The sequence below is a fragment of the Bufo bufo genome, chromosome 5 (genome assembly GCF_905171765.1).
Source record: "Bufo bufo chromosome 5, aBufBuf1.1, whole genome shotgun sequence".
In the NCBI taxonomy this organism is placed as follows: domain Eukaryota; kingdom Metazoa; phylum Chordata; class Amphibia; order Anura; family Bufonidae; genus Bufo; species Bufo bufo.
Genome location: NC_053393.1, coordinates 368214779 through 368358957, shown reverse-complemented (window position 1 = coordinate 368358957; position 144179 = coordinate 368214779). Strand labels below are relative to the sequence as shown.

General features: G+C 42.8%; 1 protein-coding gene across 1 annotated transcript; it reads left to right on the top strand.

Moving 5' to 3' along the window:
- Positions 1 to 60714: 60714 nt before the first annotated feature.
- On the top strand, positions 60715 to 102889 carry IRF4 (interferon regulatory factor 4). Its single transcript, XM_040431965.1, has 9 exons — positions 60715 to 60741; positions 68024 to 68254; positions 81298 to 81484; positions 82011 to 82105; positions 84262 to 84397; positions 96990 to 97097; positions 97825 to 98178; positions 100498 to 100610; positions 102526 to 102889. Exons 2-9 carry the CDS (start codon positions 68054 to 68056, stop codon positions 102667 to 102669), a joined length of 1338 nt encoding a protein of 445 aa, XP_040287899.1. The 5' UTR covers positions 60715 to 60741; positions 68024 to 68053; the 3' UTR covers positions 102670 to 102889.
- The last annotated feature ends 41290 nt before the right edge of the window (positions 102890 to 144179 follow it).

Sequence of the window (144179 nt, the reverse complement as noted above, 5' to 3'; positions counted from 1 at the left end):
GCATGATTTTTACGGATCCACTGATAGATGGATCGGATCCGCAAAACACATACAGGCGTCTCCCTGGGGCCTTCCAGGGGGGGTGATCAATGACTGTGGTGATCACCCCATATAGACTCCCTGATCACCCCCCTGTCATTGATCACTCCCCCTGTCATTGATCACTCCCCCTGTCATTGATCACTCCCCCTGTCATTGATCACTCCCCCTGTCATTGATCACCCCCCTGTCATTGATCACTCCCCCTGTCATTGATCACTCCCCCTGTCATTGATCACTCCCCCTGTCATTGATCACCCCCCTGTCATTGATCACTCCCCCTGTCATTGATCACTCCCCCTGTCATTGATCACTCCCCCTGTCATTGATCACTCCCCCTGTCATTGATCACCCCCCTGTCATTGATAACCCTCTGTAAGGCTCCATTCAGACATTTTTTTGGCCCAAGTTAGCAGAATTATATTTTTTTTTTCTTACAAAGTCTCATATTCCACTAACTTGTGTCAAAAAATAAAATCTCACATGAACTCACCATACCCCTCACGGAATCCAAATGGGTAAAATTTTTTAGACATTTATATTCCAGACTTCTTCTCACGCTTTAGGGCCCCTAGAATGCCAGGGCAGTATAAATACCCCACATGTGACCCCATTTCGGAAAGAAGACACCCCCAGGTATTCCGTGAGGGGCATATTGAGTCCATGAAAGATTTAAATTTTTGTCCCAAGTTAGCGGAACGGGAGACTTTGTGAGAAAAAAATTAAAAATATCAATTTCCGCTAACTTGTGCCAAAAAAAAAAAATTTCTATGAACTCGCCATGCCCCTCATTGAATACCTTGGGGTGTCTTCTTTCCAAAATGGGGTCACATGTGGGGTATGTATACTGCCCTGGCATTCTAGGGGCCCCAAAGCGTGAGAAGAAGTCTGGTATCCAAATGTCTAAAAATGCCCTCCTAAAATGAATTTGGGCACCTTTGCGCATCTAGGCTGCAAAAAAGTGTCACACATCTGGTATCGCCGTACTCAGGAGAAGTTGGGGAATGTGTTTTGGGGTGTCATTTTACATATACCCATGCTGGGTGAGAGAAATATCTTGGTCAAATGCCAACTTTGTATAAAAAAATGGGAAAAGTTGTCTTTTGCCAAGATATTTCTCTCACCCAGCAAGGGTATATGTAAAATGACACCCCAAAACACATTCCCCACCTTCTCCTGAGTACGGAGATACCAGATGTGTGACACTTTTTTGCAGCCTAGGTGGGCAAAGGGGCCCATATTCCAAAGAGCACCTTTAGGATTTCACAGGTCATTTACCTACTTACCACACATTAGGGCCCCTGGAAAATGCCAGGGCAGTATAACTACCCCACAAGTGACCCCATTTTGAAAATAAGACACCCCAAGGTATTCCGTGAGGGGCATGGCGAGTTCCTAGAATTTTTTATTTTTTGTCACAAGTTAGTGGAAAATGCTTTTTTTTTTTTTTTTTCATACAAAGTCTCATATTCCACTAACTTGTGACAAAAAATAAAAACTTCCATGAACTCACTATGCCCATCAGCGAATACCTTGGGGTCTCTTCTTTCCAAAATGGGGTCACTTGTGGGGTAGTTATACTGCCCTGGCATTCTAGGGGCCCAAATGTGTGGTAAGGAGTTTGAAATCAAATTCTGTAAAAAATGACCTGTGAAATCCGAAAGGTGCTCTTTGGAATGTGGGCCCCTTTGCCCACCTAGGCTGCAAAAAAGTGTCACACATCTGGTATCTCCGTACTCAGGAGAAGTTGGGGAATGTGTTTTGGGGTGTCATTTTACATATACCCATGCTGGGTGAGAGAAATATCTTGGCAAAAGACAACTTTTCCCATTTTTTTATACAAAGTTGGCATTTGACCAAGATATTTATCTCACCCAGCATGGGTATATGTAAAATGACACCCCAAAACACATTCCTCAACTTCTCCTGAATACAGAGATACCAGATGTGTGACATTTTTTTGCAGCCTAGGTGGGCAAAGGGGCCCATATTCCAAAGAGCACCTTTCGGATTTCACAGGTCATTTTTTACAGAATTTGATTTCAAACTCCTTACCACACATTTGGGCCCCTAGAATGCCAGGGCAGTATAACTACCCCACAAGTGACCCCATTTTGGAAAGAAGAGACCCCAAGGTATTTCGTGATGGGCATAGTGAGTTCATAGAAGTTTTTATTTTTTGTCACAAGTTAGTGGAATATGAGACTTTGTAAGAAAAAAAAAAAAATAAATCATCATTTTCCGCTAACTTGTGACAAAAAATAAAAAGTTCTATGAACTCACTATGCCCATCAGCGAATACCTTAGGGTGTCTAATTTCCGAAATGGGGTCATTTGTGGGGTGTTTGTACTGTCTGGCCATTGTAGAACCTCAGGAAACATGACAGGTGCTCAGAAAGTCAGAGCTGCTTCAAAAAGCGGAAATTCACATTTTTGTACCATAGTTTGTAAACGCTATAACTTTTACCCAAAGCATTTTTTTTTTATCAAAGACATGTAGAACAATAAATTTAGAGCAAAATTTATATATGGATCTCGTTTTTTTTGCAAAATTTTACAACTGAAAGTGAAAAATGTCATTTTTTTGCAAAAAAATCGTTAAATTTCAATTAATAACAAAAAAAGTAAAAATGTCAGTAGTAATAAAATACCACCAAATGAAAGCTCTATTAGTGAGAAGAAAAGGAGGTAAAATTCATTTGGGTGGTAAGTTGCATGACCGAGCAATAAACGGTGAAAGTAGTGTAGGTCAGAAGTGTAAAAAGTGGCCTGGTCTTTCAGGGTGTTTAAGCACTGGGGGCTGAGGTGGTTAAGGGGTTTGATATACTTGTTTCCACAAATTACTGATTGAGGGCTGCGATATAACTGCTTCCACAAAATACTGCTTAAGGGGTTCTATATAGCTGTTTCTACCAAATATTGATTGAGGCCTGCGATATACCTGCCTCCACAAAATACAGATTAAGGGGTTTCATATACCTGCTTCCACTAAATAGTGATTGAGGCCTGCGATATACCTGCTTCCAAAAATAATGCTCTTCTCTAGGGACTTAGGCACAGAGTCATTTTGAAAATGACAGGCAGAGGAAGAGGCAGGCCGTTCCGTAGGGGTGGTAGGGGTCGGGAAGGTGCACCAAGCCGGAGCCTAAGTGGGAAGTTGGAGAAGGCGCGTACGATTACTTCAAAGGGCGCACCAGAGTTTGTTGAGTGGCTCACTCAGCCTTCCGGTTCTGCACCCTCCTCATGCGCGACGCATGCAGACTTCTGAGGCCATTTGATCACCAAACTGGTCAGTCACAGCCAGGGCACTATCAGTGACATCGTACCTTACGCCTTCTTTCTGGAGCATGCATTGCGTCGTGTGATTGATCAAGCCGTCGAGGAGCAGGAGCTGGAAGATAAGGGATTCGCAATGCTGAATGAATTCCCAGGGGGGCTACTCCATCTAAGACAAGTCAGCAGGAGTCTGAAGAGAGGGGAGGAGGAGGAGCAAAAAGAGCAGGGTTTGAGGGGGACATTCAACTTTTCGGGGATCCCTGGTGTTGTCCGTGGCTGGGGGGAGGAGATCGAGGGGGACATTCTCCTGGGGGATGAGCAGGAGCCAGGGCGCTCCACCGCTTCGAATTTAGTGCAAATGGGGGCCTTCATGCTCCAGTGTTTGAAGAGGGACCCCCGTATAAAAGCATAAAGGGCAAGGACCAGTACTGGGTGGCAGCGTACTTAGACCCCCGGTACAAACACAAAATGGCGGACATGTTACCAGCATCACAGAGGGATGGCAGAATGCAGCATTTCCAGTCCTTGCTGTGAGAGATGCTGCATTCTGCTGTTGCGGGAGCTAGCAGAGGGATTTCAACCCACAGCGAAACAGGTGCGGGTACCAATCCTACCGCGTCTGCAAGAAGAGGCGGTTTGAAGATGTGTTGGTCATTTCGGATATGAAATCATTCTTGCAGCCAACCCAACTGTACTGGCCTACAGTAAAAATTTTATCCACTGATCGCCTAATGTACGTACCTCCAGCCACATCATCACAAGATCTTTTCTGTCAGGTGAATGCCTAATTTTTGGGGCCTGTACTCCAGTGGCCTACAGTAAAAATTTTATCCAGTGACCGCCTAATGTACCTCCAGCTACATAATCACAAGTTCTTTTCTGTCAAGTTAATGCCTAATTTTTGGGGCCTGTACTCCAGTGGCCTACAGTGAAATTTTTATCCATTGACCGCCTAATGTACCTCCAGCCACATAATAACAAGTTCTTTCCTGTCAAGTTAATGCCTAATTTTTGGGACCTGTACTCCAGTGGCCTAAAGTAAAATTTTAATCCAGTGACCGCCTAATGTACCTCCAGCTACATAATCACAAGTTCTTTTCTGTCAGGTGAATGCCTAATTTTTGGGGCCTGTACTCCCGCGGCCTAAAATAAAATTTTTCTAGGCTCCAGCAGGGCACATTTTTTAGAGTTGCTCTTTAAGACGCATAAAAATGTCCCCTGTTTAAAATACATATTTCTTGTGGGAATTTCTGCCAATAATCCCCCTCTGGTATGTCAATGTCCATGTCGTGGTACTATTTGTGCACTTCTAGTAAGCATTTGGTGGCTGCAAATATGACCTGAAGGTTTTTCAGGTTCGCTTGCCATTAAAGTAAATGGGGCCTGCCGCAAACACGTGGTTTGCGAACATTTGATCACGAATGCGCGTTCGCAAACCGTCCCGGCCGATATTCATCCATCACTACTCACATACGTAGCATAGGGACCGTTGACCAGTTGTGGGGTCACCCGTGTAGGGTGACCGTGCAAATAAGCAGGGATTGTGGGACTGGGGAGTTTTAGGGCTACACTATCCCTGTGTGTGCGTGCTGTATTGCCATCTTATCCTGACTGACTCATAAGTTTGCGGGCGATAGGAAGCTATTTTTTGCCTTCAAGGAGAGCTTCAGGCTTTATTTTAGACTACGCTTTTATCTTCAGGTTTGGAGCAGCAACCGGTTGGCATTATTTCCTTATTACAGTGGGATCCCCAGGATTGTGAGTTCTCTCTCCCCTCTGACTCGCCTATCTTAGCTTCCGTTGCCAATTTTTTTCTCTGCACTAGGTCTGTTGTATGATGAGCCAGGCAAAGTGAAAGTAAACTTGTTAGTTTAAAACAGGGTACATGGCCTGTGGAGGAGTACTGTGCAGAGTTCAGGAAGCGCTGTGCTGCTTCTGGCTGGAATGACCCCGCTTTAAGGTGCCAGTTCCGCCGGGCCTGTTTCAAAGTTTAAAAGACTTATTGGTTAGCTACCCTACCCCTGATACCCTTTACAGAGCCATGACGCTAGTGGCTCTTTTGGATTGCCGGCTTAGGGAACGTAGTAGGGAACGTTTAGTTGTGCAACTTCCCAGGTCTACTCCTGATATGGATTCTACATCCCATACACCTATCCCTGACCAGGAAGAACCCACGCAGCTTGGTGCAACCTCTCTCTTTTTCTGGAACAGCAAACCCTCAGAAGACCTCAGGGGCTCTGTTTTCATCTGCCGACCATTGGGTCAAGTCATGTTCCAAGTGCCCATGGGATATGATGACTGATTCGAGAGAGGTTGGGAAAGGATTTGTGGGAAAAAAAAGGTACTTTACAATGTCTCAAAGAGGATTATGTTACCTATTTGTCTGCAATTTAGGAGTAAAAAGTTAACTGGGGAGGCTTTTGTAGATTGTGGAGCCGCAGTGAATTTTTTTGCAAAAGATTTGCATTATATTTAGGTTTCCTGTTCCGGTTCATGTAACTGCCATTGACTCCACTATTCTGGGAAAGGATGGTATTAAATTCTGTACTCCCGAGGTAATCATGTCTCTGGGGGTCCTTAACTCTGAAATGTGTTCCCTATTAGTTATGATGGAATTACCTGTTGATGTCCTGTTAGGTATTCCTTGGTTTAAAGTGCATAAAGCTGTTATTAATTGGGAGACAGGCGAATTAGAAAGTTGGGGCAGTAATTGTGAGGATCATCTTGCTTGTATAGCCCCAGCTTCACTGCAAACAGTTCCCTTGCAATGGTCTAACCTGATTAATGAAATTCAGGATGTGTTTCGGGAATCAAACTCTAAGGCCTCTTTCACACAAACTATACAGATTGTGCTAGGATGCAATTACTTTCAGTGTTTCAGTTTTTTCCGCGCAGGTGCAATCCGTTTTGGGTGAATTTTTCGCACACCTGAAAAAACCCATGAAGATTTACAAACAACATCTCCTAGCAAGCATCAGTGAAAAATGCATTGGATCCGGATGCAATGCATTTTTCACTAAAGCCCTATTCACTTTTATGGGCCCAGTGCTGCGTCAAAAATGCAGAATATAGAACATGCTGCGATTCTCACGCAACCCAGAAATGAGCACAGACCCATTGAAATAACTGGTTCAGGATTCAGTGCTGGTGCTATGTGTTCACTTCACGCATTGCACCCACACGGAAAACTCGCTTGTGTGAAAGAGGCCAGAACATCAGGCCATGAAAGGATATATTAAGGAAAGTCTGGTAAAGGGGCATATTAGACCGTCTGTGGCAAACTTTATTAGTCTGTGTGGCAAACTCCCCTCTTTTGAGGTTGCCACGAGTGCTTGGAGAGGACTACTTGCCAGCCTCTTACCATGTGATTATGGTCCCATGTTGAATGCACCGGTTTTGTGCTGAAAAGCCAAAGAGACTTGTACTAACTTTTGAATTCCTGGTCTAATTCGTGCCATTTTGGGATGTGTTAAATGTCTATGTGTATTGTAAAGGGTGGGACATTGTATGTTTGAGTAAGTGATGTCTGTTCCATTGTCTCTCTGTGTGTATTGGCGATTGACCTCTGTCCTGGAGACAACCGAGTTGTAATTCGATTGTCTCTCAGGACAGAGGGCAATGTGTATTCTCCTGCCTGTGTTGATTATGTTAACCATGGTGTACCATGATTATATCACAGGCAGACTGGAGGATGTTGTGTGGGTTGTAACCTTTGTGTTATGGGTTAATGTATGTTTGTTGTGGGTGTCTCCCTTACATGGGAGCAGGGGATAAAAGCAATTGTATTTTTTCAATGTGAGGCCTTCCAGTAAAGTATTTCTAGCATTCAGCTTGGGCTAATGTATAGACTTATTTGGTGATACTAGCGATACTAGCGATACTAGCGATAATAGCGATTTATTGCTCTGTGGATTATTTGGCTGTGCTATTTCAAGGGGAGAAGGGAATACTAGACGGTGACACGGATGATACCGTCACAACTGGTGGCAAGCAGCGGGATTTTCCCTTCTTTTTCCCTTCTTTTTCTCTGCACAGAGGATTCAAGGAAGGCACTAGTGTATGGTGCATGGAGGGCAACGCTGGCACTCGTGCAGCGACCATGGCTTTGAAGGAGCTCAAGGGACAGAGCTAGCCACCGGGCAGCGTTCCTATCCACAGCAACATTGAAGAGGAGTTTCGCTGGAGGTTGCAGCAGTACTTGGCCCAACAGGATGGGCCTGTATCAGAGGAGGGCATACTGGACTACAGAGATGCCACTCGAAAGGGGCTGTGGTATGACGCCTTGAAGGAGGTACAGCGGCAGCGGAGAGAGAGCCTTCCCGGTGAGGAACAGAGGTTCCAGGTACTCGTGGCCCTGTGGTCACCCTTCCTAGGAAAGCAACCCTTGGCTGAGTGGGTGACAGAACTGTGGACCCTGATTTGGAGGGAGTTGTGGCTGGACAAAGCGTACCGGGCACTAAAGTGGTATGCCACCCAGCGCAACCCATGGATGACTAACCACTATCTGCCGGAGGGAGAGGATTATAATGGTCCGGGCTTACTGTGGGAAGCCTTTGATGAGGGCGATGACTTTGGATGCCCCACAGAATGTCGGTTCTGGGACATCCACGACATCAGGGAAACCGAGCTGGACCTTCCCCGAGCGGACGACCTTGGGCCAGACCTGAATTATCTAGTCACAATGGAGTGGGAGCGGGAGCAGAGCTACCATCAACTGTTCAACCTAGCTCAACCACCATCCCTCAGACCAGAGGATTGCCTGGAAATTATACCCTCTTTTGCCCAACCAACCTCAGAGGTGAGCAACCTCATAGACTTGTCCTGGGAGGACCCACAGATGGCAGGTGGAGATGGGACCGAGGTCTCTCTACCAGCCCTACAGGGATGCTGGGCCGCCTGCCCAGATCTCCAGCGGCAGTGCATATTACAGGGAGAGGAGACAACCGGTCTCTCTCCCCAGCGGCAACCTGAGTTCCAGGGGGAGGAGATGCTGGGTCCCTCTGCCCTACAGCAACCAGAGTCCTGGGGAGGAGAGGCAACCGGCCTCACCTTCCAACAGCAGCCGGAGATACCGGGAAAAGGGGAACCCAAGCCCCTCTGCACGGGCGCAGATGAGACAGCGGGCTCTGTGCCAGTCCTACAGGGATGCTGGACGGTCGGTCCAGATCCCCAGCCATCTCCGCAGGGATACCCGCAGGAGGAGGTAAGCAAGCCCTCCCCTTCCCAGCTACTTCCCAACCGAGTTCTGGGGGCAGGGGATGAGCCTGCGATGCCCACTGATCCCTCCAGCCGAGTTCTGTTGGCAGGGGATGAGCCTGCGATACCCACTGATCCCTCCAACCGAGTTCTGGGGGCAGGGGAAGAGCCTGCGATACCCACTGATCCCTCCAACCGAGTTCTGGGGGCAGGGGATGAGCCTGCGATACCCACTGATCCCTCCAACCGAGTTCTGGGGGCAGTGGATGAGCCTGTGATACCCACTGATCCCTTCCCAGCGGAAGAGCTGGGATCTGGGCAGAGCACCGCTAGCCTCTGCTCCACCGACCCCCTTGTTACAGGACTGGTTTGCACCCCCCTCACCCCAGCAGAAGAGCTGGCATCAGGGCAGAGCGCCGCTAGCCTCTGCTCCACCGACCCCCTTGTTACAGGGCTGGCTTGCACCCCCCTCACCCCAGCAGAAGAGCTGGCATCAGGGCAGAGCGCCGCTAGCCTCTGCTCCACCGACCCCCTTGTTACAGGACTGGCTTGCACCCCCCTCGCCCCAGCAGAAGTGCTGGCATCAGTGCAGAACACTGCTGGCCGCGGTTCCCCAAGTAGCCCCAGCGGTTTGCCTAGCTGCACCAGGGAGACTGAGGATGCGGAACTGTTTTACCACAACCTGGGACCTACAGACCAGTACAGTCCCTGGTGGGTGAGCTACCCTGTTAACTATTTGCCGTTGGTGGGCAACTCTGCTAATGTTTCTTTGTGGGTGGGCTTCCCGACTAATCTAGGTACTGACCGACAGGAGGTCAGATACCTGTTTAGTCTTAACCCCAAAGGGAAGATATGTGACAAACTCCCCTCTTTTGAGGTTGCCACGAGTGCTTGGAGAGGACTACTTGCCAGCCTCTTACCATGTGATTATGGTCCCATGTTGAATGCACCGGGTTTGTGCTGAAAAGCCATGAGTACAGCCAGGCCAAAGAGACTTGTACTAACTTTTGAATTCCTGGTCTAATTCGTGCCATTTTGGGATGTGTTAAATGTCTATGTGTATTGTAAAGGGTGGGACATTGTATGTTTGAGTAAGTGATGTCTGTTCCATTGTCTCTCTGTGTGTATTGGCGATTGTCCTCTGTCCTAGAGACAACCGAGTTGTAATTCGATTGTCTCTCAGGACAGAGGGCAATGTGTATTCTCCTACCATGATTATATCACAGGCAGACGGGAGGATGTTGTGTGGGTTGTAACCTTTGTGTTATGGGTTAATGTATGTTTGTTGTGGGTGTCTCCCTTGCATGGGAGCAGGGGATAAAAGCAATTGTATTTTTTTAATGTGAGGCCTTCCAGTAAAGTATTTCTAGCTTTCAGCTATATCTGCGATACCAGCGATACTAGCGATAATAGCGATTTATTGCTCTGTGGATTATTTGGCTGTGCTATTTCAAGGGGAGAAGGGAATACTAGACGGTGACACGGATGATACCGTCACAGTCTGTATGAGATAGTTGAAACTATGAACCCTATGTCATTCCGCCTGAAATTACCTGATTCATTAAAAATTATAATATGTTTCATAAGTCTTAATTAAAAAAGATACAATACTCCCCTGATTTCACAGGAATCTCATGGTCTGCTGGAGGTGGAAAGTGAGATTGAGTATGAAGGTGGTAGAATCCTGGATTCCAGAAGGATCCATAATCAACTACAGTATCTTGTTTACTGGAAAGGTTATGGTCCTGAGGAGAGATCATGGGTGTTGGCTGAGGAGATCTACAGGTGAAACTCCAAAAATTTGAATATCGTTCAAAAGTCCATTTATTTCAGTAATGCAAATTAAAAGGAATTGCATTAATGCAGCTTAAAATTTGAATTTTGTGACACGGTTCAATATTCTAGGCTCAAAGTGTCACACTCTAGTCATCTAATTAATCCATACCCCCTAAGCAAAGGGTACCTCAAAATTGTGACTTTGGGGTTTCATAAGCTGTAAGCCATAATAATCCCAATTATACCAAATAAAGGGTTGAAATATCTCGCTTTGCATGTAATGAGTCTATCTCATATGTTAGTTTCACTTTTTAAGTTGCATTACTGAAATAAATGAACTTTGCACGATATTCTAATTTTTCGAGTTTCACCTGTATGTGGACGAAGAGATTTCATGAGTCACACCCTGACAAACCGCTTTCTGGCTTCTGGCGATTTGGTCTTGTATTGCTCTACTGGTTTTTGACTTCTGGAATGTCTGGCTCTCTCATTTGCTTCTAGCGTTCTTAGCTGTATGTTGACTGACAACAAGCTCTCATGTGACTGGAAAAGTGAAAAAGACATGGCTTTTGCAATACGGGGTGGAAAAAACAAACCTATTGTTAAGGGATTAAGGCAACATGCCATTCTTGACCTACCTTCTCATGTAGAGGCCTAACTTGAAGTTAGTTTACCTCGGCTAGTCAATTTGATTCTCCATACTCTGTCTGCTACATCTCTACCAGTAACAATTTTACCAAGTTCCTAACAACCACCAGGATATTGCATTACCTGTGGACACTGTTACTATTTTATCTAGGCCTGTTTTACACTTGCATTGTGGCTTTTTCCCCCATTGTCTAAGGGAACAAACTGATCAGGATGCATTCTGTTTTGTTGTTGCGTTTTTTGACCGGACACAAAACCGCTACAACCTGCGGTTGTGTGTCCGGTCTGCAAAACAGAACAAATCTGATGCAGCATGAAAGTCAATGTAAGCCTATGATGCCGGGTACAGTTTTTCTGATGTATCCGCATGTATTAAATGGCATGGATCAGTTTAATTCTGGGTTTGAGATCCTCTGCCCGATATCAAAACTGGAAAGCCACAATGCAAGTGTGAAACAGGCCTTATTGACTTGTGCATGCAACAGCCCGCTTCTAGTACTATGATCTGTACTCTTAGTTTTGAATTAGGTTTGTCTGTTAACTTTTGTCTGTTCTGGTTCATTTTACCCTACAATTAGTTCCACAAAAAGGGCAATTATATTAACTAAGATAACTGTCAGACTTAATAGTGTAAAATGTTGTGACTTCCTCATGATCTTCCAAATGTAACCAGTTCTTCAATAAATTGACCACTAGTGTTATTGATACATTTTGTACAGCAGATCCAATATCAGCCAAAATTGTAGCTTTTCGTGCTAATAAATTATATCTGGAACCAAACATTATCAGATTAATTGAAATCTATTTTCTAGAATATATAAAAACTGTCTTCAAGGAATTTATATTTATAAATCTTTTTGTAAATATTATCCATTAATTATTTAATGTTAGTAGGAGGAATAACACATATAATTTTATATGCATATAGATTTACTTATATTACTTTATAGAATAAATAGTTATTTTATGTCTAAAATAAGTATAACTCCAGGAACCGTAGATGCCAAACATACCTTAAAAGGGGTTGGCCACCTTTTGTTTTTGGGCAAACTGTCCTCTTGGCCAGACCTGGAAAAGGGAAGTATACTTACCAGCTCCTGCCATTAGGTCCCAGTTCATTTGCTTTCCTGCCTTGGCCACCTTGCTTGGGCCCCCCTCTGTAAGCATAAGCTTTGATGCCACTCCAGCCAATGACTGACTGCAGCACTGACCTGACCCCCTTGTTTAATGCCAATTGATTACAAGGGGGGTCAGGTCACTGATGCAGCAGCATCAAAGTGGATGTTTGCAGCGGAGGACTCAGGTGAGGCAGCCAGACACGGGGAAAAGAAGGAACCGGACCCAGCAGCAGGGGACAGGAAAGTATGCTCATGTTTCGCAGGTGTGGACAGAATGAGGGTTTGAAAAAAGGTGGCCAACCCTTTTAAAAATATAAAAAAATCTAAGTTTTTGTTTGTGTTTATTGTTTTATTACTTTGTTGAAGAGTGAGAGTAAATGAGAACAATGAGCAGAGAAAATTTGAAACCAACCAGTTATGAGACTGAGATACTTTGATGAATTGAAATCTGAACTTTCATTGAGAAGGCAGCTATAATGTCACAGCAAAGGTAACAAAAGTAATGTTTGCATTGTGATCTTCTCTAAATGACTTCACATCAAATCCATCTTATGAAAGTAGCTCCTCATATGAAACAAGCACACAAGTCGGCCATGTTCTCAGTTTTTGTTTAGTTTCCTTTTTGCGAAACTCCCAAATTCAGCAGTGTAATGCATATATACAGTATACCATATAACAGAAAGGTAACATACATTCTGCCTGATATAGATGTGTTTTTTACTGAGTGTGTGATTCCCATGCAAAGTACATTTGACTCACACAAGATGAACCTTGATATGAACATTTTTTTTGTTTAATATTTCAGGGATTTTTAAAAGAAAATTCTTTATTTTTAATCATTTTTGTTCATTTTCTTATATTTTGGGGGAATTAGGTCAGAGAAGACATGAGCTGTATCTTCCCTGCATTACTTTATGAGCAGGTCACAGGTAACCATGCACTACTGGCTATCTGGTCAGTATTGCTAGTGATCTGTGTTTCAATAACTAGCCTGGTACTAAAATGATTTGAAGACTCCTAAGTATATTAACCGCCTCACGTCCGCCCATAGACTATAAACGTCCTATGGGTGGACGTCTATTTCTGACAGCACGTTTTAGAACGTCCTGTCAGAAATAGCAGCTGCACGCTAATCGTGCAGCTGCTGATCGGGTTGCCCGCTGTCAGTGACAGCAGGGCAACCCTAAGACAAGGCAGGGACAGTGCCCAGGTGTCCCTGCCTTCACGATCGCTGCAGACACAGCGCTGTGCGCTTCCTGTTCCAGCCCGGCGGTCATGTGACCGCCGTGACCGGAGAGTGCAGGGGCTGTGTGAGGTCTCTCACAGACCTCGATCAGCCCTGCTGTGAGGCTGTACGGCGCAGGATTGCTGCTGTACAGCCTCTATAGGGGTGCATTTGTCCTGTAACTGGGGCTACTATGTCAGCCCCAGTTACAGGAGAAATCAACAGTGAAAAAAAAAAGAAAAAGTGAAGCAAATGTCCCCCAGAGGTCTTGTATGACCTTATGGGGGACGAAAAGTGTAAAAAAAAATAAAAAAAAATAAAGGGTTGAAAAAATAAAATAAAGTTTGACATGTAAAAAAAAGTTCCCAAGTAAGGAATAAAAAAAAAAAATTAAAAATAGAAAAAATAAAATAAAATTGACATATTAGGTATCGCCGCGTCCGTAAAAACCAGCTCTATAAAAGTATCACATGACCTAACCCCTCGGGTGAACACCGTAAAAAAAAAATAAAAAAAATACTGTGTCAAAACAAGCAATTTTTGTCACCTTGCATCACAAAAGGTGCAACACCAAGTGATCAAAAATGCGTATGTCCCACAAAATAGTACCAATAAAACCGTCACCTCATCCCGCAAAAAATGAGCCCCTACATAAGAAAATCTCTTAAAAAATAAAAAAACTATAGCTCTTAGAACATGGAGACACTAAAACATCATTTTTTTGGTTTCAAAAATGCTATTATTGTGTAAAGGTGAAACAAATAAAAAAAAGTATACATATTAGGTATTGCCGCGTCCGTAAAAGCCAGCTCTATAAAAATATCACATGACCTAACCCCTCGGGTGAACACCGTAAAAAAAAAATAAAAAAAAAAATGTGTCAAAACAAGCAATTTTTGTCACCTTGCATCACAAAAGGTGCAACACCAAGTGATCAAAAATGCGTATGTCCCACAAAATAGTACCAATAAAAACGTCACCTCATCCCGCAAAAAATGAGCCCCTACATAAGAAAATCTCTCAAAAAATAAAAAAACTATAGCTCTCAGAACATGGACACATTAAAACATAATTTTTTTGTTTCAAAAATGCTATTATTGTGTAAAACTTTAATAAATGAGAAAAAGTATACATATTAGGTATCGCCACGTCCGTAACAATCTGCTCTATAAAAATGTCACTTGACTGAACCCCTCAGGTGAACGCTGTAAAAATAAATAAATAGAAACTGTGCTAAAACAACCAATTTTTTGGTCACCTTGCCCCATAAAGTGTTATAATGAATGATCAAAAAATCATATGTACCCAAAAATAGTACTAATAAAACTGGCACCTTATCCCCTAGTTTCCAAAATGGGGTCACTTCTTGGGAGTTTCTACTGTAAGGGTGCATCAGGGGGCTTCAAATGGGACATGGCATCTAAAAACCATGTGGAGTTCCTTTTCTTCTTCGCCCTGCCGTGTGCCCATACAGCAGTTTATGACCACATGTGGGGTATTTCTGTAAACCGCAGAATCTGGGTAATAAATATTGAGTTTTGTTTGGCTGTTAACCATCGATGTGTTAAAGAAAAAAATTGATTAAAACGGAAAATCTGCCAAAAAAGTGAAATTTAAAAATTTGATCTCCATTTTCCTTTAATTCTTGTGGAACGCCTAAAGGGTTAACAAAGTTTGTAAAATCGGTTTTGAATACCTTGAGGGGTGTAGTTTCTACAATGGGGTCATTTATGGGGGTATCCACTATGTAGGCCCCACAAAGTGACTTCAGACCTGAACTGGTCCTTATAAAGTGGATTTTGGCAATTTTCTTAAAAATTTGAAGAATTCCTTCTAAACTTCTAAGCCTTCTAACGTCCTAAAAAAATGACATTTCCAAAATGATGCCAACATAAAGTAGACATGTGGGGAATGTTAAATAATAAATATTTTATGAGGTATCACTTTCTGTTTTAAAAGCAGAGAAATTGAAATTTAGAAAATTGCGAATTTTTCAAATTTTTGGGTAAATTTGGGATTTTTTCATAAATAAAGGTGAAATATTTTGACTCAAATTTATGACTATCATGAAGTACAATGTGTCACGAGAAAACAATCTCTGAATGACTTGGATAAATAAAGGCGTTCCAAAGTTATTACCACATAAAGTGAGATATGTCAGTTTTGCAAAATTTGGCCTGGTCAGGAAGGGGGCAAAGGGCCCAGATGGGAAGTGGTTAACTTTAGTAGTTTCATAAAATAAAATAAAAAAATTACTATAAACCAAAATGTTGAAACCCAGTCAAATCCAGTGTTCATATTATGTGAGCAAACAATTGGGGGAAGGGGAATGTAATCATTTGATATAGGTTGAGTTTCTGCCATAAATAAGTTCCAAATGTCACCATTTCGGAGTCACATCTCTAAACAAAAGTGTACTTTGTAATGCAGTGGATTTATCAAGCAATGTTTTAGAAATTTAGTGCAAATTACAGCTACGCAGACTCAAGAAAGACTGACTTAAAAAATTCCCTTCATAAAAAATGCCCCCAAAGTTTTACTCTGAGTTGGCACATACAGTAATATCTACTTTTTTTTTCGGTTGGTCAAGGGAGAACTATAGGAAAGTATTTAGAAATAATGTCATGGAACCCAGCCAGAGTTATCAGAGATTTGCTCTAGTGTAACACAACAATTGACATGAAGATCTACAAGGCATTCACACAGCCACAAATACAATATAGCAACCTTGTCTTCAGTTGGTTAAAAGGTTTCAAAATGCTTCAGAAGTTTCATGAGAAACCTAACCATGGAAATGCTTCACTGCTTCCATGGTTCATGTCTTCAAACAAACATGCTGTTCACCTCTGGTACAAGCAATGAGTTATTTTTTTGTTGTTGTATGGATAATAAACAGTAGAGCTCAATGAGCAGCTTCTGGTTATGAGCAATGATGAGTACATAAAAGGTCACAATCTGTAAATTGAACAGTGAGACAACCGTAAGTAATCCAGCTTTATATATAAGTTCAAGTCCACCCTTTTCGATGATCTATTATGACATTTTTTTATTTGATCCATTATGTTTTTTTTTTTTTTATTAAAGGCACCTGCCATCTTCTTTATGCTGCCCATACTAACAGCAGTATAACGTAGACACAGGTGAGTTGATTTCAGCGGTCTGTCATTTATAAGTTAAAAGTAAGTGGTTGCCAAGAACCAATCATTGCAAACTGGGCCTGGAGAAGATTCACAGCCACCTGAGAAGAGTCCTGGTTATTCATAAATTCCTGCTCTCCCTGCCCACCTGCTGATGACTGACAGTCTCCTACCTAGTTTTCTCCCATTCTCTCTAGGAGAGAACTGCCAATCAACAGCAGGTGGGCGAGAGAGCAGGAGATTATGAATAACCGTGACTCTTCTCAGGTAGATTTGACTCTTTTCAAGGCCTGGGCTGCAGTGACTTTGATGCCAGTTCTCGGCAACCACTTACTTTTAGCTCATGAGTGACACACCACTGAAATCAGCATTTCTATCACTATTTTATACTGCCCTCAGTGAGGTTAGCATATAATTGATGACAGGTTCCCTTTAATGAGGTATCAGTATTGATTGGTACATGATACTAGATACGTTTGAAAAATAGGTTAAAAAACGAATGCATATTTATGCAGCAATTTATCTTTAGACTGGAATCACACAAGTTTTGGGGCACTCTTTGATGCAGTTTTAAAGACAAACACAGGAATATATATAATAAAGAGAAGTATTGCACTTTACTTTATACAGCCCATTCTTTTCAGACCTACTAATCCTTTGGCATCAAAAATGATACAAGAATGTCACACGTGAAGGCAGTTTTAAAGTTAAGATTCATGAGTCCTGAATGGCAGAGTCTGATGATAGACTTGGTGGTCTAAAGACCTCTGCATCAATAGTCAAATTGGCATTGTGCTTAGAAGAGTGCCATGGCCCATTGGTTCTAGCGCAGTGAGGGGTCATAGGCACAGATCCCCAACCATAACATCTTCTGACATGTTTCAGTGATAATGACAGCTAGAATTTTTCTTCAATGCTTTTAATGGAGCAGGAAATGACTCATTTGCTTGAGCAGCCAGTGTTTTTTTTTTTTTGTGTGAACATTTTTTTACTTTACTACATGAAATGTGATGAGAACATGACAGATCAGTCCAAAAAAAACAAAAAAACGGAAGTGTTTTGTGTAAGTTGCTGGGATTACTTTGTAATATGTCACAATTTTTCATGAGTGTCTGTTAAGCTGGCCATATATCCAAGATAATGATCAGCCACATTGCGGCTGATCAGTTGTCCATGGGATCGTTCATATGAATAATCCCACCAACTAACCTGCCTGAACAGGGAGTCTGTTTTTATTAAAAACAGACTCCCTGGTACTTGAGCACAATGGCAAGTGATCGGCTGAATTCAGCCAGTCATTCCATCAACATACAGTTTTCGGCCGAACACGAAGTTTTCCAGCATGGTGAATTACATTTTCAGTCTGCCATCGGCAATCGTGAATGCTCATTTGCGCTAGTTTTTCAAATGATGGTCGGCCATGCTAGACAACTTTAACCTTATGTGTATGACCACCTTTAGGCATTGAAAATCCTACAACTCGCACAACTTGCAACCAAGTCATACCCTAAAATAGCTGTTCAACGTCAATGCAAAAGCAACATGTCCAGCGATGGCTCCTGATATCAATTTGTGACCAATTTTTCAATCCATTTGCAATCACTTGTGAAGAAAAAACCTAAAACGTATGAAACTAACTTCTCGTCAGCAATAAATAGCTTTCAGTAATAACACATCAATGCAATCAGACATAGGGTACTGTACACAGACAGAGACATTACTCATAGCAAGAGCCAGTCTTATACCATAGCTGTTTTGAAAGTTTGTTATTGCCTACCAACAAGATTCATGGCCATTGTTTTACTTTGTTTCCTTATTATACTTGTTTTGTTGATTGTTTGCAATTTTGCAAAATCACTTCTTAGATAACCTTTAATGCCCTATTAGTGGTTGTAGAACTTAACGAGGAGCAGGATTCTCCCTCATTTGACACCCATATCTATTAGTAAGAGCTGAGAATGACTCTGTGGGGTATCATAGGGATAAACCAGTCCTGAGTGAATTTTCTGGATTCTTTACACTTGCTATTTTACATCTGCAGTATCATGTTATGAAAAGGGGTTTTCCAGACAAGGCAATTCCTTTAAGTGCCTAATTGATTTCTCACCACTGCCATCTTAATCCAGCTGATATTAGTATTAGTGATACATTGTAAATACTCCCCAATACAATGTAAGTATTACCACATTAAATATTTATCACATTTCCATAGGATCCACATACAAGGAGCTTCCATGATGTGATAGCAAGTATGATTATGGGCACTATGAGGGTATAATTATTGCTTGAGCAAAATAGGGTGCATGATTATTGCTGGAGACACTATAGGGGGGAATTATTTTTTACTAAGACATTATAGAGGGCATTATTACTGGGGGCATAATAGGGGACATTATGAGTACTGAGTCACTATACAGGGTATTATTATTGCTGGAGGCATGAAAGGGGACATTATTAATACTGGGGACACTATATGGACATTACTATTACTGGGGGCATCATAGGGGACATTATTATTATTATTGGAGGCACATTTGGGGGTATTATTGTTGGAGGCACTATAGAAGCATTATTATCAGGGGCATTATATGGGGCATTATTATTACTGGTTGCACTATAGGGGCCATTATTACTAGTAGGAACAGTATTTTCTCCAGTATAGTATTTGAAGGCATTGGACAGCACAGTATTGGGGGTGTCAGCAGGATGGCACTGTTGGGACGCCAGGATGGGGAGAATGATGGAAAAGTGAGGAATCTAAGATCTTTTTGTGGGAAACCCTGCAAAGATGAGACACGGCTGAAAGACGTTGTCATGGCAGTCTGGGTCGAATGGATAAAGTGAGGAAAGAGAACATCTACATTAGAGGAGATGTCACTACAGGCTTGCTTGGTGCTGTGTCCTGCATATCACCTCCTCAGCCACCTCCTCCATGTCTTAATTGCAGGCAATAGGACGAGAAGGAGGACAGAACATGTCTCTGGTTACCACAGAGGGGCAGCTTCTGGGGAGGTATTTTGTGGTGCTGGGACAGTATTTTGTGCTGCACTATAGTTTTTGGTTCCGCTGGTGCAGTATACAGGGAGTGCAGAATTATTAGGCAAATGAGTATTTTGACCACATCATCCTCTTTATGCATGTTGTCTTATTCCAAGCTGTATAGGCTCGAAAGCCTACTACCAATTAAGCATATTAGGTGATGTTCATCTCTGTAATGAGAAGGGGTGTGGTCTAATGACATCAACACCCTATATCAGGTGTGCATAATTATTAGGCAACTTCCTTTCCTTTGGCAAAATGGGTCAAAAGAAGGACTTGACAGGCTCAGAAAAGTCAAAAATAGTGAGATATCTTGCAGAGGGATGCAGCACTCTTAAAATTGCAAAGCTTCTGAAGCGTGATCATCGAACAATCAAGCGTTTCATTCAAAATAGTCAACAGGGTCGCAAGAAGCGTGTGGAAAAACCAAGGCTCAAAATAACTGCCCATGAACTGAGAAAAGTCAAGCGTGCAGCTGCCAAGATGCCACTTGCCACCAGTTTGGCCATATTTCAGAGCTGCAACATCACTGGAGTGCCCAAAAGCACAAGGTGTGCAATACTCAGAGACATGGCCAAGGTAAGAAAGGCTGAAAGACGACCACCACTGAACAAGACACACAAGCTGAAACGTCAAGACGCAAAACACATACGGACGTCTGAATGGAGCCTTACAGGGGGGTGATCAATGACAGAGGGGTGATCAGGGAGTCTAATATGGGGTGATCAGGGGTTAATAAGGGGTTAATAAGTGACAGGGGGGGTGTAATGTAGTGGTGTATGAGAGTGAGTCTTGATGGGCCAGATGGATGGGCCCGTGGCTGGATTGGTAAAGGGCAGAGAGCTCCAGTCCAACTCAGACGCCAGCAAGGTGGAGGTGGAGTACTGGTTTGAGCTGGTATCATCGAAGATGAGCTTGTGGGGCCTTTTCGGGTTGAGGATGGAGTCAAGCTCAACTCCCAGTCCTACTGCCAGTTTCTGGAAGACACCTTCTTCAAGCAGTGGTACAGGAAGAAGTCTGCATCCTTCAAGAAAAACATGATTTTCATGCAGGACAATGCTCCATCACACGCGTCCAAGTACTCCACAGCGTGGCTGGCAAGAAAGGGTATAAAAGAAGAAAATCTAATGACATGGCCTCCTTGTTCACCTGATCTGAACCCCATTGAGAACCTGTGGTCCATCATCAAATGTGAGATTTACAAGGAGGGAAAACAGTACACCTCTCTGAACAGTGTCTGGGAGGCTGTGGTTGCTGCTGCACGCAGTGTTGATGGTGAACAGATCAAAACACTGACAGAATCCATGGATGGCAGGCTTTTGAGTGTCCTTGCAAAGAAAGGTGGCTATATTGGTCACTGATTTGTTTTTGTTTTGTTTTTGAATGTCAGAAATGTACAGGGTGGGCCATTTATATGGATACACCTTAATAAAATGGGAATGGTTGGTGATATTAACTTCCTGTTTGTGGCACATTAGTATATGTGAGGGGGGAAACTTTTCAAGATGGGTGGTGACCATGGCGGCCATTTTGAAGTCGGCCATTTTGAATCCAACTTTTGTTTTTTCAATAGGAAGAGGGTCATGTGACACATCAAACTTATTGGGAATTTCACAAGAAAAACAATGGTGTACTTGGTTTTAACATAATTTTATTATTTCATGAGTTATTTACAAGTTTCTGACCACTTATAAAATGTGTTCAATGTGCTGCCCATTGTGTTGGATTGTCAATGCAACCCTCTTCTCCCACTCTTCACACACTGATAGCAACACCGCAGGAGAAATGCTAGCACAGGCTTCCAGTATCCGTAGTCTCAGGTGCTGCACATCTCATATCTTCATAGCATAGACGATTGCCTTCAGATGATACGAGATGTGCAGCACCTGAAACTACGGATACTGGAAGCCTGTGCTAGCATTTCTCCTGCGGTGTTGCTATCAGTGTGTGAAGAGTGGGAGAAAAGGGTTGCATTGACAATCCAACACAATGGGCAGCACATTGAACACATTTTGTAAGTAGTCAGAAACTTGTAAATAACTCATGAAATAATAAAGTTACGTTAAAACCAAGCACACCATTGTTTTTCTTGTGAAATTCCCAATAAGTTTGATGTGTCAAATGACCCTCTTCCTATTGAAAAAACTAAAGTTGGATTCAAAATGGCCGACTTCAAAATGGCCACCGTGGTCACCACCCATCTTGAAAAGTTACCCCCCTCACATATACTAATGTGCCTCAAACAGGAAGTTAATTTCACCAACCATTCCCATTTTATTAAGGTGTATCCATATAAATGGCCCACCCTGTATATTTGTGAATGTTGAGATGTTATATTGGTTTCACTGGTAAAAATAAATAATTGAAATGGGTATATATTTGTTTTTTGTTAAGTTGCCTAATAATTATGCACAGTAATAGTCACCTGCACACACAGATATCCCCCTAAAATAGCTAAAACTAAAAACAAACTAAAATCTACTTCCAAAAATATTCAGCTTTGATATTAATGAGTTTTTGGGGTTCATTGAGAACATGGTTGTTGTTCAATAATAAAATTAATCCTCAAAAATACAACTTGCCTAATAATTCTGCACTCCCTGTATTTTACTGCACTGTGGTATTTCTTTCTGTTTGGTGCAGTATATTGTGCAGCACTTTGGTGTTTGGTTCTGCTGGAGCAGCAATATACCATGCTGCACCATGGTATTTCTGGTCCCATCTATTTGAGTTGACCCTGAATTATGTCTGTTTGTACCTGTCTACAACATGGGGCCACTTTTAGTTTTTTCCCCAGAGCATCTTTAAAAAGGTTTTCCAAGATTTTAATACTGATGACCTATCCCGAAGATAGTGTAAAATAATAGTTGAAGAGCGGCACACACGGACCTCATCGACCACACCGGAATGCACCAGCCCAACCACGACAGCAGATCCTCAGTAGTCCAAAAATCAGCAATCACAACACGGTCACGACAGCATCTCCGCTTCCATCTTTATTTCTAGTACTTAAAAAGAATATGTACATAACAGCAGCAACGTTTCGGCTACATGGTAGCCGTTTTCAAGCTAATAACAAGTGACTAACAATCCATATATAGTGAATATGGTCCCTCCCCAAATGGTAGAAGACCAATCCATCGGGTGTCACAACCCCCAAACACACCTATATATAATCGGGTTACCTAATCCCTCATGTAACCTCCCACACTAATAATCGAATGTGTTAAAAGACACCTGTGTCTACCTTAAGAAGAGGCGATAACCCATCATGGTGTCCACATGGAGAGAGCCGGGCTGCAGACTGGCGTTCCTCTCTCCCAACTGTGCATGTCCACCAGCTCATCACTGTGCACACCGCTCCTCAGCCGCGCACCATTCACGTCATTCTGCATCATAGCATAACGATCATGAGCAAGTCACATGATTGCAATCCAACTCCCGCCCATTTACTCCGATACAGATGGCTGCCAAGCGTCCTCATCACTATGAAGATACGCTTCTATGGGCGGAATGGATACACAGATGCTTGCTATGTATAAGGGCACAACCCCTCAGACAAATTCAGTCATGGGACTGCCACCCCCATATTTAAATATACATGATGGATCAAAGCTGTCATATATGTTTTTTCTTCCTACCGCCTATACAGTACTCAGCAGAATCCGGATTTCTCCATGGGTCACCAGATCTCATACACCATCTATAAAAAGTGACGTGTTAAAAACCAGATAAAATCATCATGTATATTCTATACTGAATCAGACATATAAGGTATATAACTCTATATCTTTCAATACCACTCACATTAAATTAAATATTAAGGCCAAAGGGTTGTAGTGACTTTAACCCCATAGGGACACAGCCTTATTTCACCTTAAGGACCAGGCCATTTTCTGCAAATCTGACCAGTGTCACTTTAAGTGGTGATAACTTTAACTTTAAAGCTTTGACTTATCCAGGCCATTCTGAGATTGTTTTTTCGTCACATATTGTACTTCATGACACTTGAAAAATAAAGTGAAAAAATTATAATTTTTTGCATAAAAAAATACCTAATTTACCAAAAATTTGGAAAAATTAGCAAATTTCAAAGTTTCAGTTTCTCTACTTCCGTATTACATAGTAATACCCCCAAAAATTGTGATGACTTTACATTCCCCATATGTCTACTTCATGTTTGAATTATTTTGGGAATGATATTTTATTTTTTGGGGATGTTAGAAGGCTTAGAAGTTTAGAAGCAAATCTTGAAATTTTTCAGAAATCCAATTTTTAGGGACCACTACAGGTCTGAAGTCACTTTACAAGGCTTACATAATAGAAACCACCCAAAAATGACCCCATTCTATAAACTACACCCCTCAAGGTATTCAAAACTGATTTTACAAACTTCGTTAACCCTTTAGGTGTTGCACAAGAGTTATTGGCAAATTTTAACCCATTTTTTCAAAGCAAGGGTTAACAGCCAAACAAGACTGTATCTTTATTGCCCTGACTCTGCTGTTTACAGAAACACCCCATATGTGGCCGTAAACTACTGTACGGCCACACAGCGGGGCGTAGAGTGAAAGGTGCGCCGTTTGGTTTTTGGAAGACAGATTTTTCTGGACTGGTTTATTTACACCATGTCCCATTTGAAGCCCCCCTGATGCACCCCTAGATTAGAAACTCCATAAAAGTAACCCCATCTAAGAAACTACACCCCTCAAGGTATTCAAAACTGATTTTACAAACTTTGTTAACCCTTTAGGTGTTGCACAAGATTTAATGGAAAATAGAGATACAATTTCAAAATTTCACTTTTTTGGCAGATTTTCCATTTTAATTTTTTTTTCCAGTTACAAAGCAAGGGTTAACAGCCAAACAAAACTCATTATTTATGGCACTGATTCTGTAGTTTACAGAAACACCCCATATGTGGTCGTAAACTGCTGTACGGGCACACGGTAGGGCGCAGAAGGAAAGGAATGCCATACGGTTTTTGGAAGGCAGATTTTGCTGGCCTCTTTTTTTTGACACAATGTCCCATTTGAAGCCCCCCTGATGCACCCCTAGAGTAGAAACTCCAAAAAAGTGACCCCATTTTAGAAACTACGGGATAGGGTGGCAGTTTTGTTGGTACTAGTTTAGGGTACATATGATTTTTGGTTGCTCTATATTACACTTTTTGTGAGGCAAGGTAGCAGAAAATAGCTTTTTTGGCACAGTTTTTTTTTTGTTATTTACAACATTCATCTGACAGGTTAGATCATGTGGTAATTTTATAGAGCAGGTTGTCACGGATGCAGCGATACCTAATATGTATGCTTTTTTTTTTATTTATGTAAGTTTTACACAATGATTTCATTTTGTAAACAAAAAAAATGTTTTAGTGTCTCCATAGTCTAAGAGCCATAGTTTTTTCAGTTTTTGGGCGATTATCTTAAGTAGGATCTCATTTTTTGCGGGACGAGATGACGGTTTGATTGACACTATTTTGGGGTGCATATGACTTTTTGATCGCTTGCTATTACACTTTTTGTGACATAAGATGACAAAAAATGGCTTTTTTTACACCGTTTTTATTTTTATTTTTTTTACGGTGGTCACCTGAGGGGTTAGATCATGTGATATTTTTATAGAGCCGGTCGATACGGACGCGGTGATACCTAATATGTATACTTTTTTAAATTTATGTAAGTTTTACACAATGATTTCATTTTTGAAACAAAAAAAATCATGTTTTAGTGTTTTCACAGTCTAAGAGCCATAGTTTTTTCAGTTTTGGGGCAATTATCTTGGGTAGGGTATTATTTTTGCGGGATGAGATGACGGTTTGATTGTTACAATTTTGGCGTACATGCGACTTTTTTGATCACTTTTATTACCTTTTTTTGGGAAGTAAGGTGGGATAAAATTTCAATTTCATCATAGTTTTTTTTTTTTTTTTATGCCGTTCACCGTTCGGGTAAAGTAACATGACCGTTTTATAGATCAGGTCGTTACGGACGTGGCGATACCAAACATGTGTAGGGAATTTTATTTTTTTCATTTTTAATCAGTGATAAATGTTTTTTGATTTTTACTTTTTTTCACTTTTTTTTTTACCCAGACCCACTTGGTTCTTGAAGATCCAGTGGGTCTGGTGTCTGTATAATACAGTACAATACACTATATAGGGTATTGTACTGTATTTTACTTACACTTTGTCTGAACAGATCTATGCCTTCAGCACAGATCTGTTCAGCACCATGGACAGCAGGATGCATGAGACTGCGTCCTGTTGCCATGGGAACCTTCCCCGTCTGCTCAGTTGTGGCCACAACTGTGCAGACGGGGAAGGGTAAGGACGGGGCTGTGGGGGGGGGGGCTGTCTGGGGGCTCTCTCCCTCTCCATCGGGGGGCTGCAAAGGCACAGCAGCCCCCCAATTCGGAGAGAGAGGGAGCTCCCTGAGCTGTTAACCTTTTTCATACAGCGGTCCGTACGGAACGCGGTATGGAAAGGGTTAAACTGCTGACATCGCATCACCGATGTCAGCCGTTTATACCAGGGTGTCAGCAATGTGCTGACACCCTGGTATAACCACTTACCACCAACGATTATTCAAGGGGAGGGGGGCGGGGGATCGCGATCCCGCCTGCTGCACCGCCCGCCTCCCGCACCGCCCGCAACCCTTCCCCTGCACCTCCCGCCGCCATAAAATTATTCAGGGGTGCAGGAAGGGGGTGAAACATATATATTTTGGGCATTATAAAGTTTCTGATCCCCCACGGTCAGGGACCTCGGGGATCAGAAACTGCAAAAAGCGCATTAAACCGCAGGTCTAAATTGACCTGCGGTTTGATGAGATCGCTGACATGGGGGAGTCACGGGACCCCCCAGCGCATTTAGCCTAGGTGCCTGCTCAATGATTTGAGCAGGCACCCTGTTCCGATCACTGCCGGCCGGTACGTCATGTGTTGTTCCGATCACTGTCGGCCGGGCGGCAGTGATCGGAACAACACATGACGTACCGGTACGTCATGTGTCTTTAAGAGGTTAAAGTAAAAATCCATTTTAGCTCCTTTTTTTCTAAGGATACGTTCTCTGTCACCTCTTCTTCTCAAAAACCCCACTGAGTTAATCACACGGAATCTCAGTTGGTTGACAGAGTGACCACACTCCACAAAGTGTTTTGCCACCGGCTTATCCACCATTGTCTTACAGATTGTACTCTTATGTTTGTTGATCCTCTCCCATGGTTGTCTCACCAATATACAGGGTGGGCCATTTATATGGATACACCTTAATAAAATGGGAATGGTTGGTGATATTAACTTCCTGTTTGTGGCACATTAGTATATGTGAGGGGGGAAACTTTTCAAGATGGGTGGTGACCATGGCGGCCATTTTGAAGTTGGCCATTTTGAATCCAACTTTTGTTTTTTCAATAGGAAGAGGGTCATGTGACACATCAAACTTATTGGGAATTTCACACGAAAAACAATGGTGTGCTTGGTTTTAACGTAACTTTATTCTTTCATGAGTTATTTACAAGTTTCTGACCACTTATAAAATGTGTTTAATGTGCTGCCCATTGTGTTGGATTGTCAATGCAACCCTCTTTTCCCACTCTTCACACACTGATAGCAACACCGCAGGAGAAATGCTAGCACAGGCTTCCAGTATCCGTAGTTTCAGGTGCTGCACATCTCGTATCTTCACAGCATAGACAATTGCCTTCAGATGACCCCAAAGATAAAAGTCTAAGGGGGTCAGATCGGGAGACCTTGGGGGCCATTCAACTGGCCCACGATGACCAATCCACTTTCCAGGAAACTGTTCATCTAGCAATGCTCGGACCTGACACCCATAATGTGGTGGTGCACCATCTTGCTGGAAAAACTCAGGGAACGTGCCAGCTTCAGTGCATAAAGAGGGAAACACATTATCATGTAGCAATTTCGCATATCCAGTGGCCTTGAGGTTTCCATTAATGAAGAATGGCTCCACTATCTTTGTACCCCATATACCACACCATACCATCAATTTTTTTGTTCCAACAGTCTTGGAGAGATCTATCCAATGTGGGTTAGTGTCAGACCAATAGCGGTGGTTTTGTTTGTTAACTTCACCATTCACATAAAAGTTTGCCTCATCACTGAACAAAATCTTCTGCGTAAACTGAGGGTGCTGTTCCAATTTTTGTTTTGCCCATTCTGCAAATTCAGTGCGCCGATCTGGGTCATCCTCGTTGAGATGCTGCAGTAGCCAGAGTTTCTAAGGGTGCCATTTGTGAGTAGCTAATATCCGCCGAAGGGATGTTCGACTAATGCCACTCTCCAGTGACATGCGGCGAGTGCTACGCTGTGGGCTCTTGCTGAATGAAGCTAGGACAGCGACTGATGTTTCTTCATTAGAGACAGATTTCATGCGTCCACATTTTGGCAAATCCAACACTGAACCAGTTTCACAAAACTTAGCAAGCAGTTTGCTAACTGTAGCATGGGAGATGGGTGGTCTCGTAGGGTGTCTTGTATTGAAATCTGCTGCAATGACCCAGTTACTGCGTTCACCAGACATCAACACAATTTCTATCCGCTCCTCACGTGTTAACCTCGTTGACATGTCAATGACTGTAAACAAAGAGAAACTTGTAAATAACTCATGAAAGAATAAAGTTACATTAAAACCAAGCACACCATTGTTTTTCGTGTGAAATTCCCAATAAGTTTGATGTGTCACATGACCCTCTTCCTATTGAAAAAACAAAAGTTGGATTCAAAATGGCCGACTTTAAAATATCCGCCATGGTCACCACCCATCTTGAAAAGTTTCCCCCCTCACATATACTAATGTGCCACAAACAGGAAGTTAATATCACCAACCATTCCCATTTTATTAAGGTGTATCCATATAAATGGCCCACCCTGTAGATCAAACTACATGGGCACTGTATCATATATACCACATCCCTCGATCTACAGGTACAGAAATCCCTGATGACATATTTCTTCCCACTATATGGATGGACAAAAGTATCTCCTTTTAGCATATTACCGCAATAGCAACATCCTAGGCAATAAAAGTTGCCCATTTTTCTCGGTGCTAAATACCTCTGTCTCTCACTACCTAGTGCTCCTATGTCGGTCTTAAACAACTTATCCCTCAAATTAGCATTTCTCTTGTATGACATTAGTGGTGGATTACTAAACTCATGTACTGTTGGGATACCCCTATGTAGAATATGCCATTCCTTCCTCAATATATGGGCTATATCTCCACTGCGGCTACCAAAAGTGGATACATAGGGAATCCGATCCATACTTTTATCAGTCGGTGTACTGTGTAGCGTGGTCTCTCTGTCAACCAACGAGATCCTATCACTCGCATTCTGTAGCAATCTCCGTGGATATCCTCTTCTGGCAAATTTGTAACACATCTCATCTACCCTAACCTGAAATCTGTCGTCATCTGAAACCACTCTCCTCACCCGTAACAGTTGGCTCCAGGGGAGTGAGTTCAGCATCCGTCATGGATGATTACTGTCATGTCTCAATAAATTGTTTCTATCAGTAGGCTTTTGATATAGGTCCATCTTGATCTTCCCTTCCTCCACATATACCCTAACGTCCAGGAACTGCAACTCCTCCTGTGACGCGGATATCGTGAATTGTAGACCCAGCATTCCCCTATTCAGATGTTGATAAAAGTCATCTAGTTTATCTTTAGTACCTCTCTAAATCATAAAAATATTGTTGATGTAACGCCACCAACACAGGACTCCCTACATATAAGCAGATGCATACACTAGCTTGCTCTCAATGTCAGCCATGAAGATGTTAGCGTAGGTGGGGGCCACATTGGACCCCATAGCCACACCTCACTCCTGCTGGTAAAAGGTGTCACCAAAGAGAAAGTAATTTCTCCTCAGGACCACCTCCAGTAGCTGGAGAACAAACCCGAGCGCATCAGGAGGGACCCTGTGCCAGCAAGCGCCACATCAACGACATTTAAACCATAACTCTGCTTAATAGATGATTATTATGATCAAGCCACATCGATATCTTTATGAATTGAGTACAGATGTTTCTGAACTGAGAATCATAGACATATTATTAATCTATGCAATCCTTTTGTCCGATCACATGACTGGAAGTGACGTAAAACGCGCAGCTTTCAATATAGCCTTTAAAAGGAAACAACAGCAATCACTGGTGCGGTCCTGTGTATCTTGGTGCCCTTATCATATGTGTCTGATTATCTGCAGCATTTTTGTATCGACAAAATGCTGTCCCCTGATGAACCATTTGGATATCTCAACTTGGGGAAAAGCATCGGGAAGATTTTTTATTTAGCAGGGACATCCAGGGTGTCTGAGGGTTTAGCCACCGAGAAGTAGGGTCGCCCCTTTCGGGGCGGGTGCTCTGCTTTTAGGCAGGGATAGCCGGCAGGGACAACCGAGGGAAAGAAGATCTTCCCCACTTCAATTTCCTGGCTGCAGACCAACAGACAACCTGGTGATGTGTAACCGTGAGTCTCCTCACATCTTGAGAGCATCTGTATGCAAGTAACCGTGAGTTTTTATTAAACAAACTGCTGGTTATATTCTTTTATACATATCAGAAGAGCTTATGTGAGATGCAGATGTGAGACCGGTTATTCTTCTCTTGCTTTAATTGTATTATTTTCTGTGCTGATACTTTATCCTCAGTACAGACATCGGATATAGGTCATCATACCTACCTTGAATAGATAGAAGCTTGGGGTCATTATTTTATCTGCATATAAATAAAAGTTATATTTTAGGGGCTTTTTTGTTCAGTGATATTTGGAGGACTGAGGAGCTGCACCACACTGGACCCCAGGGAGGTGAGTGTTTAAGTGTTTGACTGAGTGAGTGTCTGCCTTTGTATTTGTCAGTAAATGTATGTGTGTCTGTGTGTGTATGTCAGTGAGTGAGTGTATGTCAGGGAGTGTGGATGTCTGTCGGCCAGTAAGTGTCTGTGTGTTTGTCAGTGAGTATGTGTATGTTTGTCAGTGAGTATATGTGTGTGTTTGTCTGCCAGTGAGTGAGTGTCTGTCAGGGAATTTCTGTGTGTGTGTTTCAGTGGGTAGGTGTATGTCTGTCAGTGAGTGTATGTGTGTCTGTCAGTGAGTATGTCTGTCAGTGAGTTTCTGTGTACGTCATTTAGTGAGCGTCTGAGTGTGTGTCTCTCAGTGAGTGTATGTCTGTCTGTCAGTGAGTTTCTGTGTACGTCATTCAGTGAGTGTCTGAGTGCGTGTCTGTCTGTCAGTGAGTGAGTGACATGAGGCGGTGGCAAAATGGATCTTTGCCCGGGGCGGCAAAAATCCTTGCATCGGCCCTGTGTAGGATTCTAGTTGCTCAACAGTCCTGGGTCTTCTTTGATGGATTTCTTGTTTCACAATGCTTCAAATGTTTTCTATTGGTGAAAGATCTGTACTGAAGGCAGGCCAGTTCAGCACCGGGACTCTTCTTCTGTAAAGCTATGCTGTTGTGATGGATGCAGTATGTGGTTTAGAATTCTCTTGTTGTTGACATTTGCTTCCCTGACTATGTTACGTGTTACTCTAGCACTCTTTAGGCCCCTGCACGTATCTAAGCTAGGGACCACCGCCAAGTTGTATGCCGTCAGTTAGGACTGCACTCTTCCCACCCCTACGTGACAGAATCACAGGCCTTACCTAAAACCATGGACCCTATGCAAGTCCTTACGGATCAGGTACATAGTCTCGCTCAAATGGTGCAGGATTTGGCAGAAAGGCTACAGCAGCAAGAATTGCATCAAACCCCAGAAGAAATTCCTGACATTTAAAGAAAGCTGCAAGCTTTATTTTTGTTTACGTCCACATTCTTTGGGCTCTGAACAACAAAGGGTAGGCATTGTTTGTTATCTCTTTGTTGCAGGGAGACCCGCAAGAATGGGCTTACTCTCTCCCCATGGATTCCCCTTGTCTAGCTAATGTTGAATAATTTTTTCAGGCCTTAAGTGTATTGTACGACGAACCTGATAAGTCGGACGTAGCAGATAATCAATTAAGGTCTCTTAGTCAGGGAGACAGACCCGTGGAGGAATATTGCACCAAATTCCAGAAATGGTGCGTTTCCTCTAGTTGGAATGATCCAGCGCTTAGATGCCAGTTTCGGTTAGGGCTCTTAGAATACTTGAAAGATATATTGGTCAGTTACCACCTCCCTGACACTTTAGAACAGACTATGACTCTTGCTTGGCCCTTGCTAACCCTATTCATATCATTGCTATTGATTCCACGCCATTGGTGGGCGGGACAGTACAATATTATACTCCAGAAGTAACCTTGACTGTGGGGGTCTGTCATATGGAGTGTACTTTTTTGATTCTAGAAAAATTTACCCGTGGAGGTAGTTCTGGGTATACCTTGGCTCCAGGTTCATAATCCAGTCATCAACTGGTCCACGGGTGAATTAGAGAAATGGGGGGGTGAAATGTGATTCATGTTGTCTACCTGTTGTTCAGGCTGGAGTCTCTGCGGAGTCAAACTCTCTTCCCACATACATTAGTGACTTTGCTGATGTTTTTTCTATGTCCGAGGCTTATTTCCTTCCCCCTCATAGACCTTATGACTGTGCCATAGACCTTGTTCCGGGATCTAAGTACCCTAGGGGTCGTATTTATAATTTGTCAGGTCCGGAACGGAAGTCTATGAGGGACTACTTTAAGGAGAGTCTACAAAAAGGACATATTAGACCCTCAGTGTCTTCTATGGGGGCGGGCGTTTTCTTTGTTGCTAAGGAGGACGGTGGATTGAGACCAGTGGCGTACACACAATCCATGGGGCCCCGGTGCAAAACTGATCCATGCGGCCCCCTCCCCGTCGACGCCCCCCCACCACGCGTGTGTGTATGTATGTATATATGTATGTGTGTATATATTATATACTGTGTATCACTATATACAAGAGGATGATATACGGTATAGCATCTTCTTGTATATAGTGATATAGTGGACCACGCTGATGATATAACCTGGGTATCTCCTGTATATAATTATATATGTACAGCTTGTATAAGTTATACATCTTGTATATAGTGATATGGACCATGCTAGTATAACCTGGGTATCTCCTGTAAATAAATATATATGTACAGCTGTTATAAGTTATACATCTTCTTGTATATAGTGATATGGAGCATGCTGGTATAACCTAGGTATCTCCTTATATGATTATATATGTACAGCTGGTATAAGTTATACATCTTAATATACCAGAAGATGTATAACTTATACCAGGCCAGCTCACATATAATATACAGAACATACCAAGGCCAGATAGTAACTATTACCTGGGCTGGCTCAGGCTGAAAGCTGCTGAATCGACCTGCTGAAAGTCAGTGGCAACTGGCAAGGCTGAATGCTGGAGGCTGGCTGGGCTCAGTGTGGGCTTTGGCTGGCTGAATGAGTGCTGCTCCTGGGCCTGGCTCAAGCTGGCAGAAATGTCTGTCAGACAGAGAGAGAACGAGGCGAGGCAAGGTGGGTTGAGTGACTGTAGTACAGAGTCAGATTACAGGGCAAGTGGGCAGTGGCAGACTAGCAGTGGCTCCCATGCTCCTCTGTTCCCAACTTCCTGCTGGACCTGCAGCGCTGAGAACTTTGTGACGTCTCCTAAGCGCGCAGTGTGATCCGGACATGCTGCCAGGCCCTTCCCCCTGCCATTGGTACCTAAAGTGACCATGCCTGAGCCGGACCCGCCATCCCATCATCCATAACAACAAAAAAGGGAGACTTCTGGACGTCCATCCTGGCCTTGCGCAGGACGAGAAGTCTAAAAACCGTACTGTCAGGCCTAAAACCAGACGTCTGGTCATCATAAGAGCAGCAGTGGCAGAGAGACTTAGGCCAGCAGCAGATTAGTCAGATTAGAGCCAAAGCTGCAGAGTGACTGTAATCTGACTAAAATGGCTGCTGCTGCACTCCGCCACTGCAGAGAGACTTCATATTGGCCAACTCAGCCCCCATCAGATCTCAGATCAGCCCACTCAGTCCCCCATCAGACCCCCAATCAGCCCGCTCAGCCCCCATCAGACCTCAGATCAGCCCACAGACAACCATCAGACCTCATATCAGCCCACTCAGCCCCCATCAGACCTCATATCAGCCCAAAGACCCCCACTCAGCCCCCATCAGACCTCAGATCAGCCCAAAGACCCCCATCAGACCCCCACTCAGCCCCCATAAGACCTCAGATCAGCTCAAAGACCCCCAGTCAGCCGCCATCAGACCTCAGATCAGGCTAAAGACCCCCACTCAGCCCCCATCAGACCTCAGATCAGCCCAAAGACCTCCACTCAGCTCCCATCAGACCTCAGATCAGCCTAAAGACCCCCATCAAACCCCTTTCAGCCCCCATCAGACCTCATATCAGCCCAAAGACCCCCACTCAGCCCGCATCAGACCAAAGAACCCCAGTCAGCCCCCATCAGACCTCAGATCAGCCCAAAGACCCCCATCAGACCCCTACTCAGCCCCCATCAGACCTCAGATCAACCCAAAGACCCCCAGTCATCCCCTCATCAGACCTCAGATCAGCCCAAAGACTCCCATCAGACCCCCAGTCAGCACCCATCGGCTCAGATCAATCAGCGGCAGCCCACAGAGTGATCCCCAGGCCCCAACATACTTACCTGTTCTGCGCCGCGGCTACTCTTCCTCTCCGGCAGAAGTCACGCTCCTCTGTCTTCCTGGCCCGCGCTGCACTGTCACCTGACATCGTGCAGCGTCAGGTCATAGTGCGCGCACTACGTCCTGATGCTGTACGCGCTCAGGATAGTGAAGTGCTGGCCGGGGAGGGTAAGTATATTAAAGGGGAAGGCCGCGTGGAAACGAGGAGCACTGGGCCCCGGGTACTGCACTAATGCAGGTGCCAGGGGTCCACAGGTGGCCGGGCCCCCTGGAGTGCCGGGCCCGGTCGCAACTGCGACCCCTGTATGTATGCCAGTGATCAGGGTCGGACTGGGAACTTAAAGTGGCCCTGGAAAAAAACTAAAAGTGGCCCCGTTTTGTAGTTAGGTCCAAATTGGTGGAAGGCAGGGCCAGCACAAGTAGACAGGGCCAGCAATGCCATATTGTGGCACACTATACCACCCTAACAGAGCCAAATACCACAGTCCATCACAAAATACTGCTCCCAGCAGCACAAGATACATCTCCAAAAACTTCCACTGGCCAGCCATAAGGAAGGTTCAGGCGGCCCCCTGGGCATCGGCCCACCGGGAAATTTCCCTGTAAGGTCTATGGCCAGTCCGCCCCTGCCAGTGATTGAGACCGTGTAATGATTATAGAGAGTTGAATAGGATTACTGTTAAGAATCAGTACCCGTTATCGTTGATTTCAGACCTGTTTAATCAAATTCTTGGAGCTCACTGGTTCACTAAACTTGATCTCAGGGGGGTCTATAATCTTATCCGAATTAAGGAGGGGGATGAGTGGAAGACGACCTTTGACCACCTCCGGACCGCCTAACGCAGATTCGCGTTCCGGAGGTGGCAGCCCTGCGCAGAGTCACGCATATACGCGTCATCTCGCGCGAGCCGAGACTTCCTGTGAACGCGTGCACACAGGCGCGCGCGCTCACAGGAACGGAAGGTAAGAGAGTTGATCTCCAGCCTGCCAGCGGCGATCGTTCGCTGGCAGGCTGGAGATGTGTTTTTTTTAACCCCTAACAGGTATATTAGACGCTGTTTTGATAACAGCGTCTAATATACCTGCTACCTGGTCCTCTGGTGGTCCCCTTTGTTTGGATCGACCACCAGAGGACACAGGTAGCTCAGTAAAGTAGCACCAAGCACCACTACACTACACTAAACCCCCCCGTCACTTATTAACCCCTTATTAGCCCCTGATCACCCCTGATCACCCCATATAGACTCCCTGATCACCCCCCTGTCATTGATTACCCCCCTGTCATTGATCAACCCCCTGTAAAGCTCCATTCAGACGTCCGCATGATTTTTACGGATCCACTGATAGATGGATCGGATCCGCAAAACGCATCCGGACGTCTGAATGAAGCCTTACAGGGGCGTGATCAATGACTGTGGTGATCACCCCATATAGACTCCCTGATCACCCCCCTGTCATTGATTACCCCCCTGTCATTGATTACCCCCCTGTAAAGCTCCATTCAGATGTCCGCATGATTTTTACGGATGCACTGATAGATGGATCGGATCCGCAAAACGCATCCGGACGTCTGAATGAAGCCTTACAGGGGCATGATCAATGACTGTGGTTATCACCCCATATAGACTCCCTGATCACCCCCCTGTCATTGATTACACCCCTGTCATTGATCAACCCCCTGTAAAGCTCCATTCAGATGTCCGCATGATTTTTACGGATCCACTGATAGATGGATCGGATCCGCAAAACGCATCCTGACGTCTGAATGAAGCCTTACAGGGGCATGATCAATGACTGTGGTTATCACCCCATATAGACTCCCTGATCACCCCCCTGTCATTGATTACCCCCCTGTAAAGCTCCATTCAGATGTCCGCATGATTTTTACGGATGCACTGATAGATGGATCGGATCCGCAAAACGCATCCGGACGTCTGAATGAAGCCTTACAGGGGCATGATCAATGACTGTGGTTATCACCCCATATAGACTCCCTGATCACCCCCCTGTCATTGATTACCCCCCTGTAAAGCTCCATTCAGATGTCCGCATGATTTTTACGGATGCACTGATAGATGGATCGGATCCGCAAAACGCATCCGGACGTCTGAATGAAGCCTTACAGGGGCATGATCAATGACTGTGGTTATCACCCCATATAGACTCCCTGATCACCCCCCTGTCATTGATTACCCCCCTGTAAAGCTCCATTCAGATGTCCGCATGATTTTTACGGATGCACTGATAGATGGATCGGATCCGCAAAACGCATACGGACGTCTGAATGAAGCCTTACAGGGGCGTGATCAATGACTGTGGTTATCACCCCATATAGACTCCCTGATCACCCCCCTGTCATTGATCACCCCCCCCTGTCATTGATCACCCCTCTGTAAGGCTCCATTCAGAATTTTTTTTGGCCCAAGTTAGCGGAATTATTATTTTTTTTTCTTACAAAGTCTCATATTCCACTAACTTGTGTCAAAAAATTAAATCTCACATGAACTCACCATACCCCTCACGGAATCCAAATGAGTAAAATTTTTTAGACATTTATATTCCAGACTTCTTCTGACGCTTTAGGGCCCCTAGAATGCCAGGGCAGTATAAATACCCCACATGTGACCCCATTTCGGAAAGAAGACACCCCCAGGTATTCCGTGAGAGGCATATTGAGTCCATGAAAGATTGAAATTTTTGTCCCAAGTTAGCGGAATGGGAGACTTTGTGAGAAAAAAATTAAAAATATCAATTTCCGCTAACTTGTGCCAAAAAAAAAAAATTTCTATGAACTCGCCATGCCCCTCATTGAATACCTTGGGGTGTCTTCTTTCCAAAATGGGGTCACATGTGGGGTATTTATACTGCCCTGGCATTCTAGGTGCCCCAAAGCGTGAGAAGAAGTCTGGTATCCAAATGTCTAAAAATGCCCATCTAAAAGGACTTTGGGCACCTTTGCGCATCTAGGCTGCAAAAAAGTGTCACACATCTGGTATCGCCGTACTCAGGAGAAGTTGGGGAATGTGTTTTGGGGTGTCATTTTACATATACCCATGCTGGGTGAGAGAAATATCTTGGTCAAATGCCAACTTTGTATAAAAAAATGGGAAAAGTTGTCTTTTGCCAAGATATTTCTCTCACCCAGCAAGGGTATATGTAAAATGACACCCCAAAACACATTCCCCAACTTCTCCTAAATACGGCGATACCACATGTGTGACACTTTTTTGCAGCCTAGGTGGGCAAAGGGGCCCATATTCCAAAGAGCACCTTTAGGATTTCACAGGTCATTTACCTACTTACCACACATTAGGGCCCCTGGAAAATGCCAGGGCAGTATAACTACCCCACAAGTGACCCCATTTTGGAAAGAAGACACCCCAAGGTATTCCGTGAGGGGCATGACGAGTTCCTAGAATTTTTTATTTTTTGTCACAAGTTAGTGGAAAATGCTGATTTTTTTTTTTTTCCATACAAAGTCTCATATTCCACTAACTTGTGACAAAAAATAAAAACTTCCATGAACTCACTATGCCCATCAGCGAATACCTTGGGGTGTCTTCTTTCCAAAATGGGGTCACTTGTGGGGTAGTTATACTGCCCTGGCATTCTAGGGGCCCAAATGTGTGGTAAGGAGTTTGAAATCAAATTCTGTAAAAAATGACCAGTGAAATCCGAAAGGTGCTCTTTGGAATATGGGCCCCTTTGCCCACCTAGGCTGCAAAAAAGTGTCACACATCTGGTATCTCCGTACTCAGGAGAAGTTGGGGAATGTGTTTTGGGGTGTCATTTTACATATACCCATGCTGGGTGAGAGAAATATCTTGGCAAAAGACAACTTTTCCCATTTTTTTATACAAAGTTGGCATTTGACCAAGATATTTATCTCACCCAGCATGGGTATATGTAAAAAGACACCCCAAAACACATTCCTCAACTTCTCCTGAATACAGAGATACCAGATGTGTGACACTTTTTTGCAGCCTAGGTGGGCAAAGGGGCCCATATTCCAAAGAGCACCTTTCGGATTTCACAGGTCATTTTTTACAGAATTTGATTTCAAACTCCTTACCACACATTTGGGCCCCTAGAATGCCAGGGCAGTATAACTACCCCACAAGTGACCCCATTTTGGAAAGAAGAGACCCCAAGGTATTCGCTGATGGGCATAGTGAGTTCATGGAAGTTTTTATTTTTTGTCACAAGTTAGTGGAATATGAGACTTTGTATGAAAAAAAAAAAAAAATCATCATTTTCCACTAACTTGTGACAAAAAATAAATAATTCTAGGAACTTGCCATGCCCCTCACGGAATACCTTGGGGTGTCTTCTTTCCAAAATGGGGTCACTTGTGGGGTAGTTATACTGCCCTGGCATTCTAGGGGCCCAAATGTGTGGTAAGGAGTTTGAAATCAAATTCTGTAAAAAATGACCTGTGAAATCCGAAAGGTGCTCTTTGGAATATGGGCCCCTTTGCCCACCTAGGCTGCAAAAAAGTGTCACACATCTGGTATCTCCGTACTCAGGAGAAGTTGGGGAATGTGTTTTGGGGTGTCATTTTACATATACCCATGCTGGGTGAGAGAAATATCTTGGCAAAAGACAACTTTTCCCATTTTTTTTATACAAAGTTGGCATTTGACCAAGATATTTATCTCACCCAGCATGGGTATATGTAAAATGACACCCCAAAACACATTCCTCAACTTCTCCTGAATACAGAGATACCAGATGTGTGACACTTTTTTGCAGCCTAGGTGGGCAAAGGGGCCCATATTCCAAAGAGCACCTTTCGGATATCACAGGTCATTTTTTTCAGAATTTGATTTCAAACTCCTTACCACACATTTGGGCCCCTAGAATGCCAGGGCAGTATAACTACCCCACAAGTGACCCCATTTTGGAAAGAAGAGACCCCAAGGTATTTCGTGATGGGCATAGTGAGTTCATAGAAGTTTTTATTTTTTGTCACAAGTTAGTGGAATATGAGAATTTGTAAGAAAAAAAAAAAAAATTATAATTTTCCGCTAACTTGTGACAAAAAATAAAAAGTTCTATGAACTCACTATGCCCATCAGCGAATACCTTAGGGTGTGTACTTTCTGAAATGGGGTCATTTGTGGGGTGTTTGTACTGTCTGGCCATTGTAGAACCTCAGGAAACATGACAGGTGCTCAGAAAGTCAGAGCTGCTTCAAAAAGCGGAAATTCACATTTTTGTACCATAGTTTGTAAACGCTATAACTTTTACCCAAAGCATTTTTTTTTTTACCCAAACATTTTTTTTTTTATCAAAGACATGTAGAACAATAAATTTAGAGCAAAATTTATATATGGATCTCGTTTTTTTTGCAAAATTTTACAACTGAAAGTGAAAAATGTCATTTTTTTGCAAAAAAATCGTTAAATTTCAATTAATAACAAAAAAAGTAAAAATGTCAGCAGCAATGAAATACCACCAAATGAAAGCTCTATTAGTGAGAAGAAAAGGAGGTAAAATTCATTTGGGTGGTAAGTTGCATGACCGAGCAATAAACAGTGAAACTAGTGTAGGTCAGAAGTGTAAAAAGTGGCCTGGTCTTTCAGGGTGTTTAAGCACTGGGGGCTGAGGTGGTTAATACCCCAGAGGGTCTCCGATAACCAACAGCTGTGGGTGAAGCATCTGCCCCTGGCTGAATTCACCATTAACAACCAGGTGAACTCATCTATTGGTATGTCTCCTTTTTTTTTGTAATCTTGGTTTTCTTCCGCGTTTTAGTTAGTTTTCGCCGTCTTCCTCACAAATTCCGGAAGCTGATCTGGTAGCTAAAGAACAGTTTGGGCCCAAGTTCAGTTGAACCTGAAAAAAGCCCAAGAGGTTAATAAAACCAAAGCGGATAAAAAGCGCTCTCGAGGAGTAGACTTTCTGTTAGGTGATAAAGTATGGTTATCCACCAAGAATTTGTCCTTGAAGGTACCTTCCAATCAGTTTGCACCACGGTTTATTGGGCCTTATGAGATTGTTGACATTATTAATCCTGTGTTTTTTAAGTTACGTTTGCCTGACTCTTTTCGTATTCACAATGTTTTTCACAAGTCTTTACTCAAGAAGTATGTTTCCCCTGTATCCCCTACACAGGAATCTCTGCCCCCAGTGGAGGTTGCTAGTTAACCTGAATTTGAGATCTCTAGGATTATTGATGTGAGAAGGGTCCGGAATTCTTTTCAGTATTTGGTCCATTGGAGAGGTTTTGGTCCTGAGGAGAGGTCTTGGGTGCCAGCTAAGAATATGCATGCTGAGAGGTTGGTAAGAAAATTCCATCTGGCTCAACCGGAGAAACCCACTCCAGAGATCAAGGGTCCTGTGTGCCCCTCGTGGAAGGGGAGTTACTGTCACTCTCTCTTTGCAGCGCCGCTGGCATTCCGTGCACATAGCGGAGCGAGGATGCGGGCGGCGTCCTCGTCTCCATGGGGACCAGGGGGCGGGTAGGATCCAGCCGCACATGCCTCCTCTGCGTGGCTGGCATCCTCCATCGCCTAGACAACAATCAGCATGAGAGCTGAGTGCCAATAATGATGATCAGCCCGACTATGTTGGGCTGTGTTATGCGAGTCACGTGATGCTGGCCACGTCATGTGACTCACCAGTCTGGGCTATTTAAACAGGCAGCCTGCTTGCCACAGGTTGCCTGTGATTGGTCTTTCTACCTTCACCAGCGTTCCTATTGTTACCTTGCTATTGTGTTTGGACCTTGGCTTTGTTTTTGACCTCGACCTTGTTACCTCCTTGGAATTGACGTGACCTCTCGGCTTCTGACTTCGGTTTGTGTTGACCTTGCTATTGTGTTTTCCCTTGTGTACCTGCGTGACATCCTGGCTTTGACCTTTGCTTCCCTGACATTGTTACATGTTACTCTAGCACTCTTTAGGCCTCTGCAAGTATCTAAGCTAGGGAATGCCGCCAAGTTGTACGCCATCAGTTAGGACGGGCCGTGCAAGTAGGTAGGAGATCAGGGCTGCACTCTTCCCACCCCTACGTGACACATCCACTCTTTTGAACTATTCCCATCTGTAGATATAGGATGTTATTCATATTCTAGACATGTTTCTACATAACACAAACCTCAATTCCATCAGAACGAGAAAAGGCTGCCCCCTCCTTATAGATCATGTATGGCAAAAACATGGGGGAGATAAAAAATGTTTGGGTTTTGCAGGAATTTAGGTGGTTCCAGCAATGACACAAGGAGGTGATAGGCATCGCCTCCTATTACAAAAAGAAGCGCGATGGATCATCCGTACGGATGCAATGGGTCACTTAGGTCTTAATGATCGCAATGATCTTAGTGTATTTGTTTGAAACATTCATGTTATTACTTATGATGTAATTTAATTGCTATGTTGATTGATTTGTAACACGCATACAGGTGATGATCCTTACCATCTGCTGCCATGAATCCTCTCATCTGCCAAATTATACCATGGTCCCACACTACCCCATGTGCGTACCTACTCTCAGTATAGATGGTGACAGGTCTGTCAGCATGTAGAATACATGCTCTAGTGCAGTGTTTCCCAACCAGTGTGCCTCCAGCTGTTGCAAAACTACAACTCCCAGCATGCCCGGACAGCATGACGTCCCTCAAAGGAAAAAGCAAAAAGTAGTCTGGTTATCTTATCAACTGGGATAGAAAGGAATGCATTTTTCAGATCTATCACACTGAACCAAACAGCGTCTGCTGGAATGGCAGATAATAATTAAGTGACATCAGGTACAACAGGGGCTATAGGCACAATGATGTTGTTGATGGCCCTTAAATCCTGTACAAAGCGGGTAGTACCATCTGCCTTTGTCACTGGATTCACAGGTGTGCCGTAGGGTAAAATCACCTCTTTCAGGATTCCCTTTTGTAGGAATTCTTCTATCATTGGCCTAAGTCCATCAAGTTTCTCTTTTGACAGCGGGTATTGTTTCTGATATACTGAGATGACACCTGGTTTCACAGTAGCTTTGTAAGGTGTGCAATCTATGAATCCTGTGTCATATTCATTTGAAGACCATAATGCAGGGTTAATGTTATTAAGTTCTGGGTGGTCCTGTATGTTTGCAAGAATCAGTGGCACTGGTGTAGAGATTGGAATGAGATCTGAGTGTACTCTTATGCCCTGATTCTTTGCTGATACTTGCAAGTCAAGCTTAATGAACAAATCTCTCCTTAACACACTTGAGGTTGCACTGCTATCTACCATGAATCCTACTCTGTCATCTAAGTCCACCCTTTTTAGTCAGACGCTGTGGTCCTCCTTCTGTCCGTCATTAGTGTCCCAGCTGCCCATAAGAACCGAGCTCTGATGTTAAGCACAACACTTAACATGTAACACATAACTTCAAACATTGAAACAAACAGATCTGACAATACAGACATGAACACACAAAGGGCCCATAAAAACTTTTCATTGACTTCAATTAACAAAAAAATTCAAATGTACAGCTCGATCAATGCTGTTGGCACCAATAAAAACCCAAAAACTTCCAAGAAAAATAAAATTCGCAATGTGCATATTATATGAAAACAAATATCGTACTCCATACGCATTCACATTTTCATGTACTCATTTTCACAAACAGCTCATAACCACACCCTCATACATAAAAACTGAATTGCACACACAGCTCTGCTAAAAACATCCCTCAGTCTTCACACATTTTCAACTCCACTACAACTCAAAGCCACACCCATTCACATTCAACTGAATCATTTATCTTCCAACCCAGTCACACAGTTTCTTTGTTTCATTCCAAAACTTGCAGCACAGACAAACACAGCTTTCCTGGAAATGGATAACCACACCACACCCAGAATTGCTAATGGTCTATGTCACTGTTGTGCTGTGTTTTCCAATGTCTTCTGGTCTTCACTATGTGATTAATCAACTCTTATAAGAAGACAATATACATGTTATAATCATACAGTAATTTTGTTAAACCCAAATCATCTTATATGCCAGGTGGTCTTAGTTAGTGTTTGCACATATATAATAATTTTTGTTAAGAGTTGGATCATTATACATATAACATCACTTACTCTGCATGATTCCCTCCCCCCTTTTTCTGCTCTTCTCTTATCTTAGGAATGTTAAGGCAGGGGAAGTAAAGCAATCCATCACAGGATGTTCAACCGTCCTAAATATTCCTCAAACTTTTACAGATACTGCACCAGACAATACTGTGTTTTCTCACTCTAGATACAATACCTATCCATTATCTGACCAGGCTATGGGTCTTCCCTATTTCCCTATTTAAACACACACATATCATTAGGGTAACAAACCTGAACCAGTTCATTTCTGAACATTTAACACAAGCCCTTTCTGATTGCAGACACTGGGGCACTTTCTTTCTTGCTAGTGCCATCAATTAACTTCCTGATACTGCTCTGTTTTCTCACTCATTAGAACCCCCCCCCTCAACATTACAGGAGTTCTGATGTACACAGTCTATAAGCTCTAACTTCACAGATTCTTACAGATTTTCATCCCTGTTGCCAGCCGGGCGACCTGCTGTCCGGGGCCACGCCTTCTCAATAACATTCTTGTTCACATTTTAACTTTCAATTCTCCTTTAGTATCAGATCCTGCAAAATTGTCTACCCATGGGTTAACTAGGTAATAGTTTGTTGGACTAACACGAGCTTCATAGAATTTGCTGGTTTCTCCTGGTTCTGGTTTAGGATATTTAGTTTTAGACCCTTGTCCTCCCATGTTAGTTTTCTCAGTTCAAAGAATAAGTGAGACAATCGCTGTCAGGACTGGCTGTACTGAACCGTGAAGGCTCCGACAAAAATCCTGTCAACTGATCAGCTGATTCATATCTTAATGTCTCTCTATACTCTTTAGACCCCTATCGACTATTGTTGTTTTGGACCGCTACTTGCATCACGTTTTCCGGGTCAGCGGATTTTAATCTTAGCCGAAAAAGTGGGGCGTCTTGCAGTCCTCCACAACACAAACAATTTTACACATTAACAGTAGTTAACCCAAAATATATCAATTTGACAATAACAGTGGGATGTGACCGTACACTTACCACCCGGTCAGTATCTCACACAAACAGATAATCTTATCACTTCTAAGATACTTATACTATATATATATATATATATATATAAAAAGAGTTAATTCAAGCTTATAACCTTCTGTTCCCTGAACAGTATTTCTTTAGTGCACGTTATATCTATCTGCGGTGATATGGACTCCCAGGGTCCCTTTTTAATCCCTGAGCCTTTGTCTGTATCCCTGACACAGCAACCTACCGAAATCTTAAATAGATGGTTCAACTTACTTGGGTCGAGACGTGGCCAGTGCCCTCGGATCAGACGGAGGACAAAATTGATGTCTTTCACACCGGACCCGAGGAGGACCCTCTCGATCCCGGACACGAGCCCCCAAAGCTGTTAGGCAATTTAGACCCTTGCTTATGGCATCCTTGATACCAGATTTTCGGTGGTCAGCTTGAATTAAGTCTTTTCTGGCGCCAGGAGGATGAATTAGATTTAACACCAACACGTGTCTTGTTCAAATTGCCTCTGGTTTATTTAGCAACATGCAAGTAATAGATATAGAGGAGGTTGAGCTTCCTTGACATCCAATCATATATTAGCATTTGTCTTAACCTATAGCATGAATAAACTTTGCATTAACATAATAGATGACTCATAGTAACAGCATTTAACCAATCAGGTATAGACACATATGGGCTAGTATGCATTAAGCCAGGATGACCTTATAAGGTATGACTGTTTAAACTAAGGAATTTAAGGGTCTCTTGAAACTGTCCAAGGACAGAGGAAATCTCTCAAATTCCACAGAGGGGAACTTAAAACAGTGCATGAACTAGATGATTTCACAATACACATTGTTAAAGAAGACAAAATGGAGTTACATATGTCCCTTCAATGTCCTCTGCGGATTTAGAGCTATGCCCTTTCAGGGTTAACCTCACGCTCCTCCTTAAATAGGCTGGCACACCTGTCTGTGTCATACAGGTAGCCGGAAGAAGCACATTCATGCGAAACGGCCGTTGCTGCCCCTTGCCGCTCAGGAGGCTTTTGTTTGTTGTAAAGGCTCGTCCGCCTCAGCCCTGCTATGTCTGCATGTTTTTTGCTACTGCAATAAAGAAAGAAATGAAGACACCCTGCAGCTGGTGAGTGCAGCTGATTTTTCTGGTTAATTATAACTATACCTGGGAGTAATGATTGAGGAACATGAGCTATGGTTGAAGGTAGACATGGGTGGAAGATCAACAAGAAGTTATCCACAATATATGTTTTTGAATAAGGACCAAAGAACATTTTAAGAACAACAAGGAGTTATCCACATATATGTTGTTGAATAAGGACCAAAGAACATTTTTCAAAGTCTCCTTTAACCCTCATCATTGCAGTGGTACATGTTCCTCTGCAGTTTATTCCAGGAGCATGCTGCTGTTCTGTAATATTTTCTGGAAATTGAGTCACTTTTTGTGAGCAACTTCTCACCAAGACTTTTGAAGGTCTCAATTTGGTGCTGTCCTATACTTTACAACATGGTTAAATGTGTGGTAAATTCTCCCGCATGACGTTCTCTACAAGAGTTGTACACAAGAATATTAGTAATAGTTTGGAGTGGAGGCAACCTTCACTGTTTTAAACGGACTACTGGCTACTAGTATAGATAATAAAAGGAAAAACTGTGCAGGATAGTGATATGAAGGATGCTGAGAGGTCATAGAAGTGGAAAAATACGGGGAACTGGGAAAAAAAAAGACCAGAATAGCTGTAATCTTTACAAGTCCAAACTCATTTTACCCCAGTGGTGCTCTACAGATTTAGCTATGCATTTACATTGTTGCTTGATGCACCTATGGTTTTACATATGGAAGCTCTAAAGAAGACAAAGGATGTATGTATTATGGAAGGGTATACATCGATCCATTCTTTGACTGGAACAACAAAACATTTCAATAACTGACAGTTATCCACCATAAAATACTTGCTTTCAGTATGAATGAACACACAGATGAATTTCCAGCTGCAGATAAAATTAAATCTTCTTCACAGATGTGAATTATAACATAAAAACACAAACTGTGTCAGCTGCAGAAAATCTCCAACACAGACTTCCCCAATGTCTCACAGACAGCTGCATGGTCATGGGTTGTCTACATGATGATCACTGAACCTGAGTTTTCCTTTAAAATCTTGTATCAGCAACATAGTCTCAGACAGCATATTCAATTTACTGGATGGAATTAAATGTTTTGAAAGAATGTAAGTGAATTATGGACACATGTTTGTTCCTCTAGCTCTTGAATTAGTGTTTGGTCACTTTGATGCTGTAAGGTGATGATTCTTAAAGGAGTTGATCCAAGAAAAATATTGTACAATTTTCAAACAGCTCCTGGATCTGAATACTTTTGTAATTACATGTAATTAAAAATGTTGTATAGCCACTGAGTTATTCAATAAAATGTATCTGTAAAGCGGCACCTGCTGTTTGTTTTTTTCTTATTTCTTTGTCTGGCTCACTGAGAAGGCCGCACATGCTCAGTTTCAACTGCCTCCTGAGCTGTGATAGGGAGAGAGCTGCAGCAGAAAATACACTGTTCCTAAGGGTCCTTTAACACTAGTGTTTTTGTTTTCCGGTATTGAGTTCTGTCACAGGAGCTCAATACCAGTTTTATCCTAATGCATTCTGAATGGAGAGCATTCTGTTCAGGATGCATCAGTTCAGTCCCTCTTACGTTTTTTGGACGGAAAAAATACCGCAGCATGCTGCAATTTTCTCTCTGGCTAAAAATACTGAACACTTGCGGAATGCATTAATTTTAAGTGTATTAGTGCTGGATCCTGCATTAAGTGTTCCGGCAAAACGAATCCGGCTTTCCCGTCTGCACATGCGCAGACCTTTAAAAAAAATTAATACCGGATCCGTTTTTCCGGATGACACCGGAGAGATGGATCCAGTAGTTCAATACATTTGTCAGACGGATCCGCATCCAGATCCATCTGACAAATGCCATCAGTTTGCGTCCGTATTGCCGGATCCGGCAGGCAGTTCCGGCGACTGAACTGCCTGCCGGAATCCTCTGCCGCAAGTGTGAAAGCACCCTAAGCTGCACCAGAAAGGACACTCCCCTTGAGCTATCAGCTTGATATAAATCTAGCAGAGCAATGAATGGGGAGATCTCTGGATCCATGTGAGGTACAGGGCTGGTTCTAACAAGAGATTGTTATGTAATATCTGATGTCTGATTTTCATTCTTTATATTAGTCATGGGATAACCCCTCATAGGGGTTTCTGGGATTACTATTAGGGATGAGCGAATCGACTTTGGATGAAATTTCTGAAGTCGATTCACATAAAACTTAATTCTAATACTGTATGGGGTTACATAGACACTCCCCTATCACTGACCCTGTTACTGCTTTGACCTACCCATGGACATAACATCACAGGAAGTAAGAAAGAGCTGCATGGACACAATCATGTGACCACAGCCCAGAACAGAAGATACAGATGTATCCATTCTTATTTGGTCTCTTGATGCACTGCATAGCAATGGTGTGTTAAATACACTGTTTCAAAGGCTTTTCACTGGCTTTTGTTGTCTTTCATGAAGAGATAACGAGCTACAGTGAGTCACAGAGACTGATTAGAGGGAATATTAGACCGCCAGATTTTCTGCCGATGATCACTAACGTGCTTTTGTAGTAACGCTCATTAGCGATCATCTGGCAGTCTAATACTGCCGCTGATTGCACGATGAACAAGCAAACGCTCGTTCATCGGGCAATCCAGATCTTTCAGCATGCTGAAATCTCAGGATTTTCTGACCGCAGTTTGTGCTGTCTAATTACGATCTGCTACCGGCAAACCACTGTGCATACAGCATGGGGACAAGCGATGGCATAGCGATCGCTCCTCCCCATGTTGCCCAGGAAATAGCTGCATATAATAGCAACAGTCTCCTCAGCAAGCAAGCAGGCGATTTCCCTCCTGACAATTGTCTGTGTGATCAGAGTGTCTTATACACCCTTAAGAATGGATGCATCACAAAATTACTAAAACTACCTTCATAAATGGTTATTTTAAAGTATTGATGCAAACTGGAAATCCATGTTAAACGCTCTGATTTGCATAGAGGATGCAGATTTCTTCTTTATCATAATGGCTCATTCACCTTCACCAAAATATGAAGCAAATAAAGATAAGCCAAATGGATTGCTTTCTTTTACAACTGATTGAAGGAGGTGCAGGGATTGGAACCCTCACCTATCTGATATTCAATACTTATCTGAGGATAGGACTAAGGATAGGTCAGCAATCTTTAAGTGCTAGAAAGGATGGAATTATGGATTCTGTGGCATTTGTGTGCTATACATAAAACTATATAAGCTATATAAGCTAAGCTATATAACCATTGAGTGCCACAATGATCTGCCGGATATGTCGTACGGCAAATACCTCTGGCACCCAGCAGACCCAGTTGACTTAAAATGAGGATTGTTGGGTTCCATTGTGGTTTCTGTCATTTTGATGGATGAATAGAACTGCGTGTAACACTATACTTTCTATCAAATCTGCCAAGACTGTTGAAGGAGTCTGGAAATGGAGACTCTGATGGTACTGTGAATAAAGAGTAATTACTTGGTTCCCTACATTTATTGACTCACTTTTTTAAATGTGTCTTGTTGGCTCAGTGGTTTATATGTTCTCCCTGCCTTTGTGTGGTTTCCTATGAGTCCAACACTCATCACCGCCTCCCCCAGCCCCTCCAACATACAGTCCCATATAAATAACATCACTCCCTTCCACAGCCTCCTCCAACATACAGTCCCATGTAAATAACATAATCCCCTCCCACAGCCGCCTTCAACATACAGTCCCATGTAAATAACATCACCCTGCCCCAGCCCCCTCCAACATTCAGTTTCATATAAATAACATCCCTCCCTTCAGCCCTAACATACAGTCCCAGTTAAATAACCATTGCTCTGCCTTTCCCTTCACTTACCTCTCCTCATGTAGCAGACATCACCACAGCTTCTTCCCCCAGGACTTCTCCTTTTCAGTGCCGTCCTCTTCTGCACTGGTCACATGATGGTGACATCATCACAGGTCCTTCTCAACCACTGCCTGTTTTACTGGTCACATGACCTGTGATGTCACCACAGGTCCTTCAGCTCTTCCAGTGCATTAGATTCAATTGTGTTGTCGCCCTGAGGATGGCAATACAGTTGTATCTAGCTGGCAGGCAGGACATTTAGGGCCTAGGACAAAACATCAGGGGCCCAGGCCCCAAATGTTTTAACCCAGCAACGCCCCTGCACTTAATCTAGTATATAATAGTGATATTAAAGGGGTTCTCCGGGAATTAAGAAAATGAAAATACTTAAATATTACTTTATTATAAATATATTCTCAAATACCTTTCATTATTTATAATTTGCTTGTTTTCTCTGGGGAGCATTCAATAGGGGAAACAAAATGGCCACTGTCCCATTAGTTCACACAAAACCTGTCCTGATCACACATGAGGACAAGCTACTTTACAACACTGAGGTAAAGAGCTGTGTCATCCTCCTTCTCTTCTCTTCTACTTGCCAGGGATTATGATCCTCAATACAGACTATAAGAACTTTAGCTGAATCTCTGAATTTAGTTCATCAAGAGACATGCAGTACAGAGAGGACGGACAGGGCAGGCTGTGGTAATGTGGGGCTGTGGTAATAATAGAAATAAAGTTTATCAACTTATGATTTTCAACTGTCAAGTATATCTTATTTTATTTTTAATATCCTTAATTAGTGCCTGTAAGTGTGAGTAACTGAATACCTCTCCTATTTTATTACTGGTCTGACCTAATAATATTTCCTTTGGTTTTAAATTACCATCTTGTAAAAATTGAGAAAAATATACCACATCTGTATCATAATTTAGCTATATCTATATCAATTATGTGGCCCAATTTGCCATTAAACCATAAAGGGTGACACATAGTGAGCACATTACTCCTAAGATCTCCCTAAGTTTTTTCCATGCCCTAGCTACCATTCTCACAATAGGTATAGACCCTATTAGTAGTGCAATAATAGATCCTAAAAATATATCTTAATATTAGGAGCCTCCAATCCTCCTCTGTCATATGGAAGAGTTAAGTAGGATAACTTCTTTGTCATTCTTTCTCCAGCCCAAATTAATTAGTTAAACATATTTTCTGTGGTTTTAAATACAGAATTATCCAAATACACAGGAGAGCTGGAGATAAAATACATTAATTGTGGAAGAATTACGATCTTTATCAAGCCTATCTTATCCACTTTATTTAACTGTAATTTAGGCTACTTTCACACTAGCGTTTCTATTTCCCGGTATTGAGATCCGTCATACGGTCTCAATAACGGAGAAAAACGCTTGCGTTTTGTCCCCATTCATTGTTAATGGGGACAAAACATAACTGAACAGAACGGAATGCTCCAAAATGCATTCTGTTCAGTTTGGCTGCGTTCCTATACTGGAGAGCAACCCGCTCTTTCGATAATGGGATGCGGAGCAAAATGTCATGACCCACAATCCGTCATGACCCACAATGCAAGTCAATGGGGATGGATCCGTTTAACACTGACACAATAGAAAACAGATCCGTCCCCCATTGACTTTTAATGGTGTTCATGACGGATCCGTCTTAGCCATGTTAAAGATTAGTGATGAGAGGCATAGGCAATATTAGTTTTCGTGATATTTTCGCATAATATTCACAATAAATTCACGAATTCTAGAACTTGTGATCTATAGTCATTATTTTCGCGATTGCGCAAATCGGCACTAATTATGCGCATATTTTTTGCGCAATACATGCAACTTCACATTTTATCAGGTCTGAGTAGATATTACTGATTAGTGAACTAAGTATTGTTGTGACATCACAGCACTGTGTCTGTAGCATGTAGATATGGACAGCAGAACCTATCAGCGACACTATATCACTATATAACCTACACTGACTATCTCCCACTAACTATCTGTATTATATATATAAGCTAACTAACTAACTAACTATCTAATGTAATTGGATAAGGAATATGATCCAGATGAAAGCACAGAGCACAGCAATGTCACTGCTCTCTCTCTCAGAACTGCAAAAAAACTGCAGAAAATGGCTGCTGGGGAGTTTCTTATATAGTAAAGGGGTAGTCAACTTTCCTATTGGTTGCTAGGGATGTTGCTAAGCTCTGACCAAGACATTGCAGCCTTCTCATTGGCCACAAGCAAGAACGGAGGTTACTGATGAAAAAAAAAAATTTAGAATATTCCCGATTACGAAAATATAACACTATATTCTACATCTTCGCGAATTCTCGAAGTGCCGATATTCGCGATCAACACTATTAAAGATAACACAACCGGATCCATTAACAACGGATGCAGATGGTTGTATTATCAGTAACGGAAGCGTTTTTACTGAGCCCTGCCGGATTCAGCAAAAACGCTGGTGTGAAAGTGGCCTTATTCCATACACCAACCTTAACCTTAATCCTTCATCCTTCTCAATAATGGCTGTAGATTGAGAACAACAAACCTTCTATAATCTGAAGAGACAACTACCCCAAATACCTAAAACTCTCCTGAAGGTCCAATACTTGCAATTTAGAATTGTTTCTCCACACTTGAGTAAAATAGTAACAATATACAGTTGCAAGAAAAAGTATGTGAACCCTTTGGAATGATATGGATTTCTGCACAATTTCGTCATAAAATGTGATCTGTTTTTCATCTAAGTCACAACAATAGACAATCACAGTCTGCTTAAACTAAAAACACAAAGAATTAAATGTTACCTTATTTTTATTGAACACACATAGAAACATAGAAACATAGAATGTGTCGGCAGATAAGAACCATTTGGCCCATCTAGTCTGCCCAATATACTGAATACTATGGATAGCCCCCGGCCCTATCTTATATGAAGGATGGCCTTATGCCTATCCCATGCATGCTTAAACCCCTTCACTGTATTTGCAGCTACCACTTCTGCAGGAAGGCTATTCCATGCATCCACTACTCTCTCAGTAAAGTAATACTTCCTTATATTACTTTTAAACCTTTGCCCCTCTAATTTAAAACTGTGTCCTCTTGTGGTAGTTTTTCTTCTTTTAAATATGCTCTCTTCCTTTACCGAGTTGATTCCCTTTATGTATTTAAAAGTTTCTATCATATCCCCTCTGTCTTTCTTCCAAGCTATACATATTAAGGTCCTTTAACCTTTCCTGGTAAGTTTTATCCTGCAATCCATGTACTAGTTTAGTAGCTCTTCTCTGAACTCTCTCTAGAGTATCTATATCCTTCTGGAGATATGGCCTCCAGTACTGCGCACAATACTCCAAGTGAGGTCTCACCAGTGTTCTGTACAGCGGCATAAGCACTTCACTCTTTCTACTACTTATACCTCTCCCTATACATCCAAGCATTCTGCTGGCATTTCGTGCTGCTCTATTACATTGTCTTCCCACCTTTAAGTCTTCTGAAATAATTACTCCTAAATCCCTTTCCTCAGATACTGAGGTCAGGACTGTGTCAAATATTCTATATTCTGCCCTTGGGTTTTTACGCCCCAGGTGCATTATCTTGCACTTATCCACATTAAATTTCAGTTTCCAGAGTTCTGACCATTCTTCTAGTTTTCCTAAATCCTTTTCCATTTGGCGTTTCCCTCCAGGAACATCAACCCTGTTACATATCTTTGTGTCATCAGCAAAAAGACAAACCTTACCAGCGAGGCCTTTTGCAATATCACTTATGAAGATATTAAACAAAATCGGTCCCAGTACAGATCCCTGTGGAACCCCACTGGTAACATTACCTTGTTTTGAATGTTCTCCATTGACTACAACCCTCTGTTGTCTGTCACTCAGCCACTGCCTAATCCACTCAACAAAATGGGAGTCCATGCTCAATGACTGCAGTTTATTGATAAGTCTTCTATGTGGGACAGTGTCAAAAGCCTTACTAAAATCTAGATATGCGATGTCTACTGCACCTCCACCGTCTATTATTTTATTCACCCAGTCAAAAAAATCTATAAGATTTGTTTGACATGATCTCCCTGAAGTAAACCCATGTTGTTTTTCATCTTGCAATCCATGGGATTTTAGATGTTCCACAATCCTATCCTTTAATAGGGTTTCCATTAATTTGCCTACTATTGATGTCAGACTCACTGGTCTATAGTTGCTCGATTCCTCCCTACTACCTTTCTTGTGAATGGGCACGACATTTTCCAATTTCCAATCTTCCGGGACGACTCCTGTTACTAATGATTGGTTAAATAAATCTGTTAACGGTTTTGCCAGCTCACCACTAAGCTCTTTTAATAATTTTGGGTGTATCTCATCAGGCCCCTGTGACTTATCTGTCTTCACCTTAGACAGCAAACTTAGAACCATGTAAACATTCACAGTGCAGGTGGAAAAAGTATATGAACTCTTGGATTTAATAACTGGTTGAACCTCCTTTGGCAGCAATAACTTCAACCAAACATTTCCTGTAGTTGCAGAACAGACGTGCACAACTATCAGGAGTAATTCTTGACCATTCCTCTTTACAGAACTGTCAGTTCAGCAATATTGTTGGGAGGATGTCTGGTGTGAATCGCTTTCTTGAGGTCATGCCACAGCATCTCAATCGGGTTGAGGTCAGGACTCTGACTGGGCCACTCCAGAAAGGCGTATTTTCTTCTATTTAAGCCATTCTGTTGTTGATTTACTTCTATGCTTTGGATCGTTGTCCTGTTGCAACACCCATCTCCTGTTAAGCTTCAGCTGGTGGACAGATGGCCTTAATTCTCCTGCAAAATGTCTTGATAAACTTGGGAATTCATTTTTACTTTGATGATAGCAATCCGTCCAGGCCCTGACGCAGCAAAGCAGCCCCAAACCATGATGCCCCCACCACCATACTTCACAGTTGGGATGAGGTTTTGATGTTGGTGTGCTCTGCCTCTTTTTCTCCACACATAATGTTGTGTTTTTCTTCCAAACTCAACTTTATTTTCATCTGTCCACAGAATATTTTGCCAGTACTGCTGTGGAACATGTGCTCTTGTGCAAACTGTAAATGTGCAGCAATTTTTTTTTGGACAGCAGTGGCTTCCTCTGTGGTATCCTCCCATGAAATCCATTCTTGTTTAGTGTTTTAAGTATCGTAGATTTGTTAACAGGGATGTTAGCATATGCCAGAGACTTTGTAAGTCTTTAGCTGACACTCTAGGATTCTTCTTCACCTCATTGAGCAGTCTTCGCTGTGCTCTTGCAGTCATCTTTACAGGACGGCCACTCCTAGGGAGAGTAGAAGCAGTGCTGAACTTTCTCCATTTATAGACAATTTGTCTTACCATGGACTGATGAACAGCAAGGCTTTTGGAGATACTTTTATAACCCTTTCCAGCTTTATGCAAGTTAACAATTCTTAATCGTAGGTCTTCTGAGAGCTCTTTTGTGCGAGGCATCATTCACATCAGGCAATGCTTCTTGTGAAAAGCAAACCCAGAACTGGTGTGTGTTTTTTATAGGGCAGGGCAGCTGTAACCAAAACCTCCAATCTCATCTCATTGATTGGACTCCAGTTGGCTGACACCTCACTCCAATTAGCCCTTGGAGATGTCATTAGTCTAGGGTTTCACATACTTTTTCCACCTGCACTGTGAATGTTTACATGGTGTGTTCAATAAAAACATAGTAACATTTAATTCTTTGTTAAGAGAGCAACACTCCCCGGAAAAAACGGCTCAGATGCCATGGTCATAATTGACCACAGCATCTGAGGGGTTAAATGGCTGTGATTGACATTGTCACCAATCTCAGACAGCCCTGAGTCTCTAGTGTTCCCGCTTCACCTGAGACCAGGTGTAATTTTTAAACCCCGCACTTCCAGCATACATGTATGGCAGAGGTGTTGAAGGGGTTAAACCATACCTGAAGAGTTTTTTGCTCTGTTGTAGGGGAAGTATTATCCTGTGAAAAGAGGCCCTTGCCACTGCCTTGAATAGTGTTTAGGTATGTCGAACATATCTAAATTACAAACCGGATTCCAAAAAAGTTGGGACACTAAACAAATTGTGAATAAAAACTGAATGCAATGATGTGGAGATGGCAAATGTCAATATTTTATTTGTAATAGAACGTAGATGACAGATCAAACGTTTAATCCGAGTAAATGTATCATTTTAAAGGAAAAATACGTTGATTCAAAATTTCACGGTGTCAACAAATCCCCAAAAAGTTGGGACAAGTAGCAATAAGAGGCTGATAAAAGTAAATTTGAGCATAACGAAGAGCTGGAAGACCAATTAACACTAATTAGGTCAATTGGCAACATGATTGGGTATAAAAAGAGCTTCTCAGAGTGGCAGTGTCTCTCAGAAGCCAAGATGGGTAGAGGATCACCAATTCCCACAATGTTGCGCAGAAAGATAGTGGAGCAATATCAGAAAGGTGTTACCCAGCGAAAAATTGCAAAGACTTTGCATCTATCATCATCAACTGTGCATAACACCATCCGAAGATTTAGAGAATCTGGAACAATCTCTGTGCGTAAGGGTCAAGGCCGTAAAACCATACTGGATGCCCGTGATCTCCGGGCCCTTAAACTACACTGCACTATAAACAGGAATGCTACTGTAAAGGAAATCACAGAATGGGCTCAGGAATACTTCCAGAAACCATTGTCAGTGAACACAATCCACCGTGCCATCCGCCGTTGCCAGCTGAACAGCTCTACAGTGCAAAGAAGAAGCCATTTCTAAGCAAGATCCACAAGCTCAGGCGTTTTCACTGGGCCAGGGATCATTTAAAATGGAGTGTGGCAAAATGGAAGACTGTTCTGTGGTCAGACGAGTCATGATTCGAAGTTATTTTTGGAAATCTGGGACGCCATGTCATCCGGACCAAAGAGGACAAGGACAACCCAAGTTGTTATCAACGCTCAGTTCAGAAGCCTGCATCTCTGATAGTATGGGGTTGCATGAGTGTGTGTGGCATGGGCAGCTTGCATGTCTGGAAAGGCACCATCAATGCAGAAAAATATATTCAGGTTCTAGAACAACATATGCTCCCATCCAGACGTCATCTCTTTCAGGGAAGACCCTGCATTTTTCAACAAGATAATGCCAGACCACATTCTGCATCAATCACAACATCATGGCTGCGTAGGAGAAGGATCCGGGTACTGAAATGGCCAGTCTGCAGTCCAGATCTTTCACGTATAGAGACCATTTAGCGCATCATAAAGAGGAAGGTGCAACAAAGAAGGCCCAAGACGATTGAACAGTTAGAGGCCTGTATTAGACAAGAATGGGAGAGCATTCCTATTTCTAAACTTGAGAAACTGGTCTCCTCGGTCCCCAGACATCTGTTGAGTGTTGTAAGAAGAAGGGGAGATGCCACACAGTGGTGAAAATGGCCTTTTCCCAACTTTTTGGGGATTTGTTGACACCATGAAATTCTGATTCAACATATTTTTCCCTTAAAATGGTACATTTTCTCAGTTTAAACTTTTGTTCCGTGATTTATGTTCTATTCTGAATAAAATATTAGAAGTTGGCACCTCCACATCATTGCATTCACTTTTTATTCACGATTTATATAGTGTCCCAACTTTTTTGGAATCCGGTTTGTACATCCACATGAATGCCAGGAGTCAGGACCCAATAAGTGTTTCCTCTAAGTTGTTCACTCTGGAAAGGAGAGGGTTAAAACAAACTAACCAGAATTAACAAGCCTAATAACAGCTTTACCTGTTGCAAAGTTTGCAATTTTTAACATCTTCCAAGTTCAAAGAACATAGCTTAGAGGGAACAGTGGACCCAGGGTCTTCCAGCAGAACATTGCCCAGAGAATCCCACTACTTCCACCAGTTTGCCTTTTTCCTATAGTGCTTCCTGGGGCCACTTCTTTAGGAAATGTAACTTATGGGACTGGACCACCATCTCCCATTGATCCATTATTATTTTCTGATGTTTATATAAGTAAATTTGGTGGTGGATGCATGGGTTCTCTTACCAGTATGTGACTATACAGCTTCTTACATAGCAAACTGCAATGCACTTTGTGTTTTACACCTTTCTATCATAGCCAGCATTAACTTCAGGAATTCTTGCTAAAGAAGTTCTTCGGCGAGATCAGACCAGATAGGTTAGCCTTTGTTCCCCACACACTTCAATGAGCCTTGGGGGCTATCAACCTGTCACCAGTACACTGGTTATCTTTCCTTAGACCACTTTTGGTAGGAAACGAAGCTCTGCATAATGGAAACGTTCCATAAGACCTAATGTTTTGGAAATGCACTGACCCAGCCTGTAGCCATCACAATTTAGCCTATTCATATACATATGCTTGCCCATTTTTATGCTTCCAACATTTCAATTTAAGCAATTTCACTTATTGACTAATATATTTCACCCACTGACATACACCTTTGTAACAAGATATTCAATGTTACTGTCAGTGGAGTTAAGTAAATGGTGGTCAATGTAAGTTATGGACAGTAATATATCATCTTGAGTTTATAGTATAAAAAAAAACTGGTCCATGAGTGAGGGCACTAGGAATTTAGTCACCAGGAAATATGCACCTCCATGATAAATTCTCTTTAGACTGTCATGTAATAAGATCCACATCCGGCTGAGCACCTGCCTTCAGATTGTGCCACATTATCCTTTGACACATTAACCACCCTCTGGTGCATAGAAGTATTCATAGTAGACTTTAATCCATAATGTTTTTAACACCATGTTTTATAGTTGGCATCAGGTTCTTGTAATGAAATTATATCTCTAGTTTTAAACAAACTTGTGTTCTAATACGGAAAAACTTTAAATATATGTTAGGGGGTCATTATTTTTATAATTGACTCGATCTATCTAAGGATCTATAGTGAGAGACTGAAGCAGAACTGACACTTATACATAACATGACGTATGCCAGACTATTCCAGAATTTGTTAAACTACAGCAGCGCCATGTGGTGGAACTAGTGTATTACTTCCAAAAAGTGTCTCATTAAAGATAATATGAACCCAAGATATTATTTCAAGTACCATCTTCTTCAATAGTTATATAAACATTTTTTTTATGGCCAAACAGTAGTTCCTTGGTATCTTGTAAAATATGGTTCATCTTTTCAAAAATTCTAACTCTCGTTGCATTATAGTTTAAGGGCTTAAAATACCATTTGCTCCACTGAAACATAATGGGGTAGATTGATTATTACAACCTTAGGCAGTCTAAAAATGTGCCAGATTTAAAAGTCTTATTGAGTGTGGTGCACATTTAAGTGCAATAGTATATCTACCCCATGGTGCTAGTGCTGTTTAGTACTGTGGTCCCTTCAGCTGGTCTTGTAGGTCGCACCTACAAAACCATGATGTTTCTTAAGACCCTTTCCATACATACAGTGCAGTACTTTCTATGTGTATTACCCAACTGTGTAACCTGTGTTACTTGATATTGTTTTACAAAGCAATTGAATGAACACCACTCAGGTCTCGGTTAGGGTTCAGTTACACAACAATTTTCCCTTTGGCAGATGTCGCACAACCACAGATCACAGTATAGTGGGGCTGCCATAGGGATGAATGGGGTTGCACTCTGATTAATACCTTTGTTGCAACCGCGACACATGAATCGCAACACTACTGTTTTTTTTATGACTCACATGTAGTGTTCGCTGCAAACACTGTGACCCAATTCATTCCTATGGCAGCCCCACTACACTGCAATACTTGGGCTTGGCATGGGTGTGCGACACGTTTCGTGCACAAAATCACCTTCTTACTGTACCCTTAAGTGCAGGTAGCAGCATCTATTTCTGCGATAAAGTAAAATAAAGCTTGGACAGTACTTCTCCCAACAGTGAAGTTCCACCCCCACCTTCAGTGGTCCCCCATGCCCCCACTCTGTCTCCCCTATGCCTCCATAACTCTTCTGCTTGACCCTGTCCCCTTTCTTCAGTGCTCCAGTTCCTGTACCTTCTCACATTCTTTGCATTCCCCCCTGCCTTTTTATTAAAACTTCTGTATTTTGCAGACAATTTAAAGTTAATGAGAAAATATATGTACTTCAAAAGTAATTTACAATGCATCCTGCAAAATAAAAGGTGTCATACATCTATATGACAAAAAATGTAAAAAGTTATGACCACTGGGACACAGAGGGGAAAAACCTTTTTTCTGGTTCTAAAGGCTAAAATTAGCTGGGGCATTAAAGGGGTTCTCCCATGATTAATGTAAAAAAATTAATTTCAGGCATCATATAATGAATGACAATCTCTTTCCAACAAAGCCAGAACCAGCCCTGTACCTCCCCATTCATTACACCAATTATTCTACTAGATTGAATTCCTTCGTCTCAGTGAGCAGGACAGAGAAATTGTAAAAAGAGCAAACAGCAGGTGGCGCTTTACAGATAGATTTCATTGAAACATTCAGTAGCTATAATGCATTTTTAATTGCAAGCAATTAAAAAAACTGTAAGATTCAGGTGCTGGTTTGAAAACTGTATTATTCGTGGGACAACTCTTTTTTAACAGGTTTAATGAGCACTTAAAGGGAATTTCTCACCATGATTTTGCACAAGTAATACATGAGTAGCACTGCAGATAAGGACCCCAGTTCACAATTTCTTATTTTCTTATTGCCCCCCATTCTCCCGCTATCAGCACTCAAAGCTGTGCTGAAATACACAGTCCAGACTACTGCGCCATGCTAACATAACGGAGAGGACTCCTATGCGCATGCACAGCACTCCTAACAATGTATAGCGCAGCGTTGAATGCTAAAGTGGAGGAACAGGGGGCTGTAGGAAAATAAAAAGTAGTGGTCTGGACTCCTTATCTATAGTAATATTCTTGTACGGTATTACAGCTCGTAGTGACAGATTCCCTTTAAGTCACCTGAGATATGCTCTAATTCTATGTACATGAGACATAAATTCAGAATTTACAATATAAAAAAGCTATGTTACCATGCCTGCATGGTTGAGTTTTCTCTTAGTATAGTAATAGTAAACTTGTTGTCAGCAAAAATCTTGAGTTATAGACCCAAGGGGTAACATTTACATTTACTTTGACTGTTTTAACTGGTTGTTTAGCTGTAAAATTAGGTGTACAGTTGTGTGAAAGAGCATAAATGTATTACCTGCAAGACTCCCTCGAAGCTCATAGCTTAGGCTGCTTGAAGTGACGGTTACAGTAAACCATCACATGTTGTGCCTTTTACTCACTGAATTATTTTTCGTAATTTTTATTGTGGGTGTTGTATAAGACATTGTCACTTTAAATACGTTTTGGTGCTTGAGAACTCTCCTGGAGCAATTTTACAGTAAATAGCAGTTTATAGTAGAGGGAGCCTGGGGTTTCCCACTGCATGTCTTTAGACTATAGATGCGCTGGAGGGCTCCAGGCAGCACTATAGAAAAGATGTACGCTTGCATCTGTTCAGCTTGGTTCCTGCCCCTACACTCCCCTTCGATAATTTATTCCCCACAAAAAGGAAGTTCCCTTTTTTACATAGTAGTAGTAATATCTTAGTTTTGCGAAGAAAAAGCTCTTACACTCGAATCAGTTGGAGGAGAGGTAAGATATGCACCCACTCTCTGCAGTTTAGCATCTTCCTACTTAGACTTTCTTCTCTTTGTCTTTTTTAGTAGACCACTTGTATGCATACATTGTAATATAATTATTTATAAACTTTGCTGCGATTCTCCTCTAAGGCTAAGAGACTGAAAATTTCACTTTTTAAATGTGTTATTTGTCTTTTATTTATAGATTTCAAATGTAGATAGCATCTAATATGTAACGAATTATAGAGTTTTACATATTGTAGGTAGGTGAAGTCACAATCTACCTTGACTCGATGCAGGATGCAGTAAGTTTTTAATAGACTTTAGTTCAGAGGTCCTCAACCTTTGCAGTTCACAGGCCACGTTCAATAGATGCTGCGCTGAGTATTAAAAGTGAAAAAAAAGCCTAAGATGTGACTGTAGTGATGGAGATTTTATTTTAGGCTTCACTGCCAGTGATACAGCCACCTAATACCAAGGTCTAGTACTGCTAAGACACTCCTGATGCTACTGGCGTATCTTCAATGGATAACAGCTGGAGAGCCATATGCACTTGCAAAATGGGTCCTTTTAATCTGTATAATATGAGCCTAATAAATTATTTATATCGGAAGTGGGTGCAATAACTAGGAAACAACATGACATTGATATTCTGCAGAGTAAGACCAGGTAATGTAGAATGCGCTACAAGAGGATGTTGTGCTGATAGCTGCAGAATAAAGCTTCACTCAGTGCTTGGTGATACTTGATTTCATGTTTGGTGGATTATTTAGGGTTTAGCCCTCAGGCTCAGCCAGGTAAAGTTGTATCCTATTATAATAATACTAAATAATAATAATAATAATAATATATGCATGTGTTTAGGGCAGCAGGTAAGAAAGGTTCAGATTCACTATATAGCTTTGTGTGTTACTTGGCCTCAGTTTTCACATTTGAAGTAATGGGGGGTTTGGGTATAGTCTTGTTGGGAGCACAGTTGGTTACTTGGACTATATATATATATATATATATATAGTGCATAAAGCAGTACCAGTTATAACGTAGACCTTTTGTAGTATATTGTGCTCTACTACTAATATGCCAGATAATACTAGAACAGTTGTAAAATGTATTATATTATTTGGCATGAAAAATCATGGTTTAGAATTACAATCCCTAAAAGTCTTTGTAAAATGCTAATAAAATATCACCTTCATTGTGCAAATAATATCTTAATTTTTTTATTTTATTTAAGGCCATATTGATTTTTCATATAGGTTGCATAATCTCAGATGAAAATATAATGTAAGTGCAATTGAATAACTTTAGATACACGCAGTACAACACACTCCATGACATCTTCTGCAACCAATAAAGTGGTTTTATAAATCTAGGTAAGCCTTCCTCTGCACCTGTGATCTCAAAATCAGGAGAATAAATAAAAACAGCCATTTCACAATTAACTTGTGCTCTGTCCAATAATCCTTATTTCCTGACTCCTTTGAGAGTCCTTAAGAGCCTAAACAAAGACATATGGTTCCTCTAGGAGAACTTTTATTTTAACATTTACAGGCCATAATTGTCTACATACAAACCAAATCAAAACCTCCTTTAAGACTATGTGTGGTGGAGAGAAATACTGTTACACATCTCAGTATTAGAAGTAGGGGAGTGGTCACATTATTCCGTTTGCATAAAGAGGAGTCACTTATGTGATAGATTCTATTATTCTTTGCATTTGTCAGAGTTTTTTTTTTCTTTTTTTATAATAGACATGAGGGGACATAGGTTCTGAATGTGTAGATGGAAATTTTTTAGGATAAATAATACCGTAATTTGTTCTATTTCGATTTATAGAAATAGCATTATTGATAGATATATCCACTTTTCCACATTACCAGCCTGCATACCTTCTAAACTTAATTCAGTCTCACCCTATCTGACTTTTAAATACAGAAAGAACATGTGTACCGTATGTAGCTACCATTTTTTTTCTATTAAGAATCTTTTGAAATTTGCCTTGTACTTTACCAGTTTTTGTACTGTATAGTTTAGATTCTGTATGCATCATTTATCCCATTGCAGCGGCAGTGATGTGTGAAGCATTTCTATACAGAAAAACAAAAGTCTTTTGAATCTCTAGAGACAAGTGGAACGTTGCTTTAGATCGACCTCAGCATAGATACAACATGCTTTTTGTGCCTAACATCTGTGCAAGATTATATTTAACATGAGTGTTGTATTGTTGCTGTTGGCCACATGTTTTTTTTTCAAACTTCTGTCTTATCTTCATAGTGCCAAATAGAAAGCCGATTTAAGATGGCCATCATGTTAATCATACTCTATCCTTCTTAGACACGTTCACCTTTTTATGATAATGTCCTTTTTCAACGAGGCCAAGTTCAGTGGGTGAGTTTTAGTGATGTCACCACACAAGTAAGATAATATAGTAGCTCATTGGTGAAGAGGTAAGCAATTTCTGTGTTGACCTCTTCCCATATGCTGCTTAGGGTAGGGCCTTTCAGATCCTGAAACCTCTAGGATCTGAGATAGAACCCAAGTGCCTGACTACTCAGTCTAATCTTGCTCACTTACTCTAAACTTTAAAAACCATGTCTGGTAGGCTCCATGCACACGAGTCATGATTCTTGTTGAGTTATATAGAGCTCTAATATGACACTCACAGTAATCTATAGAGTGCAATTGTACATCCATATGCCTCAGATTTTGTACAGAGGTATAAAAACAGTTTTGGCAACACATGGAGTGCTTATGGCTCCGTAGCACAGTATTCACTCTCCAATAGATGGTTTCTATTTTAATAGTCCCTAACAAACACAGGAAGAACATACAAGGTCTGTCACTGTCTGCCCTTGTTGTGGGACCAGTCTACCATTGTTTTGACTTGCCCAATCTTTTGTTCCCTTGGAAAATAAGCAGCTGATAGAGGGGGCAGCTCCTTTGACAACACACTTTGAAAGAATCTGAGTATAGGAGGATCCTGAGAAATAGCTGCTGTTTGATAGCCATCTAAGCCACCTATCGGACACTTCCATAAAAATGATTTTTTTTAACAAACTATATGTGAATATTCTGGGGGTCATTTATTATACAGAAATATGCCCAAATTAGGCATATTTCAGGCTAACTGTGACTTCTTCCTGCTCACGCCAGGTCTAAAATTGTGGGTGTGGTGTGGGTGGGGAACAGTCCGGTAGACCAGTCTCATTTACCATTTTCTACTCCTGTTTTAGGCTTAGAAAAATGTCTAAATGTACAACAGCTCAGCAGCTGTCTTACATTCAGAACTGGTGCTGGATGCGCTGAAGTTATGGAGAGGCCTGCACCTCTTCATAACTTCAGCGGATCCTCCGTCAGCATAAAACGCCGGTCTTAATGAATGTGCCACTCTGTGTATTTTTTAAATAAAAGAACGGGTGGATGGTTTTCTGGATAAAATTTTTGAAGTCACTCCATGCGTTTTACTTCTTGTCCTGTTACTTTAAAGGGCATCTGTCAGCAGGTTTATACCTATGAACTTGACCGAACTGCTGCATTCATATGTGCCCGAATTGCTGAGGAAAATGAAGTTTAAATATATACAAATGAGCCTTTAAGAGCAACAGGGAGCATTGCTGTTACTCCTAGAGGCTCTGCTTTCTCTGCAACTGACACACCCTCTCTAATTTGATTGACAGAACCAGGCAGTGAAAACATCTTCACTGCCTATCTCTGTAAATCAAAGTGCAGAGGGCGTGGCAGTTGCAGATAGAGCTGAGCCTCTAGGTGTAATGACAACGCCCCCATTGCTCCTAGAGGCTCATTTGCACATATTAATAATTTTTCTCAGCAATGCGGGGACATATGAACATGGGACCAACACAGATACCTTCAGCTAGCAAGTGGACATGCAACAGGTCAGCAAGTTTTATAGGTACAAATCTGCTGACAGAGGCCTTTAACTTCCTCTTTGTCTGGCCTTTTAGTACTGCAGACAGTCTTAGGTAACTTTACAGACCGTTCACTGTAAACAGAGAGAGCCCCCTCTACTGAATAAATTAGAGCCTCAGACATTACACTAATGAATTAAATACTCTTCTGTGGACATCATGTATGCCCGTCAAAAGAACAATAGAGCTCATATACTGTTATCCTAATTCTGCAAATGCTATCTTCATGAGGATTACCTTACAGATAAAACAATTTCCTCACAGCAGCAGTAAACTGACCGTTGATTATCTATCTATTTAGAAGGTCTTATCATTTGTGTTGACTGCAACAGGAGAATATTTTGGTATAGTACTGCCAAACTAAAAAAGAAAACCAGCCTAAAAAGTGGTTTCTGTGAATATTGATATATAAAATACCTTCTTCTAGTGGAAGTTTCACTTTAGGTTATATCCAAGGAGCGCCATAGTGTATTCTAATCTTTATATCACATAATCTCTCCCTCCCTGTATAGCGGTTTAAAATTCTCAGATTTCTAATAACTCCTATATAGACAATTCAGGTGTCAGTCTAGACACCTAAATACATTTATACCTTTGACCAGACCCCAGAATAAAGTCAGACCACAGACCACTCACGTAATTAAATTCAGACTTCATTTCAGAGAGCTAACTGTTCACACTCCAGACCAGAGCCCAAAATAAGTTCAGAACTCTGACCAGACCCCTTAATTATTGCAGACCCCAGACCAGACACCTGAATTAATTCTGACCCAAATAAAAACATAAATGCATTCTAGCCTTATACCAGACCCATAAATTAAAGGGGTTGTGCAGGCCAAACATATTGTTGACCTATCGTAAGCAAAGGTCATCATTATCTGAGCGGCGGGGTCCGAAACACTGCAACCCTGCCAATCGGCTGTTTGAAGAGGAGTGAGCGCTTCATGCGAGTGCTGCTTCCCTTTCATTACACTGCCTGTTGTCTCTGACGTTTTGGTGGTGCAGTGTAATGACAAGTAATCTAGTATGCCTCATTTATCCCTATAAAACTTAGCTTTTATTATTGCTTATTGTAAATCTCCCTACTAACCATAAAGATATACTTAAAATCTTCAGTTGTGTCGCCTTACTGTTAGTATATTTATTATCACCTCCTATATTAGGATGCTATTGGATGTAGTGGGGGGCTGGCAGCCGCGCACTGGCTCCAGTCTTTTGAATTTCTGTGTTATTTGCCTAACACATGCACTATTACTGTATCTTTGTTTCTAACAGTAATTGGCTTCACACCTGATCTAAAATAAAACCCTTAAGCACTGCCCCCCGACATGTCTCGCCAGTAGATCTGGTGTTTTCAGGGGATCAGTGCACAGATCCCTTAGATATCAGGTTGGGAGTGAGATCTGCAGCCTGAGATATTTCACATTCAAGCTACCCCCTTCAGCCACCCAGTGGGTGTAGGAGAGGGCGGGCCAGTAGGGGAAATGCTGACAGGCTGTAGGGACAGATGGAGAGGTATAGATCCTCCTTGCCCTATCATTAAGCCAATTTGTTATGCTCTGCACTTATGAGGGGCAATAACCCCAAAACAAATGTCTACAGATGAGGTACTGACTTAGCTATGATCCTAAGTTATGTCTCGAGGCCTGTTTAAAGGTTGAAAATTTACTTATAGGATAGCAACCTTGCATCTGGTGGCATTAGAGACCCCGCTTTGTTTTTCAAGAGGAGATTTGCATGACCTATAAGACTCCTTATACTTACTAGGTGCTCTCTACATGCTTAGTACATGTTAAGAAATAGTACCCCCATGATCCTTGTCCTGTGTAACTGCACATGACACTAGGGGTGGGATTTATATCAGGGTGAAATGTACTTTCCATGATGCTGAGAACTTAACTGTGCATGCAACCCTTCAACCTTCAGAGGATTACAGGACCAGGAAGGAAGACGGGAGGGGGTAGTAGTTGAGTGGGAAAGAGCGTTGCTCTGAGAGGCTATGTCCGCTCCTCTGTGATTCAAATACACAATACGCATATGAATTAAAGTGCATATTTCTCTAAAATTGAGCCACTGATTTCAAATACTGCGTGATCATTTAACTCAGCATGGTCAACCAGCAACCGGCAGCATGCCTGGTTTAATGGGGTTGATCATTCTGACAGATGCTCTTAAAGAATTATCAGTTTAGTGACGTACAGTAAGCTAGAAAATAGCAGTACTTTCTAGCACCTGGAGTAAATTCCCTGACAACTCATATGGTATTTTTACACTCACATGGTAGCTTTGTTCCAGTCACCAATGTGGCGACACAAGAACAGGAGACTCTTAGTCATTTCTCTTGGGGGCTGGATGCATTGAAGACTTAATATCTACATATTACATTTACTTTAATATATATACTTTATATGAACTGCATCGTATTTAAGTGTTTTTTTTTTGTTAAAGGTTTGACAACAGTTAAACATTTCAAAAAGAATAAAACAGTAGGAAAGTACTATTAGTGATGGGCAGCAGCATTACAATAAAAGCAAATTACTGACTGACTGCTACATTTGAACTAATGGTGACATTGTGCACCAAATCTGGAATATCACAGTGGGGTGTAACTAATTTAGTTTATTTCAGGTTACGTGTTTCATGTCCTCAATCTAAGAATTAAAAAATAAATCAGAAGAAATTTGTGACCCCCTGAATTTCCATTTTTCCTATAATGGCTCCAGTATTTTATGGTTTACTGTCCCTCTATGGGACTTCTACAGATGGGCTTATTATATCCCTATTTACCTGTTCATACTAAAAAATGTAACACCTAGACCCATGGGTCTTTTGAGCCAAACTTAGATCACCAAAGGTTTCTAAGGTTATCTGCTCTAAGTTCTAGTAGAACCACACAGGCTCTGGGTGTTGAGGCCATAAAACGGATCTTATACTAAATCGTCTGACAGAATACAATGAAATTTAGTAGAGTTTAAACTACATTATGAAAGCATATTATAAAGTTGTGTTATACAGTATATATGAATACTGCAGTGTATTGCTATCCAGTCTGTTCTTACCAGCAGTTTGGCTGCTGGACAGATCCAAACAGTTTCTCTTGACTTAAAACCACACATTTGCAAAGAAACATGAGCATATATTATATTACTGATAGCGGTCAAATTAATTATAAGCCTTGTCATTGGATTGAAATGGTTTATAAAGTGAAAATTCACTGCACAATCGCCGATACATTGTGAGCAATACGTTGACATACATGAGATTCTTATACCACAATAGCAAACAACAAATCAGAAGATAAATGAGGGCTTCATCATTTTAATTGATAACGCTTTTTTATTTGATCATTCTCTAAATTTATGACAGTGCAAAAAAAAAAAGGCAACTATATTTGGTATGAACCACGACAGAGAGAGTGTAATGACACCAATTAGCTGTGGCAATGGAAAGCTAAGACAGTGGCTGATCGACCAGATTGACAGCGGCAAGTATCCTGGTTTAGTATGGGAGAATGAAGATCGGACCATCTTTCGCATTCCATGGAAACATGCAGGGAAACAAGATTACAACAGGGATGAAGATGCAGCCCTCTTTAAGGTAGGATGCCTAGATTAATGCCAACGTGAAATATTTATAGCGACCCCCTCAAAAATGATGACATTGTGACAGATGATTTGTGACAATTATGAGCTGATCACCACATATCCAGTCTTCTAGTGAAATAATTTGCATACAAGTAAATTCCCTTTATAATGGTGTGATTCACTGCATCCTCTCACATAACATCTAAACTATGGCCTAAAAGTTTTGATCTTCAGAGCTAACTTATACAAGAGTTTGAAAAACACTAAAGACCATGCAATGAGTCTTTCTAGTGAATGAGCATTAGCTTTTTATATAGAATATGTGAATTCAAAATGGTCCACAGGACAGTTGATAGGGTTTCTCTAGTGGAAGATGGAGGCTTTAGGTAATGTATGAACATTACAACATGCTGTTCAAGAACTTTCTACTACAGTTTATGCCTAGTGCAACCATGAGTAGAAAACAAAGAGTGGTTTGATTGGATCTACTGAAGCCAATTCATTGGCATAGAAAGTAAGATGAAAGCCATCCTTTCAAGTATTAGGACATTCAGTAATATAGCTCTATTAACCATGTAAAAACTGCATGTAATGTCATGAGCACTGCAGGACTATGGTTGGTCTGGTAATTGCCTAACTCACTGTTTCAAAATACTGCAAAAGCAAAAGGCCCCTTTACATGGGTGGACTGAGCAGGCAATTATCAGGAACATATAATTTGTTACTGAAAATGTACTGCTTGTTAGAGGAGGTGAGAGCTGCATTAACATGCAGCAATCATCTCCTCTGTATAGAGACGAGATATTGCTACTGTGATCGCTCATCCCCATATACATCCACTGTTTCTGAGCAGCTGATTTCCGTTTATACAGGATGATCTGATGCCAAGAAACAATGATTTTGATGTCATTCATTGGGTGATTAGTGCCACTTATACACAGGGCAATTATCAGGAACGAACTTTAGTAGCAATGCTCCTTCCCAATTATTGCCCAGATTGCCATTACATTTAAAGGGGCCTTGATGAAACATCAAGACCCAAGACCTTTGTGAGATAAGATGTTTAGGAAGACTAGTTTCATGCTTTTTATGCAGTTTGAATATCCCACTGATCTCTATGACAGCAAAACAGAAAATAAAAGATATCGATACACCCTGTATAAAAAAAAATTGAATAATTAGAATGGAAAAGATGAAAACTGTGGCACTTTGATATCGCTTTGACTGCCATTTATTGTTTTTCACAAGTAACGTACAGAAAAAGCTTCAACTTTAAACCTAGCCTAAGCAAGAAGTATGACATATGTATGAGAAGTATGACATATCACTGAAAGGACTCCAGACAGGCCATAGTTATATTGAGAATGCATACCCATGAATGTCCATTCGTACACCTGTCATTCATGAACATCCACTCATAAAACTTCCTTCCATGAGGAGGTGGATTTGTAGTATTCCAAATGTGCACAGATATAGATTCTATAAGGTTATGTCTGGTGCACTATGCTAGCTAGAGGACATTTGTTCCTGTCCATACTCTTAGATCAGATGGGCTGATCCTCCACATCTATATGTAAAGCCCACAAGTACTGAAACCCCCAACATCTGTGTCCTGAGAAACATAAGGTATTAGCTGATATTTTTTTCCAAAATACGCAACCTGCTAGACGTTATGATTTAATTGACAGCAGTTTGCAATAAAGGTCCAGATGGCTGTTATCATTTGAGAGGTGTCCCTGCACAGTCTGACACTATTCAATCAGTGCTGCCAGTGACAAACTGTGCAGGGACACACCCCCAACTGGTAACACCCAGCTGGATCTTTATTACAAACCGCTAGTAGGAATAATAAAGGAATGGCACAACATGTAATAAGAATAGATGCTCCAGAATTGATATTACATGGGGAATGCACGTAGTTACTAAAACAGACATGTCTGGAGCGGTAACACGACCTCTTTAAGATGTAATAGGGAAGACTTTTCACCTCTCACTTTACAGACTACTTTCTTAAAGGGGTTATCCCATCTTAGACAATGAGGGCATATCGCTAGGATATGCCCCCATTGTCTGATAGGGGCGGGTCCTACCTCTGGGACCTGCACCTACAAGGAGAACGGAGTGGAGAAACTTGAGGAGGGCGCACTGCGCATGTGCAGCCGTCCTCCATTCATTTCTATGGAGCCGCCAAAAACAGCCGAGCGCTGGCTCGGCTATTTCCGTCGGCCCCATAGAAATGAATGGAAGCAGTGGCCGCGCATGCGCAGTGCGCTCCCATTTACTTCAATCGGAAAGGGGGGGAGCTGCGCCTGGTGGTGGACGGACCCCAGGAAATCCGGGGTCCTCCAGCCACAACTCTCCCAGGCTCCGTTCTCCTTGTAGGTGCGGGTCCCAGAGGTGGGACCTGCATCTATCAGACAATGGGGGCATATCCTAGCAATATGCCCCTATTGTCTAAGATGGGATAACCCCTTTAACTTTTTGTTAACTCGGCTTTTCCTCTAGGCTGGCAAACTATATCTTCTATAAGCCTTGGTTAGATTCTACCTGAACCTCTCTCACTCCTCACATTCTTTGCTACAGGTGGGGCAAGGCCTCTGCTTGACCAGGGAAGCTGCTGTCCTTTTGTCTGAAGTCATATGAAGTCATTTCTTGCAGGGACACATGCATCACTTCACCTGCCCTAAAGCCTGATTTCACGTTTTCCCCATTGAAATCATTGTTGTCATGTAGATCACCTATCCCAAACAACTGCTTTTCTGTTTCCATTTCAAACATTTCTCAGTATTCCTGTCTGGGTTATGGTATGCTTAGAAAAGCGACCTAAACTTTTTCATGGACAAGTCACATACAAAAATGTATCCGTTGCTTTGATCTGGAAGAATAAAACATCTGTCGGCTACAAATGCCTTTCCAAACTTCATTGCATTTTTCACTTATTATCTGATCTTTTCTGGCCTTGTGGAGAGGAGTGGAGTTGGGTATAGCTGAGGGGGCCACTAATGTCTTTCACATAAGAAGACAGCAGTACTACAAAAGGCATATGGTAGGTAGGAAACCTTGTTACAGACTTTGTATTGGGACCCAGGAGTTTCATGCTAGGTTTTTGCATCCAACGTACAGTATCTGGTAGAAATGACCAACTATAAGAAATGTAAGGAAGCACTGGGGCAATGAGCCACAGGTCCAAAACATGCCACATGTCATTGGCTGAATTGGTGTATGTGACCATGCACTGCCGGATGTAAACAGTGCCAGGACCGGAAGATGAAGACAACGGAGGACCAGAGTGGTGGGGAGCAGGTAAGTATGAATCTTCTATCTCAGGGACATGCTGCAGGGACTTGATTAAAAAATATTTTTTAATGGAAAACACCTTTAAAGGTAGCTGTGGATATTGAAGGAATTTGCCACCGGAAATACACAACTCCATCTGGATGGAACTGGTTACTGTAGCACCTCCTCTATTGAAGTGAATTGAAACCTTGCTGAGCTACCAGCTAAATCCACTACATAATGCAGTGAGCTGAGTAGTTCCAGTGTCGACGTCCGCTGCTGAATCTACTCTGAAACAGGTGGGTTGCAGGGTGTCAGAACCCTGACAATCATAAATTGATAGCCTATCCTGAGGATAATTAATATTAAAATCCTGGAAAACCCCTTTAAGGGTATGTCCGCACAGGGTGTAATTTGTAGTAGAAATCTACAGCAAAATCCACATAGGTGACAGTTTTTTTAATTATAATTTTATTTTTGTTTCAGGGCATTTGCTGATTCTTTTTTATTTATGTTTTTATTTTTTGACTAACCCTTTAAGTAAACAGGTGAGACCAGTCTCTGTTGTAGGCAGAAAAGCTGTGTAGAACCCCTCCACTCTAGCTCTAGAAGTAAAAGGTTTAGGAGAAAATGCCTTTTATTTTTACATTCTAATCATGTTTTATATTGAATATCTGCATAGTTTGTAGCCATTAATTTGCAACAATAACGATAGTGGTAGAATAAAGACAGAATTAATTACATACAGTCAGGTCCATAAATATTGGGACATCAACACAATTCTAACATTTTTGGCTCTATACACTACCACAATGGATTTGAAATGAAACAAACAAGATGTGCTTTAACTGCCGACTGTCAGCTTTAATTTGAGGGTATTTACATCCAAATCAGGTGAACGGTGTAGGAATTACGACAGTTTGCATATGTGCCTCCCACTTGTTAAGGAACCAAAAGTAATGGGACAGAATAATAATCATAAATCAAACTTTCACTTTTTAATACTTGGTTGCAAATCCTTTGCAGTCAATTACAGCCTGAAGTCTGAAACGCATAGACATCACCAGACGCTGGGTTTCATCCCTGGTGGTGCTCTGCCAGGCCTCTACTGCAACTGTCTTCAGTTCCTGCTTGTTCTTGGGGCATTTTCCCTTCAGTTTTGTCTTCAGCAAGTGAAATGCATGCTCAATCGGATTCAGGTCAGGTGATTTACTTGGCCATTGCATAACATTCCACTTCTTTCCCTTAAAAAACTCTTTGGTTGCTTTAGCAGTATGCTTTGGGTCATTGTCCATCTGCACTGTGAAGCGCCGTCCAATGAGTTCTGAAGCATTTGGCTGAATATGAGAAGATAATATTGCCCGAAACACATCAGAATTCATCCTTCTGCTTTTGTCAGCAGTCACATCATCAAAAAACACAAGAGAACCAGTTCCATTGGCAGTCATACATGCCCACGCCATGACACTACCATCACCATGCTTCACTGATGAGGTGGTATGCTTAGGATCATGAGCAGTTCCTTTCCTTCTCCATACTCTTCTCTTCCCATCACTCTGGTACAAATTGATCTTGGTCTCATCTGTCCATAGGATGTTGTTCCAGAACTGTGAAGGCTTTTTTAGATGTCGTTTGGCAAACTCTAATCTGGCCTTCCTGTTTTTGAGGCTCACCAATAGTTTACATTTTGTGGTGAACCCTCTGTATTCACTCTGGTGAAGTCTTCTCTTGATTGTTGACTTTGACAAACATATACCTACCTCCTGGAGAGTATTTTTGATCTGGCCAACTGTTGTGAAGGGGGTTTTCTTCACCAGGGAAAGAATTCTTCGGTCATCCACCACAGTTGTTTTCCGTGGTCTTCCGGGTCTTTTGGTGTTGTTGAGCTCACCGGTGCATTCCTTCTTTTTAAGAATGTTCCAAACAGTTGTTTTGGCCAAGCCTAATGTTTTTGCTATCTCTCTGATGGGTTTGTTTGTTTTTTTCAGCCTAATAATGGCTTGCTTCACTGATAGTGACAGCTCTTTGGATCTCATCTTGAGAGTTGACAGCAACAGATTCCAAATGCAAATAGCACACTTGAAATGAACCCTGGACCTTTTATCTGCTCATTGTAATTGGGATAATGAGGGAATAACACACCTGGCCATGGAACAGCTGAGAAGCCAATTGTCCCATTACTTTTGGTCCCTTAACAAGTGGGAGGCATATATGCAAACTGTTGTAATTCCTACACCATTCACCTGATTTGGATGTAAATACCCTCAAATTAAAGCTGACAGTCTGCAGTTAAAGCACATCTTGTTTGTTTCATTTCAAATCCATTGTGGTGGTGTATAAAGCCAAAAATGTTAGAATTGTGTTGATGTCCCAATATTTATGGATCTGACCGTACATGTATTTATTTTAGTACACAACTGTACAAGATTTACTTTATTGTTGAGGATGGCATTTTATAGCCTGCATTTGTGGTCTCATTGCACTCATATCCGCCATATGGTCATTTAAAAAGTTACAACCTGATGTCATTCATTGGTGTAGATGACCCTTGAGACTCACAGGTACCATTGATAATCCTGTTGGCAGTCATAAATGCTAGTAGCCAACATAATATCTATCCCGTGGTATCTGAGCTCTCTTAAATGGCGTTGTCTCACTTTAGCAAATGGCATTTATTATGTAGAGGAAGTTAATACAAAGTACCATGGTATTGTGATTATCCATATTGTTTCCTTTGCTGGCTGGATTCATTTTTCCATCACATTATACACTGCCCGTTTCCATGGTTAAAGACCACCCTGCAATCCATCAGTGGTGGCCGTGCTTGCACACTATAGGATAAAGCACCAGTCTATGTGCGCTCCTACAGTCCCAGCTACCAGAGTGGCTGGTGCTTTTTCCTATAGTGTGCAAGAACGACCACCACTGATGGATTGCAGGGTGGTCGAAACCATGGAAACAAGCAGTGTATAATGTAATGAAAAAATGAATCCAGCCAGCAAAGTAAGCAAAATGGATAATAACAATACATTAGTAAGTGCCTTGTATTAACTTCTTCTACATAATAAATGCTGTTTGATGAAGTGAGACAACCCCTTTAACTCCTAATTCTAAAACTGACCACTTTAACTTAAACTGACCTTTTTTTTCTTTCTACCGCCCACACTTCTCATCTTCTCTGATTGTCATTTTAAAGTGATCTTTTTGGTGACTCATTTACCAGCAGAAGGCTTTCTCATTTCCTAAGTATTATAAATATGAAGCTTTACCTTAGAATATATAACACACTTATCAGATGTAGAAGAGACGTCAGGGAGATGCACATTGTGGTGTTTCTTCCTGTATGCTCTACATTTCTTCCAGTTCAAACCTCTCTTTATGGACAAAACTGTGAGTTATTAAGAAATAATATTTAACAGTAAAAAATATTTAATTCTTATTCTTGGATTATCTCAGAAAAATAAATAAATAAATGACAAATGTAAATAGGTGGGGGGATTACTTCCATGTTGAAGTCAGCTCAAAAAGCACAAAAAAGTGATCAAAATACTGTACAACTGCATCCTGAGCTGTGATAGGAAGCACTGAGACACACACCCTGAGCTGTGATAGGAAGCACTGAGACACACACCCTGAGCTGTGATAGGAAGCACTGAGACACGCCCCCTGAGCTGTGATAGGAAGCACTGAGACACACACCCTGAGCTGTGATAGGAAGCACTGAGACACGCCCCCTGAGCTGTGATAGGAAGCACTGAGACACACACCCTGAGCTGTGATAGGAAGCACTGAGACACACACCCTGAGCTGTGATAGGAAGCACTGAGACACACACCCTGAGCTGTGATAGGAAGCACTGAGACACGCCCCCTGAGCTGTGATAGGAAGCACTGAGACACACACCCTGAGCTGTGATATGAAGCACTGAGACACGCCCCCTGAGCTGTGATAGGAAGCACTGAGACACACACCCTGAGCTGTGATATGAAGCACTGAGACACGCCCCCTGAGCTGTGATAGGAAGCACTGAGACACACACCCTGAGCTGTGATAGGAAGCACTGAGACACGCCCCCTGAGCTGTGATAGGAAGCATTGAGACAAGCCCCCTTAGCTGCAGCAGAAAGGACACTCCCCTTGAGCTGCCAGCTGGATATAAATCTAGCAGAGCAATGAATGTGGAGATCACTGGATCCATATGAGGTACAGGGCTGGTTCTAGCTTTGTTCGAGAGAGAGATGTACTATATGATGTCTGATTAGAATTTTTACATTAGTCGTGGAATACACCGTTTAAGGGTACAGCAACATGGGTTGCATTTTGTCATGGATTTTGCACAGATTTCACCCTTGGGAGTCCAAAAGAGTGAAATCTGTTGTGGAAATCTTTAGCATAAGTTCACATGCTGCAGATTTTTTCACAGCATGATTTTTTTTTTAATATCCTATCCACTTTGCTGATACTAGAAAACACTGCAGATTTGCTGCATGTAAATCCACAGCAGCGAATTCTCAGTGGATGTTCCCTAAAAATATGAAAACTATTTTCTGATTATACTATATTGCCTTCTGTTTAGAGATCTGCAAGGATCAATTTCTTATTGCAGAGCCATGTATGCTGCAAAAAGGCAACTTAAATTTGCCATACACATAGGAGAAACATCAGCCGAAGCAGTTATTTCAGTGGGGTTGGTCGAGGAATTCATGTGTCCATGGGCCTCTCGACTCTCCTTGAAGGCAGATGTTGAGGAAATAGTGATTGGGCATGTTGAATTGCAACATGCCTGATCTTTTGGTTCCTTGTAAGTATCTGGTGGTCTTAGGGTCATTTTTCCCTCTCACAATTGAAATAAGCTTGGAACATGCATGTTTAAAGGGAACCTGTCACCTGGATTTTGGGTATAGAGCTGAGGACATGGGCTGCTAGATCGCCGCTAGCACATCCAGTCTCCATAGCTCTCTGTGCTTTTATTGTGTAAAAAAAACTATTTTATAGATATGTAAATTAACCTTAGATGAGTCCTGTCTCCTCCATGCTTCAGAGATGAGTCCAGCATTCTCTGACTCTGAGCCCATCCACACCCACTGTGAAGGAGCCCAGCACCGCCCCACATCCTCCGAATCTCCTCCTTGCTCCCCGACATCACAAAGCTAGAGGGCATTTTGTGGCAATAGCCCCATTATTATACCCATGTTATTAGTCACGTTACATATTGCTGCAGGATAATGTTCAGTTGTTGCAAAAACATTTTACAGCAATAATGTCGTTTTTTGCCTGTATTACTGAACTCATACAGTACAGACCAAAAGTTTGGACACACCTTCTCATTCAAAGAGTTTTCTTTATTTTCATGACTATGAAAATTGTAGATTCATACTGAAGGCATCAAAACTATGAATTAACACGTGTAATTATAGACATAACAAACAAGTGTGAACCAACTGAAAATATGTCATATTCTAGGTTCTTCAAAGTAGCCACCTTTTGCTTTGATTACTGCTTTGCACACTCTTGGCATTCTCTTGATGAGCTTCAAGAGGTAGTCCCCTGAAATGGTTTTCACTTCACAGGTGTGCCCTGTCAGGTTTAATAAGTGGGATTTCTTGCCTTATAAATGGGGTTGGGACCATCAGTTGCGTTGAGGAGAAGTCAGGTGGATACACAGCTGATAGTCCTACTGAATAGACTGTTAGAATTTGTATTATGGCAAGAAAAAAGCAGCTAAGTATAGAAAAACGAGTGGCCATCATTACTTTAAGAAATTAAGGTCAGTCAGTCAGCAGAAAAATTGGGAAAACTTTGAAAGTAAGGGCTATTTGACCATGAAGGAGAGTGATGGGGTGCTGCGCCAGATGACCTGGCCTCCACAGTCACCGGACCTGAACCCAATCGAGATAGTTTGGGGTGAGCTGGACCGCAGAGTGAAGGCAAAAGGGCCAAAAAGTGCTAAGCATATCTGGGAACTCCTTCAAGACTGTTGGAAGACCATTTCAGGGGACTGCCTCTTGAAGCTCATCAAGAGAATGCCACGAGTGTGCAAAGCAGTAATCAAAGCAAAAGGTGGCTACTTTGAAGAACCTAGAATATGACATATTTTCAGTTGGTTCACACTTGTTTGTTATGTCTATAATTCCACATGTGTTAATTCATAGTTTTGATGCCTTCATAGTCATGAAAATAAAGAAAACTCTTTGAATGAGAAGGTGTGTCCAAACTTTTGGTCTGTACTGTAGTTCAAAGACATTTTACTGCAAACACTGCATTGCTATACCCATTGTAGGGAATCACTCTCTCTCAGGGGGTCGCAATTGCAGACTTCTCCTCTGACAATGGAGTTCAAGTCCAAAAGATGCTTTATTTTGGCACTTCAGCACCATCACACACATAAACATCGAAAATAAGCACCTGCCCGCCTGGACTCTATCTAATACACGTTTTGTCTCTACCTCACCTATAGAGCGCCGTTCACACACAGGATTAGATCCGACTTCCTCAGCCATATACGGTCCAGTAGCCTCCAGGCTTTGACCACACCAGCACCCTTTGGGGGAGATGGTCCAGAAGTCCACCCGCCTATGACCGTGCAACCCTCCCTCTTTCCGTAGGCATCGCTGGGCCCCCCAAACTTCAGGCTTTACAAAGCCTCATGGCCCCTCAGCCCTCCTGGCTGAGACCACACAGAGCCTCTCAGGCTTCCTCAGCTTCTCTCTCTCCAAGTCATACACAGAGGGTTGTTTTATCCCTCCTTGATTACAGCAGCAGACATCATCTGCGATCACCTCCAGCAAAAGACAATACATGTAGTGGAAGGATGTGGACTGGCAGATCCCGCTACCAAACATATCCCCCAGTCCACATGAAATCCAGCCCAGAACAACATCTAGACAAAACTGTCTCAGCAAACTACACTTTGCTGAAACCACTGCAGCTTTCTGGAGTTCAGTTATCTCACCAGCTGCGGTATCTGGGTGGGATATACAAACCTCCCATGTTAGTGAATGCATTATTGCATCAGATCGTGTAGTTCAAATACATTTTACCGCAAACAGGGGATTGTTATACCTGTGTTATTGAACACATTACTGCATCCGCATTCTCTTGCGCTCAGCTCAGGAACTGGTGATGCTGCTACTACTGTGCGTGCAGGCTCAAAATGTGCCAGACCTAGGCCAACTTTGGCTACCACTAGCTCTGTGCAAGCAGCTGCCGTATGGTAGTTTTGCTCCAAAAGCCCAGCACAGAAAAACACAGCCATGTGCAAGATCTCCTTCTCCTGGTCTTCTTTATGGCAGCCAGCCCACATCCTCAAGAAGTACAGTGTCCTCATCATAATCAGCTGCTTCTTCTCCTGTGCAGAATCATCCTTCGCTCGAAAATGAGAAATCTATAACGGAATGTGTGGCCATGAGAAAACTATTAACGACCAGCAATTAGCTTGTGTGGAAGCTCCGACCTGGCCAAGTTGCTGGTGGTGCAGTTGCTGCAATACCTTTTAGCTATGGTAAACGTGGCACAGTTCATCGTCTTCACCAAAATTTTATTCTTTAAAATGTAATTCTCTTGTATGCAATCAGCCGCAGTTTTTGCCATATCCCATCAGTCAGACTTTTGGCCAGGTGTCCGTAGTGATGCAGTTCCAGGCATTCCCCAAAATTTTATTCTGCTGTATGATATTCTTACTTCTGCCCAGATGTCCATTTTTTCAATAACATTGTTTAAAATTGTCTAGTTTTCTAAATGACTGGAACCTTTCCCTGGCACATACCCTGTTCCCTAACCAATGGACTTCTGGGGAGGCAGACTGGAACAGTGCCCGGAACTGCCCCAGATTGCTGTCTTACTGTCTTGTCCAGTATCATCTTAGAGAGAATTTTCAGCGCAGCAGGTGGCGTTGTCACACCCAACGGACAAAATTGTCCTCCGCCAGTGTACAAAACTTCACTTTTGTCAAAACGCGTGAGGATTTTCACACTCCTCCAGCTAGGGCAGATGAATAGATCTGCCAGTGCTCACAGTGTCCCATAATGCCACTGCTGCTGTCTGCCTGCATACTATCATGTTCTGTACCATATGGGTGCTGCCGCCATTACCGTAGCTGCTACTCCCTGCCAGTAATCTCCCTATTGCCACTTCTATTACTCCTACTGCCATTACCATTACCACAGCCACCACTACTACCACTACCCGTGCACACATATACCAGACCTCCCAAGTGTCCCTCTTTTGGTGCGACAGCCCCTCTTTTTGACCCAAGTCCCTCTCTCCCAAAGTTGGGAGGTATGCATATACTACCTTGTCTTTTCCATGCTGTGCTGCTCCTGCTGCCACTACTATTGCCGCCACTATTACCCCTACACACCTTATCCTTTCCACATCCACACTGTACTACTTCTGCTCCCAAATAGTAGGGAGAATTTTTCCAAACTTGTTTAACATCAGAGCAAGTCACAGTTTCTTCTGACAAGTAGCACGTGTGTGTATAAATACGGGCAGTCATACTGTGGGTTAAACACGTTGAATATTTATGCAATAAGTAGAAGTATTCTGTGAGTGGTGACATCACAGGTGGTCTGGGAAATGGGGAGAATGGCCATATGGGATATGTGAGTGAAACTGCACTCAATGTAATATGAAATACACTGTAGATACTGAAAAACTACACTGAATGATGTTCACACTGGTCTGTGAATAAGTGGTTAATGATCATGCACACCACAACACCGGACTGAGTCAGAGGTCACCATAGGGGCTATATCAATCACTGGCCAAAAAGATTCTGGGCAAGCCTTGGTACCCCATACAAGCACTTTGTATCAGGCAGATCTCTTTGCTAAGAGCAGTGGAGCAGAATTTTGGCAGACGTGTTATCTGTCCCTACACTGCTAAAGGGATCCGTCTGAACAGATATTCTTTTCTTCTATCATTTGCAACAGCACAAAACCATGAAGCAGGTATGTTTATCGTTATTCCTCCACTAGATTGAATAGAGAACTGAGGAAATATATGAAGTTGGCATAATGGAGACCTCTGTGAGGTTGCCATGGGGTTCGCACTACTATGAGCATTGCCAGTATTGGCTAGAGGAATACAATACTGGCGATGCTAAAAACATTTTGCGGGGTATTCTATGCATATACCTTCCCTCTTTTCCATGTCCAGCATTTTTGGAGGGGCTCAATTTCACATTCTGTCTTAGGCAGCAGAAAGGCTTGGATTTTATTGGTCTTTCCTAGTGATATATCAAACACTGCATATCAAGACCCATATGCCTTCCAGGAATCAAGGAGCATGTTTCTGTCACATTTAGAATGCATAAATGAAAGAAACAGGTATAGCTGAGAACAAGTATGAAGAGATTATTCACAGACTATCGATAATGGTAATAATTCTCTTTGATATACCTAGTACAAAAGAGATCCTTTCCTCAGTCATTATGTGCTGTATTGCGCCTTATCACAATTCAGTATATTCTAGGAAATCTTGAATATTGACCTTCTTCTACATGCCAGATCCTTAATGTACCACTGTCCACCTGTAAAATAACTCTTTGGTCTAGAAAGTGTTTTTAATATGAGGGCTACAATGGTCCAAGGCTCCAAGGTTTAGTTTTCCAGTACTTGATTTCAGGTCTGCGCTTTTCATTTTAAACGTTTTTAGTTTTTTTTTTATCATATGGCTCTCCTGCTATTATGTTTGCATGCTGTTTGATGCTTTTGTGTTTCATCAGTTGAGTTTTCTTATTGTATTCTGTAATAATTACCGGATTTGTCGCCCTTTACAGGCCTGGGCGCTTTTTAAAGGTAAATTCAGAGAGGGCCTTGACAAACCTGATCCTCCCACATGGAAGACAAGATTACGCTGTGCCTTAAACAAGAGTAACGACTTTGAAGAATTAGTAGAGAGAAGTCAACTTGATATATCAGACCCATATAAGGTGTACAAAATTATTCCGGAAGGATTAAAGAAAGGTAAGACATTCTAACCCCAATATGTTCCCTTTTCGTATGTGGCTTTGTGAAACCCTTCCAATGACGTTTTTTGGTTTTATTTTCAAAGGTCTCAACAAAGGGAGAAGTAGGAAATGTTTTGAAGGCTAACCACTGAATGTGTTCTGTCAGTAAGACACGCCAGGCTTCTAGTGCAGCAAATTCTCTTCACAGTCCCTATATGCGAGACACATTTTGTTATCATTGTCCTGTCATTGTCTCAGAGTGAAGCTATAGTAGTTCACAGGTAGCAGCCACATCCAGACCTTGTTCACTGGGGGGGGGGGGGGGGGGGGGTGCAGTGGGCATGAGTGAATGCGGTTATATGATAAGGGCTACCTGCAGGTTTGTCCACAAATAGGTTTAATATTGTAATCTCCAATGCCATGTATAAGAAAATGCCTCCAGATTAGACAGATTTAGGGCAGCCAGAATAAAATTTCTTTAGAAACAAAGCAATGTCTGTATCCCTATTGACTGGAATGCACAAACATTTATATCATTACAGGAATAAAACAGCTTGGATCAGAAGATAATCAGCTAATCGTGAACCATGCATTTGCTGTACCTCAAGCCTATAGTTCTCTACAGCCACACACTCAGGTTAGTAGCATTTAGGAATGTAAGGTTCCAAGCCTCCTCTCCTGACCATCATTTGTAAGCACAAGAAAGCCCACTTAAGAACTGTTCTCAGTTTCTTATTATGAACAAGAATGTTTACATTCACCGACAATGGGAGACTTGATCATTGGGGTATAGATAGGGCGATCTGGCACAAAGACTAGGTTCATCAAACGGTGTGTTGTCTTCCTGGAGCTTGGGTTTGACATATCACGGATCAGGTTGATAGATTACTGGGAGTGGCTAGTGAAGACCCAGTGGTCATATCCGCATTGGAACCAATAACAAAGTTAGAAATTTTAACTTAAAAAATTATTTCAGGGACCAGGGTGAGGACCTCAAAGGTAGTATTTTCTGAAATACTACTGGTACCACGAGTCACACCAGTAAGGCAGCGGGAGATTAGGAAGGTGAACAAGTCAATCAAGAAATGGTGTAGGAAGGAGGGGTTTGGGTTCCTGGAGAACTGGGCCAACTTCTTTGTCGAGTACAGGCTCTATCGTAGGGACGGGCTGCACCTCAATGGGGAAGGTGAAGCTGTTTTGGGGGAGAAGATGGCTAGAAGGTTGGAGGAGTTTTTAAATTAGGGACTGGGGGGGAGGGTAATTATATCATAGGAGGGAAAGATAGTGCAGATAGTGACCTGTGGGGAGGTAATGGAACTGGGGGTGGAATGGAAGGATGGCCTAGAACAGTTCATAAGAAACAAATGTAGGGTAAAAAATATCCAAAAACCTTAAATGTATGTATACTAATGCCAGAAGCCTGACTAAAAAAATTGGTGAACTGGAATTAGTGAAGTGTGAGGAGGACTATGACATAGTAGGAATAACACTGAGACATGACTGGGCAGTTAATGTACTGGGTTACAGTCTGTTTAGAAAGGATTGCAAAAAACAGAGAGTGGGAGGGGTCTGCCTTTATGTAAAGTCCTGTCTAAAGCCCACAGTCCGGGAATATATAAGTGAGGGAAATAAACATGTGGAATCACTGTGGGTAGAAATACATGGAGGCAAAAACAATAATAAAATACTGATAGGAATTTGATTTAAGCCTATATAAGCCTAATAACAGAGTCCACAGAAAATCTACTACTAAGGGCTCGTTCACACGAACGTGTGAAGCCCGTGCCCAATCTGTGGACTGCAAATTGTGGTCCGGAATGCACGGGCACTGTCCGTGGTTCAGGCGCATGGGGATCGCAGACCCATTAACTTGAATGGGTCCGCAATCCTTCCGTTACACAAAAAGATAGAGCAAGTTTTATCTTTTTGCGGTGCGGAAGGACAGAAAGGAACCCCGGAAAGCACTCCGTAGTGCTTCCGTAGTGTTCCGTTCCGTTTTTCCGTTCCCCACCGTTCAGCAACTCCGGATTTGCGGACCCATTGAAATGAATGGGTCCGCATCCGTGATGCGGAATAGCCACAGAACGGTGCTCGTGTATTTCGGATCCGCAAATGCTGTCCGCAATACGGCAATGAGCATCACACGTTCGTGTGAACGAGTCCTAAGAGAAATAAATGAGGTCATTATTATGGGGGACTTCAACTACCCAGATATAGACGGGGAAACTGAAACCTGTACATCTCATACAGGAAACAGGTTCTTGGCAATAACCAAAGACAATATCCTTTCCCAACTGATTCAGGAAGGAATTTTCCCCCCTAAAATGGCTTCCACCTTATGTTTTTTTTTTGTTTTTTTTGCCTTCCTCTAGATCAACTTGTAGGGTAACAGGCTGAACTAGATGGACATATGTCTTTTTTCAGCCTTACAAACTATGAAAGCTGCAGGACATATAATTAAGGAATAATTAAAGGGAATCTTAAAGGGGAGTTCCAGCCTGGAGATTTTAATGACCTATCCTTAGGAGAGGTTGTCAATATCAGATTGGTGGGAGTCTAACACCTGGCACCATTGTTGATCACATGTTTTTGGCAGCTTCCCGTACCAGACACTAAACAGAAGTAAAAGGCTCTGTCCATTGTGTAGCGGCCATGCCGGTGTAGTGCAGCTCAGTTTCCATTGACTTGAAATGTATTAGATGACACAATGACCTGCAGATTACTTGAAAGCTATTACATTTTTTTTCTGTGCAAAAATGTATATCCAATCAAAGGATTCATCTTTTTTAACAGGTACCACATTTCATGATGTCCCATGAACGTACCTGGAGAGACTATGAGCAACCACATCCTGATCTCCCCTACCAGTGTGCCGGTGTCCCCTATACAGCACGTAGTCATCTATGGCAAAACACTCCCTGTGATAACAGTAAGAACCGTACTGTACTTCAACTTAGGCTTCTTTAACACTGGCGTTAGGATTGTCCGGCAGGATGTTCCTGCCCATTCTGATTATAATGATTATAACGGACTTCCGGCAGCACACGTGTGCAAACGATAGTAGGGATCCGGCAGGCTGTTCCCCTGCTGGAACAGCCTGGCGGACAATCCTAATACCAGTGTGAAGGAAGTCTTAATACTTCATTATGTTGACCATAACATAAGAATTTGGAAATATTACTACATATTAAAATTAATATAATCAACATTTTTCAGCCAACTATAATGTTGCATGAATAAACCTTGGTGAACCTAGAAATATATGTAAATACAGGCATTTGTGAGCTCTCTAGAGTTCATACGAGAATGATGTGGTTAAAAAGAGAAACTTTACCAGGAAATTGCTTCTTGTGGTTGCATGATGGTTTCTTGGCGAGTATTTGTTTATGACCCGGACTGGCAGAATGATTAAAACATTCTGGGAAAAAAGATTTTATGGATAATGAAAATGAGCATGCTACTGTACTTACTGTACTTATTATATATTAAAATTATGTCAGATAGGTGCAGCTCTCACCTCAAATGTGCCTATAGGAGTAAGGGGAGCATTACCATTAGGGTCCATTCACACAAAAGTATCTGATTTGGGCGGATCCAGAACTTGCAGATCCGTAAAACACGAATACCAGCCGTGTGTGTTCTGCATTTTGCAGATCTGAACGTCCTGCCCTATGATAGAAATGCCTATTCTTGTCCACAAAACAGACAAGAATAGGACATGTTCTGTCTTTTTTGCGGGTCTGTGGAATGGAAGTGTGGATATGGACAGTACATGGAGTGCTGTCCGCATCTTTTGTGGCCCCATTGAAATGAATGGGTCCGCATCTAATTGGCCAAATTGCGGGTTGGATATGGAAAAAAAAATATATGGTCGTGTGAATGGGCCCTTATTCCTAGAGGCTCTGCTTTCTCTGCAACTGCCGCACCACTTTGATTGATTACGGCGAGGCACTGAAAACGTCATTACGTCTGGCCCTGTCAATCAGAATGCAGAGGGTGTGGCAGTTGCAAAAAAAGCTGAGCCTCTAGGAGTAACAGCAACACCCCCATTGCTCCTAGAGGCTCATTTGCATATATTAAAACATCCTTTTTTATCAGCAATGCGGGCACATATGAACATGGGACCAACACAAATGTCTTCAGCTGCCTAGAGGATATGCAACAGGTCAGCCAGGTTCATAGATACAAATCTGCTGACAGATGCCCTTTTTAGGTTATGCACATGGAAAGGGAAAAGATTGCCTACTAAATACGAAAACACTGAGGGACATTTATCAAGTATAACGTTCCCATAGGCCAGTTTTGATCCCCTGTGCTGGAGTAGGATGTGCCTACGGCCGGGTTCATATGACTGTTTAGATTTCCTTTCTTCTGATCTGTCAACAAACAAATGGATCCTGTATTTTAAGTATCCATTACTCTCAGTTATGCACGTTTTGCATCCGTTTTAGCCATTTCCGTCTGAGATCCGTTATTTTAGGTGTTTTTTCCCGTCTAAAATAACCAATCTTAAACGGAAATGGCTAAAACGGATTCCAAATGTGCATGACTGAGAGTAACTAATGCTCAAAATACAGGATGTTTTTTTATTTTTTTGTTCTTCCGACGGATCAGAAGAACGGAAAACTAAATGGTGATGTGAACCTGACCTAATTTATTAAGAGGCATGTGCACCAGAAACTCAACCCCATGACAGATAGAGACTGGCATAGACTTTAGCTATAACTTACTCCAGTTTCTGGTGTAAGTTATAGTAAATAACTGTTAGGCTTCACTCTGCCCTAACTCAAAAAGTCTCAAATTGTGGCATACATAGCTTAAATGTCCCTCGGTGGTTAAAACTGACAGGGAAAGGGATTTTCGAATATTAGTTGACAGTAGACAGGAAATGTGTCACCCAAAAAGTTTGCTGCCAGTTAAAACCAGATAGTAACATATATCCTTTTCTTCAGTTTTTATTTTCTAGTGGCAGATCTTTTTATTCTATTTCCTGAACATTATTATGGGGGCGGCCATCTTGCCTGAGCTGTTCGTAACAGCATTTAGAGAGCATTAAGAAAATTGCTTTATGGCAGCCCCATGGGCCTTAGACACAATGGTCAGGAGGGGACTCATTGACTTCTATGGGAGAATTTTCTAGGCATGTTCTGTGACCTGTACAAGGAAAGAATAGATAAGCTTTGACGATCACCTATTGTGAAAAGTGGATCCTGTCTTATCTATACACAGAGGTGATATCATTACAGGCAGGATTAGAATGACAGATATGCAGGTAACTGCAGTAAAGTGATCTGTACAGACCAAGAAATGGCATCTATTACCATATTTTTCGCCCCATAAGACGCAAATGTGGGGGAAAAATGCCACTGCGTCTTATGGGGCGAATACTTATGAGCGCTTCAATTATGGAAGTGCTTATTAGTACTGGAGGACCAGGAAGCGGAGAAGGCTCTGTACTCACTGCTTCCTGGTCCTTGGCTGTCGGCTGTGCTTTCCCTGCGCACAGCGTGAAGGCGCTCTGTGCCCTCACGCTGTGTGCGTCAGATCACAGCACAGGCGATGGAAGAGGAGGAAGCAGAGCGCTGGAGCAGAGGAGAGTTGTTTTTTTTACTTTATAAAACATGAGGCAATATGGGGCGACTGGGGGGTGATCTGAAGCAATATGGGGCTGCTGGGGGATAATTTGAGGCAATATGGGGCTGCTGGGGGCTGATCCGAGGCAATATGGGGCTGCTGGGGGCTGATCCGAGGCAATATGGGGATGCTGGGAGCTGATCTGATGTAATATGGAGCTGCTGGGGGTTGATCTGAGGCAATGGGGGCTAATATGAGAGGCAATAGGAACTGCTGGGGCCTAATATGAGAGGCAATGGGGACTGCTGGGGATAATATGAGGCAATGGGGACTGTTGGAGGCTAATACGAGAGGCAATGGGGTCTGCTGTGGGCTGATATGAGGCAATGGGGGCTGATATGAGACTGCTGGTGGCTGATGAGAGGCATGGGCTCTTATCTGAGGACAGATTGGGGGTCATTCACATTGGGGTCTGAAGTCTGAAGTCTTGTTGGGGTCTTATTAACATTGGGAGTCTGATTGGGGCTGTTAGCTGAGGTCTGATTAACATTGGGGGTCTGATTGGTGGTCTGACGTGAGGTCTACGGTAATTAAAAATATTTTTTTCTTATTGTCCTCCTCTAAAACCTAGATGTGCCTTATGGGCCAGTGATTCTTATAGGGTGAAAAATATGGTATGAGGCTTACTAGCTAGTGCAAAAATTATCGGATTTTATTGTTTTTGTTTAAATATAGAGATTGACATGGAAAATTTAAAAAAACTTTATTTAAAAAAAATGTAAAATACATGAAACATAAAAACGTGATTTAAACAATATGTCATTTTCTGATGATATATTCTTTTTAAGTGTAGCAACCAGTGTCAGGCAGCCACTGCCAAAGCAATCAAGATCATGGTCTGCATCAAAAGAGGCATAGATGCATGATGAGAACATAGTTCTGCCTCTTATAAATCACTAGTCAGACCACACATGGAATATTTGGGGAAATTTATTAAGGCTGGCATTTCTTACATTAGTCTTAAAAAAAAACAACTGTCATAAGATGCTTCAAATACATTAAGAACAGAGCCGTCTTTAATATTGATTGGACCCTAGGCAAGAATTTACTTTGGCCCCCTGGATTCCGCCTTCCCACACCCTAGCATGCAATCACGTCCTCCACCAGAACACACACACACAAAAAGAAAATCCACACACCTGGTAGAGTACAGTGAATTACTGTAAATACTTACAGTTCCGAAGACCCCAGCGGCTCAGGATCAGTGCTCAGGGCTGGAAGTGGGCACTGCTCTGCAGTTCAGGAAGGAGACCGGGGCTCGGCTCACCTTAGCGTTAGACAGTGCACCCCGGCACCCCACAGTATGCAGTATAGCACCCTATAGTATACAGCACCCCACAGTATGCAAGCAGTATAGCACCCTATAGTATACAGCACCCCACAGTATGCAGTATAGCACCCTATAGTATACAGCACCCCACAGTATGCAAGCAGTATAGCACCCTATAGTATACAGCACCCCACAGTATGCAGTATAGCACCCTATAGTATACAGCAACCCACAGTATGCAGTATAGCACCCTATAGTATACAGCAACCCACAGTATGCAGTATAGCACCCTATAGTGTACAGCACCCCACAGTATGCAGTATAGCACCCTATAGTATACAGCAACCCACAGTATGCAGTATAGCACCCTATAGTGTACAGAGCCCCACACTATACAGTATACAGCACCCCACAGTATACAGCACCCCATGCTATACAGTATACAGCATCCCACAGTAGAGCAGTAGAGCACACCGCAGTATACAGCACCCCACAGTATACAGCACCCCATACTATATAGTATACAGCACCCGACAATAGAGCAGTATAGCACACCGCAGTATACTGCACCCCACAGTATACAGCACCCCATACTATGCAGTATACAGCACGTCACAGTATACAGTAGAGCAGTATAGCACCCCACAATATACAGCACCCCACAGTATACAGCACCCCAAACTATACAGTATACAGGACCTCACAGTATACAGTAGAGCAGTATATCACCCCACAGTATACAGCACCCTACAGTATACAACCCCCCACAATATACAGCCCCCCCACAATATATAGCACCCCACAGTATACAGCACCCCACAGTATACAGTAAAGCAGTATAGCACCCCACAGTATACAGCACCCCACAGTATACAGCACCTCACAGTATACAGAATACAGCACCCCAAACTATACAGAATACATCACCTCACAGTATACAGTACCCCACAGTAAACAGTAGAGCAGTATAGTATTCCAAAGTATACAGCACCCCACAGTATACAGTAAAGCAGTATAGCACCCCACAGTATACAGCAACCCAGCGGTATAAAGCACCCCACAGTATACAGCACTCCACAGTATACAGTAGAGCAGTATAGCACCCCACAGTATACAGCACACCACAGTATACAGCACACGACAGTATACAGTAGAGCAGTATAGCACCCCACAGTATACAGCACCCCACAATATACACCCCCCACAGTATACAGCCCCCCGCAGTATACAGCACCCCATAGTATACAGTAGAGCTGTATAGCACCCCACAGTATACAGCACCCCATAGTATACAGTAGAGCAGTATAGCACACCACATTATACAGCCCCCCACAGTATACAGCACCCCACAGTATACAGTAGCTTACAGTATATTAGTATAACAGCCCCTGTAACCTTTTCCTGATGTAATCTTCACACAAAAAGCTCCACAGTTAAGGCAAACTTCTCCTGCAGCAACACTCCTGGTAGAAAGGACCTTTGATTACCTCATAGCCATGTGACCAGTAATATTGCTAGGTTACTGGTCACAGGTTGATGATGTCATCTAAGGTCCTTTCTCCTAAGAGAATCACAGCTCTCACAGTTCGCTGCCTGGAGTGCCGGCAGGCAGGCATGGCATGGCAGCACCCCCCTGTGTAGCTGAGAGCCTGACACCTGGGGCAGTGGCCAGCAGGGCTCAAGAGGGAGCTGCCTTGGGCCCCCCAGGACCAACTGGGCCCAGGGCAGCTGCCCCTTTTGCCCCTTGTTAAAGACGGCCCTGATTAAGAAGTACATGCTTCTTAAAAAGGTTTACAGAGACTCTGATCAGCAATTAGAGAAGGCACAGGAGCTCGCAGCCTTCTCGCAAATTAGTCTAGGCCATGTGATGACGTGCATCTGTCACGTGGGCTAGACGCAGCTCAGCCCTATTGAAGTGAATGGGGCTGAGCTGCGATGCCAAGTACAGCCACTATGTATTGGACCCCCACCAATCAGATACTGGTGACCTATCCCGAGGATAGGTCATCAGTATAAAAGTCTTGGAAAACCCTGTTAACTTTGGCACACCTTAAGATGTCTATGCACCGGTGTATTTTAAGCCAGTTGTCTGGAGAAAATAATGGTCAATTTGACAGGCCAAGTATGCCATGACCCATACCCAGCCCACTTTTTAGAACAGTGCAAAAACAGTGTAAACAGGCAAAAAGTTGCAAATTTTTGTGCAAAACGAGTCATACAAAAATGTGTGACTTTTTGTGCTACTTTCCTGGCACAGGAGGCTTGATAAATTCCCCCCATATTGTGCAGTTCTGGGCAGTGGTGCATAAAACATATAAGGGGGTTCTTTACTGTTAGAGCAGTGAGACTATGGAACTCTCTGCCAGACGAGGTTGTGATGGTGAATTCACTAAAAGAGTTCAATAGCGGCCTGAATGTATGTCTTGAATACAATATAATATTACAAGTTACAGTTAGAGATGAGCACATTTTTAAAAAAATCGATAAGCCGATTCGCCGAATTTTTGGGAAAAATTCAGTTCGATCCGAATAAATTAGCGAATTTCGTTAAAAAACGTCCATTTCCTTGCTGCATAGAACCTTTATATTGGTGCAGAACACTGTTCCTTGCAGTAACATGCATAGGGATTTTGCTTGTTATACTGTGAGTCTGTATGACATGCAGATGACAGGTGTCACACTTAGAGTCACTGCACACTTCACTTATTTGGGCAGTTACAGGGCCAAAACTGACCAAATAACTCATGTATGAACTCAACCTTACAGGTGAATGTTAGTGTCAAGAAGAAGCGCAATCCTTTTACACGGTCATCAGCTGATTCCACATAGATGTCTACAGACCCTGTTCTATTAAACGCTTATACAAGTAGAGCTTCTACGCTGTTTGATGAGTGCACGCATAGTGTTGTCTCTTGGCAATCACTTCGGTGATCGATTGCTGAAGGAATGAGTGACGAGGAGTAGGAGGAGCAGGAGGAGCAGGACCAGCAGATGATGGGAATGACAGACAGCTCCCTTTGGCTGAGGTGGTGGAGCCTTGACTGCCTGAAACCAGGTGCGTGCCACTGGGTGATGCAGCAGTTGCTGCAGCAGGCTGGACCACCACATCGGAGCCACGGTTCTCCCAGACCATTGCATGGTGACGCTGTATATGTTGACGCAGGGCCATAGTGCCAACATTGGCACCCTGGCCACGCTTCACCTTCTGCCCACAGATTCTACATATGACCACATTCACCTCCTCCGGCGGCTTTATAAAAAACTGCCACTCTGCCGAGTAGGTGATTTTACCACCAACACTACGCACTGACTGAATGCTACCGCCGCTGCCTCCTTGAACCCCTGCACCGCTACTTCCCGGGCAGCGGGTGGTCTACCCCTGGCATGTTTGGCTCCCGACCTCCCACTGCTGCCACCCTGATGACTCCTGGCCATGCTAGCGACTTGCTGGCTCCGCAACTGGCTCATGGGCAAGCTGCCACCCTCTTCTCCCAATGATGATGAAGCCCCTTCGTCACCCGGCTACCAAGTGCGATCAGCTACATCATCATCATCGAGTACTGTCTGCACGTCACTGATGTCCTCCTCAACGGTCTCTGGGTCAGGAGCCTGACCGCTCGCAACACCAACTCCCACGCCAACTCTCCTCATCACTACTTGCCCGCCTAGCGGAGGAAGCGGCGGATGTCTCCTCCAGATCTTGGTTGGGCAGTAGCTGCTGACTGTCTTCTAGTACCTAGTCCTCGCTGTATAGTGGAGCTGAGCCCAGGCAGGTTGAGGACAGGTGAGGGCGCAGGGCCTGCTCCAGTGCCATGCCAACTAAGGGTTGTGTCTGACGAACCCACTGACTTTTGGCAAAGTCAAAGATTGAGACAACCACTCAAGAACCGCTGGGTTGCTGGTCACGACACGACCACTAGCTGAGACTGGGAGTTCAGGCCCCTCGAAGTGACCCTTGCTGCCATGGCCCCTTACTCTGGTGCCACCTCTGCCTGCGGCAGAAACATTTAGGCCTCTGCCACTCCACTGTGCAGGGCCTGGCACTTCTCTGCCTGACATACTGTTAGATGAAATAAATAAAAAGGAAATTAAAACACCCCACAAAAGCCTTCACTACAGATTACTGCACCGCAGAACGGCAAATGTATTTTTTCTTTTTCCGCTAAAACGCCCCACAAAAGGCTTTACTACAGATAACTGCACCGCAGAGCAGCAAATGTATTTTTTCTTTTTCCGCCAAAACACCCCTCAAAAGCCTTTACTACAGATAAATGCACTGTAGAGAGGCAAATGTATTTTTTCTTTTTCCGCTAAAACACCCCACAAGAGCCTTTACTACAGATAAGTGCACCACACAAGGGCAAATAAGACTTAGAAATTTTCCTTGTAATAACCCCTATTAATGCCTGTATCATACAGCACTTGCACCCTAATAAGAACGGTTTGCTGGAATTACAGAGCTGTATAATGGCAATTTGGGTCCCCAGTCAGTGCTGCAATGTTCCTATTACCCAGGCTGTCACCTCCCTGAATAAACCCTGTTCAACAGAAATGCAGTGGAATTATTCTTCCCTATCCTTTCCCTACACCTTGAATAATCTTTCTCTGCACTTGTAAATCTTTTTTTTTTTTAGCAGAATTTTCTATCACTGTCCATAGAGCCTGCAGACACGTCTCTCCCTGCACTAAGTACGCTGGTGAATGGCAGACTCTAAGATGGCTGCCGTATTTATACGGCTGTGACATCACAGGCCTGGCTGGCTGCTGATTGGCTAAATGCATGTCAGTATGGGTGATCCCGCCTTCCTTTCTCCATGTCCTCACACGTGCAGCAGCCATTTTAGGAAAAATGCAATTCGTTACTACAAAGCACGAGGAAATTTGCATTTGGTGCAAATTGAATTTTTCCTGAAATTCGTAACGGTCTACTTCGTCACCTTTGATTCGCTCATCTCTAGTTACAGTATAATTTCTAGATTTCTGGAGAAGGGTTGTTGATCAAGGAATTTATTCTGATTACTTGATTGGAGTCAGGAAGGATGACTCCCTGAGATGAGGAAAATTTACTTTTACCACATGGAATTTTTTTATATCATTTGGATAAAAGCTGCAGAATCACGGGCTGCACTAGATGGACTTTAAGGGTACAAGATAACTATTTCTATGGTTAACCACTTCATCATACTGTATGTAAAAGAGATGATCACAGTTAGGCACGGAGGATTAACTCTTCCTGGAGGTCATGAAACCATAAATGTTCCTCTAAAGCATGGATCAGCAACCTTCGGCACTCCAGCTGTTGTGAAACTACAACTCCCAGCATGCTCTTTCCACTTGTGTGGGAGTTTAGAGAACAGCCAAGCAAGTGTGCATGATGGGAGATGTAGTTTAACAACACCTGGAGTGCCGGAGGTTGCTGACCCCTGATCTAAAGTCTATACAAATAAATGCTGAGTAGCTGGCACAGTTGCAAAAGCACTGTGCCTGAATCTATTATAGGCACTGTGGCTAGTAGAAAAACAGGGACAATGAGGCAAGAGACATTGGATATGCCTAATACTAAATGTATAACTTGAACACTGTGGTTGGCACTAGTATATACTGACACTATGGCTGACACTATTTTATAGGTATTATGAACGCTTCTATTAGCTAGAAATGGCTTCTACCATATGTTCTCTTGTTGGTTCTCTTTCCCTAAAGTCAACTCCCATTCCTTGGCTGATGTTTATGCCACTAATTTTGGAATCACCTCACCCTCTGATATGCCATCCTCTAACCTTCTGAGAACACTAACAACAATGACATTAGGTGTATTGTTCTTCTACTTCCTTTCAACAATTAATATCTATATTGTAAAAATAGTAGCTCTCCTGCAGGAAGAAGGAAAATTGTCTCTCTAATGCCACCTACTGGGGTAATTTGCCTGAGTCCAACCTGGTAACAGGCTTTTTAAACATGCCAGTGGATACCAGAATCTTCTCCATAAGGAAAAGAGACCATCCGCAGACAGCTGAATTAATGGGTTTTGCCTTTCATCAGTGCAGAGCGGGGTAGTGGTTTGGCTAGGTGAGAGGACTGGGTCTGGGGAAAAAAAAAGGTTCTCCTTGCCTCTATAGCCACAGTCAATCTATTGTCTAGACAGATTCCTACATTGAAATAAGAGGTCTGCTTCCAGTTCTCCAGTCTTAACGCAACTTCCTGTTTTCAAGTATAATATTGAAACTTTATGCAGAGGCATCTGTAGTGACAAAATAGAACATCTTAGCGAACACTATTCTTTATGAACACAATAGATTTGCAGTGCATTCGGAAAGTCTTCAGACCCTTTCAGTTTTTCACATTTTGTTATTTTGTGGCCTTGTGCTATAATAAAAAAAATAAAGTTTTCCCTCATCTACTCTCAGTCTCCCTTAATGAAAAAGTGAAAACAAAATTTTAGAAATGTTTGCAAATTTATTAAAAAAATTTCACATGGGCATAAGTGTTCAGAACCATTTCTATGACACTTGAAATTTAGCTCTGTTGGGCCTCCCATTTCTCTTGATCATTTTTTTTAGATGTTTCTACACCTTGATTGGAATCCACCTGTGGTGAATTCAGTTGATTGGATATGCTTTGGAAAGATACCCCCCTATCTATAGGTCTCACAACTAAACATACTATCAGAGCAAAAAAACAAGCATGAGGAGTAAAGAACTGCCTATTGAGCTCAGAAACAATTGTGTGGGGACACAGATCTGGAGAAGAGTACAGAAAAAATTCTGCTGCACTAAAAGTTCCCAAGAGCACAATGGCCTCCATAATTCATAAATTGAAGAAGTCAGGAATAACTGGGTCTTCTCCTAGAGTTGGCCACCCCACCAAACCAAGTAATCTGTTGGAAAGGTGACTAAGAACCCAATGTTTTTTGCTCGTGCTGGATGTGTGTACTGGGAGAGTTAAGTTGTAGTGACATTAGGCATTTTTTGCCAATTTCATGATCCCCTCTCCTCCTGAGGAGCGGCACATTTGATATGGATGGAGGGCATTGTGGGACGCCATGGGGGCAACTCTACGCTATTCCACAGGATCTGACTGGCCCTGAACCCAAGCCATTCACAGGATAACGTTGGGAATAAGCAGGGTAGGGGCACTCTTCATTTGGAGCTGGGCCCAGACCAGGCAGGGGCCGATATATTTCACCTCCCCTTGACCGGGGTGGGGGGTATGTCGGCCCTAGTATTCCCCTTCCAAAATTGTACGTGTGCGCGTTTCCCCAGCACATCCCGGTGGTGGAAACCATAGGGCGTTGTGCGGGGTTAAGCTCATGGCTATATGGCTTTTGCTATGGGGCTGAATTGTTTGATCCTTGTGACTTTATTTAGCCTAATATTGCCCCTTTTCCTCTGAGATGCACTCGATATACCTCCACCAACGGCTTTGGTGGTGCTCTGTCAGCATGGAAGGGGATCTGTAACTAACTATGGTCCATTCCACACTTCGCCCAGAACACAGTCCAGCTAGGTTACAACCATTGCCATTGCAGCGCCAAACTGTGTATAAGGTATCCACTATTGGCTGGTTCCAGTGTTGCTGGCACAAGGGCTATTATTTGCATTTTGTCTGAGTTCATATTCTGGATTTCATTATGCGTGAGATGAGTGGCACGACTGATATTTACCTTATTTCGTTCCCATAATGGATCTTATCCTCGGCCCTATAGTATCCTTTACAACACATTCATTTTGGTTTATGACCTTGGGTTGCCAGGATACAGTTGGGACGCTCTATCACATGACTTGTCATGTGATCGAGGGTGCTTGCGCGGTTTCGGGACTCCCGATCATGTGACCGCTATGTCGAACATGTGATTTCCGGGAATCTCGTTCCATAACTTGCGCATGCGCAGACACAGACGGGAGACACCACTCATCACACGCATACTGCTGGATGGATTCTCGACTCAGGTGCATGGTAGGTTTTAATTGAAGTACACAGCTGAGATTGTTATGCTGTTATACTACTGAATGTTATCACTTTAGAACACGATTGGGTGAATATGCAAGCGGAGGGTTTGACCTTTCTGTGGGACAACCCCTCAACCAATCCGGATTGAATGATACACCTATATATGTATTGAAGTTCACTTATAAACCACATGTAGCTTGAGAAAGACCTGTGTGTCGAAACGTTGCTGTATTTTTTCGGTGTGATTAAACACTAAGTTTTGATTCAAGAACAAGAGTGCCGTGACTTTTCTGAAGTTTTCTCTAAGAACCCAATGGTCACTCTGGCTAAGCTCCAAAGATCCTGTGTGCAGATGGGAGAAGCCGGAAACCCGCCCACCTTTGATACTAAGAATCTACTTTAGTACCTGCCATTTCATTGAATTGCTGTTGTACCATCTGAAAAAATTTACTATCTGAAAGGCCAGACATGAATATGATTCATACACTATAGGTACCTCCTAGGAATTGCATATGTACGGTCTTTCTGGGTAAACCCCAACACATAAGTGCTATAGAAAACTGTGTGAGAAAGTTGTGCTCTTTAGGCAGAGTGCTGTGTACATTCTTTCTGTTGTCTTTTTTCTCTCCTTTAAGCAAGTTAATGTAGTCTTTGTCTTTTTTAATAGGTTATCAAGTGACTGGCTCTTTTTATGCTTGTCCACCATCAGAATCTCAAACTGCTGGACTACCAATAGAACCAAGCTTAAGATCCGGAGAAGCCATCGCTTTATCAGGTAAGATGTCCAAATCGACAAATGTGGGCTGCACTGTGTAATGTAAGACCAATGCACCTTATAACGCATAGGTCAATGCCTATGCGGTATTTTTTACATTTCATAAACTGTGTAATTAAGCAAGATTAATTTATCTTTGGTGTTTTCCTGTGAAAAGATATCAGCCCTCATCTATTCATGTTGCCTGGAAAGCTTGTGTCTGACTTCCCCAATTTACACAAGGTCTCTAAATAGATCATAAGGGAAAATTAAAATAATGGTGTGTGGGCTGTGAAGGTAGCACATGGTAAGGACTCAGTCATGCATCCAACTTGCACATGTTCAGCATTTGCATTACTCATACCTAAATCCAGCTCTGATGCAGTTCATCACTGATCATATTATAGTTGAAAAGTTTGCATTAGACCTCTTTCACACGGCCGTTGTCCCGCCGTGGCCGTATTGTGGCCCGCAATACACGGGGCACCGGCCGTGTGCATTCCGCATCACGGATGCGGACCTATTCCCTTGAATGGGTCCGCAAATCCGGAGATGCAGTGCGTAACGGAACAGAAGCACGGAACAGAACCCCACGGAAGCACTACAGAGTGCTTCCGTGGGGTTCCGTTCCGTGCATTCGTTGCACAAAAAAATAGAACTTGTTCTATCTTTTTGCGGAACAGACAGATTGTGGACCCCATTCAAGTGAAAGAGGCTGTATTCTAATTGACTTTCAATTACTTTTTAGACTGCCGGCTCCATATCAGTTTATATTACCGAGATACTCTGGTTGGGGAGAGAACAACATCTAGTCCAGAAGGATGTAAGATTTCACATGGACAATGCTTAGAAATAAGTCGCATGGACCAAATCTTGTTTCCTTACCCTGAGGATAATAGTCTGCGGAAAAACATTGAGAAGCTGCTGAGTCACTTGGAGAAAGGTGTATTTCTATGGATGGCCCATGATGGAATATATGCCAAGAGACTGTGCCAGAGCAGAATTTACTGGGAAGGACCTTTGTCCATTTACAGCGATCGCCCCAATAAACTAGAACGAGATGTGCCCTGCAAGTTATTTGATACTCAGCAGTTTTTAACAGGTATATTTTGTCTCACATATTATCGTATCACATATTGATCATTGTATTACATATTTAGTATCCATCTTAAACTCCCAATACATTATGAAATTGGTAATGATGGGGACATGGGTACAGAGATTTTGGTTGTTGTACAGTCGTGGCCAAAAGTTTTGAGAATTAAATAAATATTGGAAATTGGAAAAGTTGCTGCTTAAGTTTTTATAATAGCAATTTGCATATACTCCAGAATGTTATGAAGAGTGATCAGATGAATTGCATAGTCCTTCTTTGCCATGAAAATGAACTTAATCCCAAAAAAACCTTTCCACTGCATTTCATTGCTGTCATTAAAGGACCTGCTGAGATCATTTCAGTAATCGTCTTGTTAACTCAGGTGAGAATGTTGACGAGCACAAGGCTGGAGATCATTATGTCAGGCTGATTGGGTTAAAATGGCAGACTTGACATGTTAAAAGGAAGGTGATGCTTGAAATCATTTTTCTTCCATTGTTAACCATGGTGACCTGCAAAGAAACACGTGCAGTCATCATTGCGTTGCATAAAAATGGCTTCACAGGCAAGGATATTGTGGCTACTAAGATTGCACCTCAATCAACAATTTATAGGATCATCAAGAACTTCAAGGAAAGAGGTTTAATTCTTGTTAAGAAGGCTTCAGGGCGTCCAAGAAAGTCCAGCAAGCGCCAGGATCGTCTCCTAAAGAGGATTCAGCTGCGGGATCGGAGTGCCACCAGTGCAGAGCTTGCTCAGGAATGGCAGCAGGCAGGTGTGAGCGCATCTGCATGCACAGTGAGGCGAAGACTTTTGGAAGATGGCCTGGTGTCAAGAAGGGCAGCAAAGAAGCCATTTCTCTCCAAAAAAAACATCAGGGACAGATTTATCTTCTGCAGAAAGTATGGTGAATGGACTGCTGAGGACTGGGGCAAAGTCATATTCTCTGATGAAGCCTCTTTCCGATTGTTTGGGGCATCTGGAAAAAGGCTTGTCCATAGAAGAAAAGGTGAGCGCTACCATCAGTCCTGTGTCATGCCAACAGTAAAGCATCCTGAGACCATTCATGTGTGGGGTGAGTGGGCTCACTCACAATTTTGCCCAAAAACACAGCCATGAATAAAGAATGGTACCAAAACACCCTCCAACAGCAACTTCTTCCAACAATCCAACAACAGTTTGGTGAAGAACAATGCATTTTCCAGCACGATGGAGCACCGTGCCATAAGGCAAAAGTGATAACTAAGTGGCTCGGGGACCAAAACGTTGACATTTTGGGTCCATGGCCTGGAAACTCCCCAGATCTTAATCCCATTGAGAACTTGTGGTCAATCCTCAAGAGGCGGGTGGACAAACAAAAACCCACTAATTCTGACAAACTCCAAGAAGTGATTATGAAAGAATGGGTTGCTATCAGTCAGGAATTGGCCCAGAAGTTGATTGAGAGCATGCCTAGTCGAATTGCAGAGGTCCTGAAAAAGAAGGGCCAACACTGCAAATACTGACTCTTTGCATAAATGTCATGTAATTGTCGATAAAAGCCTTTGAAACGTATGAAGTGCATGTAATTATATTTCACTACATCACAGAAACAACTGAAACAAAGATCTAAAAGCCGTTTAGCAGCAAACTTTGTGAAAACTAATATTTGTGTCATTCTCAAAACTTTTGGCCACGACTGTATGTTACATGGGGATTCATAGACCTGCAGAGCAGCTGTAGACACAAAGGGGTAGATTTAGCAAACTAATGTAAAGTAGAACTGGCATAGTTGCCCATAACAACCCATCAGATTCCACCTTTCATTTTCCAAAGGAGTTGTGAAAAAAGGTGGAATCTGATTGGTTTCTATGGGCAACTAAGTCCGTTCTACTTTACACCAGTTTGATAAGTCACCCCCAAAATTGTAGGAAGCTTTTAATACAAACTAGTTAAACATTTTCTCCATTTTTCATATTAGATGTACTAGAACAATAATAAAAATAGTTGAAAAGCTGAACATAGTTGTTAAAGGTAAGAAATATTTGTGTGGCATAGGTTTATGACATTTTTCCCAGAATTCTTTTTAAGGATTTCCAAAAAGGTCCAAAACTATGTATTTCTCTGCTATACGTTTTCAGATAAAATTGAATGACTTGTAAAATACGTAGAATTGGATTCCCATTATGATATACAGTATATCCTTGTGTGTGGAGATTTGAAACACTCTTTCTGTATATGATTGGAGTAACATGCGTTATAAATATTATAGTTATAATAGTAGACTACTTAAAAAATTGGCTTAACTTTCAGAGTGTTCTGTTGACATATGTTTGCCTTTATTAGAATTACAGGCATTTGCTCACCATGGACGTCCAGCTCCAAGGTTTCAGATCGTTTTGTGCTTTGGGGAAGAATTTCCAGACCCCCAGAGAGGACGGAAACTAATTACAGCTCATGTACGTTCTGTAAAAAAAAAATGCAGGAAAAATTCTTTAATTTCCCTAAATTTGTGATGTGATAGCATCAATGTTAAAGGGAACCTGTCACCTGCATTTTTTTACACAATAAAAGCACACAGAGCTATGGGGACTGGGTATTGCGGATGTGCTAGCAGCCATCTAGCAACCCATGTCCTCAGCTCTATACACAAAATCCCAGTGACCGGTTCCCTTTAAGGCTAAGTTTGGCCATAAACTTCATGTAGCTGCTGGTCAAATGCTAATTCGGCCAACAACTGTTGGTCCTGAGCTATCTCTCCTGACACTCCCCATACGCATGCACAAAAGGATCAAATGTTGAAATTCAACATGACAGAATCTAATATCCTCCACCATCATTTATCAGTGTAGAATCATATGTCACCCATACATGTTAGATGGTTGGCAGGTCCAGCCAACATGTATCTAATATGTATGGGGTGGCCCTAGGGTTAATATTATTACACTTTCTTTAAACAGTTAAAGCATACTTAGACTTTCAGATGACTTTTCAGGATGAGCTACCATGTGCGTATACATGAATGCTAGCACTATTTCTGGCCATTAAGTGACTTGTATCTGGTATTTTTTAGTTGTCCCTGAGCTAGTGGCAGAAACTGCTATATTGCATCCTATACAGTACATATGGAGAGAAGACAATCCTGCTAGTGCTCCCTAACTCTCACTCATTCACTTAGAAGCACCATATATAACATTACAGAGAAGTAATGAACAGCATTGATGAGAGTAAAGCACTAGGGGTGTGATATAACACTTAGTATTTGCTGTTACATCCTCCATGGTTGTACCTCTTTCACTGCAGCTCACGCTTCCTCCTACCCACATAGATTCATAGATTTCTGTGTGCAGCTGTAATTTGATCATTTAGTGAGATGACAGTGCCTCTTGGTCTATTAAAGAGGACCTTTCACTGGTCCGGGCATTATGATAAAACTAGTGGATTCCATATTATGCCATATTACAGAGCTTACTATTTTCTGTATGCGCTGATCCGTTCGCCCGCTGTGCCCCCTGTTCACTTTTCCCGCCTGGTATGTAAATTCATCGTTACAGGGAGCAGAAAACGGCGCTGTTTCTTAATGGGAGTCTCCTTCTCCCTGGCTGTGAGCTGTCCAATTGCAGCGGAGAGCGTCACAGCCTGGGAGAAGGTTAGCTGTACTATTTATACAAAAGTTGTGTGAAAAGTCAGAGACAATTTAACATCTGTAGTGGGGAGAGGTGAGAAAGCTGCTGCCAGACACCTTTTTGAAATGCTGTCAGTGGTACAGCCAGACATCACTAGTGGCATCTTAAAATCTAACAGCCCGATCTACCTTTCTCTCGACATCTGCCATCAGTTAAATTTTGGACACCCCATACACATTAGATAGCTGTCAGTCCTGCTGAGATCTAGTTAGGCCTTATGCACATGTTTGTACTATGGATCTGTGCTGTACAGATTCTTATTTATGGATCTGTAACATAGCCATACACAATGGGCCTCTACTGCATCTTTGTGAGACTCTGGTTCCATAAAGAAGTACACAGTTTTGTTTCTAATGGAGGCACCATATGGTGGTGTATATGGGTCCATAGTATGACATGAAGGTACTCCATATGCCATGCACTTGGCAATACCACATGTATAGACCTTAATATGAATGATCCAAATTTAATGGATGTTTAGTCAAAAAAGTGCCTGTAGAGAGGGAAAGCTTGTTCTTGTACATGTCACCAACACCAACATGAGAAACGAAATGAGGCCAACCTGAGATGAAATTTTGGAAGCGCCTTAGATCAGATATTTCCAAGGACCGAGTATATACAAGGTGAATCTAATTTTTTAATGCTCTTTACCCCTGAGCAGGGTGTGACTGTGTTATCTGTTTTCCAGGTTGAGCCTGTATTTGCAAGACAGCTAATTGGCTTTGCAGAACAAAATGGAGGACATTTTATGAGAGGCTATGAATATTCCGATCTTATCAGCAGTTCAGAAGATTATCATCGACCAATTCGCCATGTCCCACTTCAGGAATAAATTGTCAAGCTAGAACCTGTAGGTTACTTTGTATTAAACTCATTAACGCATCAGTTGATAAAAGTACTGGGGCCAATTTCTACTGTTGCGGAACTATGTACAGTTGTTAAACTACCGCAGTTCATGTTTGACTGACAAAAGAAAAATAAAGACTTTGGGGGTCATTTATTAAGCTGAAATATGCCTAAATTAGGCGTGTCTCAGGCGACTTTGCCCTGCTCATGCCAGGTCTAAAATTGTTGGCGTGGCATGGGCGTAGAAAATGGTCTAAATGTAAAACAGCTTGGAAGTTGTTTTACATTTAGAACTGGCGCTGGATGTGCCAAAGTTATGGAGAGGCCTGCACCTCTTCATTACTTTGGCGGATCCACCGCCAGCTATGGGCCTTTATTAAGACCGGTATCTAAATTGCCAGTCTTAATAAATGTGCCCCTTTGTGTTGTGTTTGAGGGTCTATTTATTATTTGGTGTCATCTAAAATATGTATCTTCATTTTAATAACAACATTTGTCTATTTTATGCAGTTTATATTTTATAGATCTAACACTGTAATTGGAATTGTGAAGTATAATTTAAAGGGGTTGACCACTTTCCATTTACTGTTGATCAATGTGTTTCTAAGATGACTATATGGCAGTTGCTAATATAGTTTTTGTTGATATTCTGCATATTTCATAAGGGATTCTCCCTTGTTTAGCAAGTCTTTGTGCTGTCCACACAGAGGTCCTTTCCATAAAATGGCTGCTAATGGAGGGTCATGTGACCAGGTAAATCACTCAGTCTCCTCAATTCAAATACACTACACCTGAACAGAACTCTCAACATTGCAAGTGCAGATAGAAGAAGTGGTGTATTTGAGTGAAGGTTGAGTAATGTGTCTTCCATCAGCAGCTAGCTTATTAATAGGTCTCCTGTGTCAACTGCACAGAAGATTTGCCCAGCAAGGGAACATGATTTATGAAATATAGCAAACAGTACAGAAAATAAACAAAGGCTCTATTAGTAAGTGTCATGTAGTCATCTTACATGTACATTGGTCAAAAGTAGCCAGAAAGTGGCCAACCAACCCCTTTAATAATGGATTCTCATAATTATGTTCCTATTCTTCACAAGTTATGTGGGACTGCAAATGTATCAAATTCATTTTATTAAGATAATGCTAAAATATGATTAAGATATTTTTTCAAAATATTTTCACCATTAAGTACACATCAGGAGATAGGGATCATTTTATAATGTAACAGATCTAAATAGATATAAAGATCATTTTACAAGAACAAACAGAACTATTAAAGGGGTTGTCCAGCTAAAACACAATATATCTAAATATGCTTTAAAGAGGACCTTTCATCTGGCAAAACATTGTGAACTAAGTGTCATGATTTGTACAGCGGCGCCCAGGGATCTCACTGCACTTACTCTTATCCCTGGATGCCGCTCCGTTCTCCTGCTATGCCTTCTGGTATGTTCGGTCACTTGGTTATAGTAGGCGGAGACTTAGGGGACTTGGTTATAGTAGGCAGAGTCTGTCCTTGTTCTCCTGGGCGTCTCCTTCTCCTAGGCTGTAGCGCTGGCCAATCGCAGCGCAGAACTTGCAGCCTGGGAGTTTTTTTTCTCCCAGGCTGTGAGCTCTGCTCTGCGATTGGCCAGCGCCACAGCCTGGGAGAAGGAGACGCCCAGGAGAACAAGGGCAGACTCCGCCTACTATAACCAAGTCCCCGAACATACCGGAGGACATAATGGGAGAACGGAGCGGCGCCCAGGGATAATAGTAAGTGCAGTGAGATCCCTGGGCGCCGCTGTACATATCATGACACTTAGTTCACAATGTTTTGCCAGATGAAAGGTCCTCTTTAAATGGCAAGATATACAAATGTCTCATACTCTTCAATTAACAAAGGCACCCCAGTCATGTCCTGGTCCACAGCTTAATTTTCAGCTTGTGGTTGACAAAGGCTAAGGGCTCATGCACACGGCCATAGGCATTATTCCTGCTCCGTGCGTTCCACATTTTGCAGAACGGTAAGTTCTGCCATCAAAAGAATAGTCTATAATTTTACGGACACGAATAGGACATGTTCTATTTTTTGCAGGTGCTGCAGAATGGATGTGCGTATGTGGACAGCACACAGTGTAATGTTCGCATCTTTTATGGCCCCATTGAAGTGAATAGGTCTGCATCTGACCTGCAAAAAATGTGGATCGAATGCAGACAAGAAACACGGTTGTGTGCATGAGCCTTTAAGGCCAGTTTACACGGCCTGAGTGAGCAGCCCATTATCGGGTAGGAAGTGCTCGTCAGTGGAGGTGAAGCGCTGCATTTACGTGCAGTAATCCCCTCCACCGTATGGGGATGAGCGATCGCTATTGCTCATACCCATACAGAATTATTGTTTGTGCAGAGCAGAGTGCTGTTTAGACAGCATGATTTTCTGCCCAGAAATGATGATTTAGGTGTCTGCATGAATTACTGCTTCACCCGATGAACAAGCATTTCACTCGTCCATCGGGTGATCAGCAAAACCTCTTTTTTTATTTTTTTTTGCAAGACATATAAAAGATGTAAATAAAAATTATTAGAATAACTCTAGCATAAATGAGGCCTTTATATCATCACTGACAAATGTACTATTGTATTTCATGATTTTTAAAGTTGCCAAAGACTTGAGGAAACTATGTATTTGTTAGACAATGCTAACATTTGGGGAAAAAAGTACACATATTGATGGTAAAGTTAATAGCCGTTTTTAAACTTGTGGAACTGACTTTGCAAGCTTTCGGAATACACATCTCGCAGATGTAAAGTTTTGGGATATAATATCTCACAAATATTCATTTCCTGTACTTGTAGTGACAATTAAGCACATGCTCCTACACATTTTACTCTTATTCTCTGCTGGGAAACATGTTGTCAATGCTGAAAAAATATTCTACATTTTTCAAACCAGCACCTGGATCTGAATACTTTTGTAATTGCATTTAATTAAAAATTTAGTATAGCCACTGAGTTATTCAATAAATTGTATCTTTATAGCGCCACCTGCTGTTTTTTTTTCTCTGTCCTGCTCACTGAGATGGAAGCACATGCTCAGTTCCATCCTTCAACTTCCACCAGCTGCAGCAGAAAGGGCACGTCCCCTGAAAAGTGCACGCCCCCTAAGCTGCCAGCTTGATATGAATCTAGCAAAGCATTTGCAGCAATGAATGGTGACATATCTGGATCCATGTGAGGTACAGGGCTGGTTCTGTTTGTTAGAAATGTATTATGTACTATATGATGTCTTATTTTCATTTTTTACATTGATCACGGGATAACCACTTTAAGGACCATCCACTGTTTGATGGCACTCTTTTACCATGGACCCATGGGGATAACCATGAGACTAGCAGGAATATCTATTGCTGTGGGACCCAAATGATGAAGGTGCCCCCTGCAATCTGTGAATGAAAAAGCCAATTATGTATTTTCCAAAATAATTCTGATATCTTACAGGGAGTTGTCATCAGGCCTAATGATAAAAACTAAACTGTGTGTTATAAATCATGTCAATAATAAATATTAAAAAGTAGATTTTTTTGTGAGTAATATTACGTTGTAGATTAAATAGCATGAGTTTGAACGGGGTTTCTGGCTCTATATAAATAAAGTTATTCACTACACAATACTTTCTATTTGACCCATTAAAATAATAATGTATTGAGATCCAACAAGAATCACTCAAGGCGTATTGAGGGTATTGAAAAACGGTGATTTGAATGGGACAATTAACTTTTATTCTTTCTTTGTCCCCTCACATATGGCTGACCCACCAAACATTCACACACAACTCCACTTTGCCTTTTGTCAAAATCATATTTTTAGGACCTGATTTATGAAGATGGGCATGTGCTGCACTGTTCTTGATGGTCCTTGCTCTTCCTGAGCAGGCATTTACCGGTACTTTATGACAAAGTGCAGGCCTTGTCATAAATGAAATGCCTCCTCCGGCAGTCCGTGTGCCAAATTGAAATCTACTCCAGCTCACTCTAGCTCTAGCGGAGATTATAGTAATTATTTACCCCAGTTTCTGGTGTAAATATTGTTTAATGTGTCAGGGCCGATGACCCCACCCACACCCTGCTCGCTTTTCAGTTGAGACTAAAAAAGTTGCCATGGCATTTAAAAAGTCTCAAATCCAAGGCCTAGGAGGAGGATAAATCTCCTCCTTAGGCTAAATTCACACAAACGTATTTTGTTTCCGTGTCCGTTCAGTTTTTTTTGGCGTATAGGATGTGGATGCATTCATTTCAATGGGTCCGCAAAAAATGCGGACAGCACACCATATGCTATCCGCATCCGTATGTCCGTTCCGTAGCCCCGCAAAAAAGATAGAACATGTCCTGTTCTTGTCCGTTATGCTGACAAGGATAGGCATTGTTACAATGTATCCGCAAAAAACAAACGGATGCCATACGGAATGTCATCCGTTTTTTTTGCGGATCCGCAATTTGTGGACCGCAAAACACATACGGTCGTGTGAATGTAGCTTTAGTGTTATAATAAAGCCCAGAATAGGGATCAGCAACTTCCGGCACTCCAGCAGTTCAGAAACTTTATTCCCTTCTGCGGGAGTTAGAGGAACAGCCAAGAATGTTTGCATCCTGGGAGTTGTAGTTTAAAAGCAGCTGGAGTGCTGAAAGTTGCTGATCCCTGGCCTAGACTGACCCTACATTTCTGCACATTGATATCAAGAAATTTGTGTGCGTCATCAGGGGTACCTTTAGCATTGCTGGCTTGTGAAACCCTAGGGGCATATAAAGGGCTATAGATGGTGGGGACGCACAACCAGACATCAGAGCCATGCTCCCTGACACTAGGACAGGAGGAGCGGAGCAGATTGATTCACAGATTTGTGGCAACAAAAAACCTGTAATGAATTCATTTACATCTCTGCTGATTATGGGCTTAGGATTCAAGGGGTAGTATTACTTAGTGATTGACAGCCATCATGCATACACAGATAGTGTCAATCATTGCCCATTGGATTCCTAACCATAGAAAGAGTTAAATGAAAAAAAAAATGTAATTTTACTCTATCTTTAGCCAAACAACTACGGTACATATCAATCTGCTCAGCTCCTCCTGCTCTAAAATATGATGTTTGTAGATTAGGCTGCATTGGGTGGTGACCGGTTCTGTTTAAGAATGCTGCTATACTGGTAATCCTTGCCTGAGCTTCTAGCTTAGGCAAAGTCTAATTTTTTTATGCGATATAAGCTCAGGTATACAAATGATCATGTTTACATATAATGAATGTATAAAATGTACGATCTCTGAATTTTCATTTCTACTTAACCTGAGAATAACCCCTTATTTTTAATGTAATGCCAAATTTGTTTGTCCTATTTGAAATTTGTATTTTTATAGGTAAAAAAGGAATAAAACTATAAACATACAATGTCTCCAGTGTGCGCATATATAATAAAGGGGAAATGTGTTGAAGCGCATAGCTGATGTACTCTTACGTAGATGTGGTTTGAAGTGTTTCAAACGGAATTCATGGTCTTAGTCCTCACCTCAAGCACATAGGCGTATTATGGAGATGTGAGGCATAGATCTGTGATCCAGCACCCATAGGCTTCAATGGGCCCAATTGTACATGGGCGAATAGCCAGGGGGCAGACTGGGAACTTAAAGTGGTCCTGGAAAAAAATACTAAAAGGGTCCAAATTGATGGAAGGCAGGGCCAAAACAAGTAGGCAGGGCCAGCAATATCATGTTGTAGCACATTATACCATCCCAACAGAGCCAAATACCACTGTCCATCACAAAATACTCCCAGCAGCACAAAATACCTCCCCAAAAACTTCCACTGGCTTGCCGTGAGGAAGGCTCAGGTGGCCCCTTGGGCATCGACCCATTGGGAAATTTCCCTGTATGGTCTATGGCCAATCTGCCCTTACGAATAGCAAAGATGCCTTCTCTTTGACCCAGTACAGTACAGTATTACAGCTGTATTCTTCTCTAGAAGCATTGCTCCTAAAAATAAAACGCCTAACAAAGCCACGTTTCTGATGCAAGGGAGATGATAAATCTCTCCCATAGTGTCTCCCATAACAACTACTGTACCCAACATCTCTTTCCGTGCCACAGGGTATCCTTGCAACAGCTTAACGGTCCTGCTGATCAGACTTTCAAATGGTGTCAACTAGCTTACTCTGCAAGAATTTCACAGGTGATACCTCATGGGGCAATCCGGGAGAGTAGACAATTTAGCATCGGTTGCCTTATAGTAAGGGATCATTCAGACGGCCGTATGTTGCTTTCTGCATCTAATCTGCAATACTGCAGATTGGATGCCGACCCGTTCACTATGGGGCCCCAAAAGATGCGGACCGCACACCATGTGCTGTCTGCATCTTTTCTTCCATTCCATGCCCCGCAAAACAAATAAAACATATCCTATACTTGTCAGTGAAAATCAGGACGTGGCTCCATTGAAGTCTATGGGTCCGCAAAAATCCTGAATGAAATCCATTCTTTTGTGGACATGCTGAGCTGTTCGCAAAAAAAGGGATCTGCATATTTTCAGACAGCAAAAAACATACGGCCATCTGAATGAGCCCTAGAAGGAAAACAGGCAAAATTTGAACAGATGCATTTTGCAGACTGCACATTGCCAGGGCTATATAGAAAATGCCCATTCTTGTCCGCGATTGCGTACAAGAATAGAACATGCTCTATATTTTTTGCAGGGCCATGGAACGCAACAACGGATGCGGGCAGCACACAGTGTGCTGTCTGCATCCTTTGCAGCTTCTTTGAAATGAATGGGTCTGCACCAGTTCCACAAAATTCTGGAACCTTTGCGGACCCATTCATACGGTCCTGTGAATGAGCCCTAAGACAGACAGATAGATAGATGTCACCTCTCCTGACATGTCTGTTTTAGTAACTACTTGCATTCACCATGTAATAATAATTCTGGATTCTTAGGACTCTTTGTTGTGTCATTCTTATTCCTGTAAAGAGAAGATTGGGGGCACTCGACTATCTGGCGCCAAATGGACACGAAGCTTATTACTTAAAAGAAATTGATTTATTCCTCATATATAAAACTCTACACCAGACCGAATGTCTTATTGGATAAAAAGCATGGCATTACATAAACAATGCAAATACAATGAAAAGTATCAAATAGCAAATATAAGAATGAGACAAACCTAAAATAAAAACCTAATGGAGTTGTAAGAGGTAAAATGTATTCAAAGAATAAAATATGATCTAGCCAAGATGAGTCACCGGTAGACAGTATATAATGGGATGGATAATAAATGGATTAAAGATAAAAAATAAAAAAAATAGCGGGGTAGGATACATCTGTGATGGTAGCATGGAACACTATGGTAATCCTAGTTAAAAAATGGAGCCTGTATAAACGTAATCGACTTGGTTAGTCAGTCCATTGCATATCCCACATGTCCCAGGGTTAGGGAAAGAAATGAATGAACACATGTATGTGCAACACAATTGTTATAAGATGTTGTAAGATGTTAGTACATCATTATACTGTATATCCCTGTGAGTGCTCAATGATTGTGTATAGGGAAGTGACATCAATAGTGCCTAAGATCCAGTTTTCTTTCAAATCTAATTTCTCTAATGCTGTTATAATATCGGTCGTATCTTTTATAACTGACGGCATTTTCCTTACTATAGACTGTAACAATCGATCAATATATTGAGATAAATTGGAAGAGACTGTACCAATACCTGATATTATGGGTCTGCCTGGGGGGTTGGTGAGATTCTTATGTATTTTTGGAATACAATAGAAAATAGGTATACGTTTTGGAGTATTAACAATATATCTATAATCATTGTCTGTGAGGATGCCTAGATCACGTCCCTTATTGCAATGTTCTATAAATTTTTGATGGTATTCCTTAGTAGGATCCAATAATAGTTTGTTATAAGTGAGTAAGTCAGTTGTCTTATACATTCTTGTTCGTAATCAGTAGTGTCTAAGATAACTATGCCCCCCCCCCCTCCCCTTTATCGGCGGGTCTAATTGTGATGTTATTTGAGGACTGTAGTTGTTTGATGGCCTCAATCTCTTTTTTTGGTAAGATTGTTTTTTATCCTTGTGTTTAATATCTTACTATATGATGTATTTACCTATAGAACATAACACCACCTTTTTCATTGACAAGGATTGCTGGAATTCCAGTCCAGTATTTCCAGGTAGTTGACATCTCTTTGGGATACACCCCTTTTGCTAATAACGGTCTACATATAAAGCTGTCACAAACCATTTACTGCTGACCACTGAGGAAGGGGCATGCTTCGCCTCGAAACGCGTTTGGTATATAGCAGTAATTGCAGCAAAGAGTGACCCACAAACTCACTTGTTTGAACTGGCGAACATACTAGTGAGAAGCCCGCAAGCTACAGTCTACACTTTGTTTTTGCAGCAAGCTTCTCAAGTTGCGTCCGGACATCCCTAAGGCAACAGATATCACGTGACTCAACCCGATCATGTGGGACAACACGCAATACGTGCCAACATGTGACACGCCATTACCGGACCTACGGAAGGTCCTACCGAACACAGCCGGCCCACTACAAGATGCTAGACAAAAGGCTCCAGGACCGGTAAAGTACCGCAGTATCCACCGCCACCTTTATGGGGAACTAATTCCGCCATATAATGATGTACTAACATCTTACATCTTATAACAATTGTGTTGCACATACATGTGTTCATTCATTTTTTCCCCTAACCCTGGGACATGTGGGATATGCAATGGACTGACTAACCAAGTCGATTACGTTTATACAGATTCCATTTTTTAACTAGGATGACCATAGCGTTCCACGCTACCATCAGAGACGTATTCTACCCCGCTATTTTAATTTTTTTATCCATTCCATTATATACTGTCTACCGGTGACTCATCTTGGCTATATCATATTTTTATAAATACGTTTTACCTCTTACAACTCCATTAGGTTTTTATTATATGTTTGTCTCATTCTTATATTTGCTATTTGATACTTTTTATTGTATATGCATTTTTTATGTAATACCATGTTTTTTATCCAATAAGACATTCGGTCTGGTGTAGGGTTTTATATATGAGGAATAAATCAATTTCTTTTAAGTAATAAGCTTTGTGTCCATTTGGCGCCAGATAGTCGAGTGCCCCCAATCTCCTCTTCACATTCGCATTTCATTTTATCCGACACGGGGTAGTTGGCGGGTGAGCACCAAACCATTGCTATCCAGACTGGTTGAGCCACTATAACCCAAACCAATTCTCCATTCTTATTCCTGCTAGAAATGTATGGATAAAGGTACAGATGGGAGTTACCGGTTTGACACAGTCTGATACTATCCAGTCAGTGCTGCCAGTGTCAGACTATGCAGGGACACACCCTTCCTCCGACTGGTACCACCAATCTGTACCTTTATCCATAAACTTCTAGCAAGAATATTAGAAGAACGGCACAGCATAGAGGCCTAAGAAAAGATGGTCCAGAAATGTTATTACGTGGGAATGCATGTAACTACTAAAACAGACAAGTCAGGAGAGGTGACGGGTCCTCTTTAAGATGCATACTATACTGTCAGAATATGGTAATCACTTATATCACAAAGCATACAAACTGTTAAAGCCACATGACACCTTTTTGAACACTGCTATGATTAATTCCATGCATGTTGTCAGACCACAGAGCTTGTAGTTGGCATGTCCGGTTGCCTCATATAGGTATTTGAATGAAGACCTGTCTATGCAAAAAGTATTACAGAAAAATATGAACTCACCCATTTCTTCATATTCACATTTTGCAACCAGCATGGTTACTATGAGTAAAACCAGTGATTCCAGTTGCATCTGTGGTGTGACTACAGTAACCTATCAGAATGATTCCTGGAAGAACATCTACAATGTACAGTATATGATGACAATGGTGCATGCAACATAAATGACATGCAACATTTTCAAGACCATAAAACACTTATCCAGCTAAGCACCAGGCTTGTGCTTAGTGATCTAGTGGTCCTAGATATATTCATTACATAAAATCTACAGCAGTTACTTTTCTAGTGGTCTGAGGTAAAAAAAAGTGGTTAATGTCCAGTTCCCTAATGAAAAGGTTAATACAGTGCCTTGTGAAAGTATTCAACACCCCCTTCCGCTTTCCTTGGTGTTTTTTCTGCAAATAAAAAGTATCCTCATTGTACAGGGTGGGACATTTATATGGATACACCTTAATAAAATGGGAATGGTTGGTGATATTAACTTCCTGTTTGTGGCACATTAGTATATGTGAGGGGGGAAACTTTTCAAGATGGGTGGTGACCAAGTCGGCCATTTTAAATCCAACTTTTGTTTTTTCAATAGGAAGAGGGTCATGTGACACATCAAACTTATTGGGAATTTCACAAGAAAAACAATGGTGTGCTTGGTTTTAACGTAACTTTATTCTTTCATGAGTTATTTACAAGTTTCTGACCACTTATAAAATGTGTTCAATGTGCTGCCCGTTGTGTTGGATTGTCAATGCAACCCTCTTCTCCCACTCTTCACACACTGATAGCAACACTGCAGGAGAAATGCTAGCACAGGCTTCCAGTATCCGTAGTTTCAGGTGCTGCACATCTCGTATCTTCACAGCATAGACAATTGCCTTCAGATGACCCCAAAGATAAAAGTCTAAGGGGGTCAGATCGGGAGACCTTGGGGGCCATTCAACTGGCCCACGACGACCAATCCACTTTCCAGGAAACTGTTCATCTAGGAATGCTCGGACCTGACACCCATAATGTGGTGGTGCACCATCTTGCTGGAAAAACTCAGGGAACGTGCCAGCTTCAGTGGATAAAGTGGGAAACACATCATCATGTAGCAATTTCGCATATCCAGTGGCCTTGAGGTTTCCATTGATGAAGAATGGCCCCACTATCTTTGTACCCCATATACCACACCATACCATCAATTTTTTTGTTCCAACAGTCTTGGAGGGATCTATCCAATGTGGATTAGTGTCAGACCAATAGCGGTGGTTTTGTTTGTTAACTTCACCATTCACATATGGTTATGGTCGTGACTCCTTGACCTGCATGCAGTTGCCCGCGGTCTGCTCTTGTTGTTCAACCACTGGTGAGTGCTGTTACTATGTTTCCTCACGTGTGGTTGCCGCTGGCAACATTATAGTATTGGCAGTATAGCGGCCTGAGCTGTGCCTAGGCAGCTTGCTGTCAAGTGCATGCGGTTGCACCTGGCAACGTGTGTTTATATCTGTGCACTTTACCTGTCTGGTGTGCACGGGGTTTATTGTGTGTGTATTCCCCTTTAAGTGGCTTCACTACCCTGTCTTGTGTTGAAAGGGTTAATTCCCTTTCCAGTGTGTGGGTGTGGCTACTTGGGGCTATTTAGCTCCTGCTGGATGCCAGTAGCTGAGGGGTACTCCAGCCATGCTCTTTGCTGGAGTCATCCTCCTGGTATTATACCATCTTCCAGTGAGGGCCACCCTTGTGGTCATAAAACCAATGTCTGATGTTAAGTTGATGTGTTATCCTTTCTATGTTTATTACAGCTATGGATGTCCTGGTTACCTGTGTGTTTTGTGCTGTGCTGTCTCCTTAGTGTTTGTGTGGACAGCAGTACTGGTGCATGGGTTCCAGTCAGCAAGTCTGTGGCAGGTAGATTTGGAACTAGTGTTGTTCACCTGCCATATCCATATGTCTGTAGTTGTTCCCCCTTCCTTGCAGCTTGGCCAGTGAGACTGTTCGTCCGTGTCCTGGAGGAACAGGTCGTCTTACCCTGCTCCTAAGTCCAGGGATTTCCTTAGGGCTAATAGGGACCCTAGGTTCCGGAGTATGAGCCCTCCTACCTTCTGGGTTGGCTCATACGGATAGGAGTTAGGGTCAGCATTAGGGATGCGATAGGAGGTGACCTGATCCTGTGGTCCTGGCCTAGCAGCAACCATCCACCTGCTAACATCGCACGGCTGAGAGTTTCCCCCACTCTCATCTGTGACAGTTTGCCTCATTACTGAACAAAATCTTCTGCGTAAACTGAGGGTCCTGTTCCAATTTTTGTTTTGCCCATTCTACAAATTCAGTGCACCAATCTGGGTCATCCTCGTTGAGATGCTGCAGTAGCTGGAGTTTTTAAGGGTGCCATTTGTGAGTAGCTAATATCCGCCGAAGGGATGTTCGACTAATGCCACTCTCCAGTGACATGCGGCGAGTGCTACGCTGTGGGCTCTTGCTGAATTAAGCTAGGAGAGCCACTGGTGTTTCTTCATTAGAGACAGATTTCATGCGTCCACATTCTGGCAAATCAAACACTGAACCAGTTTCCCGAAACTTAGCAAGCAGTTTGCTAACTGTAGCATGGGAGATGGGTGGTCTCGTAGGGTGTCTTGCATTGAAATCTGCTGAAATGACCCGGTTACTGCGTTCACCAGACATCAACATAATTTCTATCCGCTCCTCACGTGTTAACCTCGGCAACATGTCAAAGGCTGTAAACAAAGAGAAACTTGTAAATAACGCATGAAAGAATAAATTTACGTTAAAACCAAGCACACCATTGTTTTTCTTGTGAAATTCCCAATAAGTTTGATGTGTCACATGACCCTCTTCCTATTGAAAAAACAAAAGTTGGATTCAAAATGGCCGACTTCAAAATGGCCGCCATGGTCACCACCCATCTTGAAAAGTTTCCCCCCTCACATATACTAATGTGCCACAAAAGAAAGTTAATATCACCAACCAACCTATCCATATAAATGGCCCACCCTGTATAATGCTGCTACCACCACGCTTCATTGTGGGAATGGTGTTCTTGAGGTGATGGGAATTTGGGTGTACCATACATAACGTGTCCCATGATGGCCAAAATGTTAAATTTTAGTCTCTCCCTACTGTGAATCTTTCCAATTCCTTCAGTGTTCTCCTTTGTGGAATCTCTGATTATGCCCCTCTTGCCCGGTCTATGGCAGATCTGGGCATGGAGGTGGCTTAGATTTTAGTAGGCTTTTATGCCAAATATGTTAACACCTTTTTTTCTTATGTTTTGAGATATTGTGGGTCCTCTCATCAATATTATTCTCTCTAAAGTCAGTTTGCAGACCCTTTTAAAATATACTTTTTATTATTTATACTTAAAATAAATGCCCCTTGTTGGTCAGGAGGCTTGATGTCATACAGAGAGTGCAGGCCTCCAACCGGCTACACTTATTGTATAATAGCATCCTCCACGCTTATGACAAACAGACAATACAGACTTACACAGTGTACAATGTGATTTGGAAGGTAAAGGGTTAGTGTGGGAATTCTTTCCCTAGTACACACTCCTTCTAACCTTTGCCCAGGGGTCGCCCCTGATGGTGGGGTTCCCTGTCCGCGTACCTTCCCTCCTTTCCCTATAACACCCTACCAGTGATAGTGTAGTGTAAACATATAACATATATACGATGCTGCCACAACATAGATAATTGTTGTACAAAGCAATGCCCCAACACATTTCGCCCATTCAAGGGCTCCTCAGGGGGTCTCGGTTCCAAAAATACAGATAGTATAGTAACACTTGTTACAGTGTTAATCCCGTAATATATACAATAACACTTTTTGCAGTGTCTGGGTAGATGGTACGATCACCGTATATACATTATCCCATTCGTCGTCTCAAGTAAGTATTGCAGACGTCATAATCAATAATGGTACAACAGACCTTATCAGATGAGGGCTGGGTATCGCGCTAGCTCCTATTTTGATGGTAGGTGCTGCTACCTGTAATCCAACATATATAGTAAAAAACAAGTACTGGATGTAGATAGAGATGTATATAGAGAGACCCTTAATCAAGGTCATACTCTTTGCTTCAACACCCAAGGACATTCAGGTACACTTACAGTTTAGCTCCCAGCTCCTGATGTGACTGCCTTCTCCCAGGGTCGATATGGCAGTGGCATACAAGGGAAATTTAGTTCTTTTAAAATCCGCGCTCCTCAGGCCCTTCCGGCCCGTGGAACGCACGCCGCAGCCTTACTTCAGGTCTGGTGGAACGCAGACGTCACTTCCGGTTCTGCGAATCACTAGGACGCCGGCCTCTAGCGATTGTTGGAAGTAGGTAGAAACGCTAGCGCTCCTTAAAGGCTATTCAGTGAATAGTTTAACCCCTAATATACCTCCTACACAGGGGGGTGGGGTCCCCCAGTGACTACTGGTGCTATGATTCTATTTATTCATCCAATGATTAGGACATAAGGGAATCTCGGATCCTTAGATACAGATCCAGATTCATAACAGATCACAATCATGACTCTGGTACCGTCATCTTGTATTTATTTGAGTACTTCCCGCACTCATGACCAATTTTTGAACTATCACTAATAACTTAAACAGAAGCTTAAGTGGCTTAATTCTCTTCACAGGGTGATCTTTTTGTCAGGAAATTTTTTAATGACAAATAACTGGTGTGAAAGAAGATGAATATGCCTGACTCCTGGCCCTCGCCATGTACTTTCTCAGGAAAGTGGCAAGGGTGGTGTAGAAACACCAGTTGCACCCAAATTTAGGCTTACTGCACTATGTATAGATAGGCAGTATACAGCACCTCAACCATCCTATGTTCATATAAAAAAAAAACTAGGTTGAATGTTTAAGAAACTCCCCAGTTTATTATTATAGACACATTCATGTGGCTGAGGTGGCCTATAGATACAGACGCAGGACAGCCAGTATCCTCTTTTCCCCAGGACCTACCTTCTTAAAGTTGCTGCAGGGACCCCATAATCTATCATCTTGTACCGTCTTGATGCTGTGTGAACAGGTAATATTTGGATGTATCCATATGGTGGGCCACCAAAATAAATTTTACAGGTGGGCCCTAGACAGGCCGGTCCGACACTGTGTACACGTGTATGTATACTCACATCATGTGACACTTTTTGCAAACAAGAGGACCTTATTCAACAAATTTTTGACTTTGGAAGATAATTGGGTGGACCAGCGCTTATTTAAGGGTTTTGTAGCAAAGAGGTTAAATACATATGTACTCAAAACTTTTCAGTTTGTGTCCATTTATTTATTTTTTAACCCATTGATGACCACCTTACATATATATACGTCGGTGGTCCAGACTTTAAATATGGCGCCTGGTCGCTTAAGCAGCAGGCGCCATAGCCACCACAGTGCCTCCTGTTTTAAACAGCAGGCACTCGGGGCCAGTGTATGTGATCAATGATAACCTCAACCGCACACATTTAACCCCTCAGATGCTGTGGTCAAATGTAACCTCAGCATCTGGGAGGATAAAAACCGGGAGTGCACGTTCCCGGCCATGCTCCGGCTGCCCCAGGCGAGGATAGGGGAGCTGGAGTGTGTGAGCGGCACCCCCTATCCTCCTGAGTGACAGGAGGCTGCCACACATTAGAGCCTGCCTGTGGCACAGCTCCATAGGAACATAGTATAAGCCACATAGACTCCAATGCCCACTTTTTTAAGGACCAATACAGTTATGAAGTTTTTGGGGCTTACATAATAAAAACTACACGTAAATCACCCCGTTTTAGAAACCACACCCCTCAAACTATTTAAAACAGATTTTAAAAATTTTGTTAACCCTTTACATGTTTCACAAGAATTAAAGGAAAATGCATGTGAAATTTCAAGATTTCATTTTTTATTGCATATTTTCCAATTTAATACATTTTTCTGTAACACAGCAAGAGTTAAGAGCAAAGTAAACCTCAATTATTTATTACCCTGATTCTGCAATTTACAGAAACACCCCATAAAGTGTGTATCTTCTTGGGTATATAGGGCTACCAGCGATTTCCCCCTTAAAAAAGAAGAAGGGCATGGATTGGCCTCCTGGGCACCCTTGGAGCAAATCCAATAAACACACAAACAGACCAACACGTCAACAGCGCTCGGTACTTTTTGTAGATATCAGTATAAACAACGTGCTCATAAACAGGGCTCACAGGATTTGTGTTACATAGATTTTCATTGAACAGGGCTCCAAAATCATGAACACGTGTATAGCAATATTACCTAAAAGCTGTATCTATAGCTGTATTTATAGTTCTCAATTTCTTGATAAATGTACTCATGTGGATGCCCACATCCAAATAAATTGTAACGCCTGTAGGTAGGGCAGACATGGACAGTGAGCCCTGACCGAGAACCCAGCCCGCTTTCCCTACCTACTTGCAGTACAAGCCCTAGGCAGCAAGACCGCAATTGATCAACAGTCCCTGCACTATTTTCGCGCAGACACAGACAAACACCAAGAAACAAAACAACACTAAAACAGGGTCGTACGTATATGGGTCAGAACCAGATAGGCTATGCAGTGCCAATCAAGATAAAGAGAGTGGAAAGCAATGCAAAGTGACACTATGATTATCATATCATTATCATATAATTGTTGTATTAACTTTAAAGATCTTATTTAAGGGGCTTTTACTATTGATGACCTATCCTCAGGACAGGTCATCAATATCAGATCGGCAGGAGTCAGACACTCAGCACTCCTGCTAATCAGCTGTATGAGGATACGGTGCGTGCAGTGCACACGTGACGTCTCCCGCCTTTCTTCCTGTTCGCTGCTGTCTATTGCAAAAACCTTAGACAGCAGCAGCGGACAGGAAGAGAGAAGGGAGACGGAACGTGCGCACTGCGCGCACTGTCTCCTCATACAGCCGATCGGTCTGATATTGATGACCTATCCTGAGGATAGGTCATCAATAGTAGAAGCCAGGACACCTCATTTAAGGAATAACCAGTAGTTTATTGTTAATATAGATATAATTCCTCCTACAAAATTTAATTCCTCCCTTTTATAGCAGCCAGTATTCTGGAAATGCAATGCTAACAGATCCTTTTGTTGCAGTGGATAGCAACCTGTATTCTGTAAATACAATGCCAATGGAGCAATTTATTATAGCTTTTGGCAGCTTGCATTTATTGCAGTGGTGATAGACACTGGATGGGAACTTAGCAGCGTATTATGGAAGCCTCAATGACAAGGAAACGAGAGTTATACTTGGCCACATGCATGTAGGAACTTTAGCCTCACATTATTGACCAATGACCATGTGAAGGAAATTGCTGTCAAGAGAGACAGTCCTGGGCAACAGTGAGACATTTGCACAAAGGTAAGGTAGTAGATACTTAGCAAATTCAGCCATAATGCTATAAAAAAACTGAGGCATCTAACATCCAAGAATGTAGAAGCCCTCATCCCAAACAGTCCACCACAGTTAAAATCCTGTGTTATGTATTATCCAAAGTGTCTTCACGTTCTGTTATCATGTGATTACTTTAAAGGGGTTGAATGCTATTTACACACATACCTAGTACAGCTCTGGCCCCTTTGTTTACAGGCAGTTGCAGAACTGTGTGTGTGTGTGTGTGTGTGTGGGGTGGGGGGGGGGGGGGGGCAAAATTCTATGATGTCCTTCTCATGAATATTTAGAGGTGTCAGCTAAGACTTAGGCTACTTTCACACCTGCGTAACCGTCCAGCCCTAATGCATTCTCAGTGGACGTGGATCTGCTGAGAATGCATCAGTCTGCCAGCGTTCAGCCTCCGCTTGCAGCGTTCGGGTGTCCGCCTGGCCGTGCGGAGGCAAGCGGATCCGTCCAGACTTACAATGTAAGTCAATGGGGACGGATCCGCTTGAAGATGACACCATATGGCTCAATCTTCAAACGGATCCATCCCCCATTGACTTTCAATGTAAAGTCTGGACGGATCCGTTCAGGCTACTTTTCAAACTATAATGCAGACGGATACGTTCTGAATGGATACAAACGTCTGCATTATAGGAGCGGATCCGTCTGAGCAGACATCAGACGGACCCGCTCTGAACGCTAGTGTGAAAGTAGACTTACTTTCCCCTCCCCTTCCCTGTCTTGGTTCTCTTTGCTGACAGATCCATCTTCTCATGCTGCAGCTCTTCCCAGTAGTCACTGACCTCACACAGCCATTTTTTCTTCTGGTTGCACTCCTGGCCATTTACATTTTGCTGCTTCTTCCATTTATACAGACAATAGAGATGGCCTTGCGGTTCGCCCGGCGGTCGTTTCGCGGCGAACTTTGCGCGTTCGAGATTCGCCGAACATGCAAAAACACATGCCGATATTCGTCATATTCTTTTACATTGTGAAGAACTTTGACCCATGACACATCCATCAGGTGGTACAGGACAGCCAATTGAGACGTTTCAGCACATGGACATACCCCCACCCTCTAAAAAAACAAGAGCTGGCAGACATTTTACATTCAGTCTTTTGCCAGTGTAGGGAGATGTTGCTGTGTGGAGCAGGGACAGGCTGTTAGGGACACAAAACGCTAGCTAATAGCGCCACAAAAGTCCTTTTAAGGAGTGGTATAGGTGTGCTATCGATAGGTGTGACTTACTGAGGGGTGTAATATACTTATAATATACTTTCCAACATAGAAAGTATATTATAGTGCAATTGTATTGTGCAGCAGTTGTGTGCGGTTCTGCTGCGATACTGCAGCCACACAGAGTGCCAAACGCTATTGGAACAAATAATTTCTACTGGTGTGAATTACTAGTTTCCCCCCAAAAAAACTGATTGAGGCAGGGGTGTTATATACCAAAAATATACTTTCTATATAGTGCATTTAGGTAGTGCAGCATTTGTTTGTGGTTTTGTTGCATTACCGCATCTACACAGAGTGACAAACGCTATTGGAACCAATCATTTCTACTGGTGTGATTTACCAGTTACCCCCCCAAAAAAACTGATTGAAGCAGGGGTGTTATATACCAATAATATACTTTATATATTGTGTATTTAGGTAGTGCAGCATTTGTTTGTGGTTTTGCTGCGTTACCGCATCTACACAGAGTGACAAACACTATTGGAACCAATAATTTCTACTGGTGTGATTTACCAGTTACCCCCCCAAAAAAACTGATTGAAGCAGGGGTGTTATATACCAATAATATACTTTATATATTGTGTATTTAGGTAGTGCAGCATTTGTTTGCGGTTTTGCTGCGTTACCGCATCTACACAGAGTGACAAACACTATTGGAACCAATAATTTCTACTGGTGTGATTGACCAGATGCCCCCCCAAAAAAACTGATTGAAGCAGGGGTGTTATATACCAATAATATACTTTCTATATAGTGCATTTAGGTAGTGCAGCATTTGTTTGCAGTTTTGCTGCGTTACCGCATCTACACAGAGTGACAAACACTATTGGAACCAATAATTTCTACTAGTGTGATTTACCAGTTACCCTCAGAAAAACAGATTGAAGCGTGTGATATACCTCCTTCCACAAATACTGCTCTTCTATAGGGACTTTTGTCACATTTTGAAAATGACAGGCAGAGGAAGAGGCAGGCCATTCCACAGGGATGGTAGGGGTCGGGCAGGTGCACCAGGCTGGAGCCTAAGTGGGAAGTTGCAGAAGGTGCGTGCGATTACGTCAAAGGACGCACCAGACTTGGTTGAGTGGCTCACTCAGCCTTCTGCTTCTGCACCCTCCTCATCCTCTCTATCTGCACCCTCTTCACTCTCTGCTGTGTGCACCCCCAAAGACACCACCACCACCATATCCCCTCCGCTCGAGTCAGAGGAATTATTTTCCCATCCATTACAAGACCTTACCAATGCGCAGCCATTCTTGGCATCGGATCAGGAAGAGGAGGTATCAACGGTCGCCAACCAGCAGTCTGACAACAGTACCCAGATCAGCCCAAGTAGGGTGGTCCCCACTGTTGCTGCCTACTCCGAGATCTCTAATGTCAGTGGTGGTGAAGGTGACGATGATGACGTATCGATGGACGTCACATGGATGCCCACAAGAGTGGAAGATGAGGGGAGTTCAGAGGGAGAGACAGAGTAGCAGATAGGGAGGAGAAGCAGGCAGAACTTACAGTGCACAGGATGCAAAAAGCAGTCTGGAGCGAGCCATCCACCACGCACGGTCACATCTGGCGCTCCCAGAACGCCGGCACATGGCTCCACAGTGTGGGTATTTTTTTAATGTGTCCACTGCTGACAATAGTATTGCCATCTGCAGCCTGTGCTGTCAACTCATAAGTCGCGGTAAGCCCAACACTCACCTAGGGACGACCGCCTTAAGAAGGCACCTGGCCTCCCATCACCGAGCCCAGTGGGAGCAACACTGTCAGAACCCACAAAGCCACACTCCTGGCGCTCCCCGTCCTGCCTCTTCTCCTTCTCCTCTGTCCTCCCAGTTGTCCTCCAGCTTCCACCGTGCCGTCGTCGCATTCATCTGGCAAAAGGCAGGCTTCCTTGCCCCAAATGTTCGAGCGAAAAAAGATGATGATGCCGGATAACCCTCTTGCCCAATGGCTGACCGCTGGCTTGTCAGAACTGCTAGCCCGCCAACTACTGCCATATAAATTGGTGGACTCGGAGACCTTTAGAAAATTTGTGGCCATTGGCACACCACAATGGAAGGTCCTAGGAAGGAAATATTTCTCCCAGAAGAGCATCCCAGAGCTATATGGCCACATTCAGCAGCAAGTGAATGTATCTCTGGCACACAGTGTTGGTGTCAAGATACATCTGATCAAAGACACCTGGTATAGCAAACACGGGCAAGGAAGGTACATAACTTTTACTGCCCACTTGGTAAACCTTCTGACGGCCATCAAGCATGCAACCCGTGGCACCCGTCTGTAGATTTGGTGTTACCGCCACGGCTTGCATGCAGGCCTGCCTCTTCTTCTCCTCCTCCTACTCCATCCTACCTCTCCTCCTTGGCTGACTCCTCCTTTTCCGCTGCTACCGTCTCTTCCGCTGCGCCCCCATGCTCCCCAGAACCTATTTGACGTGCCAGGTGAGACGTTGCCATGCTATGCTGCGTCTGTTGTGCCTGGAAGCCAAGAGCCACACCGGTCCTGCACTCCTTTCAGCTTTGTGGTCACAGGCTGATCAGAGGCTAACCCCGCTCAATTTGACAGTTGGTAAAGTGGCGTGCGACAACGGTGCCAATCTGCTGAGCGCACTGAAACAGGGCAAAATGACACACGTGCCGTGCATGGCACACGTCCTGAACTTAGTCGTGCAGTGATTCGTTGCCAAATACCCCGGGGTCCAGGACGTCTTGCGAAAATCTTTGGCCATTTTAGAAGATCTTACACGGCCATGGCTCGCCTTGCTGACATTCAGCGGCGACATCACCTGCCCGTCAGACGTCTGATTTGTGACTGCGCGATCGAACTCCACCTTGTATATGCTTGATCGGCTGCAGAAACGTGCAGTTAACGATTGCCTGTATGAACTCTGCGGCAGGACAGGTTCTGGGGAGATTATTATTTTTTTCACTGCGCCAGCGGCTGCTCATGCGCGAAGCATGCAGACTTCTGTGGCCATTTGATGAGATCACCAAACTGGTCAGTCTCAGCCAGGGCGCCATCAGTGACATCGTACCTTACGCCTTCTTTTTGGAGCGTGCATTGCATCGTGTCATTGATCAAGCCGTCGAGGAGCAGGAAGATGAGGAAATCGTAATGCTGGATGAATTCCCAGGGGTGGCTGGGCTACTCCATCTGAGACAAGTCAACAACAGGAGTCTGAAGAGGAGTCAGAGGAGGATGGTGCCGGGCGGAGGAGGAGCAAGAAGAGCATGCTTTAAACTTTTCTGGGATACCTGGTGTTGTCCGTGGCTGGGGGGAGGAGAACGAGGACGACATTATCCTGGACGATGAGCAGGAGCCAGGCTACTCCACCGCTTCCAGTTTAGTGCAAATGGGGGCCTTCATGCTCCAGTGTTTGAAGAGGGACCCCCGTATAAAAAGCATAAAGGGCAAGGACCAGTACTGGGTGGCAACGTACTTAGACCCCCAGTACAAACACAAAATGGCGGACATGTTACCAGTATCACAGAGGGCTGTCAGGATGCAGCACTTCCAGGCCTTGCTTCGAGAAATGCTGCATTCTGCTTTTGCGAGCACTGGCAAAGGAATTTCCACTCACAGAGAAACAGTTGCGGGTACCAATCCAACAGCGCATGCAAGAAGAGGGCGGTTTGAAGATGTGTTGGTCAATTCGGATATGAGATCATTCTTGCAGCCAACCCATCGACAGCCGTCCTCCGGATCCAGCTTTAGAGAACGCATAGACCGACAGGTGTCCGGGTACATCGGGTTAACGGCCGATGTGGACGATCTGAGAAGCGATGAACCCCTGGATAGAGTTGAGCGAACACCTGGATGTTCGGGTTCGAGAAGTTCGCCCGAACTTCCCGGAAATGTTCGGGTTCGGGATCCGAACCCGACCCGAACTTCGTCCCGAACCCGAACCCCATTGAAGTCAATGGGGACCCAAACTTTTGGGCACTAAAAAGGCTGTAAAACAGCCCAGGAAAGAGCTAGAGGGCTGCAAAAGGCAGCAACATGTAGGTAAATCCCCTGCAAACAAATGTGGATAGGGAAATGAATTAAAATAAAAAAAATAAAAATAAAAATTAACCAATATCAATTGGACAGAGGTCCCATAGCAGAGAATCTGGCTTCACGTCAGCAGAGAATCAGTCTCTTCATGCCATAGCAAAGAATCTGGCTTCATGTCAGCAGAGAATCAGTCTCTTCATGCCATAGCAGAGAATCAGGCTTCACGTCACCCACCACTGGAACAGGCCACTGTCACATATTTAGGCCCAGGCACCCAGGCAGAGGAGAGAGGTCCCGTAACAGAGAATCTGGCCTTATGTCAGCACAGAATCAGTCTTCATGTCATAGCAGAGAATCAGGCTTCATGTCACCCACCACTGGAACAGGCCACTGTCACATATTTATGCCCCGGCACCTAGACAGAGGAGAGAGGTCCCGTAACAGAGAATCTGGCCTTATGTCAGCGCAGAATCAGTCTTCATGTCATAGCAGAGAATCAGGCTTCACGTCACCCACCACTGGAACAGGCCACTGTCACATATTTAGGCCCAGGCACCCAGGCAGAGGAGAGAGGTCCCGTAACAGAGAATCTGGCCTTATGTCAGCACAGAATCAGTCTTCATGTCATAGCAGAGAATCAGGCTTCACATCACCCACCACTGGAACAGGTCACTGTCACACATTTAGGCACCCAGACAGAGGAGAGGTTCATTCAACTTTGGGTTGCCCCGCAATATAATGGTAAAATGAAAATAAAAATAGGATTGAATGAGGAAGTGCCCTGGAGTAGAATAATATATTGTTAAGGGGAGGTAGTTAATATCTAATCTGCACAAGGGATGGACAGGTCCTGTGGGATCCATGCCTGGTTCATTTTTATGAACGTCAGCTTGTCCACATTGGCTGTAGACAGGCGGCTGCGTTTGTCTGTAATGACGCCCCCTGCCGTGCTGAATACACGTTCAGACAAAACGCTGGCCGCCGGGCAGGCCAGCACCTCCAAGGCATAAAAGGCTAGCTCTGGCCACGTGGACAATTTGGAGACCCAGAAGTTGAATGGGGCCGAACCATCAGTCAGTACGTGGAGGGGTGTGCACAGGTACTGTTCCACCATGTTAGTGAAATGTTGCCTCCTGCTAACACGTTCCGTATCAGGTGGTGGTGCAGTTAGCTGTGGCGTGGTGACAAAACTTTTCCACATCTCTGCCATCCTAACCCTGCCCTCAGAGGAGCTGGCTGTGACACAGCTGCCTTGGCGACCTCTTGCTCCTCCTCTGCCTTCGCCTTGGGCTTCCACTGGTTCCCCTGTGACATTTGGGAATGCTCTCAGTAGCGCGTCTACCAACGTGCGCTTGTACTCGCGCATCTTCCTATCACGCTCCAGTGTAGGAAGTAAGGTGGGCACATTGTCTTTGTACCGGGGATCAAGCAGGGTGGCAACCCAGTAGTCCGCACACGTTAAAATGTGGGCAACTCTGCTGTCGTTGCGCAGGCACTGCAGCATGTAGTCGCTCATGTGTGCCAGGCTGCCCAGAGGTAAGGACAAGCTGTCCTCTGTGGGAGGCGTATCGTCATCGTCCTGTGTTTCCCCCCAGCCACGCACCAGTGATGGGCCCGGGCTGTGCTGAAGTTGGTGGTGAAGGTGTGTGGCTGACTGGATGAGCAGGTGGAAGAAGAGGAGGAGGAAGCTGAGTAGGAGGAGGAGGAGACAGGAGGCAAAGAATGTTGCCCTGCGATCCTTGGCGGCGGAAGGACGTGCGCCAAACAGCTCTCCGCTTGGGGCCCAGCCGCCACTACATTTACCCAGTGTGCAGTTAGGGAGATATAGCGTCCCTGGCCGTGCTTACTGGTCCACGTATCTGTGGTTAGGTGGACCTTGCCACAGATGGCGTTGCGCAGTGCACACTTGATTTTATCGGACACTTGGTTGTGGAGGGAAGGCACGGCTCTCTTGGAGAAGTAGTGGCGACTGGGAACAACATACTGTGGGACAGCAAGCGACATGAGCTGTTTGAAGCTGTCTGTGTCCACCAGCCTAAATGACAGCATTTCATAGGCCAGCAGTTTAGAAATGCTGGCATTCAGGGCCAGGGATCGAGGGTGGCTAGGTGGGAATTTACGCTTTCTCTCAAATGTTTGTGAGATGGAGAGCTGAACGCTGCCGTGTGACATGGTTGAGATGCTTGGTGACGCAGGTGGTGGTGTTGGTGGTACATCCCATGTTTGCTGGGCGGCAGGTGCCAACGTTCCTCCAGAGGCGGAGGAAGAGGCCGAGGCGGCGGCAGCAGCAGAAGAGGCCGAGGCGGCAGCAGCAGAAGAGGTAGCAGGGGGAGCCTGAGTGACTTCTTTGTTTTTAAGGTGTTTACTCCACTGCAGTTCATGCTTTGCATGCAGGTGCCTGGTCATGCAGGTTGTGCTAAGATTCAGAACATTAATGCCTCGCTTCAGGCTCTGATGGCACAGCGTGCAAACCACTCGGGTCTTGTCGTCAGCACATTGTTTAAAGAAGTGCCATGCCAGGGAACTCCTTGAAGCTGCCTTTGGGGTGCTCGGTCCCAGATGGCGGCGGTCAGTAGCAGGCGGAGTCTCTTGGCGGCGGGTGTTCTGATTTTGCCCACTGCTCCCTCTTTTGCTACGCTGTTGGCTCGGTCTCACCACTGCCTCTTCCTCCGAACTGTGAAAGTCAGTGGCACGACCTTCATTCCATGTGGGGTCTAGGACCTCATCGTCCCCTGCATCGTCTTCCACCCAGTCTTGATCCCTGACCTCCTGTTCAGTCTGGACGTGGACATGGTCGTGGTGGTGTTAGTGGACCCTCTGGTGCTGGGAGAGGACGTGGCCGTTCTGCCACAGCCACACGTCCTAGTGAACCAACTACCTCAGGTCCCAGTAGCCAGCAGAATTTACAGCGCAGCAGTTGGCACCTGTGTTTCGTCATCATCAGAGACATGCTGAGGTGGTATTTCCATGTCCTCATCATCAAGAAACATAAGTGGTTGTGCGTTAGTGCATTCTATCTCTTCCACCCCTGGGGAAGGGCTAGGTGGATGCCCTTGGGAAACCCTGGCAGCAGAGTCTTCAAACAGCATAAGAGACTGCTGCATAACTTGAGGCTCAGACAGTTTCCCTGATATGCAAGGGGGTGATGTGACAGACTGATGGGCTTGGTTTTCATGCGCCATCTGTGCGCTTTCTGCAGAAGACTGGGTGGGAGATAATGTGAACGTGCTGGATGCACTGTCGGCCACCCAATTGACTAATGCCTGTACCTGCTCAGGCCTTACCATCCTTAGAACGGCATTGGGCCCCACCAAATATCGCTGTAAATTCTGCTGGCTACTGGGACCTGAGGTAGTTGGTTCACTAGGACGTGTGGCTGTGGCAGAACGGCCACGTCCTCTCCCAGCACCAGAGGGTCCACTAACACCACCACGACCATGTCCACGTCCGCGTCCGCGTCCCTTATTAGATGTTTTCCTCATTGTTCCCGTTCACCACAATTTTGAAAATGGCAAATTTGGGAATAGTTTTTCAACCCAGAACAAAAACTGTGCTTTTACGGTCACTACAAATAAACAGTACAGATTTGGTTGAATAGAAATGTGAGACCTATTTTTTTTTGCGATGTGTGACAGGTATACGTTTAATCACAGAATTAGACTTGTATCTGCACGGTAGCGTGTGTGTTAAGTTTTTCTGAATGACACTATCAGCACCTTGAATCTAAGATATCCTTTTTGGGATAGATTTCAAGTAGGCCTCATATAGCATAAACTACTTATTTTGAGAATGTCAAATTTGGGAATAGTTTTTCAACCCAGAACAAAAACTGTGCTTTTACGGTTACTACAAATAACTTGACCAGCTAAAACAGTACAGATTTGGTTGAATAGAAATGTCAGGTCTATTTTTTAGGCGCTGGGTGAGAGGCTCAACTTGCCCCTGATGTAGTATATGGCCAAAAAATAACCAAACTATTGATGGTTAAATGCACTTGGGTGACACAGGCTCAGCCTGCACCTGATGTAGTATATGGCCAAAAATTAACCACACTGTTGATGGTTAAATGCACTTGGGTGACACAGGCTCAGCCTGCACCTGATGTAGTATATGGCCAAAAAATAACCAGACTGTTGATGGTTAAATGCACTTCGGTGACACAGGCTCAGCCTGCAGCTGATGTAGGATATAGCAAAAAATAACCACACTATTGATGGTTAAAAGCACCTGGTGGTAGCTTGTGCTGGCGCACCACAAGCCACGTAAAATGGCCGCCGATCACCCCAGAAAAAAGTGATCTAAAAACGCTCTGGGCAGCCTAAAAAAAGTGAGCAAGTCGATATTAGCACTTCAATGATCCACAGCTGGAGATCGATCACAGAATAAAGTCTTTTGGAGGAGTTAATCTGCCTAATCTCGCCCTAACGTCGCAGCAGCAACCTCTCCCTATGCTTGAATCAGCAGAGTGACGTGCAGCGCTACGTGACCCAAGCTTATATAGAGGCTGGGTCACATGCTGCACTGGCCAATCACAGCCATGCCAATAGTAGGCAAGGCTGTGATGGCCTCTTGGGGCAAGTAGTATGACGCTTGTTGATTGGCTGCTTTGCAGCCTTTCAAAAAACGCCAAGAAAGCGCCGAACACCGAACCCGAACCCAGACTTTTACTATACAGTTCGGGTTCGCTCATCCCCTACCCCTGGACTACTGGGTGTGCAGGCTTAACTTGTGGTCAGAACAAGCACAATTTGCCACGGAACTCTTGGCTTGCCCCTTGTCCAGTGTCCTGTCCGAAAGGATGTTCAGCGCAGCAGGGGGGATCGTGTCCGATAAGCGCACTCGCCTAGCTCACGACAGTGTGGACTACCTCACATTTCTAAAAATGAATGAGGCATGGATCTCAGAGGAATTCAACACATGTGACGAGTCGACCACGTTTGATTGAATTTCCTCATGACAGCCCACAAATATCCGCCACCACCCAGAACAAATCATGGTCCCTGTCTTAGGTAAATACAGTGGCATAAAAGGCCTTTTATGTTCGTTTTTTGGCCTGTACTGGCCGACAGTTACATTTTTATCCTGTGACCACCTAATGTCCCTCCAGCCACAGAATCCTACAAAGTTATGTGCTGTCAGGTGAATGCCTATTGGCTAATTTTTGTGGCCTGTACTGGCCGACAGTTAAATTTTTATCCTGTGACCGCCTAATGTCCCTCCAGCCACAGAATCCTACAAAGTTGTTTGCTGTCAAGTGAATGCCTATTGGCTAATTTTTGGGGCCTGTACTGGCAAGTTCTCACAACAATACTTAGTGCACCAATCACTAATATCTCATTAGACCTTATAAAATGTGAAGTTGTGTGTACCGCGAAAAAAAATAAAAATCGCATCATTAGGGATTTTCGCAATGGCTTTTTTTTTTTAAACACCGGACTTGATATACCACACTTTCTTCAGATACCACCACTCCACATCGTTACACTGCAAGTCACGTGGGAGGAATCCCAATGAGTTAAGCACTGACGTCAGTTCTCGCAAATAGAGACGACGCGAATCACCTCACTCCACGCGGGACGCCGGAGACTGGTGTACAGAAGCGTACAGCGCACACAGCAGAGGAGACATACGGGAATGCGGAGGGGAAACACATAGGTAAGCACCGTGAAGTACCAGAGAACACGCGGGACGCCGCGTTTAGGTACACCGGCCAGAAACCTACCAACCCCTGTACGTAAGTCCCTTTTATTATTCCTTGAACTTTGAAATTGCGTATATTGGACATAGAGAATCTAAAGAGTGTGGTCACCTTGATATTTTCCAGTATTGAAGAGAACTTTATACGATCTTTACAGTACTTCCTGACCTCTGGTATCGCAGCTACATACATTGCTACGTCTGCATTGCTCCTTTTTGATTTTTATGAGGATTATTGCTCTTTTGATTTTTATGAGGACTATTCTGTTACTATTTTATTGATCCATCTGGCTTTGGAGGACTACAACTATAATGCACATTTTTTATCTATATATGCTGCTATTGTCCATAATTTAATCTATTCTATGTGTGTCCATTATAGGCTTTCAGGCTTGTATATTTTATAGAATATTTTTACTAGATATATTTTAATAATAAATAATACGTTACTCCATCTGTAAGAGTGCCTGCTATTTTACAAAAATTCATATCCATATTATGTCACCTTGCCACTCTGTAATATCCTCCTGCTGCTACTACTGCTGCCATCTCCACACTATGTCACCTTGCCACACTGTGGTATCCTCCAGCTGCTACTGCTATCTCCACACTATGTCACCTTGCCACTCTGTGGTATCGTCCTGCTGCTACTGCTATCTCAACAGTATGTCACCTTGCCACTCTGTGGCTTTCTGCTGCTGCTGCCGTATCCACATTATGTCATCTTACCACTCTGTGGTATGCTCCTGCTGCTGCCATATCCACATTATGTCACCTTGCCACTCTGTGGTATCCTCCTGCTGCTACTGCCATATCCACATTATGTCACCTTGCCACTCTGTGGTATTCTCCTGCTGCTACCATCTCCACACTATGTCACCTTTGTACACATGCCATTGTAATGAGATAATCAATACTATTAAATTACACTGTTAGTGATTTTCATGTGACCCATCAGTACATCATAAGAAAAACGATGTACACCCTTTTTAAATCTATGGTTTTACATATAAGGACATAAATAAAATCTGGTCTTTAGAAGGTTTCAAAAATAGGTTGATAGTGAAATAGTGGAACCTGTTGTGTGTTGTTGATCTGAAGTTGTATTTACCATATTTTAAGACCATCTAAGGACCATGTATTTTTTTTAAATTATGTTCTGGTATGTAAAGCCACAGAATAGATGCATAAAACCCTACAATTCAAAGAATTCCGAAATGCAGTCCCAAACTTGCAAAGGAGTTTCCGTAATGCTTCACTGTTGCCTGCAGACACTCATAATTGTACCAACTCTCCAACCCTTCATCGAACAAACTGCTTTCAGTTACCAAGTATTTAATTTTTCCATACCTCAGTTCCTATGTTTTGTGCATAGTTGAGTTGCTTGGCCTTGTTTTTACATCAAAGGTATGGCTTTGTGGCCTTGAGGACCACTTCTGGCCAGACGTCTCTGAACTATAGATGGGTGTACCTAGGTCAGACTGTTTTCTGCCAGTTCTGTGCTGATGGAACTTCTGATTTTAAAGGGAAGTAAACATGATGTGTCGTTCATCTGCAGCACTAGATTTTCAGCACATGAAGTTGGCAATTTGGTCAGGATTAAAAATACAGGCATAAACTTATCCATCAAACAGTGCCAACAGGGAGGCATCTGATTGGCTCCAAATTTATTCTGCAGCAGGACCCAAAGCATTCAGCAGATGTCATTAAGGATTATCTTCAGCGTAAAGAAAAACATGGAGTCCTGGAAGTGATGATATGGCCCCCACAGAGCCCTGATCTCAACATCATCGAGTCTCTCGGAATACATGAAGAGACAGAAAGATCTGAGCAAGCCAACATCCACAGAAAATCCTGGTTTAAATTTGGGTTTGGAACAACCTCCCTGCTGCGTTCCTTCAAAAATTGTGTTCAAATGCATCTAGAAGAATTGATGCTGTTTTGAAAGCAAAGAGTGGTCACACCAAATATTGATTTGATTTGGATTTCTCTTTTCTTGATTCACTTTGCATTTTTTTTAATTGATCAAAATAATTAACACGTCTATACAGGGAGTGCAGAATTATTAGGCAAATTGTATTTTTGAGGATTCATTTTATTATTGAACAACAACCATGTTCTCAATGAACCCAAAAAACTCATTAATATCAAAGCTGAATATTTTTGGAAGTAGTTTTTAGTTTGTTTTTAGTTTTAGCTAATTTAGGGGGATATCTGTGTGTGCAGGTGACTATTACTGTGCATAATTATTAGGCAACTTAACAAAAAACAAATATATACCCATTTCAATTATTTATTTTTACCAGTAAAACCAATATAACATCTCAACATTCACAAATATACATTTCTGACATTCAAAAACAAAACAAAAACAAATCAGTGACCAATATAGCCACCTTTCTTTGCAAGGACACCCAAAAGCCTGCCATCCATGGATTCTGTCAGTGTTTTGATCTGTTCACCATCAACATTGCGTGCAGCAGCAACCACAGCCTCCCAGACACTGTTCAGAGAGGTGTACTGTTTTCCCTCCTTGTAAATCTCACATTTGATGATGGACCACAGGTTCTCAATGGGGTTCAGATCAGGTGAACAAGGAGGCCATGTCATTATATTTTCTTCTTTTATACCCTTTCTTGCCAGCCACGCTGTGGAGTACTTGGACGCGTGTGATGGAGCATTGTCATGCATGAAAATCATGTTTTTCTTGAAGGATGCAGACTTCTTCCTGTACCACTGCTTGAAGAAGGTGTCTTCCAGAAACTGGCAGTAGGACTGGGAGTTGAGCTTGACTCCATCCTCAACCCGAAAAGGCCCCACAAGCTCATCTTTGATGATACCAGCCCAAACCAGTACTCCACCTCCACCTTGCTGGCGTCTGAGTCGGACTGGAGCTCTCTGCCCTTTACCAATCCAGCCACGGGCCCATCCATCTGGCCCACCAAGACTCACTCTCATTTCATCAGTCCATAAAACCTTAGAAAAATCAGTCTTGAGATATTTCTTGGCCCAGTCTTGACGTTTCAGCTTGTGTGTCTTGTTCAGTGGTGGTCGTCTTTCAGCCTTTCTTACCTTGGCCATGTCTCTGAGTATTGCACACCTTGTGCTTTTGGGCACTCCAGTGATGTTGCAGCTCTGAAATATGGCCAAACTGGTGGCAAGTGGCATCTTGGCAGCTGCATGCTTGACTTTTCTCAGTTCATGGGCAGTTATTTTGCTCCTTGGTTTTTCCACACGCTTCTTGCGACCCTGTTGACTATTTTGAATGAAACGCTTGATTGTTCGATGATCACGCTTCAGAAGCTTTGCAATTTTAAGAGTGCTGCATCCCTCTGCAAGATATCTCACTATTTTTGACTTTTCTGAGCCTGTCAAGTCCTTCTTTTGACCCATTTTGCCAAAGGAAAGGAAGTTGCCTAATAATTATGCACACCTAATATAGGGTGTTGATGTCATTAGACCACACCCCTTCTCATTACAGAGATGCACATCACCTAATATGCTTAATTGGTAGTAGGCTTTCGAGCCTATACAGCTTGGAGTAAGACAACATGCATAAAGAGGATGATGTGGTCAAAATACTCATTTGCCTAATAATTCTGCACGCAGTGTAAACTATTAATATTATTTTTGAAAGCATTCTTACTATGCAGTATTTTCCCACTCTTGCCCAAAACGTTTTCTCCAAATCTATCATATCTATATGCACAGACACAATATATATATATATATATTACACACTTACATTTTAACTGTTTTCGCCCATTTGATGCAAAAGTGGCTCTGTTACAAGAATGGGCTGCTATGTAGGTAATGTGCTTATTTCCAGGAAGCTCGTTGCCATTTTATACTTCCATCTGACTTGGTTATTCTCCATGTGTCATTTCTTAGAATCTCTTGTTTTTTTGGTCCTATTGCTCATGCTAAGCCTCTGGTCTCTCCTTTACATTTCTGGTAATTTGGTTTGTTTTCTCATCTTTCATGCTTCCTACACATTTACTCTGAATTTAGGAAATCACCAATTTGTATAATCTAATCGGGGATAATCATAAATGATCCCTTATCAGAAATAAATATAATTGCTTAATTACATACAAAAGATAAAAACAAAATCCAAGCTTTGTAGTTAATATTTTCTGCAAATTGTATCCAGTTTGTAAGATGTTACACAATGAAAAAAATGAGACAATGTGGGAGATCTCTGCAACCTTCTGAATGCCACATGGTTATTTTGCCACAAATGTTCACACTAATGCATTTTATAACAATACAATTATATTACAATTGTGTGTGCAACTAGTAAGCATTTTAAGCCATTAACATTGCAAAATACCTATGGATAATTATTTACAAGAAATGCTATTGCTAAATGTTAGATTAATCTGATACATGCCCTTTGTTATATATTTCTACAGTGCATTCGCAAAGTCTTCAGGCCCTTTAACTTTATTTACATTTGGTTATGTTGTGGCCTTGTGCTAAAATAAAAAAGTAAAAAAAAATCCCCATCATTCTGCACTCAATATCCCATAATGCACAAGTGAAAACTCTTTGCTAATTTATTGAAAAGGTAAAAATAAAATATTGCATAAGTATTCACTTTACTCAGTCCTTAGTTAAAGCACCTTTGGTAGTGATTACAGCCTGCAGTCTTCTTAGGTATTATTCCACAAGGTCAGCACAGCTAGATTTGGGGATTTTCTGCCATTCTTCTCTGCAGATCCTCTCAAGCTGTGTCAGGTTGGATGCGGATCATTAGTGGACAGTCATTTTCAGGACTCTCCACAGATGTTCGATTGGGTTCAAGTCAGGGCTCTGGCTGGGCAACTCAAGGACATTCACAGAATATGGCCATAGGCCACTCCTGTGTTAGCTATAGCAAATACTCATGTTTATGTAAAATTTTTCGTTTTTCCTTTTGAGGAAATTTGCAACATAAAATTCTGTTTTCATTTTCTCATTAAGGGGGGCTGAGTGCAGATTGATGATGGAAAACTTGAGTTTGTGTTTTTTTTTTTTAGCACTAGGCCACAACATAAAATTAAAAGAAAGTCAAAGGGTCTAAAGATTTTCTGAATGCACTACAAGTTCTCATGTAATAGTTTTTTTATTCTATTCTCGTCATATGTCCTATTTATAAGACATCTAAACGTTACTTTCTATATGGAAATACAGTAGCAAAAAACATTGTAATTTGATTTCTTTTACACTTATGTGTTATGTACTGATCTTTAAATATGTCTCAGTAAATATTTGTCTGTTGTATTGCAGGGTCTTTGAGGCATAAGAGATTAGATTGTGTTGCGATATACATGCATATTTTTTTCATTAAAATCTCTGCTTATTCTTGAGTTGCATTTTGGTGCTGATTTTGGAGCTTTTCTGCCTCAAAATCAGCTCCAAAAATGCCTCAAGACAGCCTCCCATTCATTTTATTTCAATGGGAAGCAGCACTTTTTACACGTGTAAAAAAGAAGCATGGAAAAAAGGAAGCAGCATGCCCTATCTTGGGGCAGAATCAGCACGGAATTTCCCATTGAGGGCTCATGCACTCAACCGTATGTATTTTTCGGTCCGCAAAACATGGATCTGCAAAAAATACAGATGACATCCATGTGACATCCTTATTGCATCAATTTTTTTTGCGGACCCATTGTAACAATGCCTTATCCTTGTCGACAAAACAGACAAGAATAGGACACATTATATCTTTTTTTTTCGGGGTTACTGAACAGACATACGGATGCGGACAGTACACGGTGTGCTGTACGCATTTTTTGCGGACCCACTGAATTTAATTCAATGGGTACACATCTTATCTGCAAAAAAAAAATGGAATGGACGCAGAAACAAAATGCGTTTGTGTGTATTAGCCCTGAAATGAATAGTAAGCTAAAAAAGACAGGTCCAAATAAGTCCATGCATTTTTGTGCACTTTCTGAGCTTTTTTTTTTGGTGCAGATCTGCTTCAAAAACCTCAAGCAGAAAATTCTGCCTTGTAATGAAATGAATACCCACTGGTTTAAAAAAAAGACGAGTAAAAAAACACATCAAAAAGGCATAAAAAAATGTGTGAAGTGGCCCTAACTGTTTCACAGCACTTCACCTTACCAAAAGAACAATATACTTAGGGGACAATAGCCAATTAGAAGTTGCACTTTGGAAACGTAAAATCAGTTAAAAACCATAATAGCCATCACCTTTGATGCTCTTCATCTTTCTCTGTAAATTAAAAAACATTTGACATTTAGAAATATTGTCAGTAGAAATTCTGAAAAGTACTTAAGTCATAACACCACTAACAATTGTAGCTGAACCAGAATGAACTACTAATATAAACCCCAAGCAAGTCATACAACATCATTACGCTGTCTGCTAACATGACGTCTATATTAACTGCATTTGTATCTATTTAATATGCATTATTTATATATTTTTAAACTGCAGTCATTTGGCTGTTTTAAGGGATTATTGCAGCCTGAAACATTTATCACCTATCCGATGGATGGGTGATAAGTGCTTGACTGGTGGAGAGCTGAGTGCTGGGATGCCCACAGATCACTAGAATCTTGACTGATCTAGCATTTGTCCACTATCTAATGGGTTGTATGTGCTGTACATGCTAGTATAACTACTGAGGCCAGTGATTGTCTGCAGCAGTCATGTGGATGTACTTGCATTTCAAGTTTCCAGGAAAAAAAATTACAAAGACTGGGGGGAACACCAACGTTTCTGGAGTGGAGTAGAGGGGAGTTAATGGTTGTTTTTCATTGTTATTTTTTTTTAAATCTCAGAAAACTAAATTTAAAAGAGTTCTCACACAAAAAATATTCTTTCTTTTTCAAAGCAGCACCTGAATCAGATTTTTTTTGTAATTGCATGTAATAAAAAATTTTGTATAGCCCTTGAGTTATACCATAAATACTATCTAGTCCCATCAGCTATCCGATCTTTTTCTTATTTCTTTGTCCACCTTGCTGAGGTGGACGCACATGCTCAGTTCCATCCTTCAACCTCCATCAGCCGTATCTACTGTTAGAAGCAGTGACAGTTACAGGGCGAGAGCTGACCTTACTTTTTATATTTCAATAGTAATTGCAAATAATAATGGGAGAAAAGGACAACCCTTTCTCATGTTTCTTTTGATGCTAAATCTATCAGTATTTTTCCTATTTACCACTATGGTGCCACTGGTTTATAATAATCTGATCCAAGATATAAAGGTGTCCTCAAACCCAAAAGCTTTAATTACTAACCACAGCAAATCAAACATTAATTGTATAATAAAGTTATACAATATTTAATATAATTTCATACCAATTTCTCATGATGTTCATAATCTCAGTTTGCTGGCATTCAATAGGATCCTTCATAGTTTACTTCCAGTGGATAAATATACACCCTGGTCATGTGATGTAGAAGAAGAGCATAGCACTCCTCAGTAGAAGGTGCTCAGGCAGGGATCAATTCCTTATAACAGATAAAAACCCCAGCACTCATCACTCACAAATATATATGATGCTTCGGTCCTGTAATGGACCTTTCTAAGATAGATTGCAAAGTGTACAGCAAGATACAGTGTGCATCAACTGCTCTGTGCATTGCAACCTCAGTTATTACAGGTACCATACCCAAAGGGGTATTCCAGTAACTAGATAGGGAATAACTGTTAGTTTTGGTAGGGTCTGATAGCTGCTGAGAACCAAAAAAGGGGTGCCATTCCCCCATTTGAATAGAGAAATGGTCTCACCACCACTTTGAGACTAATGAACATTGCAGAGTACAGTGTGCTCATCTATCTCCGGCAGTCCTATGAATACCATTGACTGTAATGGTATTGCACATGCTTGACCTTGCTAACTTCAAACAGGGCATAAGGGAACCTTGTTATTGTGATGGGTGGGGTTCCAGCAATTGGACCTCATGATCTAACAGTTGGGAGAGGTGTTACTCGAAAGACAATTAGCACATATAATCAGTGTCGGACTGGGGTGCCTAGGGCCCACCAGTGGAATTGATTTTGGGGGCCCACCCTAGAGCTGGAGATATAACTTGTTCATTTTTCAGTCTCGCACACATAAATGTATGCATTTTAGCACACAATACAGTAACAGTATGCTAAACAGAACAGTATTGTGCACTGCACTATATCAAATAGTTTCTCTTTAAAGGGAGTCTGTCATCACAGTTTCACCTTTTTAACCCTTCCCATAGCTTCCGGGCAGCATTACAGTTGATAAAAACGTTACCTTAATAAAACTGGCAAAAATCATCTTAGTAGGATGTGCAAATGAGGGCTCGCAAGTGCCCAGGGGCGGCGTCAACCTTGTAGGTGCCCAGGCAGCTCTGCCTTATCGCCGCTTCCCCCCGCCCATCCTTTCCCTCTGCCCGCCCATCTTCTTCTTCTTTTGCCGAGATCCCGCGCCTGCGCACTGAGTCCGTTAGCCGGCACATGCGCATTAATTACTGTGATGCCGTACCAGGAATGGACATCGCAGTGCGCATGCGCCGGCCGATGGACTCAGTGCGCAGGCGCGGGATCTCGGCACCTACGAGGTTGACGCCGCGCCTGGGCACTTGCAAGCCCTAATTTGCATATCCTACTAAGATTATTTGCCAGTTTTATAAGTCCACGATTGCTTATAAAGGTAACGTTTTTATCAACTGTAATGCTGCTCGAAAGCTATGGGAAGGGTTAAAAAGGTGAAACTGTGATGACAGACTCCCTTTAAGCAACTCATTTAGTTGATAACTGTATCTGCTATTTACAGTCAGTAGTTTGGACAGCAGTCACACGTGGACATTCCATGTCCTAGATGAACCACCCAGTCCCCCAGCCTAAACAATATCCAAAGTGAAGGAAATGTTTCCTGCATATTCAGAAGGATAAGTTTATTGAAGTGCTGGCAGTAGTGCCCCGGCCTCCTCACAGCTCACCAGGCTCAGCGCCGTACATCGTATAGCGTACATCGTTCATCATATAGCGGCTGTGCTTGGTATCATGTTCAGCCCCTTTCACTTCTATGCGGCTGAGCTGCTTCTAGGCCACTTGATCAATGAACGTGACGTCACATGGCCCAAAAAAATCACAGAGAAGGGCACAGGGCTCACAGGAGCCCCGGAACCTTCTCAAACAGCTGATCGGCAGTGGTCCCAGGTAGGGATTTACCGATATTATCGGCCGATATTCAGGATTTTCAAAGTTATCGGTATCAGCATCTAACCTTGACGATATGCCGATAACGAATCGCGAACATGGATCGCGCTGCTATCAACGCGATCAATGTTCCCTCAGCAGCACAGGGGAGAAGGAAGCAGTCCCTCCCCCCTGTGCCGCTGCTGCCACCAGTGAGAGACAAGAGGGGAGGAGGAGGGGAGGGGCTGTGGCCATTGCGCCACCAATGATGTTAACTCAGTTATTAATTCAAATATAGGAGGCGGGTGAATCATATAGCTGCACCTGAGGGGTTAACTGTCGCGGATCGCAGCTACCTCTCATAGAGGTCAGGTGTCGCTATATTTTAATTAATGGGCAAGTTATCTTCATTGGTGGCAGTGGCAGCTTCTGATCAGAGCCCAAGCAGTGTAATTGCGGGGCTCTGATCGGTTACCATGGCAGCCAGGACGCTACTGACGCCCTGGCTGCCATAGTCAGCTCCCTGCTGACATGTGTACTATGCACAGGGCAGCAGGGAGAGTGTGACGTCCTATTCACCCTGCTAGAGCTCTATTAGGGTGAATAGGACAAGGGATCCAGGTTCTAGCCCCTAAGGGGGAGATCGTTATTAAATTTAAAAAAACACCAAAATATTAAGTATAAATATTTAATCTTAGATATATAATGGCATCTCTTCATTTAACAACAGATTTGTGTAGGAATTTGTGAAAATGCACAAAATATTGGTATAAATTATCGGCTATCGGCTCTAAAAAAAAATCTATATCAGTTGATCCCTAGTCCCGGGTGTCAGACCCCCACCAATCAGATACTGATGACCTATCCATAGTCAAATGTGACTGATATCAGGCGCTCCTCTTATAACGCTCCAGTACTGATATAACCTCCAGAGACATTACATCCTATGTGACTGATATCAGCCGCTCATCTTATATCGCTCTAGTACTGATATACCGTATTTTTCGCCCTATAAGACGCACCTAGGTTTTTGGGGAGGAAAATAAGAAAAAAAATATTTTTAACCAAAAGGTGTGCTTTTGGTGGGTTTGGAACTAATGGTGGTCTGTGGATGGCACTGTTACTGGGGATCTGTGAAGGAGACTGTTATGGGGGGGATCTGTGAAGGACACTTATGGGGGGATCTGGGGATGGCACTGTTATGGGGGATCTGTGGATGACGCACTGTTAGGCCTCATGCACACGACCGTTGTTTTATTCCGTGTCCGTTGTTCAGTTTTTCGTGATTTTCTGTGGACCCATTGACTTTCAATGGGTTTGTTGAAAACTCGGCTAATGCACCGTTTGTCATCTGCGTCCGTGATCCGTGGTTCCAGTCCGTCAAAAAAATATAACCTGTCCTATTTTTTCCACGGAAAACGGTTTGCGGACCCATTCAAGTCAATGGGACCGTGAAAAAACGCGAAGGCACACAAGATTGTAATCCACGTCCACGTGTCCGCATCCGTTTTTTTCCTATCATTTACATGGCAAACTTGACTTAGATTTTTTTTTACTTTCCTTCATGTCTGGTGATCCTCCAAAAATAAAGGAAGACACATGGAAACGGAAACGGAACAACGGAACCCCATTTTGCGGAACGGAACACAACAACGGTCGTGTGCATGAGGCCTTATGGGGGGATCTGTGGATGACGCACTGTTATGGGGGGGATCTGTGGATGGCACTGTTATGGATGTAACAAAAATGTATGGTAGGACAGCACCACTTACTTGAATACACTCAAGAGACTTTGCGGCGGTGCTCGTGGCGTCAGGTCTCGGCCTCAGAGACCCCCAATATACCAGCAGAGATGAAGAAAGTCACGGCACTCCAAAAGCAAATTCAATGTGTTTTAATCCACCAAATGTCCAGCAGCAACGTTTCGACAACAGTCTTTATCAAGCTACATACGTAGCTTGATAAAGACTGTTGTCGAAACGTTGCTGCTGGACATTTGGTGGAATAAAACACATTGAATTTGCTTTTGGAGTGCCGTGACTTTCTTCATCTCTACTGTTATGGATGTGCCATCACAGACCCCCCCACCCCATAACAGTGCCATCCACAGACCCCCCCACCCCATAACAGTGCCATCCACAGACCCCCCACCCCTTAACAGTGCCATCCACAGATGTCCTCCATAAAACTGTCATCCACAGATCCCCCCCCCCCCCCCACCGCTCCAGTATACAAATATAAAATGTCTCATTCAATTAAAAGTGATTAAACATGCCCCCTCACTCCTAATATTACCGTACACCCTAACAGCTTCTGTACTACGCAGGCAGGCAGGCCGGGCGGCCAGCGCGTCACTCACTGACGTGCCTGCGCCGCCTGCTTGATTCATAAAGTAGGTGGCGCAGGCAAGTGACATCAGGGAGTTATGCTGCCGCCCGCCCGGCCTGCATTCTACAGAAGCTGTTAGGGTGTACGGTAATATTAAAAGTGGGGGGGGGGGGGGCATGTTTAATCACTTTTAATTGAATGAGACATTTTATATTTGAATATTGCAGCACTGGAGCGACGGGGACGGAGTACAGTGACTGCACCAGCCCTGCCGCTATTGCCGGCCCCCAGCTCCTCCTCCCAGTCCCTCCCCGCTCGCTCATACATCGCAGCCTGCGATGTAAAAATGTCAGCATTCGCCCCATAAGACACAGGGGCATTTTCTCCCCATTTTGGGGGGGCGGGGGGGGAGTGCGTCTTATGGGGCGAAAAATACGGTAACCTCCAGAGACATTACATCATATGTGACTGATATCAGCCGCTCCTCTTATAATGCTCCAACGCTGATATAACCTTCAGGGACATTACATCCTATGTGACTGATATCAGCCACTCCTCTTATATCGCTCCAGTACTGATATAACCTCCAGAGCAGGGGCGTATATACAGGGGTCGCAGTTGCGACCGGGCCCGGCACTCCAGGGGGCCCAGCTGCCTGTGGACCCCTGGCCCCGCCCTGCAGTAGTGCTGTGCCCGCCTGTATATGGGCTGTTTCACACGAGCGAGTGAGTGTTTCACACGTGTGTGAGTGTGAACCTCCGCTCTGGACATAGCGACATAAAGCTGTCAGTATGATTCTGTAGAAATAAGGTCAAGCAGAGGCACATAGCATTATAAATCATGATAATGCCGTGCGCTCCTGCAAGTCCAGAGCAGAGGATCATACTCACACACGGAGCGTGATTCCCGCAATGGACTCGCTTGTGTGAAACAGCCTTAACCCGGGCGACCGACCTGGGGTCTGCCGCCCAGTGTTGCGTTTCTGCGCTGCAGTGCCAGGCCAGGCCAGCCCTACCCTCCTTGAGTGAGTCTCCTCCCCCTGATTCTCCTCCCCATGCGGGTGCGGCGTGGCTAGTCATTTCCTGTTGGGTGGCCGCACCGGACATGACGTTTCCCTAGGCTGCGCAGGCGCACAACAACGCCGAGACGCAGCAGGGAGAAGGCGCCGGAAAAGCTTTCGGGAGAGCGTGAAGAAGCCGGTGCCGGTCCGGAAGTGAAGATAAGATTTGTAAAAAAAAAAAAAAAAAAAAAAAAAAAAAAAAAAGGTCCTTAAAATTGCTCACCACAGTTATGGTCAGTGAGTTCAGAGTGGGGTCTGATGGGGGCTGGCTTTATAACTAGCTCTGCTATAGTTCTGTAGCCTGCAACCTCTGACTGCCCAGTTGGGCTGAAACTACTACACCCAGCATGTTCTGGCAGTAGTAGTAAATGGATATTGGTGCAATTCTGAGATACTAGTCTATATAATACATAATATTATATTGTATTATATAGACTAGTAGCTCAGAATTGCACCAATATCCATTTATTATTACTGCCAGAACATGCTGGGTGTAGTAGTTTCAGCCCAACTGGGCAGTCGGAGGTTGCAGGCTACAGAAATATAGCAGAGTTAGGCTACTTTCACACTGCCGTTTCTGGGTCCACTTGTGAGATCCGTTTCAGGGCTCTCACAAGCGGTCCCAAAACGGATCAGTTCAGCCCCAATGCATTCTGAATGGATGAGGATCCGCTCAGAACGCATCAGTTTGGCTCCGTTCAGCCTCCATTCCGCTCCGGAGGCGGACACCAAAACACTGCCTGCAGCCAAACGGATCTGTTCTGAACGGATACAAGCATTTGCATTATAGGTGCGGATCCGTCTGTGCAGATTCGTTTTGGTGTCCGCCCGGCGATGCGGAGCCAAACGGATCCGTCCTGTCTTACAATGTAAG

Bases quoted from the DNA above. Each gene is read 5' to 3' on its own strand.
- IRF4 (XM_040431965.1), top strand. From the start codon at position 68,054: ATGAACCACGACAGAGAGAGTGTAATGACACCAATTAGCTGTGGCAAT. The intron at 82,106-84,261 runs GTTAGTAGCATT...CTTTTTTAACAG, and splicing joins CTCTACAGCCACACACTCAG to GTACCACATTTCATGATGTC. The intron at 98,179-100,497 runs GTATATTTTGTC...TGCCTTTATTAG, and splicing joins TACTCAGCAGTTTTTAACAG to AATTACAGGCATTTGCTCAC.